Source organism: Pseudophryne corroboree, chromosome 11 (genome assembly GCF_028390025.1).
Source record: "Pseudophryne corroboree isolate aPseCor3 chromosome 11, aPseCor3.hap2, whole genome shotgun sequence".
Taxonomy (NCBI): Eukaryota; Metazoa; Chordata; class Amphibia; order Anura; family Myobatrachidae; genus Pseudophryne; species Pseudophryne corroboree.
The window spans coordinates 105,520,107-105,664,285 of record NC_086454.1 but is presented as its reverse complement, the minus strand read 5'-3'; the positions used below and the strand labels follow the sequence as shown (position 1 = coordinate 105,664,285).

The 144,179-nt window shown below is 46.1% G+C and overlaps 2 protein-coding genes across 7 annotated transcripts; one reads left to right on the top strand and one right to left on the bottom strand.

Annotated features, from left to right (window-relative positions):
- Nucleotides 1-52,993: 52,993 nt before the first annotated feature.
- LOC134969018 (uncharacterized) lies at nt 52,994-98,209 on the top strand. 6 transcript variants are annotated; one of them, XM_063944719.1, is made up of 4 exons: nt 52,994-53,157; nt 91,380-92,079; nt 94,931-95,308; nt 97,358-98,209. In XM_063944719.1, exons 2-4 carry the CDS (start codon nt 91,697-91,699, stop codon nt 98,121-98,123), a joined length of 1,527 nt encoding a protein of 508 aa, XP_063800789.1. In that variant the 5' UTR covers nt 52,994-53,157; nt 91,380-91,696; the 3' UTR covers nt 98,124-98,209. The 6 variants fall into 6 exon arrangements, 5 of the variants coding, with proteins under 5 accessions (XP_063800789.1, XP_063800790.1, XP_063800787.1 ...); XM_063944720.1 differs by lacking the exon at nt 52,994-53,157 and adding an exon at nt 58,802-58,886; XR_010189375.1 differs by lacking the exon at nt 52,994-53,157 and adding an exon at nt 79,406-79,533 and having other exon boundaries at nt 94,931-95,470.
- Nucleotides 98,210-106,136: 7,927 nt separating this feature from the next.
- LOC134969988 (uncharacterized) lies at nt 106,137-139,916 on the bottom strand. The gene is made up of 10 exons (XM_063946115.1): nt 139,612-139,916; nt 139,311-139,520; nt 135,493-135,655; nt 135,100-135,395; nt 134,027-134,128; nt 131,904-132,208; nt 123,400-123,581; nt 123,060-123,232; nt 107,889-108,103; nt 106,137-107,775 (listed from the first exon to the last, which is right to left on the bottom strand). The coding sequence occupies exons 1-10, from the start codon at nt 139,899-139,901 to the stop codon at nt 107,537-107,539; spliced, it is 2,175 nt and encodes a 724-aa protein (XP_063802185.1). The 5' UTR covers nt 139,902-139,916; the 3' UTR covers nt 106,137-107,536.
- Between the last annotated feature and the right edge of the window lie 4,263 nt (nt 139,917-144,179).

The window sequence follows — 144,179 nt, the reverse complement described above, 5'->3', positions numbered from 1 at the left end:
TGGAGGGAGGGCAACTTAGGTAGAATAAAGCCAGTTTGTGCAAGGGCCTCCAAATTGCCTCTTTTTCCTGCCAGTATACGTACGGACTGTCTGACGTGCCTACTTGGATGCGGTCACTCATATAATCCTCCACCATTCTTTCAATGGTGAGAGAATCATATGAAGTGACAGTAGACGACATGTCAGTAATCGTTGGCAGGTCCTTCAGTCCGGACCAGATGTCAGCACTCGCTCCAGACTGCCCTGCATCACCGCCAGCGGGTGGGCTCGGAATTCTTAGCCTTTTCCTCGCACCCCCAGTTGCGGGAGAATGTGAAGGAGGAGATGTTGACGGGTCACGTTCCGCTTGACTTGACAATTTTCTCACCAGCAGGTCTTTGAACCTCTGCAGACTTGTGTCTGCTGGAAAGAGAGATACAACGTAGGTTTTAAATCTAGGATCGAGCACGGTGGCCAAAATGTAATGCTCTGATTTCAACAGATTGACCACCCGTGAATCCTGGTTAAGCAAATTAAGGGCTCCATCCACAAGTCCCACATGCCTAGCGGAATCGCTCTGTTTTAGCTCCTCCTTCAATGTCTCCAGCTTCTTCTGCAAAAGCCTGATGAGGGGAATGACCTGACTCAGGCTGGCAGTGTCTGAACTGACTTCACGTGTGGCAAGTTCAAAGGGTTGCAGAACCTTGCACAACGTTGAAATCATTCTCCACTGCGCTTGAGTCAGGTGCATTCCCCCTCCTTTGCCTATATCGTGGCCAGATGTATAGGCTTGAATGGCCTTTTGCTGCTCCTCCATCCTCTGAAGCATATAGAGGGTTGAATTCCACCTCGTTACCACCTCTTGCTTCAGATGATGGCAGGGCAGGTTCAGGATTGTTTGGTGGTGCTCCAGTCTTCTGTACGCGGTGGCTGAATGCCGAAAGTGGCCCGCAATTCTTCGGGCCACCGACAGCATCTCTTGCACGCCCCTGTCGTTTTTTAAATAATTCTGCACCACCAAATTCAATGTATGTGCAAAACATGGGACGTGCTGGAATTTGCCCAGATGTCATGCACGCACAATATTGCTGGCGTTGTCCGATGTCACAAATCCCCAGGAGAGTCCAATTGGGGTAAGCCATTCTGCGATGATCTTCCTCAGTTTCCGTAAGAGGTTGTCAGCTGTGTGCCTCTTCTGGAAAGCGGTGATCAAAGCGTAGCCTGCCTAGGAACGAGTTGGCGTTTGCGAGATGCTGCTACTGGTGCCGCCGCTGCTGTTCTTGCTGCGGGAGGCAATACATCTACCCAGTGGGCTGTCACAGTCATATAGTCCTGAGTCTGCCCTGCTCCACTTGTCCACATGTCCGTGTTTAAGTGGACATTGGGTACAACTGCATTTTTTAGGACACTGGTGAGTCTTTTTCTGAGGTCTGTGTACATTTTCGGTATCGCCTGCCTAGAGAAATGGAACCTAGATGGTATTTGGTACCGGGGACACAGTACCTCAATCAAGTCTCTAGTTGCCTCTGAATTAACGGTGGATACCGGAACCACGTTTCTCACCGCCCAGGCTGCCAAGGCCTGAGTTATCTGCTTTGCAGCAGGATGACTGCTGTGATATTTCATCTTCCTCGCAAAGGACTGTTGGACAGTCAATTGCTTACTGGAAGTAGTACAAGTGGTCTTCCGACTTCCCCACTGGGATGACGATCGACTCCCAGCAGCTACAACAGCAGCGCCAGCAGCAGTAGGCGTTACACTCAAGGATGCATTGGAGGAATCCCAGGCAGGAGAGGACTCGTCAGACTTGCCAGTGACATGGCCTGCAGGACTATTGGCTTTCCTGGGTAAGGAGGAAATTGACACTGAGGGAGTTGGTGGTGTGGTTCGCAGGAGCTTGGTTACAAGAGGAAGGGATTTACTGGTCAGTGGACTGCTTCCGCTGTCACCCAAAGTTTTTGAACTTGTCACTGACTTATGATGAATGCGCTGCAGGTGACGTATAAGGGAGGATGTTCCGAGGTGGTTAACGTCCTTACCCCTACTTATTACAGCTTGACAAAGGTAACACACGGCTTGACACCTGTTGTCCGCATTTGTGTTGAAATAATTCCACACCGAAGAGCTGATTTTTTTTGTATTTTGACCAGGCATGTCAATGGCCATATTCGTCCCACGGACAACAGGTGTCTCCCCGGGTGCCTGACTTAAACAAACCACCTCACCATCAGAATCCTCCTTGTCAATTTCCTCCCCAGCGCCAGCAACACCCATATCCTCATCCTGGTGTACTTCAACAGTGACATCTTCAATTTGACTATCAGGAACTGGACTGCGGGTGCTCCTTCCAGCACTTGCAGGGGGCGTGCAAATGGTGGAAGGCGCAAGCTCTTCCCGTCCAGTGTTGGGAAGGTCAGGCATCGCAACCGACACAATTGGACTCTCCTTGGGTATTTGTGATTTAGAAGAACGCACAGTTCTTTGCTGTGCTTTTGCCAGCTAAAGTCTTTTAATTTTTCTAGCGAGAGGATGAGTGCTTCCATCCTCATGTGAAGCTGAACCACTAGCCATGAACATAGGCCAGGGCCTCAGCCGTTCCTTGCCACTCCGTGTCATAAATGGCATATTGGCAAGTTTACGCTTCTCCTCAGACGCTTTTAATTTTGATTTTTGGGTCATTTTACTGAACTTTTGATTTTTGGATTTTACATGCTCTCTACTATAACATTGGGCATCGGCCTTGGCAGACGACGTTGATGGCATTTCATCGTCTCGGCCATGACTAGTGGCAGCAGCTTCAGCACGAGGTGGAAGTGGATCTTGATCTTTCCCTATTTTAACCTCCACATTTTTGTTCTCCATTTTTTAATGTGTGGAATTATATGCCAGTAACTATCAATAGCAATGGCCTACTACTATATATACTGCGCACAACTGAAATGCACCACAGGTATGGATGGATAGTGTACTTGACGACACAGAGGTAGGTAGAGCAGTGGCCTTCCGTACCGTACTGCTATATATACTGGTGGTCACTGTCAGCAATCTGCAAAACTAAAATGCACCACAGGTATAGAATGTAGATGGATAGTATACTTAGTGACGACACAGAGGTAGGTACAGCAGTGGCCTTCCGTACCGTACTGCTATATATAGTATACTGATGGTCACTGTGTCAGCAAACTGCAAAACTAAAATGCACCACAGGTATAGAATGTAGATGGATAGTATACTTAATGACGACACAGAGGTAGGTACAGCAGTAGCCTTCAGTACCGTAATGCTATATATTGTATACTGGTGGTCACTGTGTCAGCAAACTGCAAAACTAAAATGCACCACAGGTATAGAATGTAGATGGATAGTATACTTAATGACGACACAGAGGTAGGTACAGCAGTGGCCTTCCGTACCGTACTGCTATATATAGTATACTGGTGGTCACTGTGTCAGCAAACTGCAAAACTAAAATGCACCACAGGTATAGAATGTAGATGGATAGTATACTTAATGATGACACAGAGGTAGGTACAGCAGTGGCCTTCTGTACTGCTATATATAGTATACTGGTGGTCACTGTGTCAGCAAACTACAAAACTAAAATGCACCACAGGTATAGAATGTAGATGGATAGTATACTTAATGACGACACAGAGGTAGGTACAGCAGTGGCCTTCCGTACCGTACTGCTATATATAGTATACTGGTGGTCACTGTGTCAGCAAACTGCAAAACTAAAATGCACCACAGGTATAGAATGTAGATGGATAGTATACTTAATGACGACACAGAGGTAGGTACAGCAGTGGCCTTCCGTACCCTACTGCTATATATACTGGTGGTCACTGTGTCAGCAAACTGCACAACTGAAATGCACCACAGGTATAGAATCTAGATGGATAGTATACTTAATGACGACACAGAGGTAGGTACAGCAGTGGCCTACTGTACCGTAATGCTATATATTATATACTGGTGGTCACTGGTCAGCAAAACTCTGCACTGTACTCCTCCTATATAATATTATACTGGTGGTCCCCAGTCCCCACAATAAAGCAGCACACTGAGCACAGATATGGAGTGTTTTTCAGGCAGACAACGTATACTGGTGGTCACTGTCAGCAAAACTCTGCACTGTACTCCTGCTATACAATACAGCTGCTCCCCAGTCCCCACAATTAAGCAGTGTGAGCACAGATATATGCAGCACACTGAGCACAGATATGGAGCATTTTTTTTCAGGCAGAGAACGGATAACTGGTGGTCACTGATCAGCAAAACTCTGCACTGTACTCCTCCTATATTATACAGCTGCTCCCCAGCCCTCCCCACAATTAAGCAATAGTGCACAATCAAGTTCAACAATAACGGAGAGGACGCCAGCCTCTCCCTAACATTTCCAATGCACGAGTGAAAATGGCGGCGACGCGCGGCTGCTTATATAGAATCCGAATCTCGCGAGAATCCGACAGCGGGATGATGACGTTCGGACGCGCTCGGGTTACCCGAGCCATATGGGAGAATCCGAGTATGCCTCGGACCCGTGTAAAATGGGTGAAGTTCGGGGGGGTTCGGTTTCCGAGGAACCGAACCCGCTCATCACTATTACAAAATACGAAAAAAATCAATATCCAAAAAACTCCTGGTCCCAAGTATTTTGGATATGGGATACTCAACCTGTATGTATATGTATATATATATATATATATATATATATATCTTGCTCTGGGGCTGGCACTCGCTAATCCCAACAACCACAGCCGGTGCCCTCACTGTATAACGTGATACCTTCCTCCTTGGTGCGGCACTCCAGGCTTGACAAAACACGCGACTCAGCAGTGGGTTCAATAACTTTTCAGTATTTAAACTGTCTTCCGATTAACACAGGAAAAACAGTACATACCTTTTATAAAACCCCTCCATGTGTGAACGGCTTGCCAGAGCGGGACCGCCCGCCCGTCCGGGGCGCCTTAAACTAACGTCATTCCGTAGTCGTAGCTCCGGAGCGTCACTGTGCCATCACCATAGTGACAATAAACACCCATCACCACTAATACATGAAATGTGAGATCAGTAAATAGTACAAACATTAAAAGCACTCATATGAAAACATACATGACCTATCCTTTAAAACGGCATATATGAACAATAATCTATCACTCGGTTCTTACCGAGCTAGTGCTACAAAAGTACATTATATGAATTGCAACAAGCATTTCACCATGGACCTAAGTGTTAATCCATGTTATTTATGTATATAATTTCTAACATACTGTATGTCCACCTTATAGTCTTATAGGGAGCTACCAAAATTTATGTTTTTGTTAAGTGCCTTAGGGTATACTACACCTAATCTGACAATCCAATGAGTTTCACATTGGATTAGTGTCAGAGACCTATTACCTCCTCTAAGAGAGGATAGGATGTGGTCAATCATCCTATATTTTAATGAGGAAAGAGGATGTTTCAGGGTCAAAAAAAAGTCTGGCGACTGGTTTATCGCTAAAACCACTAGCCAGATCGTTACGAATTGAAGAACGGTGGGCTGCCATTCTTTCTTTAAATTTTCGCTCCGTCTTTCCGATGTAGGGAAGCCCGCATGGGCATATAATTTGATATACCACATAGGTCGTATTGCAATCAAGAAGATACTTAATTTGAACCATTTTCCCTGTCTGGGGATGCAGGAATGTATCTCCCGGAATCAAGAATTGGCAGGTGACACATGAGCACCGTATACACCTTACCCTTCTACTTTGGGAAAATAATGTACCCTGCGTGTTTTGTTTTTTGGAAATGTCAGTTCCTACTAAAAAATCACGTAGGTTGCGATTCCGCGAGTAGCAAGACATTAGTCTCCTTTCTGATAGACCTAATTTGTTGTCTGTTTTAACCAAGGCCAATGTTTTTTGATTATGGTATTGACAGTCGGTGATAGCGTGTTCTATTTGGTAACCCAGGGCATTCTTTTGTCCGAATCGCCTGATTTGGATTTCTTGCTCAAAAGAGATTCTCTATCCATCATCAACACTTTACATTTGGATTCTGATAGAGATTTTAGTGTATAACCTCGGTCTCTCAGTTTCTCTATTAACAAATCTATCTGTTGTTCAGCAATTACAGTGTTGCTATTAATCCTCCATATTCTGAGCATTTGTGAAAAAGGGAGGCTTCTGATCATAGATTTGGGATGACAGCTGTTTTCCTGCAAAAGATTATTCTTGTCAGTTGGTTTTGAATAAACAGTACTACTTATTTGATTGTTATGTATGCGAATCTTAACATCTAAGTAATTAATTTCCTCAGAATCAATGGAATATATAAATTTAATGGGACCCTCTCGCTGATTGTATTCATTAATGGTGTCACTCAATAGGGCTTCTTTTCCCTTCCAGATTACAAATAGATCATCAATGAAACGTGTAAATAAAACAATATTACTACTCACTTCTTCCCTAGAAAAAAAAATTCTTGTTCAATTGCAAACATAACAATATTTGCATATGAGGGGGCATCACTGCTGCCCATGGCACACACCCTCATCTGCAAATAGAACCGGCCATCATACAGAAAGAAATTTAGTACCAGTGTAAGCTCTAAAAGAGAAACAATTACTTTGACAACTGGTAATGGAAACGCATCCCTATGCAGTACATTTTTTTTTTACTATCGTAAGCCTAATTCATGCGGGATTGATGTGTATAGGCTAACAACATTGATACTTGCTAGGCAACAACCAGGAGGCAACTCCCCCACTGAACGCAATTTCATAAGAAATGATGTTGTATCTAGTAAAAAACTCGACTCTTTCTGGATCAATGGTTGAAATAGAGAGTCCAAGAATACAGCCGTCGGTTGTAGAAGAGATCCACGAGCCGAAATTATCGGACGACAAAGAAGGATGTTTCTTCAACCTGTGTCCCTCCAGCTGCTGTGGAACTATACATCCAAGCATGGCCTTCCTCAGTGATAGCATGCCTTAATACCCAAACTGTGGCAGGTAATGCTGGAATGTGGTTTTACACAGCAGCTACAGGGACACAGGTTGAAGACACATGTTTTATAAAATGTAACAAAACTTATCAAATAATTAAAAAAAGGAAAATTACAAATATGCTTACTCTCTGCCAACGCTGGCCACTCATCCTCCTCTACATCTGGGGCCACAGCTGCCCACTCAGCCTCCTCATCAGAAGAGGGGGTGCGAGGTTGGATGGGGGAAGGGGCTTGAAAAAGGGTGGGAGGTTGGATGGGGGAAGGAGGATCAGATTGAGTGGGGGATGGAGCATGAGGGGTAAAGGGAGGTTCAGAGGGGGTGGATGCTTGAGGGGGGAAGGAGGTTCACAGGGGGAGGAAGCTTGAGGGGTGGACGGAGGTTCAGATGGGGAGAAAGCTTTAGGAGGGTAAGGAAGTTCAGAAGGGAAGAAGCTTGAGGGGAGGAAGGATGCTCAGAGGGGGTAGAAGCTTGAGGGGGGAAGGAGGTTCAGAGGTGGAGGAAGCATGAGGGGGAAGGAGGTTCAGAGGGGGGAAGATTGAGGGGGAAAAGGAGGTTCAGAGGAGGAGGAAGATTGAGGGGGGAAGGAGGTTCAGATGGGGTGTAAGATTGAGTGGGGGAGGCAGTTTGATGGGGGGATGGTTTTTGAGGGGGTGTGGGGCTTTGCTGAGGGGAGTGTCTTCTTTGCTGCTGCCTCCTTCACGATTTGCCTAAGGAGAGAGGAACACAGTTTTAATTATTTTGTTACCTTAAATTTTGAAACAAAAAAAATTTAACTACTCAATAATGTTGATAATGCACAATTCAAAATGTGATTTAGTAGGTATTTGTCCATTGAGAAATAAATATTAAGAACGGTAATTGTAAAGTCCACATTTACAAAAAAAACTTCTTTAAATGTGTTGTCACAATATAAGAGGACCATATGTCATATCCACTGTTCAGTATGTGTATGGGTTGTATGTGTTCTCATTTTAAATCAGTGGATATGGCATTCGAACACACAACCCACACACATACTGTATACCTGCATACAAACATCTATGCCTACATAAATTCATTATCACTATCTACAAACAAAACAACATACACACATTTAAGGTTGCAAATATTACTATGCAATTAATTTTAAACAAACACACTCATGCAAACACAAATGATACTGTATGCATTACTTACTGTCTCTTATCTGCTGGCGCAGCTGTGCCAGCAAACATGGCTGACGGCAGCAGAGGTTGGACTAGCACCGCTCCAGTTGGACAATGGTTTGCCTGGTGCAGACCCTCGTCTGCAGTTTGCTGCGGACCTCCGCGTAAGCCGCATGCTTCTGGGCATTAGAGACATACGGGCCCGTGCAGCCTATGCGCGGTCCATAATTGCAGTGAGGAGCCGCAGCTCCAACACAGTGAAGGTGGCAGCTCGCATGGTGCCAATGGCATATTCATTATACATGCTAATATTTATACTGTGTGCCTACTGTTGATTGTTCATTAGCTGTGATGCTCAGAGATACCAATAAACTTTATTGCTATTAATGCACATTGACAGTCTGGTCCGTGTTCTCAGTTGCAAACGCAATTGTGAGTGTATGCTACTGTAAGTGGAGAATTCGCAAAAAACTTACCAAACATTTCTGCTCCTCACTTAACTAAACATTGCAGGATTGTTGTGTTTGTTTATTTATTTTGTTTATGAAAAAATTAGTAAACATCCCTTAAGACACATAAATGCATGTTATACAAACAACACATATGCAGCAATAATTTTTTAAACATAAATAAATTGTAATGTGTCAAGAAACACATAACATCATTGTTTTTAAAAACCATATATACGTTGCCAACACAACACTACTGGTGTTCATTAACACCATGCTTATATACGTGACATGCTTATTTTGAAATTTTACATTACAATATGTTTTATGTACAGTCAATAACATTGCTGTAAATAGGAATATTCTACACACAAATGCAGTACTATTGTTTAAAAAAAAAAAAACTTAAAAAACTTGCATCAAATTTAAGGTGTTTTTTGGGGGGAGAGTAGCAAAATATCTAAAACAAAAAAAAAACCACTTGTCAGACATGCTAATAACTCAAACATACCTGAAATATTAAGCCACTATTCTTTCCCGAAGGGCATGGCTGTGTCTGTTTTCAGACCCCCGCCTCCATGTACAGCCAACCCCTGGCTCCTCATCCTCTGGGAACAAAATTTGGTTTTGGGTAAGCTCCACACGCCTCCTTACAGTAATATTATGCAGTATTGCACATAGGACTACTTTCTTACTAACCATTTCTGGAGAATACATGAGGTTGCCACCAGTGCGATGAAGCACCCGAAAACGTCCTTTTAGGAGCCCAATCATGTGCTCCACCACCTGTCTGGTGGCTGTAAGCTCGGAATTAAATGTTGATTGTGGTCCTGGTGTTGGTGTGCTGTAAGGAGTCATGAGCCAGAGGGTGTAAGGATATCCACGATCTCCTGCAAAAACACATAATAAAAAAACACATAAATATGTATAACAGTCATACAACACAACTGAAACTTTACTACATGATGTGCCTCAAACTCACCCAAGATCCACGCGTCTTGGCCTGCCAACATGCTTAATTTTTGCCATATCCCTGATTGCTGAATCACGTGAGAATCATGGGCACTTCCTGGGTACCGGGCATTCAGGGAAAGGATCTGGAGGGATGGCCCACAAACAACCATCACATTCAAAGAATGGAACATTTTTCTATTCCTAAAGATTATTTCATTATGTGTTGGTGCCAAAAGTGGAACGTATGTACCATCCACTACCCCAATAATGTTTGAGAAGTGACTCCCCTCTTCACGGAATTGCCGCTTCAACACAGCTAGGGACTGCACTTCCAAGGGCATTGATATGAACTGATTACTTCTCTTGAGGATTGCAGCAATTATGCACCTCAGGATCCTTGAGAATGCAGCCTGGGAGACACCTACCAGGCAGTGATGTGCGGTGGGGTGAGGCAGGGCCTTTCCTGTCATACTAACGTTTGTGCCAGAGTTTTGGCTGTATAAAGTATATGAAAAATACAAAGAATATGTTAAAAATATCTTCTTTAAATTGTTTTAATCATTTTTATAGTCAAATCTTTGCAGCGAAAAGTCTATGGCAGGTGAGGCAGTGCCTCACCTGATTATCTTTTCCACCCATCTCTGATCAAAAGTAAAACCCACTAAATTTCCATGAGTATGTATTGCTGTACCTGTGTATAATGCCCACATGCACCATTTGGCTCATATATTGTGTGTAAATCTGGCTCTGGTACTAAGCAGTGCCACCTGAGAAATTTACCTCACCGCATGTCCCTGCTACCATGACTCCAACTATATACTGGTAGGACCCTGAGGCGCAAAAATGTAAGACAGCAATAAATTGTGTCAGTGGTGGAATTGCTGTAGGATGCCGAATTGTACTCTCTAGATCACTCTCTATTATTGAGAGAATTTCTAGGATGACATGAGGGGGCAGCCTATAGCGCTGACCTACCTCATCATCTGTTATTCCAAAAAGTGTGACACAGGTTCGAAAGATACTAGGCCTTGCAAGACTCCTTTGCCTTCAAGGATGAGGGGCAGGTTGTGGTTGGCCGTATAACACATACAGGTATGCTGCTGTCACCAACTGAAAGTGTTAAATCATAATCCAATGATTGATCCCAAACATTTTTGTCAAACAATTCTAATCTCTTAAATCCACTTACAGATGTAGTGTAATCCATCTCTAAATTGTGCACAACAGGAGGAACATTGTATACATTTTTTTTTAAATACAAGTAAAACTACAATAAAACACACACACACACACACACACACACACACACACCGCCAACACAATGAGCATGCATATACTGTACTTACCAGACAAAAAACCCACTAATAAACAACAGCAAAATGCAGAAAAAAATAAAATGAAGGATACTTTGGTCAAAAAAAGGACAACAAAAAAGCTGCCTTGAGAAGAAAAGAGAAACAAACACTTAATAAGCATACTAAGATAAACCAACACCCACACCACACAACACACACCTATGAACCTGCAGATACTTACCCGAAGATCAATATCACAAACAAAATGGCAAAAGGCCCCAAAAAATAAACAAAATCAGCTACTTTGCCTCAAAATACAAAATAAGATGCTGCTTCCTTCAGAAAAAAAGAGAAATAACCATAATAAATACACACATAGAAAAAAAAACCCCACCACACAACACACCTATGAACATGCAGATACTTGCCTGCAGATGAATATCACAAACAAAATGGCAAAAGGCCCCCAAAAATAAATAAGATCAGCTACTTTGCCTTAAAATGCAAAATAAGATGCTGCTTCCTACATAAAAAAGAGAAATATCCATAATAAACACACACATAGAAAAAACACCCCACCACACAACACACCTATGAACATGCAAATACTTACCTGCAGATATATATACTGTTGTTCCCTTGAAAATAAATTACAAAAGAAAAGAAAAAAACAGGTCATCCACACTACAAACATCCTTCAATCCAAACATTAAAAAAAACCATCACCAAAAACAACCCACGCATTGTTTATCCTACACGCTGTGCCACTGCAAAATACCGCAGCACAATACACTACACAGGGACGTGTTGCAAACACGCTGTGTGCTGTGCTAACTCACACAAACATCACCATACAACATACTTACCACAAAAGCTACGAATTTGACCAAAAAAGCAAAGACTCTGCATAGCACATTACATTGACATTACTCAAAGGAAATATGATTAAAAGCACTACATATTTAAAAAGACAACATAAAAAAAACTCACCTCCACAAACTACTCTCCACCTCTCACTCCACAACTTCTAAAACCACAATTCCTTCTCCTCCATACACCCACAAGCCACGGATGGCTAAAACATGCTTAAATAGTATAAGCAATCAAAGCAAATTTACCAATTGTGTATGCATCATCTGTGCTAATTTATGCAAAGCATGCATACGCAGGTATAAAATGACACCCCCTGAACCATACGCACATGCTACCAGCATCATGGATCCTGATCAATTTTCAGAAGAGATCCGCCAACTCAATGCCCAAGTGTCTGGAATCCTACAAAGCAACAAACACCTGGCTGTGCAGAGGAGGGAGGAGCAGGACTCAGTAGTGAGGTACCCACATCTACCGAGCAAACTGAACATGAAGCTGGTCTCAGTACCCTGGCTGAGGAAGATGTGGGGCAAATTAAGGATGATTCTGGGCCCAGTACCCAAACGCAACAATCAGGCCCACAAACTGAAGGGGAAAATGGGACAAGTTCACAGGGTACTGCATCACAGCCAAGGAAGGAAAAGAGAAGAGGGCAACCCCCATTTACCAGGAGGGAGTTGGCCATTCTTGTCCCACAAGCCATTGAGAAAATAAGATTTTGGAATTAAGAACATGGGCACTGGGAAAACGAGTTTTATGGTAAGAGCTTAACTTTGTTAAAACTCTTTCTGCGAGGTACACTGGGCTCCACAAGTCTGGACAATGGGGTGTAGAGTAGGATCTTGATCCGAGGCACCAACAGACTCAAAGCTTTGACTGTTCCCAGAATGCACAGCGCCGCCTCCTATATCACCCCGCCTCCCAGTACAGGAGCTCAGTTTTAGTTAACCAGCCCAATGCAGTAGCAGGAAAAGAGACGACAACGGTTAGTAGCCACATATACCACACTCTCATGACAAGAGAAGTGTCAGCGGCTAATGCCATATCAACCCAAAGAAGCTAAGTGCGTCAGGGTGGGCGCCTTGTGGAGCCCAGTGTAACTCACAGAAAGAGTTTTAACAAAGGTAAGCTCTTACCATAAAACTCGTTTTCTGCTGCGGGGTACACTGGGCTCCACAAGTCTGGACAATGGGGATGTCCTAAAGCAGTTCCTTATGGGAAAGGACGTACTGTAGCGGGCACAAGAACCCGGCGTCCAAAGGAAGCATCCTGGGAAGCGGCAGTATCAAAGGCATAGAACCTTATGAACGTGTTCCCGAAGGACCACGTAGCCGCCTTGCACAATTGATCAAGGGTCGCACCACGGTGGGCAGCCCAAGAAGGTCCAACAGACCGAGTAGAATGGGCCGTAATGTGAGCAGGAGCTGACAGACCAGCCTTCACATAAGCATGTGCAATCACCATTCTAATCCATCTGGCCAGGGTCTGCTTGTGAGCAGGCCAGCCACGTTTGTGAAATCCAAACAAAACAAAGAGAGAATCAGATTTTTGAATAGAAGCAGTTCTCTTCACATAGATACGGAGAGCCCGTACCACATCCAAAGACAGCTCTTTGGGAGACAAATCAGGAGAGACAAAGGCTGGAACCACAATCTCCTGATTAAGGTGGAACGAAGAAACCACCTTAGGTAAATATCCGGGACGAGTCCTAAGAACCGCCCGGTCACGGTGAAAAATCAGATATGGGAAACTACAAGACAAGGCACCCAGATCCGACACTCTTCTAGCAGAGGCAATAGCCAGCAAGAACACCACCTTAAGGGAAAGCCACTTAAGGTCAGCTGAACCAAAAGGTTCAAATGGAGGCTCCTGCAACGCCTCCAAAACCACCGACAAGTCCCAAGAAGCCACAGGCGGGACATATGGAGGTTGGAATACGCAACACACCCTGAGTGAAAGTATGAACATCAGGTAAAGTCGCAATTTTTCTCTGAAACCACACCGACAAGGCAGAAATATGAACCTTGAGGGAGGCCAGATGCAGGCCTAAATCTAGGCCCTGCTGCAGAAAAGCCAAAAGTTTGGCTGTACTAAACTTGGAAGCGTCATAATTGTTAACAAAGTATGAATGCCAGACCCTATGGTAAATCCGAGCAGAAGCCAGTTTCCGGGCCCGCAACATAGTTTTAATGACCTCCACGCCGTCAAAGATAGCCGGGCTAGGTCCTGGTAGACACAAGGGCCCTGAACGAGGAGGTCTGGGCGTTGAGGAAGTAGAAGTGGACGCTCTGACGATAGGCCTTGCAGATCTGAGAACCAGTGCCGTCTGGGCCACGCCGGAGCTATGAGAAGCAGATTTCCTTTTTCTTGCTTGAACTTCCGAATTACCCTGGGCAGGAGTGACACCGGAGGGAACATGTACGGCAGCCGAAACCTCCACGGCACCGCCAGCGCATCCACGAATGCTGCTTGAGGATCCCTTGTCCTTGCTCCGAAGACCGGAACCTTGTGATTGTGTCGAGACGCCATCAGATCCACATCTGGAAGACCCCACCTTTCTACGAGGAGTTGAAACACTTCTGGATGGAGGCCCCACTCGCCGGCAGTGACGACTGAGAAAGTCCACTTCCCAATTCAGGACTCCCGGAATGAATATTGCCGATATTGCCGGTAGATGGCGTTCTGCCCACTGTAGGCTTCGAGTGCCGCCTTGATGATTTATGTAAGCCACTGTGGTGGCGTTGTCCGACTGTACTTGAACAGGACGGTTCTGAATTAAATGCTGGGCCAGGTTCAACGCATTGAAGACCGCCCGCAACTCCAGAATGTTGATCGGGAGGAGAGATTCCTCCTTGGTCCACCGACCCTGTAAGGAGTGCTGCTCCAGCACCGCGCCCCAACCTCTTAGACTGGCATCTGTTGTCAACAGGACCCAGTTGGATATCCAGAAGGGACGGCCCCTGCACAATTGTTGGTCCTGCAGCCACCAGAGCAGCGACAGACAGACCTCCGGAGTCAATGAGATCATGTGAGACCTGATCCGGTGAGGCAGGCCGTCCCACTTGGCTAGAATCAGCTTCTGGAGGGGGCAAGAATGGAATTGAGCATACTCCACCATGTCGAATGTGACACCATGAGGCCCAGCACCTGCATAGCCGAATGTAGCGACACTTGCGGACGAGAAAGGAAGCAACGAATCCTGTCCTGAAGCTTCAGGACTTTCTCCTGAGACTAGAACAACCTCTGGTTGTGAGTGTCTAACAGCGCTCCCAGGTGCACCATGCTCTGAGCAGGGACCAGGGAGGATTTCTTCCAGTTGATGAGCCACCCGTGGGCTTTTAGAAACTGGACCGTCATATCCAGATGACACTGGAGAAAATCTGGGGAATTTGCCAGGATTAACAAGTCTTCCAGATACGGCAGTATCCTGACCCCTTGACGGCGGAGTACCACCGTCATCACCGCCATAACTTTGGTGAAGACTCGCGGAGCCGTTGTTAAACCAAAAAGGTAACGACCGAAACTGGTAATGGATGTTGTCAATAGCAAACCTCAGGTATTGTTGATGTGACACTGCTATAGGAATATGCAGGTAAGCATCCTGTATGTCCAAGGAGACCATGTAGTCCCCAGGTTCCAGGGCCAGAACTATAGAGCGAAGGGTTTCCAAACGGAACTTGGAAATCTTCACAAACCTGTTCAATGCCTTGAGGTTGAGAATGGGCCGGGAGGACCCATTCGGTTTCGGGACTAGAAACAGCGGAGAATAGTACCCCCGGCCCCTCTGAGCAAGAGGCACCTGTACTATGACTCATGTATCCAGGAGGGTCTGTACCACCGAGTGTAGAGTTTTTGCCTTTGTCCGGTCCAAAGGGACGTCTGTCTGGCAAAATCGATGAGGGGGTCGGTTATTGAAGGCAATGGTGCAACCTCGAGTGACGACTTCCCATACCCAGGCATCTGAAGTGGTCTTCAACCATTCCTGGGTATACCCTAGAAGCCGGCCTCCCACCCTGGGATCCCCCAGGGGGAGGCCCGCACCATCATGCGGCAGGCTTATCGTCTTGGCAGCTGGCTGACGGGCAGCCCAGGCTCTTTTGGGCTTCGGCTTACCAGGTTTGGAAGTGCGGGCCTGCTTATGGTACGCCTGACCTTTTGCTTTACCTGAAGGACGAAAGGGTCGAAAGGACGTACCTTTAGCCTTCGACACAGAAGGAGCGGTATTAGGTAGACAGGCAGTTTTGGCAGTAGCCAAGTCAGCCACTATCTTATTTAAGTCCTCCCCAAACAGAATATCTCCCTTGAAAGGGAGTATCTCCAGGGTTTTTCTAGAGTCCAGATCCACAGACCAGGATCTCAGCCACAATATCCGGCGAGCCAGGACTGACGTTGTAGAGGCCTTGGCTGCCAGGATACCGGCATCAGAAGCCGCCTCTTTAATATATCGAGAAGCTGTGACAATATATGACAAGCATTGTCTAGCATGGTCAGAGGAGATTTCAGCTTCTAACTCCAAGGCTCATGCTTCAATAGCCTCAGCAGCCAATGAAGCTGCAATAGTAGGCCTTTGTGCAGCACCCGTGAGGGTGTAAATCGCTTTTAGACAACCCTCCACACGTTTATCTGTAGGCTCTTTCAGAGACGTGACGGTAGTGACAGGTAGAGCTGAGGAAACCACCATCCTAGCCACATGTGAGTCCACTGGAGGAGGTGTTTTCCAATTCTTAGACAGCCCTGGCGCGAGGGGATAGCGAGCCAGCATCCTCTTTTGAGGCACAAACTTCGTACCCGGGTTTTCCCAGGGTTCCTGATGTATATCCACTAGGTGATCAGAGTGAGGTAAAACCTGTTTAACCACCTTCTGACGCTTGAACCTATCTGGTTTCTTAGGAAGCACGGAGGGCTCGGGATCATCCGTAATCTGCAGAATTAACTTAATAGCCTCCAAAAGGTCAGGAACATTCACATGTAAACTACCCTCCCCATCAGCCGTATCTGAGTTAGAACCTGTGGGTTCAGTGTAAGTGCCGTCCTCATCAGACGAGGTGTCAGTGACAGAAGTGGATTGTGAGGAGACGAGCGCTCGCTTAGAGGACCTCTTGGACTTAGGCGAGCGTTGGACTTTTTAGTAGTCAAGAACAGGTTCAACTTCTTTAATTGAGCAGATAAATCGTCCGCCCACGGCGGGTTAGCTGCAGGGCCCACATACGGTTGTACCGGCATTGGGGGTCCCATAGGGGGTGTTAGTTTATGAACTAGCGTATGCAGAAGCGTGGAAAAAGTGGCCCACGGTGGGTCAGTATTTGCCTCCGTTGCCACAGTCCCACTGGGGGGCAAGGAGCCCCCAGAACCAGAGCCCACAGCTGCTATATTCTCCTCATATGTGCCTGTGGCTTCAGCAACACCAGCAGTGTGTTCCGCCCCAGAACCGTTACCCTCAGAAGCAGACATGATATAACTTGCAGTATGAGGTAACACAGTACAATTATCAGCAGCACAATATCCCAAACCCAAACCCCTGCGCAGTGTAGTCAGCACTAGCAGAGATAAAGGAGAGATATGGTGACCAAATCACAGAGAAAAATACGTAATACAGTATATCTTTGTGAAAATCCTATATTAGATAACACCTGACGCACCAAGCCCCCTCATGTTATAGAATATAGGGATAGCAAGTTGAGTGAAAGACACGAGATGGACAACACTCAACTATCAAATGCACACACAGAAGGTCACAGTTTGTACAATGCAGAGGTTATTACAAACAATAATACTGCACTGGACTAGCTTACACAGCTATATAACAGTAGATATAACAGTACACAGTAAGAACTGGATGTATATCACAGGGTAATTGTACTATAAAACCCTGACTAAATGCACTCTTTCTTAACTATCACTGACTAAAAAGGCAGGTAGAATACTTAAGTGTCATGTAAAGTCACAGCGCTGACAACCAGGCGGCTCTACATAGGAGGATTTGCCCAAGCAGTCCCAGGAACAGTGAGCTGAGGGATAATGGCGCCGCAGACACTAACTGGGAGTGAGGAAAAGACAGATATGCAGCTCTAGGGCGGGAACATTTGCGGGAAATGGCGCCCTGGGGCTGGGGGAGGGGCTTCAGGTCTAAGCCTTATCCCCCTTGCTGGCAAAACCACCGGGTACTGTGGGCGATATAAGAAGTGGTTTAGAGAGAAAACACGACCTGCACCCATGCCCTGGTGATCTAGTGGGATCGCCTGTACTGCCACAGTGTCCTGGATCGCGATAAAGACCGGGTCCCGCGAGCGGGACCCACTTACCACCTCCCGAAGCGCGGCCACGCGATCCTGGAGAGCCCCAGCCGTGTGTGTATAACATGAAGAAAACCGGAGCCTCCGCTGTAGGTACCCGGTAACCAGGGCTCGGGAGTGTACAGCGCCCCTGGGGAGAGCTGGAGCTGCAGCAGTGAATGTCACAAAACATTTACCACCGCTGCTGCTGCACTTCAAGTCTTCACTTTTTACCTCATAAAAAGCTTTTCTCAGGGCTGCTTGGAGCAGCCCCTCTGTTAAGTGCCTACTTACTGCAGCACCAACTGACAAACTGAGCTCCTGTACTGGGAGGCGGGTGATATAGGAGGCGGCACTCTGCATTCTGGGAACAGTCAAAGCTTTGAGTCTGTTGGTGCCTCGGATCAAGATCCTACTCTACACCCCATTGTCCAGACTTGTGGAGCCCAGTGTACCCTGCAGCAGAAAAAGGACCGTATGCTGTGAATTCGGTGGGACAAATTGTCTGCACACCCCAAGAAGTGAGGAGTCGGTAAGTACATACTGAAACACACTCTAAAACACTATTGTCTGCATTTACTAAGATGGTAGCTCGGTTTTAGATGTAATGTTGCCTATAGCAAGCAAGACTATTACATATGTTACCCTCTAGAAGGTGCAAGATAAATGAGCAGCTTAATGTTTGATTGGTATGTTTCAAAATCTTTATTGAAGTACAAATTACATATTACAATATTTACTGCTATGTATGTGTACAAGTAGAAGTAGAGATGAGCGGGTTCGGTTTCTCTGAATCCGAACCCGCCCGAACTTCATGTTTTTTTTCACGGGTCCGAGCGACTCGGATCTTCCCGCCTTGCTCGGTTAACCCGAGCGCGCCCGAACGTCATCATGACGCTGTCGGATTCTCGCGAGGCTCGGATTCTATCGCGAGACTCGGATTCTATATAAGGAGCCGCGCGTCGCCGCCATTTTCACACGTGCATTGAGATTGATAGGGAGAGGACGTGGCTGGCGTCCTCTCCGTTTAGAATAGATTAGAGAGACACTTGATTTACTAATTTTGGGGAGCATTAGGAGTACTCAGTACAGTGCAGAGTTTTGCTGATAGTGACCAGTGACCACCAGTTTTATTTATAATCCGTTCTCTGCCTGAAAAAAGCGATACACAGCACACAGTGACTCAGTCACATACCATATCTGTGTGCACTGCTCAGGCTCAGGCCAGTGTGCTGCATCATCTATTATCTATATATAATATTATATATATCTGTCTGACTGCTCAGCTCACACAGCTTATAATTGTGGGGGAGACTGGGGAGCACTACTGCAGTGCCAGTTATAGGTTATAGCAGGAGCCAGGAGTACATAATATATTATATAGTGAGTGACCACCAGACACACAGTGCAGTTTATTTAATATATCCGTTCTCTGCCTGAAAAAAGCGATACACACAGTGACTCAGTCAGTCACATACCATATCTGTGTGCACTGCTCAGGCTCAGGCCAGTGTGCTGCATCATCTATATATATTATATATCTGTCTGACTGCTCAGCTCACACAGCTTATAATTGTGGGGGAGACTGGGGAGCACTACTGCAGTGCCAGTTATAGGTTATAGCAGGAGCCAGGAGTACATAATATTATATTAAAATTAAACAGTGCACACTTTTGCTGCAGGAGTGCCACTGCCAGTGTGACTAGTGACCAGTGACCTGACCACCAGTATATATAATATTAGTAGTATACTATCTCTTTATCAACCAGTCTATATATTAGCAGCAGACACAGTACAGTGCGGTAGTTCACGGCTGTGGCTACCTCTGTGTCGGCACTCGGCAGCCCGTCCATAATTGTATATACCACCTAACCGTGGTTTTTTTTTCTTTCTTTATACATACATACTAGTTACGAGTATACTATCTCTTTATCAACCAGTCTATATTAGCAGCAGACACAGTACAGTGCGGTAGTTCACGGCTGTGGCTACCTCTGTGTCGGCACTCGGCAGCCCGTCCATAATTGTATATACCACCTAACCGTGGTTTTTTTTTCTTTCTTTATACATACATACTAGTTACGAGTATACTATCTCTTTATCAACCAGTCTATATATTAGCAGCAGACACAGTACAGTGCGGTAGTTCACGGCTGTGGCTACCTCTGTGTCGGCACTCGGCAGCCCGTCCATAATTGTATATACCACCTAACCGTGGTTTTTTTTTCTTTCTTTATACATACATACTAGTTACGAGTATACTATCTCTTTATCAACCAGTCTATATTAGCAGCAGACACAGTACAGTGCGGTAGTTCACGGCTGTGGCTACCTCTGTGTCGGCACTCGGCAGCCCGTCCATAATTGTATATACCACCTAACCGTGGTTTTTTTTTTCTTTCTTTATACATACATACTAGTTACGAGTATACTATCTCTTTATCAACCAGTCTATATTAGCAGCAGACACAGTACAGTGCGGTAGTTCACGGCTGTGGCTACCTCTGTGTCGGCACTCGGCAGCCCGTCCATAATTGTATATACCACCTAACCGTGGTTTTTTTTTCTTTCTTTATACATACATACTAGTTACGAGTATACTATCTCTTTATCAACCAGTCTATATATTAGCAGCAGACACAGTACAGTGCGGTAGTTCACGGCTGTGGCTACCTCTGTGTCGGCACTCGGCAGCCCGTCCATAATTGTATACTAGTATCCAATCCATCCATCTCCATTGTTTACCTGAGGTGCCTTTTAGTTGTGCCTATTAAAATATGGAGAACAAAAATGTTGAGGTTCCAAAATTAGGGAAAGATCAAGATCCACTTCCACCTCGTGCTGAAGCTGCTGCCACTAGTCATGGCCGAGACGATGAAATGCCAGCAACGTCGTCTGCCAAGGCCGATGCCCAATGTCATAGTACAGAGCATGTCAAATCCAAAACACCAAATATCAGTAAAAAAAGGACTCCAAAACCTAAAATAAAATTGTCGGAGGAGAAGCGTAAACTTGCCAATATGCCATTTACCACACGGAGTGGCAAGGAACGGCTGAGGCCCTGGCCTATGTTCATGGCTAGTGGTTCAGCTTCACATGAGGATGGAAGCACTCAGCCTCTCGCTAGAAAAATGAAAAGACTCAAGCTGGCAAAAGCAGCACAGCAAAGAACTGTGCATTCTTCGAAATCCCAAATCCACAAGGAGAGTCCAATTGTGTCGGTTGCGATGCCTGACCTTCCCAACACTGGACGTGAAGAGCATGCGCCTTCCACCATTTGCACGCCCCCTGCAAGTGCTGGAAGGAGCACCCGCAGTCCAGTTCCTGATAGTCAGATTGAAGATGTCAGTGTTGAAGTACACCAGGATGAGGAGGATATGGGTGTTGCTGGCGCTGGGGAGGAAATTGACCAGGAGGATTCTGATGGTGAGGTGGTTTGTTTAAGTCAGGCACCCGGGGAGACACCTGTTGTCCGTGGGAGGAATATGGCCGTTGACATGCCAGGTGAAAATACCAAAAAAATCAGCTCCTCGGTGTGGAGGTATTTCACCAGAAATGCGGACAACAGGTGTCAAGCCGTGTGTTCCCTTTGTCAAGCTGTAATAAGTAGGGGTAAGGACGTTAACCACCTCGGAACATCCTCCCTTATACGTCACCTGCAGCGCATTCATAATAAGTCAGTGACAAGTTCAAAAACTTTGGGTGACAGCGGAAGCAGTCCACTGACCAGTAAATCCCTTCCTCTTGTAACCAAGCTCACGCAAACCACCCCACCAACTCCCTCAGTGTCAATTTCCTCCTTCCCCAGGAATGCCAATAGTCCTGCAGGCCATGTCACTGGCAATTCTGACGAGTCCTCTCCTGCCTGGGATTCCTCCGATGCATCCTTGCGTGTAACGCCTACTGCTGCTGGCGCTGCTGTTGTTGCCGCTGGGAGTCGATGGTCATCCCAGAGGGGAAGTCGTAAGCCCACTTGTACTACTTCCAGTAAGCAATTGACTGTTCAACAGTCCTTTGCGAGGAAGATGAAATATCACAGCAGTCATCCTACTGCAAAGCGGATAACTGAGTCCTTGACAACTATGTTGGTGTTAGACGTGCGTCCGGTATCCGCCGTTAGTTCACAGGGAACTAGACAATTTATTGAGGCAGTGTGCCCCCGTTACCAAATACCATCTAGGTTCCACTTCTCTAGGCAGGCGATACCGAGAATGTACACGGACGTCAGAAAAAGACTCACCAGTGTCCTAAAAAATGCAGTTGTACCCAATGTCCACTTAACCACGGACATGTGGACAAGTGGAGCAGGGCAGGGTCAGGACTATATGACTGTGACAGCCCACTGGGTAGATGTATGGACTCCCGCCGCAAGAACAGCAGCGGCGGCACCAGTAGCAGCATCTCGCAAACGCCAACTCTTTCCTAGGCAGGCTACGCTTTGTATCACCGCTTTCCAGAATACGCACACAGCTGAAAACCTCTTACGGCAACAGAGGAAGATCATCGCGGAATGGCTTACCCCAATTGGACTCTCCTGTGGATTTGTGGCATCGGACAACGCCAGCAATATTGTGTGTGCATTAAATATGGGCAAATTCCAGCACGTCCCATGTTTTGCACATACCTTGAATTTGGTGGTGCAGAATTTTTTAAAAAACGACAGGGGCGTGCAAGAGATGCTGTCGGTGGCCAGAAAAATTGCGGGACACTTTCGGCGTACAGGCACCACGTACAGAAGACTGGAGCACCACCAAAAACTACTGAACCTGCCCTGCCATCATCTGAAGCAAGAAGTGGTAACGAGGTGGAATTCAACCCTCTATATGCTTCAGAGGTTGGAGGAGCAGCAAAAGGCCATTCAAGCCTATACAATTGAGCACGATATAGTAGGTGGAATGCACCTGTCTCAAGTGCAGTGGAGAATGATTTCAACGTTGTGCAAGGTTCTGATGCCCTTTGAACTTGCCACACGTGAAGTCAGTTCAGACACTGCCAGCCTGAGTCAGGTCATTCCCCTCATCAGGCTTTTGCAGAAGAAGCTGGAGGCATTGAAGAAGGAGCTAAAAGGGAGCGATTCCGCTAGGCATGTGGGACTTGTGGATGCAGCCCTTAATTCGCTTAACAAGGATTCACGGGTGGTCAATCTGTTGAAATCAGAGCACTACATTTTGGCCACCGTGCTCGATCCTAGATTTAAAGCCTACCTTGGATCTCTCTTTCCGGCAGACACAGGTCTGCTGGGGTTGAAAGACCTGCTGGTGACAAAATTGTCAAGTCAAGCGGAACGCGACCTGTCAACATCTCCTCCTTCACATTCTCCCGCAACTGGGGGTGCGAGGAAAAGGCTCAGAATTCCGAGCCCACCCGCTGGCGGTGATGCAGGGCAGTCTGGAGCGACTGCTGATGCTGACATCTGGTCCGGACTGAAGGACCTGACAACGATTACGGACATGTCGTCTACTGTCACTGCATATGATTCTCTCAACATTGATAGAATGGTGGAGGATTATATGAGTGACCGCATCCAAGTAGGCACGTCACACAGTCCGTACTTATACTGGCAGGAAAAAGAGGCAATTTGGAGGCCCTTGCACAAACTGGCTTTATTCTACCTAAGTTGCCCTCCCACAAGTGTGTACTCCGAAAGAGTGTTTAGTGCCGCCGCTCACCTTGTCAGCAATCGGCGTACGAGGTTACATCCAGAAAATGTGGAGAAGATGATGTTCATTAAAATGAATTATAATCAATTCCTCCGCGGAGACATTGACCAGCAGCAATTGCCTCCACAAAGTACACAGGGAGCTGAGATGGTGGATTCCAGTGGGGACGAATTGATAATCTGTGAGGAGGGGGATGTACACGGTGATATATCGGAGGGTGAAGATGAGGTGGACATCTTGCTCTGTAGAGCCAGTTTGTGCAAGGAGAGATTAATTGCTTCTTTTTTGGGGGGGGTCCAAACCAACCCGTCATATCAGTCACAGTCGTGTGGCAGACCCTGTCACTGAAATGATGGGTTGGTTAAAGTGTGCATGTCCTGTTTTGTTTATACAACATAAGGGTGGGTGGGAGGGCCCAAGGACAATTCCATCTTGCACCTCTTTTTTCTTTTCTTTTTCTTTGCATCATGTGCTGATTGGGGAGGGTTTTTTGGAAGGGACATCCTGCGTGACACTGCAGTGCCACTCCTAGATGGGCCCGGTGTTTGTGTCGGCCACTAGGGTCGCTAATCTTACTCACACAGTCAGCTACCTCATTGCGCCTCTTTTTTTCTTTGCGTCATGTGCTGTTTGGGGAGGGTTTTTTGGAAGGGACATCCTGCGTGACACTGCAGTGCCACTCCTAGATGGGCCCGGTGTTTGTGTCGGCCACTAGGGTCGCTAATCTTACTCACACAGCTACCTCATTGCGCCTCTTTTTTTCTTTGCGTCATGTGCTGTTTGGGGAGGGTTTTTTGGAAGGGACATCCTGCGTGACACTGCAGTGCCACTCCTAGATGGGCCCGGTGTTTGTGTCGGCCACTAGGGTCGCTTATCTTACTCACACAGCGACCTCGGTGCAAATTTTAGGACTAAAAATAATATTGTGAGGTGTGAGGTATTCAGAATAGACTGAAAATGAGTGTAAATTATGGTTTTTGAGGTTAATAATACTTTGGGATCAAAATGACCCCCAAATTCTATGATTTAAGCTGTTTTTTAGTGTTTTTTGAAAAAAACACCCGAATCCAAAACACACCCGAATCCGACAAAAAAAATTCGGTGAGGTTTTGCCAAAACGCGTTCGAACCCAAAACACGGCCGCGGAACCGAACACAAAACCAAAACACAAAACCCGAAAAATTTCAGGCGCTCATCTCTACAGTTGACCAAAGTAATCTAGGGTATGATATTTGTTATTGTTTTATAATAATAATAATAATACTTTATTATCATCAATAGTTCACAAGACATGAACAATCAACGAAATTAAAAAGCAAGCAAGTATAGAAACCATGAGGACAAGGAAGAACATGTATACAATTGCACCAATACCTCCAAAAAAAATAATAATTAATGAATGGTTAAAATGTAAAGTTTGAAAAATAATCAATTAATCAATGTAATTTTTTTTTTTACACAACCCTAAAAACATCTGTAGTTGGGCTGACTTCAAGTCCCAGCTGAAGATCAAGAAGTCTGCGCAGTGGAGAGCTTCGAGGGAGACAGGGGGATGGACACTTCCTGAGAGTGTTAAATTTACGGATTTGGAGGAGCAAGCCTTGGTCTGTGTGGCGTATGGGGAGGTGGCAGGTGTGTCCGAAATGGACACCAACACGCCTGCCCTTGAATGTCCACATGCCTTGGCAGGTAAATTGTGTATTTTTTAGAGATGAGCGGTTTCGGTTCTCCGAGATCTGAACCCCCCCGAACTTCACATTTTTGTGAGCAGTATATATAGTAGTACAGTGCAGCATTTTGATGACCAACAGTATATAGTTGTACAGTACAGTAGGCCATTGCTGTATCTTGCAGCTCTGTGTCAAGTATACTATCCATATCTGTGCTGCATTGTTGTTGTGAGCAGTATATAGTAGGACAGTGCAGCATTTTGGTGATCAACAGTATATTGTTGTACAGTACAGTAGTCCATTGCTGTATCTTGCAGCTTTGTGTCAAGTATACTATCCATATCTGTGCTGCATTGTTGTTGTGAGCAGTATATAGTAAGACAGTGCAGCATTGTGGTGACCACCAGTATACATATACAGTAGTACAGTACAGTAGGCCATTGCTGTATCTTGCAGCTCCGTAATACTTCAAGTATCCATATCTGTTCTGCATTGTTGTGAGCAGTATATAGTAGGACAGTGCAGCATTTTGGTGACCAGCAGTAGTAGTACAGACAGTGCAGTAGGCCATTGCTATTGATATACTTACTGGCATATAATTCCACACATTAAAAAATGGAGAACAAAAATGTGGAGGGTAAAATAGGGAAAGATCAAGATCCACTTCCACCTCGTGCTGAAGCTGCTGCCACTAGTCATGGCCGAGACGATGAAATGCCATCAACATCGTCTGCCAAGGCCGATGCCCAATGTCATAGTAGAGAGCATGTAAAATCTAAAAAACTAAAGTTCAGTAAAATGACCCAAAAATCAAAATTAAAAGCGTCTGAGGAGAAGCGTAAACTTGCCAATATTCCATTTACGACACGGAGTGGCAAGGAATGGCTGAGGCCCTGGCCTATGTTCATGGCTAGTGGTTCAGCTTCACATGAGGATGGAAGCACTCATCGTCCCACTAGAAAAATGAAAAGACTTAAGCTGGCAAAAGCACAGCAAAGAACTGTGCATTCTTCTAAATCACAAATCCCCAAGGAGAGTCCAATTGTGTCGGTTGCGATGCCTGACCTTCTTAACACTGAACGGGAAGAGGTGGCACCTTCCACCATTTGCACGCCCCCTGCAAGTGCTGGAAGGAGCACCCACAGTCCAGTTCCTGATAGTCAAATTGAAGATGTCACTGTTGAAGTACACCAGGATGAGGATATGGCTGTTGCTGGCGCTGAGGAGGAAATTGACAAGGAGGATTCTGATGGTGAGGTGGCTTCTTTAAGTCAGGCACCCGGGGAGACACCTGTTGTCCGTGGGATGAATATGGCCATTGACATGCCTGGTCAAATTACAAAAAAAAAATCACCTCTTCGGTGTGGAATTATTTCAACAGAAATGCGGACAACATGTGTCAAGCCGTGTGTTGCCTTTGTCAAGCTGTAATAAGTAGGGGTAAGGACGTTAACTACCTCGGAACATCCTCCCTTATACGTCACCTGGAGCACATTCATCAGAAGTCATTGACAAGTTCAAAAACTTTGGGTGACAGCGGAAGCAGTCCACTGACAACTAAATCCCTTCCTCTTGTACCCAAGCTCCTGCAAACCACACCACCAACTCCCTCAGTGTCAATTTCCTTGTTAGACAGGAATGCCAATAGTCCTGCAGGCCATGTCACTGGCAAGTCTGACGAGTCCTCTCCTAACTGGGATTCCTCTGATAGATTCTTGAGTGTAACGCCTACTGCTGCTGGCGCTGCTGTTGTTGCTGCTGGGAGTCGATCGTCATCCCAGAGGGGAAGTCGGAAGACCACTTGTACTACTTCCAGTAAGCAATTGACTGTCCAATAGTCCTTTGCGAGGAAGATGAAATATCACAGCAGTCATCCTGCTGCAAAGCGGATAACTCAGGCCTTGGCAGCTGTGTTGGTGTTAAACGTGTGTCTGGTATCCACCGTTAATTCACAGGGAATTAGAGAATTTCTTGAGGTAGTGTGTCCCTGGTACCAAATACCATCTAGGTTCCACTTCTCTAGGCAGGTGATACCGAGAATGTACACAGACGTCAGAAAAAGAGTCACCAGTATCCTAAAAAATGCAGTTGTACCAAATGTCCACTTAACCACGGACATGTAGAAAAGTGGAGCAGGGCAGACTCAGGACTATATGACTGTGACAGCCCACTGGGTAGATGTATTGCCTCCCGCAGCAAGAACAGCAGCGGCGGAACCAGTAGCAGTATCTCGCAAACGCCAACTCGTTCCTAGGCAGGCTATGCTTTGTATCACCGCTTTCAATAAGAGGCACACAGCTGACAACCTCTTACGGAAACTGAGGAACATCATCGCAGAATGGCTTACCCCAATTGGACTCTCCTGGGGATTTGTGACATCAGACAACGCCACCAATATTGTGTGTGCGTTACATGTGGGCAAATTCCAGCACGTCCCATGTTTTGCACATACATTGAATTTGGTGGTACAGAATTTAAAAAAAATGACAGGGGCGTGCAAGAGATGCTGTCGGTGGCCCGAAGAAATGCGGGCCACTTTCGGCATTCAGCCACCGCGTGCCAAAGACTGGAGCACCAGCAAACACTCCTGAACCTGCCCCTCCATCAGCTGAAGCAAGAGGTGGTAACGAGGTGGAATTCAACCCTCTATATGCTTCAGAGGATGGAGGAGCAGCAAAAGGCCATTCAAGCCTATACATCTACCTACGATATAGGCGAAGGAGGGGGAATGCACCTGACTCAAGCGCAGTGGAGAATGATTTCAACGTTGTGCAAGGTTCTGCAACCCTTTGAACTTGCCACACGTGAAGTCAGTTCAGACACTGCCAGCCTGAGTCAGGACATTCCCCTCATCAGGCTTTTGCAGAAGCATCTGGAGAGATTGAAGGAGGAGCTAAAATGGAGCGATTCCGCTAGGCATGTGGGACTTGTGGATGGAGCCCTTAATTCGCTTAACCAGGATTCACGGGTGGTCAATCTGTTGAAATCAGAGCACTACATTTTGGCCACCGTGCTCGATCCTAGATTTAAAGCCAACGTTGTATCTCTCTTTCCGGCAGACACAAGTCTGCAGAGGTTCAAAGACCTGCTGGTGAGACACTTGTCAACTCAAGCAGAACGTGACCCGTCAACAGCTCCTCCTTCACATACTCCCGCAACTGGGGCTGCGAGGAAAAGGCTAAGAATTCCGAGTCCACCCGCTGGCAGTGATGCAGGGCAGTCAGGAGCGAATGCTGACATCTGGTCCGGCCTTCCAGTGTGTACTCCGAAAGAGTGTTTAGTGCAGCCGCTCACCTTGTCAGCGATCGGCGTACGAGGTTACTTCCACAGAATGTGGAGAAGATGATGTTCATCAAAATAATTATAATCAATTTCTCCGTGGAGACATTCACCAGCAATTGCCTACAGAAAGTACAGTGGGGACGAATTAATACTCTGTGAGGAGGGGGATGTACACAGTGAAAGGGGTGAGGAATCGGAGGATGATGATGAGGTCGACATCTTGCTTCTGTAGAGCCAGTTTGAGCAAGGAGAGATTGATTGCTTCTTTTTTTGGTGGGGGCCCAAACCAACCAGTCATTTCAGCCACAGTCGTGTGGCAGACCCTGTCGCTGAAATGATGGGTTTGTTAAAGTGTGCATGTCCTGTTTATACAACATAAGGGTGGGTGGGAGGGCCAAAGGACAATTCCATCTTGCACCTTTTTTTTTTATCTTTGCATCATGTGATATTTGGGGCCAATTTTTTTAAGTGTCATCCTGTGTGACACTGCAGTGCCACTCCTAGATGGGCCAGGTGTTTGTGTCGGCCACTTGCGTCGCTTAGCTTAGTCATCCAGCGACCTTGGTGCAAATTTTAGGACTAAAAATAATATTGTGAGGTGCTCAGAATAGACTGGAAATGAGTGTAAATTATGGTTATTGAGGTTAATAATACTATAGGATCAAAATGACCCCCAAATTCTATGATTTAAGCTGTTTTGAGGGGGTTTTGAAAAAAAACACCCGAATCCAAACACACCCGAATCCGACAAAAAAATTTCAGGGAGGTTTTGCCAAAACGCGTCCGAATCCAAAACACGGACGCGGAACCGAATCCAAAACCAAAACACAAAACCCGAAAAATGTCCGGTGCACATCTCTAGTATTTTTAATGTTTTGTTTTGGGGTTTTTTTAAATGTGGGTTACTAATGTTTTTATTTTTCCTTTTGCCTCCTTTTACAATCACAGCACAAGAGGTGCAGCTCACTGAGGCTGAGGAGGGTGCAAGCAATGACAGCTCCAGTGTGGGGCCGGAAAGCCCTTCATCCCAGCAACACATTGAGGCACTCCCCCAACCCAGTCTCTAGGAGCTTCAGGGCGAAATTGTGAGGCAAGGGAGAAACACCACCGACTTCTGTGACAAGATGCTCCTGGAGGTCCGTGAGCTGACCTCCCCGGTCCGTGAGCTGTCCCCCACTAGATTTTGCCAAAGCATTCGACACTGTACCACACATGAGACTTATCTACAAGCTACAAGAATCAGGGCTAGGCAGCACAATATGCACTTGGGTCAAAAACTGGTTAGATAATAGGGAGCAGCGCGTTGTGGTTAATGGATCTTTTTCAACTTGGACTGAAGTACTAAGTGGTGTGCCGCAAGGCTCAGTATTAGGACCGCTATTGTTCAATATTTTCATTAACGACCTAACAGAAGGTCTAGAGAGCATGGTGTCAATTTTTGCAGATGATACAAATTGTGTAAAGTTCTAAATGCGGAGGGGGATGCTGAGTCCCTTTAGAACGACTTAGTTAAATCAGAAGCTTGGGCAGCGAAATGGAGACTGTGCTTCAATACAGACAAGTCTAAGGTAATGCACTGTGGTAACAAGAACAAAAATAACACCTACCTACTAAATGGAGTAAAATTAGGGGATTCTGTATTGGAAAAGGACTTAGGTGTCCTCATAGATAGCAAACTAAGCAGTAGTACCCAAAGTAGGACTGCAGCAAAGAAGGCTAATAAGATATTAGCATGCATAAAACGGGGAATTGATGCTAGGGACGAGAGTATTATACTCCCGTTATATAAATCACTTGTGAGGCCACACCTTGAATACTGTGTACAATTCTGGGCACCTTACTACAAAAAGGATATCCTGGAGCTAGAAAAGGTTCAAAGGCGGGCGACCAAACTAATTAAGGGTATGGAGACGCTGGAATATGAGGAAAGGCTTGCAAGACTAGGCATGTTTACACTGGAAAAGAGATTAAGAGGGGACATGATCAACATTTACAAATATATAAGGGGACAATATACAGATCTTGCGCAGGACCTGTTTTTGGTTAGATCAACACAGAGAACTCGTGGACACTCGCTCAGGTTAGAGGAGAGGAGATTCCGCACAATACGGCGTAAAGGCTTTTTTACGGTAAGGACGATACGAGTTTGGAATTCCCTGCCTGAGGGAGTTGTAATGGACGACTCAGTCAACACCTTTAAGAATGGGTTAGATAAATTCCTAATGGATAAGGATATCCAGGGTTACGGGGTATAGTCATGCACTATGGTTATTTTAAAAAAGAGGGGTAAAACGTAACGGCAGTCATCAACTTCAGTCAAAATTTGATACAAAATAATCGTGCATAGGAGACCACAAATAGGTTGAACTCGATAGACAATTGTCTTTTTTCAACCTTAGATACTATGTTACTATGCAACAAGGCATGTGTGACATCTCCTCTGTTGCGGAAGCCATGCATGACATATCTGCCACTATTGGGCAAGGCATGCAGACCATCACAGCCCTCCTTGGCCAGACTCTCACGGAGGCTACAACACCTGTCCCATCCCCTAGCCCTGCCCAGGAACAAGATTGCACTGGGCAGGCCCCTCGCAGATCTACGCGCAGACCCAACACAGAAGAACAACCCCTTCAGCTGGGCAAAAAAAGGAGAAAACTGTGATTTCTCTCCAGATGCGGTCCTTGTTTCCAGCACCCATGTTCTGTTTCCAAAAATGTTTTTTGTCAATGGCTTGTGGGACAAGAATGACCAACTCCCTCCTGCCAAATGGGGGTTGGCGTCTTCTCTTTTCTTTCCCTGGCTGTTATGCATTAGCCTGTGAAGTTGTCCCACCTTCCTCTTCAGTTTGTGGGGCTGATTGTTGCGTTTGGGTATTGGTCCCAGAATCTATCATTTTGCCCCACATCTTCCTTAGCCAGGGTACTGAGACCAGCCTCTTGTTGTGTTTGTTGCAGAGATCGGGGTAACTGACCACTGGGTACTGTAATCCTCTTTTCTGCACAGCCAGGTGCTTGTTGCTGTGTCATTTGGTGTAGTCTTTATTTTATTTTTCTTTGTCTTTGTGTTATGAATATATTTATTTGGATTTATGAGTAAAATTATTTAAACACCTTACACTTTGTTCTAAAATTGTGTTTTTATTATTGTGATTCATGGTAATTTTTTGTATTCTATAAAAAAACATAATTCTATTAGTATTTTTTGTGTTAAAACAAAAAAGCATACTAGGGGGTAAATTTACTAAGATGGGAGTTCTATTTAAGGGATGGCGGTCAGTAGGTTGATATGAGTTAGGTCGACATACATTGGATAGACCATGTATGGTCAACATGCATTAGGTCAACATGATCACTAGGTCGACATGGTCATTAGGTCGCCATGTACTAGGTTGACATGGAAAAAGGTCGACATGAGTTTTTCACCATTTTTTAAACTTTTTGACCTTTTTCATACTTAACGATCCATGTGGACTACAATTGGGAACGGTAACCTGTGACGAGCGCAGCGGTAGCAGAGCGAGGCACCTTGCCCGAAGCATGGCGAGTGAAGTGAGCTATGCGAGGGGACACGCTGCACTAATTGGGGTTCCCCACCACTTTTTAAAGAAAACGACACCAAAAAAGTAAAAAAATTCATGTCGACCTTTTTCCATGTCGACCTAATGACCATGTCAACCTAGTGATCATGTCGAACTAATGCACGTCGACCAAACGTGGTCGACCCAATGTATGCCGACTTAACTCATGTCGACCTAATGAACCACACCCCTATTTAAGATGGGATGTTGCCCATAACAACCAAACAGATTCCAGGTATTATCTTCTAGAAGGTGGTAGATAAATAAGAAGTAGAATCTGATTGGTTGCTATGGGCAACATTCCATCTTGAATAGAACTCCCATCTTAGTAAATTTACCCTTATGAATGTAGTACCTGAAGTATTATAACTGAATATTATAGGTAAGCTTGCATTATGGTGGGAATGTTGTAATATGAAACACACAACAAATGTATTCCTCAAGAAAACATGGCATGTATGTGGGATATATGAATACAGTATGAGTATTTTGAAAGCACAATGCAGCTTAATAGACAACTCAAAGCAATGTGTCAGCTCAAAGCAACGTGAACACAGAAAATGGGCCTTTAAAATAAATTAATCAGTTGTGTGAAATGTGTACAATTGCTTGACAAACAAGACATGTAAAAAAAATTGTAGACATTTTTTATTTTACTTGAAGCCCGAGGTGCATGGCTTCATCACCCAGTGGTCTGTGCAAAAACCGTGCTGGGGACATAGGACTTGGACCCTCTCCAAAAGGAAAAGGGCCCAGTTACTCCCCAAACCCTCAGAGCCAGAAGGCCTACTGGGGGAAAAAGGGTCTTCAGGTTCCCCCTTGCCGAAGGGCAGGGGGACCTCTTGAGTCCCCAACCCTCGGTGCCTAAAAAAGGCCCCTTAGGGGGCAAGGGTCTTCAGACTTCCCTCCGCCTCAAGGCTCAGGGTCGTCTCTTTTCCCCCAGGGTTGGCCGAAGCTTCCCCCCGGGGAACGAAAAACCTTCAGCCCTCCCCAAAAGGAGAGGGCCTCAGCTACATGGGGAAAAGATGGCCCTTAAGGGTCTCGCATAAACCGCACCAAAACGTGAACACACACACAAAAAATATAAAAAGGTGCGAAGTGCAAAAAAAGTGCAAACACACGTGAAAAATAAATAAATAAGCCCCAGCCAAAAGGCCAGGGTATATAAAAAATTATCCCTGCCCTAGGCAAAAGGCCAGGGCAAAGGAAAAAGTGCAGCAGACAGAAGTAGTGAACTGAAAGTGCATGGTGCCATACTAGTGCAAAGGTGACCAACTCACCAGTGTATGTTCAGGCACCCCTGGCATCCTGGAACCAGGGGCACATAGCACCTCGGGCTTCATGCTGCTCCTGACCTCCTGGCCAGACCAAGCTTCATACCTACTCCGCATGGTGGGTCTTGATTCCACACCAGGGGTCTCTCACACCCCCAGTGTAAGAACAGACACAACACCATGAGGACCAGCGAGCAGGTACAACACATGTTGTATATGTGCAGTACACATGTAATAGTTGTAAACAAACATGTGTAGATTGTGTTGCACATATCCAGGGAGTGAGAGACTACATACCATTTCAGAGAGAGCTAGAGATGCAATGAGCTGTTGATGCATTTGAATTGCAAACAGGTGTGTCTGATTTGCAATTTATTTTCTGGGAGAACCCTGACAGGACACCTGTGCTGAGCGTTCGCATGCTGCGCGCAGCTCTAAACTTACTCGGCAGCTGCGAACGCCATGTGTGCACTGACAGCGATTTGCTTTGCAGCAGTGCTAAAACCACGCCTGCAGCCTTAGAACACTCCCCCACAAGACACCCACCTTCACGCCCCTTTTTGCTAGCCTGTGAAGCCATGCCCCTGTGCCGCCTTCACCACACCTCTTTGTTGTTGCCTGTCAGCGATCATAAATTTCATGTGTATCCCTGCACATTTAGGCCGGCACATGCACAATCGTGACTTTGTGTGTGTGCATTCAGCTAAACCCTGCCACTTGCAATGTGATTTGTAGCAGCAATCAGGTCTGAATTAGGCCCAAAGTACCAGTTAATCAGCTCATAACTGCCATTTCACAGGCTGGGTTTGAAAAATAAGTTAGGAGCTGGTTGGCTGGTACTTTATCTCCATCCAATTTATCTCCATCCAAGGCTTAGTAAATAGACCCCTTAGTTCTTCAGGACACAGCCCTATCTTGGTTCTTACCCAACTTATCAAATTGCTCTTTTAGTGTTTGTTTCTCCAAATCTACCTTCTCTTTGCTACTTCTATCATATGGAGTATCATATGGCTCAGTGTGAGGTCCTTTGCTTTTTCTCAACCTATACCACATCTCTTAGCAAACTTTCAGTATCATCTAAATGCGGATGATACTCAAATCTACCTATCCTTCCCAGATTTGTCACCATATGTGACACTCTGAACTGGACCCCCTTCATTTGTACAAAGGGTAGGCATTGCAGGCAACTGTCGGATTGGATAAGACATGAGTAAAGTCCCCTAATTTTCACCTTGCCGAGCTTCGATTACTACTCATCCTGTTAATGCTTAAGGGGTTAACACTCCCTTCTGCTGTTGCCTGGGAGATGCCAGCAGGACCAGTGAGCAGATAGACACTTGGACCCTTGGACTTACTTATAATGGAGGAGGGAGTGAGAAGGCTGATGGAGTTTTGATTGGCTGTGGCAGAGTGGGAAAAAGAGGAGGCGGGGTTCACACCAGTGTGAGAGGAGACACGCTGTGGAGAGTGGAGCTGCTGCTGAGGAGATCCTGTGAGGAGACATGCTGTGGAGAGCGGAGCTGCTGCTGAGGAGACCACTGTGAGAAGACACACTGTGGAGAGCGGAGCCGCTGCTGAGAAGACCGTTGTGAGGAGACATGCCGTGGAGAGCAGAACTGCCGCTGAGGAGACTGCTGTGAGAGCCACCAGGTGCTGCAGTGACACCAGCCTGCCCAGTACTGAGAGAAGCTGCCGGGAAAGGTCTCAGGTAATAGAGGGGAGTGGGTGAGGCCGCTGTTAGCATGTACCTACCTCTGACGCACAGACACTCCAGATAATGCCCTCAGTTAGTAACCCAGAGACACCCAGCTCCACATACACAGCTAAATAGGGGTCAGATGAGAGAGAGAGAGAGAGACGCTCTTCCTTTTACTTGGTAGACATAACTATTAAGAGTTCTGGACAGTATTAAATATTGTACCTTTCAACAGTGGAGTCCATTTAATGACCAGCATGACCCTTTTTGGATATAATTTACCTCAGGAAAGGCAGGCGCTAGGTAGCAAAAGAAACTCTAAACTGCCTGATACCCCTTTTCCACCTCTGTAGCACGGGTCGCAGCCGGGAGCCTGACACGGCTGCGACCCATGCTACAGCCCCCTTTCACACAGCGCTCACAACCCGGCATATTGCCAGGTTGGTGACGCTGCTGCTAATGCGGCAGGGGCGGCGCTGGGAGATCACATGTTCTCCCAGTGCCGCCTTTCCATTCACTGTGAACTGGAGCTGCGTCGCCTCGACACGGCTCCCGTTCACACTACACATCTATCCGGGTTGTACACGTGTTAAACCCGGCAAGCTACCCGGGTAGGATTCTCGGATCACTTGATCCGGGAATTTGCAGGGGGACCCTTTTCCACTAGGAAAAAACACGGGTAAATGCGCGCCCCCGTGCATTTACCCATGTTTTAAAAGCTGGTGGAAAAGGGGTATGAGTGAACAGGGTGACAGGAAAGAGCGGATCCCTTGTGTATTTTAGACGCTCCATAGCTTGTATCAGCCAGCTTTATTATTCCTTGCCTGCAATCTATCTGCACCTTTCATGTGACGCTGAACTGTATTGGGAACACACTCTAGCTATTCAGAGACTCAGCTACTAATATAGCCTGCAACTGCCAGCTGTGCTTATAACCTTACTGCTTTCACTGGAAACTGCTTTAAATTCATTTGTACCCTGCTGAATCTCTTATTAAATCTGCCAATTTATGCAAGCCCCTTTATTCTCTGAATGTTGTGAGGAATTAGTACGCTATATTTAACCCTTCACTGAACTGCTTACTTGGTACTGGATACCTACTGTCTGCTAACCTGCAATATGGAACTGTGCTTAATTCTGCTATTGACTTTCAATCATCAGCATTACCTGCTACTATTAAGACAGTAGATTATAAAGGGTACAGAATCTTAGCGTGTAAATTGACTCTTTTGCTGTAGTTCCAGTACTAGGTATACAACTCAGTCACCAGCAGCTTGTGATGACAACAAAGGTTACCGCCCCAAGCGGGCATAGTAGAATATTACTAATTCTCAGTATGTAAATGCATATGCAAAAGGATTACTGATTTGATTATTAGTATACTGTGTTATTGCTGTACCGTTTGCATCCTTTTCCTATATCCTCATGTGCACCTTTTGTCTTATTTGTGGAAGTGTATTTGCCTTTTAATCAATTATTCTCACAGAGGTGACCAGTTTGATCCTGATTAATAAATCTTTATGTCACTGTCCTAATGTGTGGTGACTTATATGTTGGGTCCTCTAGAATTGAGGTTCCTCGTCCCTCTGCCTAGGGTTCTAGAAGTGAGACCCAGTCCAAGAAGTGATTCCGAGCGAAGAATCCAGGTACGTCCACCGACACCTGCACTCACAACAACACTCCACAATACCTACCTGTTACACTTGTGTATTGGTTTGTGTTCCTGAATGTCTTTTTGACATTTCATCTTGGACGTCATCTCACCACCTCAAGCTTAATCTTTACAAAACAGAATTAATATTTCCACTAGCCAATAATCATTACCAACCTAATATCTCTATTACTCTTGATAACTTGACAACTTTGATGCCTAGGTCTCATCCTTGAACGGTCCTTTGTTCTACACATTCAATCTGTTTCTAAATCATGTTACATACAGTATTGTGCAAATGTTGTAGGCAGATCTTCTGTGATATAGGCTTGCTCAAATCCTTCTTTTTCTTAATGTAATCCCAGACAGACTCGATGTTGAGATCAGGGCTGATGATGATGATGATGATGTGCAGGCCCGGTGCAACCCGCTCAGCAAAGGGATGCAAAGTAGGGAGGCGCCAATTTAGGAGCGGTGCTCTCCCTGCTCTCCATCCCTGAGCTGATGTGCCTGCTGCTGCCACTGCACCTGTCACACTGTTTGACAGGCAGCAGCGGCTGCCAGGAGTGCCTGTAGAGCTGCTCATCTTGCCTCTCTGTGACCGCCTGCTGTGCCTGCGGGCTGCTGCTCCCATCCTGCCTCCAACACTCCCGACATTCCCAATATAGGTGCAGCCTCCTATCTTCCCTTCTGCGGGCGGTTGTCTGGCTTCTGGTGCGGAGGATCATTGCTGCCCCTGCTGGGTCTGGGCGGCAGGCCCCCCTCCACTGCCTGTCCCCTGCTCCTGCAGATTTAGCTGTCTACCTGTCAGTACTTGGTCGGTGGTTCTCGGTAGAGCGGCAGCTGCTGCTCTCCTGCTCACCACCAGGCTGCCCTGACACTTCTGCAGCAGGTCTTCCATCTGCAGTGACCTCGCCCTTCAGCTCTGCTACTGTTCCTGCTATATATGGGTGAGTCACTGCTTTATCTTCTTCCTCCTGTGCCTGCTTGTGGTTTGAATGTTATTATATTAAAAAGGGGCCCCTGATTTTGATACCTCTCTAAAAAGTACTGCCTGCTCATTCCTGGAGTATTTACTGTTTGGGACATTGCTGATTGCTACGTATCCATTTTCCTGGCCCTGAGCAGGTCCCCCTCACCAGATCCTCTCAGCACAGTGACCCCATTGCATCCAAATAATTGTTTCTAGTCTCAGTGACAGGCAGCGGTGCCAGCAGCATGAAGCGCGGCTCTTCAATCTCCAGTCCACCCAAAAATCTCTAGTCCTGTGTCAGGTAATGGGTCCCTCTCTCCCTTCCCGCTGCACCTGTGTAACAGACAGGCAGCAGCTGCAGGCACGTCAGTCTTCAGAAATACACCCTAACATGTATAAGGAGCACTACTGTGTGACGTAACATGTATAAGGGGCACTACTGTGTGACGTAACATGTATAAGGGGCACTACTGTGTGGTGTAACATGTATAAGAGGCACTACTGTGTCACGTAACATGTATAAGGGACACTACTGTGTAACAAAACATCTATAAGGGGCACTACTGTGTGACGAAAAGTGTATAAGGGACACTACTGTGTGATGTAACATAAATAACTACTATATGGTGTAATATGAATCACGGGCACTACATGCACTGTATTGTGAATACAAAAGAAAAAATTGCAAATGGAAGAGGCACAATAACACTTGATAATGTACATTTAATATAGTAAAATACACATACAATAAGTGCACAAATACAGTACCTTTAATATTTAAAAATGAGCCGTTGTGAAAACTGACATATATTTTAAAATATTCTGTTTGATGTCCAGTTCAAGCCTCTAATGTATCCCCAGGTAACAGAGAAAATAAATTAATGTTTCAAAGCAAATGAATCCTTGCAACAATTGTAACTCTTAACTTAACAATTAACTCTTATTTCATTTGAATTTAAAGGGGTAGGCAGGGCCGATGCTAGGGTGTTCGGCGCCCACCTGCAAACTAGAAATTTGCACCCTCCCATATTCCACAAAGGGTCAGCGTGCGCCTTTTGCTCACGCCGGGAAAAGGGGTGTGATCTCACAAGGAAGGGGCATGGCTACACAATAGTACCCCCATTTAAAATTATGCCACACTGTAGCACAATCTTATTCATTTTTAAAAAAAAAAAATTTGTATATCTTTATTTGAATTTTATATAATAAAGAAAACAAAGATAAAATAGATACAGGCATAATACAGAAATATGTAACTGTGTGAGGGTGTAGACACATCATGGGAGGAAGACATTTTAGAGAAAACAAATTGACATCTGTTTAAACCTAGTAGAAAATGTCAGACTCGGCTTCCAAAGGTATAAGGACCAAGTTAACATTAACAAAATACAAGTTCACACAATCTGGCCTATACCCAGAAAAGATTAAATATACCTGCATAAAAATTGTGCAAGAAGAGAACGCTAGAACATAAAAACCAAACAAAAAAGAGAGAGAAAGAAGAAGAGAAAGAAAGAGGGGGAGCTAAACTAAGAAGGGGGAAAAAGGGGTAGGAATGGGAGGGACATAGGGAGCGAAGCCAGTGTTGATGTTACACATAAGAATATAATCTCCGTAGTATCATGAAATAGAATCAGAAATAATTACATTTCATTTAAATATACTAAGGTTCGTTAGCAATACGGCGTAACAAAAACCATTTGGTTGAATCAAACAAAGACAATATATGTTGTTGGTGAGAAGGGTCTTGAGGTTCTATATAAGGGTCCCATTTTTTATAAAAGCATAGAACATTGCATTCCACATTAGGCATAGTGGATTGGCGCTCCAAGTATAGAGTGCGAGTAAGGCGTGTACGCAATGTGTCAAGTCTAGGAGGGACTTTGATAATCCAGTTAGTAAGAATTAGCTTTTTCCCCAGTGTTAGAATCACATACAACAGCGGAATAAGATGTTTTCTATGTACTGGGATGCAGAGCCGTAACTAAGGGGGGGCTAGGAGGGCATGTGACCTGGGTGCCGGATTGGAGGGGGCGCCGCAATGCTTACACCCCCTCCTAGTCCCGATGCGCACAGGTCCCTTCGTCGGAGCAGCACAAGGCTGCCGTGTGATGAAACTGAAAATAAACTACAGCTCCCAGAAGCCCTTGCTGCGGGAGCTGTAGTTTACTTTCAGTTTCTTCTATGTGGACAGTGGTGTGCTACCTGTTGTGCCCTAAGAGGGGGTACAGGGAACAAGTTACCCCAGCCCCCCCTGCTGCCTCTGATCACCGCAGCAGTGCACTATTGCACTGCTGAGCTGGAAAAATGAATGACTGCAGCCGGAGGTCCGAAAAAGGGGCGGAGCTATACGGCACTGCACTCACAGTGACAGGCCAGCCAGTACCATCGAAGAGAGGAGGGGAGAAGAGCAGCAGCACAGCACAGCCTAAATAGTGAGTGTGACACAGTGAAGGGGCACTGTATGTGTGTGCAACTACTATATGTGTGTGTATGAATGTGATGTGCATGTGTGTGACTGTATGTGAATAGGTGTGTCACTACATATCTGTATGCGTGCTTGTGTGTCACTGTATGTATGTATGTATGTATGTATGTGTGACTATGTATGTATACAGGTGTGTGACTATGGGGGTAATTCCAAGTTGATCGCAGCAGGAATTTTTTTAGCAGTTGGCCAAAACTATGGCCCTCATTCCGAGTTGATCGGTCGCAAGGCGAATTTAGCAGAGTTACACACGCTAAGCCTACGCCTACTGGGAGTGTATCTTAGCTTCTTAAAATTGCGACCGATGTAATCGCAATATTGCGATTACAAACTACTTTGCAGTTTCTGAGTAACTTCAACCTTACTCTGCCTGTGCGATCAGTTCAGTGCTTGTCGTTCCTGGTTTGACGTCACAAACACACCCAGCGTTCGCTCAGACACTCCCCCGTTTCTCCAGCCACTCCTGCGTTTTTTCCGGAAACGGTAGCGTTTTCAACCACACGCCCATAAAACTCCGTGTTTCCGCCCAGTAACACCCATTTCCTGTCAATCACATTACGATCGCCGGAGCGATGAAAAAGCCGTGAGTAAAAATACTATCTTCATTGTTAAATTACTTGGCGCAGTCGCAGTGCGAATATTGCGCATGCGTACTAAGCGGATTTTCATTGCGATGCGATGAAAAATACCGAGCGAACGACTCGGAATGAGGGCCTATGTGCACTGCAGGGGAGGCAGATTTAACATGTGCTGAGAGAGTTAGATTTGGGTGGGGTGTGTTCAATCTGCAATCTAAATTGCAGTGTAAAAATAAAGCAGCCAGTATTTACCCTGCACAGAAACAAAATAACCCACCCAAATCTAACTCTCTCTGCACATGTTATATCTGCCCCCCCTGCAGTGCACATGGTTTTGCCCAATTGCTAAAAAATGTCCTGCTGCGATCAACTTGGAATTACCCCCTATGTATGTGAATGTATGTGTGCGTGTATGTGTTTAGATGTGTGACAGTATGTATGTGTGTGATTTTACATATGTATCAATGTATGGGGTATTATTTCCTTTTTAACTTCATCTGTAGCCCAAATGTCATTCCGAGTTGATCGCACGTAGCAATTTTTTGCTGCTCATGTGATCAACTAGACGCCGCCTATGGGGGAGTGTATTTTAGCATAGCAAAGCTGCGATCGCTTGTGCAGCCCTGCTATGCTAAAAAAGTTTTGTGTAAAACAGTACTAGCCCTGCAGTTACTTATATGAGGGGCCGTTCAAGTCAAAATTACAGCTTTCTGGATATAACGTATAGCTAATTTTTGCTTTATGGATATGATGTATGACGAGATGGATATGCCGTATGCTGAGATGGATATGATGTATGCTGAGATGGATATGACATATGCCTAGATGGATATGATGTGTGTTGAGATGGATATGATGTATGCTGAGATGGATATGACGTGTACTGAGATGGATATGACATATGCCTAGATGGATATGATGTGTGCTGAGATGGATATGACGTATGCCGAGATGGATATGACATATGCCAAGATGGATATGACATATGCTGAGATGGATATGACATATGCCGAGATGGATATGACATGTGCTGAAATGGATATGATGTATGCTGAGATGGATATGACGTATGCCAAGATGGATATGACGTATGCCAAGATGGATATGACGTATGCTGAGATGGATATGACATATGCTGAGATGGATATGACATATGGTGAGATGGATATGACATATGGTGAGATGGATATGACATATGGTGAGATGGATATGACATATGGTGAGATGGATATGCTGTATGGTGAGATGGATATGACCTGTGCTGAAATGGCTATGGATTATGCTGAAATGGATATGACATATGGTGAGATGGATATGACATATGCTGAGATGGATATGACATATGGTGAGATGGATATGCTGTATGGTGAGATGGATATGACATATGCTGAGATGGATATGACATATGGTGAGATGGATATGACATATGGTGAGATGGATATGACATATGGTGAGATGGATATGACATATGCTGAGATGGCTATGGATTATGCTGAGATGGATATAACATATGGTGAGATGGATATGACATATGGTGAGATGGATATGACATATGGTGAGATGGATATGACATATGCTGAGATGGATATGACATATGGTGAGATGGATATGACATATGGTGAGATGGATATGACATATGGTGAGATGGCTATGGATTATGCTGAGATGGATATGACATATGGTGAGATGGGGATATGACATATGGTGAGATGGATATGACATATGGTGAGATGGATATGACATATGGTGAGATGGATATGACATATGGTGAGATGGCTATGGATTATGCTGAGATGGATATGACATATGGTGAGATGGCTATGGATTATGCTGAGATGGATATGACATATGCTGAGATGGATATGACATATGGTGAGATGGCTATGGATTATGCTGAGATGGATATAACATATGGTGAGATGGATATAACATATGGTGAGATGGATATGACATATGGTGAGATGGCTATGGATTATGCTGAGATGGATATGGATTATGCTGAGATGGATATGACATATGGTGAGATGGGGATATGACATACACTGAGATGGCTATGGACTATGGTGAGATGTGGGGATATGACATACACTGAGAAAAGCACATGATGCAGCCAGCCAATCACAGCTCTCCTATATAAGCAGTGGTGCTGGCTGGGAGGAGGATCAGTATAATGTGGAAGAGCTGAGAAGTGGAGCTCTCCCCAGGTGCCATTGTCAGCAGCAGAGCAGTGATACTGAGGCACATTGCAGAGCAGCTCATCTCCTGCCTCAGGCTGCCTGTCCCCTTTCTAGGTACTGTACTACTGGGATGGGTGCAGGAGGGAATATCTGGTCACAAACACTGCCTGGGGGGAGAAGGTTGTGAGTCAGTGCTCAGCTCACACAGGCAGGGAGTGTGTTACTTTCACTTTCTGTGACAGTAAAAAGATGAAGATTCAGACCCCATTGAGCTACAAGACCCTGACCCAGTGCAGCAGCCTCACAGGATAAAGCAAGGTTAGATAGGGGAAGGTGGCTAATGACACTGCTATAGGGGGAGACCTATGGAAAGTGGGGGCACGGGGATATGACACTGTTATTGGGCTGTGGGAGCTGATTACACTGCTATTATGGGGGAGGGCAGAGACACATGGAAAGTGATATTGGGAAAGGGGGAGATACATGGGGAGTGGGGGCCCTGGGGGGCTAATAGCACTGGTATGGGGAGGAGGGGGCATACACATGTGCACGGGGGGTGCCTTGTGCGCACAGGCACATCCTAATGTCAGGCACCCCCCTCATGCCTGGTCAGATACTGCGCAGAAAGTTGAATATGAGGGGCCGTTCAAGTCAAAATTACAGCTTTCTGGATATAACGTATAGCTAATTTTTGCTTTATGGATATGATGTATGACGAGATAGATATGATGTATGCTGAGATGGATATGACGTGTACTGAGATGGATATGACATATGCCTAGATGGATATGATGTGCGTTGAGATGGATATGATGTATGCTGAGATGGATATGACGTGTACTGAGATGGATATGACATATGCCGAGATGGATATGACATGTGCTGAAATGGATATGATGTATGCTGAGATGGATATGACATATGCCGAGATGGATATGACGTATGCCAAGATGGATATGACGTATGCTGAGATGGATATGACGTATGCTGAGATGGATATGGGATATGACATATGCTGAGATGGGTATGACATATGACAAGATGGATATGGACTATGCTGAGATGGATATGACATATGCCGAGATGGATATGACGTTAGCCGAGATGGATATGACGTTAGCCGAGATGGATATGACATATGCTGAGACGGATATGGACTATGCTGAGATGTATATGGACTATGCTGAAATGGTTATGAATTATGGTGAGATGGATATGGACTATGCTGAGATGGCTATGAATTATAGTGAGATGGATATGGACTATGCTGAGATGGATATGACGTATGCCGAGATGGATATGACATATGGTGAGATGAATATGACATATAGTGAGATGGATATGACATATGCTGAGATGGATATGACATATGGTGAGATGGATATGACATATGGTGAGATGGATATGACATATGTTGAGATGGATATGACATATGGTGAGATGGATATGACATATGATGAGATGGATATAACATATGGTGAGATGGATATGACATATGGTGAGATGGATATGACATATGATGAGATGGATATAACATATGGTGAGATGGATATGATGTATGGTGAGATGGATATGACATATGCTGAGATGGATATGACATATGGTGAGATGGATATGACATATGGTGAGATGGATATGACATATGGTGAGATGGCTATGGATTATGCTGAGATGGATATGACATATGCTGAGATGGATATGACATATGCTGAGATGAATATGACATATAGTGAGATGGATATGACATATGCTGAGATGGATATGACATATGGTGAGATGGATATGACATATGGTGAGATGGATATGACATATGGTGAGATGGATATAACATATGGTGAGATGGATATGACATATGGTGAGATGGATATGACATATGGTGAGATGGATATGACATATGGTGAGATGGCTATGGATTATGGTGAGATGGATATGACATATGGTGAGATGGATATGACATATGGTGAGATGGATATGACATATGCTGAGATGGATATGACATATGGTGAGATGGATATGACATATGGTGAGATGGCTATGGATTATGCTGAAATGGATATGACATATGGTGAGATGGCTATGGATTATGCTGAGATGGATATGACATATGGTGAGATGGATATGATGTATGGTGAGATGGATATGACATATGGTGAGATGGATATGACATATGGTGAGACGGCTATGGATTATGGTGAGATGGATATGACATATGGTGAGATGGATATGACATATGGTGAGATGGCTGAAATGGATATGACATATGGTGAGATGGCTATGGATTATGCTGAGATGGATATAACATATGGTGAGATGGATATGACATATGGTGAGATGGATATGACATATGCTGAGATGGATATGACATATGGTGAGATGGATATGACATATGGTGAGATGGATATGACATATGCTGAGATGGATATGACATATGCTGAGATGGATATGACATATGGTGAGATGGATATGACATATGGTGAGATGGATATGACATATGCTGAGATGGCTATGGATTATGCTGAGATGGATATAACATATGGTGAGATGGATATGACATATGGTGAGATGGATATGACATATGCTGAGATGGATATGACATATGGTGAGATGGATATGACATATGGTGAGATGGATATGACATATGGTGAGATGGATATGACATATAGTGAGATGGATATGACATATGCTGAGATGGATATGACATATGGTGAGATGGATATGACATATGGTGAGATGGATATGACATATGCTGAGATGGATATGACATATGGTGAGATGGATATGACATATGGTGAGATGGATATGACATATGCTGAGATGGATATGACATATGCTGAGATGGATATGACATATGGTGAGATGGATATGACATATGGTGAGATGGATATGACATATGCTGAGATGGCTATGGATTATGCTGAGATGGATATAACATATGGTGAGATGGATATGACATATGGTGAGATGGATATGACATATGCTGAGATGGATATGACATATGCTGAGATGGCTATGGATTATGCTGAGATGGATATAACATATGGTGAGATGGATATGACATATGGTGAGATGGATATGACATATGGTGAGATGGCTATGGATTGTGCTGAGATGGATATGACATATGGTGAGATGGGGATATGACATACACTGAGATGGCTATGGACTATGGTGAGATGTGGGGATATGACATACACTGAGAAAAGCACATGATGCAGCCAGCCAATCACAGCTCTCCTATATAAGCAGTGGTGCTGGCTGGGAGGAGGATCAGTATAATGTGGAAGAGCTGAGAAGTGGAGCTCTCCCCAGGTGCCATTGTCAGCAGCAGAGCAGTGATACTGAGGCACATTGCAGAGCAGCTCATCTCCTGCCTCAGGCTGCCTGTCCCCTTTCTAGGTACTGTACTACTGGGATGGGTGCAGGAGGGAATATCTGGTCACAAACACTGCCTGGGGGGAGAAGGTTGTGAGTCAGTGCTCAGCTCACACAGGCAGGGAGTGTGTTACTTTCACTTTCTGTGACAGTAAAAAGATGAAGATTCAGACCCCATTGAGCTACAAGACCCTGACCCAGTGCAGCAGCCTCACAGGATAAAGCAAGGTTAGATAGGGGAAGGTGGCTAATGACACTGCTATAGGGGGAGACCTATGGAAAGTGGGGGCACGGGGATATGACACTGTTATTGGGCTGTGGGAGCTGATTACACTGCTATTATGGGGGAGGGCAGAGACACATGGAAAGTGATATTGGGAAAGGGGGAGATACATGGGGAGTGGGGGCCCTGGGGGGCTAATAGCACTGGTATGGGGAGGAGGGGGCATACACATGTGCACGGGGGGTGCCTTGTGCGCACAGGCACATCCTAATGTCAGGCACCCCCCTCATGCCTGGTCAGATACTGCGCAGAAAGTTGAATATGAGGGGCCGTTCAAGTCAAAATTACAGCTTTCTGGATATAACGTATAGCTAATTTTTGCTTTATGGATATGATGTATGACGAGATAGATATGATGTATGCTGAGATGGATATGACGTGTACTGAGATGGATATGACATATGCCTAGATGGATATGATGTGCGTTGAGATGGATATGATGTATGCTGAGATGGATATGACGTGTACTGAGATGGATATGACATATGCCGAGATGGATATGACATGTGCTGAAATGGATATGATGTATGCTGAGATGGATATGACATATGCCGAGATGGATATGACGTATGCCAAGATGGATATGACGTATGCTGAGATGGATATGACGTATGCTGAGATGGATATGGGATATGACATATGCTGAGATGGGTATGACATATGACAAGATGGATATGGACTATGCTGAGATGGATATGACATATGCCGAGATGGATATGACGTTAGCCGAGATGGATATGACGTTAGCCGAGATGGATATGACATATGCTGAGACGGATATGGACTATGCTGAGATGTATATGGACTATGCTGAAATGGTTATGAATTATGGTGAGATGGATATGGACTATGCTGAGATGGCTATGAATTATAGTGAGATGGATATGGACTATGCTGAGATGGATATGACGTATGCCGAGATGGATATGACATATGGTGAGATGAATATGACATATAGTGAGATGGATATGACATATGCTGAGATGGATATGACATATGGTGAGATGGATATGACATATGGTGAGATGGATATGACATATGTTGAGATGGATATGACATATGGTGAGATGGATATGACATATGATGAGATGGATATAACATATGGTGAGATGGATATGACATATGGTGAGATGGATATGACATATGATGAGATGGATATAACATATGGTGAGATGGATATGATGTATGGTGAGATGGATATGACATATGCTGAGATGGATATGACATATGGTGAGATGGATATGACATATGGTGAGATGGATATGACATATGGTGAGATGGCTATGGATTATGCTGAGATGGATATGACATATGCTGAGATGGATATGACATATGCTGAGATGAATATGACATATAGTGAGATGGATATGACATATGCTGAGATGGATATGACATATGGTGAGATGGATATGACATATGGTGAGATGGATATGACATATGGTGAGATGGATATAACATATGGTGAGATGGATATGACATATGGTGAGATGGATATGACATATGGTGAGATGGATATGACATATGGTGAGATGGCTATGGATTATGGTGAGATGGATATGACATATGGTGAGATGGATATGACATATGGTGAGATGGATATGACATATGCTGAGATGGATATGACATATGGTGAGATGGATATGACATATGGTGAGATGGCTATGGATTATGCTGAAATGGATATGACATATGGTGAGATGGCTATGGATTATGCTGAGATGGATATGACATATGGTGAGATGGATATGATGTATGGTGAGATGGATATGACATATGGTGAGATGGATATGACATATGGTGAGACGGCTATGGATTATGGTGAGATGGATATGACATATGGTGAGATGGATATGACATATGGTGAGATGGCTGAAATGGATATGACATATGGTGAGATGGCTATGGATTATGCTGAGATGGATATAACATATGGTGAGATGGATATGACATATGGTGAGATGGATATGACATATGCTGAGATGGATATGACATATGGTGAGATGGATATGACATATGGTGAGATGGATATGACATATGCTGAGATGGATATGACATATGCTGAGATGGATATGACATATGGTGAGATGGATATGACATATGGTGAGATGGATATGACATATGCTGAGATGGCTATGGATTATGCTGAGATGGATATAACATATGGTGAGATGGATATGACATATGGTGAGATGGATATGACATATGCTGAGATGGATATGACATATGGTGAGATGGATATGACATATGGTGAGATGGATATGACATATGGTGAGATGGATATGACATATAGTGAGATGGATATGACATATGCTGAGATGGATATGACATATGGTGAGATGGATATGACATATGGTGAGATGGATATGACATATGCTGAGATGGATATGACATATGGTGAGATGGATATGACATATGGTGAGATGGATATGACATATGCTGAGATGGATATGACATATGCTGAGATGGATATGACATATGGTGAGATGGATATGACATATGGTGAGATGGATATGACATATGCTGAGATGGCTATGGATTATGCTGAGATGGATATAACATATGGTGAGATGGATATGACATATGGTGAGATGGATATGACATATGCTGAGATGGATATGACATATGCTGAGATGGCTATGGATTATGCTGAGATGGATATAACATATGGTGAGATGGATATGACATATGGTGAGATGGATATGACATATGGTGAGATGGCTATGGATTGTGCTGAGATGGATATGACATATGGTGAGATGGGGATATGACATACACTGAGATGGCTATGGACTATGGTGAGATGTGGGGATATGACATACACTGAGAAAAGCACATGATGCAGCCAGCCAATCACAGCTCTCCTATATAAGCAGTGGTGCTGGCTGGGAGGAGGATCAGTATAATGTGGAAGAGCTGAGAAGTGGAGCTCTCCCCAGGTGCCATTGTCAGCAGCAGAGCAGTGATACTGAGGCACATTGCAGAGCAGCTCATCTCCTGCCTCAGGCTGCCTGTCCCCTTTCTAGGTACTGTACTACTGGGATGGGTGCAGGAGGGAATATCTGGTCACAAACACTGCCTGGGGGGAGAAGGTTGTGAGTCAGTGCTCAGCTCACACAGGCAGGGAGTGTGTTACTTTCACTTTCTGTGACAGTAAAAAGATGAAGATTCAGACCCCATTGAGCTACAAGACCCTGACCCAGTGCAGCAGCCTCACAGGATAAAGCAAGGTTAGATAGGGGAAGGTGGCTAATGACACTGCTATAGGGGGAGACCTATGGAAAGTGGGGGCACGGGGATATGACACTGTTATTGGGCTGTGGGAGCTGATTACACTGCTATTATGGGGGAGGGCAGAGACACATGGAAAGTGATATTGGGAAAGGGGGAGATACATGGGGAGTGGGGGCCCTGGGGGGCTAATAGCACTGGTATGGGGAGGAGGGGGCATACACATGTGCACGGGGGGTGCCTTGTGCGCACAGGCACATCCTAATGTCAGGCACCCCCCTCATGCCTGGTCAGATACTGCGCAGAAAGTTGAATATGAGGGGCCGTTCAAGTCAAAATTACAGCTTTCTGGATATAACGTATAGCTAATTTTTGCTTTATGGATATGATGTATGACGAGATAGATATGATGTATGCTGAGATGGATATGACGTGTACTGAGATGGATATGACATATGCCTAGATGGATATGATGTGCGTTGAGATGGATATGATGTATGCTGAGATGGATATGACGTGTACTGAGATGGATATGACATATGCCGAGATGGATATGACATGTGCTGAAATGGATATGATGTATGCTGAGATGGATATGACATATGCCGAGATGGATATGACGTATGCCAAGATGGATATGACGTATGCTGAGATGGATATGACGTATGCTGAGATGGATATGGGATATGACATATGCTGAGATGGGTATGACATATGACAAGATGGATATGGACTATGCTGAGATGGATATGACATATGCCGAGATGGATATGACGTTAGCCGAGATGGATATGACGTTAGCCGAGATGGATATGACATATGCTGAGACGGATATGGACTATGCTGAGATGTATATGGACTATGCTGAAATGGTTATGAATTATGGTGAGATGGATATGGACTATGCTGAGATGGCTATGAATTATAGTGAGATGGATATGGACTATGCTGAGATGGATATGACGTATGCCGAGATGGATATGACATATGGTGAGATGAATATGACATATAGTGAGATGGATATGACATATGCTGAGATGGATATGACATATGGTGAGATGGATATGACATATGGTGAGATGGATATGACATATGTTGAGATGGATATGACATATGGTGAGATGGATATGACATATGATGAGATGGATATAACATATGGTGAGATGGATATGACATATGGTGAGATGGATATGACATATGATGAGATGGATATAACATATGGTGAGATGGATATGATGTATGGTGAGATGGATATGACATATGCTGAGATGGATATGACATATGGTGAGATGGATATGACATATGGTGAGATGGATATGACATATGGTGAGATGGCTATGGATTATGCTGAGATGGATATGACATATGCTGAGATGGATATGACATATGCTGAGATGAATATGACATATAGTGAGATGGATATGACATATGCTGAGATGGATATGACATATGGTGAGATGGATATGACATATGGTGAGATGGATATGACATATGGTGAGATGGATATAACATATGGTGAGATGGATATGACATATGGTGAGATGGATATGACATATGGTGAGATGGATATGACATATGGTGAGATGGCTATGGATTATGGTGAGATGGATATGACATATGGTGAGATGGATATGACATATGGTGAGATGGATATGACATATGCTGAGATGGATATGACATATGGTGAGATGGATATGACATATGGTGAGATGGCTATGGATTATGCTGAAATGGATATGACATATGGTGAGATGGCTATGGATTATGCTGAGATGGATATGACATATGGTGAGATGGATATGATGTATGGTGAGATGGATATGACATATGGTGAGATGGATATGACATATGGTGAGACGGCTATGGATTATGGTGAGATGGATATGACATATGGTGAGATGGATATGACATATGGTGAGATGGCTGAAATGGATATGACATATGGTGAGATGGCTATGGATTATGCTGAGATGGATATAACATATGGTGAGATAGATATGACATATGGTGAGATGGATATGACATATGCTGAGATGGATATGACATATGGTGAGATGGATATGACATATGGTGAGATGGATATGACATATGCTGAGATGGATATGACATATGCTGAGATGGATATGACATATGGTGAGATGGATATGACATATGGTGAGATGGATATGACATATGCTGAGATGGCTATGGATTATGCTGAGATGGATATAACATATGGTGAGATGGATATGACATATGGTGAGATGGATATGACATATGCTGAGATGGATATGACATATGGTGAGATGGATATGACATATGGTGAGATGGATATGACATATGGTGAGATGGATATGACATATAGTGAGATGGATATGACATATGCTGAGATGGATATGACATATGGTGAGATGGATATGACATATGGTGAGATGGATATGACATATGCTGAGATGGATATGACATATGGTGAGATGGATATGACATATGGTGAGATGGATATGACATATGCTGAGATGGATATGACATATGCTGAGATGGATATGACATATGGTGAGATGGATATGACATATGGTGAGATGGATATGACATATGCTGAGATGGCTATGGATTATGCTGAGATGGATATAACATATGGTGAGATGGATATGACATATGGTGAGATGGATATGACATATGCTGAGATGGATATGACATATGCTGAGATGGCTATGGATTATGCTGAGATGGATATAACATATGGTGAGATGGATATGACATATGGTGAGATGGATATGACATATGGTGAGATGGCTATGGATTGTGCTGAGATGGATATGACATATGGTGAGATGGGGATATGACATACACTGAGATGGCTATGGACTATGGTGAGATGTGGGGATATGACATACACTGAGAAAAGCACATGATGCAGCCAGCCAATCACAGCTCTCCTATATAAGCAGTGGTGCTGGCTGGGAGGAGGATCAGTATAATGTGGAAGAGCTGAGAAGTGGAGCTCTCCCCAGGTGCCATTGTCAGCAGCAGAGCAGTGATACTGAGGCACATTGCAGAGCAGCTCATCTCCTGCCTCAGGCTGCCTGTCCCCTTTCTAGGTGCTGTACTACTGGGATGGGTGCAGGAGGGAATATCTGGTCACAAACACTGCCTGGGGGGAGAAGGTTGTGAGTCAGTGCTCAGCTCACACAGGCAGGGAGTGTGTTACTTTCACTTTCTGTGACAGTAAAAAGATGAAGATTCAGACCCCATTGAGCTACAAGACCCTGACCCAGTGCAGCAGCCTCACAGGATAAAGCAAGGTTAGATAGGGGAAGGTGGCTAATGACACTGCTATAGGGGGAGACCTATGGAAAGTGGGGGCACGGGGATATGACACTGTTATTGGGCTGTGGGAGCTGATTACACTGCTATTATGGGGGAGGGCAGAGACACATGGAAAGTGATATTGGGAAAGGGGGAGATACATGGGGAGTGGGGGCCCTGGGGGCTAATAGCACTGGTATGGGGAGGAGGGGGCATACACATGTGCACGGGGGGTGCCTTGTGCGCACAGGCACATCCTAATGTCAGGCACCCCCCTCATGCCTGGTCAGATACTGCGCAGAAAGTTGAACCACCCCGCGCCAGCACTATCTGACAAATTCCGCATAATACACAGTCAGACTGGGGGTCATTCCGAGTTGATCGCAGCCAGCAACTTTTAGTCCACGCCTATGGGGGAGTGTATTTTAGCTTAGCAGGAATGCGATCACTTTTGTAGCCCTGCTAAGCTAACATTTTATAAAGCAGAACATGACTAGCCCTGGACATACTTACCCTGTGCGACGATATCAGCGATGCTGGAGCCGGCTATGACGTCAGACATCCGCTCTCCGTTCTCCTGGACATGCCTGCGTTTTCTTCTCCACTCCCCGAAAACGGCAGGCAACGGTCTGGTGATGCCCAGGAACGCCTTCTCTCTGTCAATCTTCTTGCGGTCGTCTCTGCGACCGCTTTCTTCGTACTCCGCTACGTAACTCGGCGACCCCTGTCACCAGCAACGCTGCGCGTGCGCAGTGCGGCTGCCGCACATGCACATCCTGGACCCGTTCGCACCGCAGCAACAAACCGCTGCGTGCGAACGAGTCGGAATGACCCTCATTGTGCAGGTGCCGTCTCAGCCCGGCTCCCATTCTGACACCCACACTGTGAGTGATTCCTAACCTACCACCAGAGGTGGATATAGACCTCATGGGGCCCTAAGCAGGATACCAATTTGGGCCCCCCTCCCTCAAATAATCCATAGCATATTTTCGTTCCTGATACAGTATATGACTCTTAAAATATTTGTTGTTTTTCCTCCTTGTATTCTATGGGTGGTATTCATGTGACCGGCGATCAGGAGACCGATGGTTACATGACCACCCCTCACTATTCCGATGGTCGGCATGCCGACCAACAGGGACTATTTCCACTTGTGGGTGTCCACGACACCCATAGAGTGGGAATAAGACTCATGGCGACCGCAGATCACCACTGAGCCTGCAGCGTGGCGAGCACAGCGCGTGGCGAGCCCACAAGGGGCTTGCTGTACTCACCCCCCCCCCCCGCCGGGATCCCTGCGTCGGTATGATGACCGCCGGTCAGCCATACCACACCTGTATTCTATGACAGTATATTACTTTCCCCCTTCACTGATTGCACCACATCCACTTACTGACTGCATTTCATAATAGCCATTATTACCCTCTTCAGTCAGTGTGACTGTATTGATTATATATCAGTGACCCCACTGATTGTAGCAGGCAGGTCCCAATCACCTATACACATAGGGGGTTATTCAGGTTGGATTGCAGAATCTGCTAAAATGCAGAATCTGCAATCCTTTCTATCACATGCTGGGGGCCGACCAGCGCAGGGCAAGACCTCCCAGCATGCTAGCTGGCAGACAGCGATCGCAAAGGCTGTGCATCATCAGATCGACAATGTCCAGGTCGACAATGTTTAGGTCGACCACTATAGGTCGACAGTCACTAGGTCGACAGGGTTTGAAGGTTGACAGGGTTTCTAGGTCGAAATGTACTAGGTCAACAGGTCAAAAGGTCGACATGAGTTTTTCATGTTTTTTTGGTGTCGTTTTCTCAGTACAGTGACTGGGAACCCCAATTAGTGTACTGTGTCCCCTCGCATCTTCGGGCAAGGTGCCTCGCTCTGCTACCGCTGCGCTCATCACAGGTTACTATTCCCAATCATAGTCCACGTGGATTCTTAAGTTTGAAAAAGTAAAAAAAAAAATATTTGAAAAACCCAAGTCGACCTTTTGACCTGTCGACCTATAGTGGTTGACCTAAACATTGTCGACCTTCAGACCAGATCCCATTGCAAAATAATTGTGATCACATCGCTGAAGCAATAATGAATGAGGACACCTGGCATCCGCAGGTAGGCTGCGTATGCAGGAGGTCAGCCGCCATTTTCTTAATCAGACTGGCTGCATGTGACATCACGCAGCTCCCCCGAAAAGGGTCCAGCCACATCTGCGTTGGACAGACCGCTCTCCCACAACAGCGAAACGCCAGCCCCTTCCCACCCACCGCTATCACTCAAACTGTGATCGCACTGTGACTGCTTGCGATTTTCTCCAAACTACGATCCTACCTGAATATCCACCATAGTACTTATAATAGAGTATAATAGCATATTGATATATAATCAGACAGTGTACCCCCCCCCTTCCCCACCCTGACTGTAGCAGGCGGATGTTATACACTGTACAGCCTAACCCCCTCCCCCACCCCATCCCGCCTGGTTGGAATTTGAAGTAGGCAGATGTTATACACTGGAAGAGCTCATGTTTTTCTCTGCGCCTCCTCTCTCCTCGTCTGACGTCATAAACACGTGTGTTGTGATGGGTCACACGCACAATACTGCAGTACTGGAGACACAGGCATGCATTGGATCTGGCACCCATCACTGGCAGCCTGGAGTATTCAGCCAGCCCAATGCTCTGACAATTTCTGCAGTGGTTGCAGTCCACCAGAAATGCCTTCCATACAGCCTTATCAGCATGCCCCCCTGGGAACCACAGGGCCCTAAGCAGCTGCCTTGGTTGCCTTGTGTAAAATCCTTCTCTGCCTGCCGCTGCCCACCAGAACCAATGGAGCTTACCCCCATATACCAGGAAAGGAGGTATTCATGTGACCGGCGGTCACATAACCTCCCCCCTACATCCTGTCCCCTCACAATCCCGACAGTCGGCATGCCTACCAACAGGGACTTATCCCACTCGTGGGTGTCCACGACACCCATAGAGTGGGAATAAAACCCTTAGCAACCGCAGTGAGCACACAAGGGGCTTGCTGCACTCACCCCACTCTGTCAGGATTCTGCTGCCGGTATCCCGGCGTCGGTATGCTGACCGCCGGTCAAGCATACTACACCCACCAGGAGAAGGTTCTGTGTGTGTGCGCTGCACTGGCTGATAGGGGGAGATCTGTCTGAGGGGAATGGAGAATTTTCTGTATCAGGTGGGAGAGATGATGATCTGTCTGTGGGGAGGGGGCTCTTTTATGGTAAGGGGAGATAATGATGTGTCTGAGGGGAAGGGGGGGACCCACTGTACTAGGGGGAAGTGATCTGTCTGAGGGAGCGAGGTACAGGTGTGAGAGATGGAAAGTGGGAGCAAGGTGCATGAGAGATGGAAGGTGGGAGTGAGGTGCAGGTGTGAGAGATGGAAGGTGGGAGTGAGGTGCAGGTGTGAGAGATGGAAGGTGGGAGTGAGGTGCAGGTGTGAGAGATGGAAGGTGGGAGTGAGGTGCAGGTGTGAGAGATGGAAGGTGGGAGTGAGGTGCAGGTGTGAGAGATGGAAGGTGGGAGTGAGGTGCAGGTGCGAGAGATGGAAGGTGGGAGTGAGGTGCAGGTGCGAGAGATGGGAGGTGGGAGTGAGGTGCAGGTGCGAGAGATGGAAGGTGGGAGTGAGGTGCAGGTGTGAGAGATGGAAGGTGGGAGTGAGGTGCAGGTGCGGGAGATGGAAGGTGGGAGTGAGGTGCAGGTGCGGGAGATGGAAGGTGGGAGTGAGGTGCAGGTGTGAGAGATGGAAGGTGGGAGCGAGGTGCAGGTGGGAGAGATGGAAGGTGGGAGCGAGGTGCAGGTGGGAGAGATGGAAGGTGGGAGCGAGGTGCAGGTGGGAGAGATGGAAGGTGGGAGTGAGGTGCAGGTGTGAGAGATGGAAGGTGGGAGTGAGGTGCAGGTGTGAGAGATGGAAGGTGGGAGTGAGGTGCAGGTGTGAGAGATGGAAGGTGGGAGTGAGGTGCAGGTGTGAGAGATGGAAGGTGGGAGTGAGGTGCAGGTGTGAGAGATGGAAGGTGGGAGTGAGGTGCAGGTGTGAGAGATGGAAAGTGGGAGTGAGGTGCAAGTGCGGGAGATGGAAGGTGGGAGTGAGGTGCAGGTGCGGGAGATGGAAGGTGGGAGTGAGGTGCAGGTGCGAGAGATGGAAGGTGGGAGTGAGGTGCAGGTGTGAGAGATGGAAGGTGGGAGTGAGGTGCAGGTGTGAGAGATGGAAGGTGGGAGTGAGGTGCAGGTGTGAGAGATGGAAGGTGGGAGTGAGGTGCAGGTGTGAGAGATGGAAGGTGGGAGGGAAGGTGTTTGTGTTGACATACAATGCCAGGTGGGAGGGTAAGTGTAAGGTGACATACACTGACCATGGGGAAGGGGTGTATGCTGAAATATAATTCCAGAGGCGGGGGGTTGCGCAGGTACATACACTGATTGCAGGAAGGAGGGATGTGTTTGTGATGACCTACATGGTTCTTATCTGCCATCAAATTATATGTTTCTTCAGAAACGTGAAGACAGATTTACGCACAAGGGGGGTCATTCCGAGTTGTTAGCTCGTTATTTTTTTCCGCAACGGAGCGATTAGTCGCTAATGCGCATGCGCAATGTCCGCAGTGCGACTGCGCCAAGTAAATTTGCTATGCAGTTAGGAATTTTACTCACGGCATTACGAGGATTTTTCTTCGTTCCGGTGATCGTAATGTGATTGACAGGAAGTGGGTGTTTCTGGGCGGAAACTGGCCATTTTATGGGTGTGTGTAAAAACGCTACCGTTTCTGGGAAAAATGCGGGAGTGGCTGGAGAAACGGGGGAGTGTCTTGGTGAACGCTGGGTGTGTTTGTGACGTCAAACCAGGAACGAAACTGACTGAACTGATCGCAGTGACAGAGTAAATCTCGAGCTACTCAGAAACTGCTAAGAAATTTCTACTCGCAATTTTGCGAATCTTTCGTTCGCAATTTTGCTATGCTAAGATACACTCCCAGAAGGCGGCGGCTTAGCGTGTGCAATGCTGCTAAAAGCAGCTTGCGTGCGAACAACTCGGAAGGAGGGCCAATGTGTGAGCCAAAGCGTTCGTGCGTGCATTATACACAGGTGCAGCATACTGGAATTTTGCTGAGTTTTGATCAGAGATGTGTGGAAAAGGTAGGCTTTGCCATTAGGCTTACCACCTCATCCCTTTAATTCTGGACACATATTAATTACACAGGTTCTGTGGCTGATTAAAACCAGGTGAAATAGTCTTGAAGTCAGCCAGCTACAGAACCTGTGTAATTAATACAGTATGATCCAGAATTAAAGGGATGAGGTGGTAACCCTATCTGCCATAGACTTTTTACTCCAGAGTTGTGACTATCAAAATGATTAAAATAATACAAAGAAGATATCTCCTATATATTTGCCTTAGTCTGTGACTCTGTGCCCGTAACGCTGGGCGGAGTCACAGAGCTGGGCGGAGTCAACTGCATCTGCTGCAGGGAGCTACCCCATACCCAGTGCCAGCAGCAGTCAGGTGCAAGACCCTACCTTACAGTATAGGAGGTGAGGCTGCCGGCTGCTGTTCCTGTCCCCCCCCCCCCCCAATCACCTGTGACAGCGGAGCTACGGTGCCACGAGGGGGAGGAGCTACACGGAATAGAGGGGCGGAGCTACACGGGACCAGACAGCTGAACAGTGGTGGAATCAGCATTGCAGTGACGGCCAGCCAGACTTGGTAAGTGGAGGGTGAGAGAGAAATGTGTGTGTGTGTGTGTGTGTGTGTGTGTGTGTATATAGTGGGGGTGGGGGTGTATGTGTATATATAGTGGGGTGTGTGTGTGTGTGTGTGTGTGTGTATATATAGTGTGTGTGTGTATATAGTGGGGGTGTGTGTGTGTGTGTGTGTGTGTGTGTGTGTGTGTGTGTGTGTATATATATGGTGGTGTGTGTGTGTTTGTATATATGTGTGAATTGTGTGTGTGTGAGATATGTCTGTATGTGCGCACTTTATTGGACGCCACTGCTGGGGGGGCCATTACATGCAAGGACGCTACTAATATAGGGGGGGCATTACGTATAAGGACGCTACTACTATAGGGGTGGCATTAGGTATAAGGACGCTACTAATATAGGGGGGGCATTACGTATAAGGACGCTACTACTATAGGGGGGCATTACGTATAAAGACGCTACTACTATAGGGGGGCATTACGTATAAGGATGCTACTACTATAGGGGGGGCATTACGTATAAGGAAGCTACTACTATAGGGGGGGCATTACGTATAAGGACGCTACTACTATATGGGGGGGCATTACGTATAAGGACGCTACTACTATAGGGGGGGGCATTACGTATAAGGACGCTACTACTATAGGGGGGCATTACGTATAAAGACGCTACTACTATAGGGGGGCATTACGTATAAGGATGCTACTACTATAGGGGGGGCATTACGTATAAGGAAGCTACTACTATAGGGGGAGCATTACGTATAAGGACGCTACTACTATAGGGGGGGCATTACGTATAAGGACGCTACTACTATAGGGGGGGGCATTACGTATAAGGACGCTACTAATATAGGGGGGGCATTACGTATAAGGACGCTACTACTATAGGGGGGGCATTACGTATAAGGACGCTACTACTATAGGGGGCGCATTACGTATAAGGACGCTACTACTATAGGGGGGGCATTACGTCTAAGGACGCTACTACTATAGGGGGGGCATTACGTCTAAGGACGCTACTACTATAGGGGGGGCATTACGTCTAAGGACGCTACTACTATAGGGGGACATTACGTATAAGGACGCTACTACTATGGGGGGGCATTACGTATAAGGACGCTACTACTATAGGGGGCATTACGTATAAGCAGGCTACTAATACTGGGGGGCATTACATATAAGGACGCTACTACTGGGGGGGGCATTATGTATAAGGACTCTATTACATCTGGGGGGCATTATGTATAAGGACTCTATTACTTCTGGGGGGCATTATGTATAAGGACGGTGCTACTACTACTGGGAGGGCATTACATGTAAGGATGCTACTACTACTGGGGGGGGCATTATGTATAAGGACGGTACTACTACTGGGGGCACATCTATATATTTGCCTTAGTCTGTGACTCTGTGCCTGTAACGCTGGGCGGAGTCACAGTGGCTGCATGCAGTGCAGGAACAGTCCCCTCCCTCGGTCCGCCCATCTCCGCCCAGTGCCCTGTCTCTCTCCTCCCCGTACACTCCCTGTACGTACCCTGGTGATCCTGCAGCCGGGGAGCGGGGACTGTAAGCCGGACTCGCCGTCACTGCACAGTCCGGAGGCCCCCCCTCCCACAGCATTCACCCCACCCGCGGCGCACGGCTCTCCTTTCACCCGCGGCACACACCGCATCCCACCCGCGCCGCACGGACCTCCTTCCACCCGCGGCACACACCCCTCACCCAACCACTGCACTCCCGTCCCCTCCCCCACCTGCTGCACCCCCCACTCCTCCCCCACCCGCGGCACCACCCCAATACCACTTCTCCCCCCGCACCCTCCACCCCACACTCCCCTCCAACACCCGCAGCACTCCCGTTCCCTCCTGTAGCACTCCCCCGCCCCTCCCCCACCCGCAGAACCCCCCCTCCCCCACCTGTGGCACCCATAGCATCCACCACACCCGCGACGCACGCCCCTCCTTCCACCCACAGCATCCAACACATCAGCCCCCCACCCGCGAAACACGGCTCACGCCCCCCTCCCACCTGCACCACATGGCCCGCGGCACCCCGCACCCTCCCACCCGCGGCACCCCGCACCCTCCCACCCGCGGTAACCACAGCATCCACCCCACCCGCGGCACACACCCCTCACCCAACCACTGCACTCCCGTCCCCACCCCCACCTGATGCACCCCCCACCCCTCCCCCACCCGCGGCACCCACAGCATCCACCACATCCGCGGCACACGCCCCTCCACCACCCGCAGCACTCCCGCCCCCTCCTGTAGCACCCCCCCTCATCCGCAGAACTCCCCCTACCCCTCCCCCACCCGTGGCACCCACCACATCCATCCCCCTCCCGTAGCACCCACAACCCAAAAAACCCACCCTCTCTCCCCCACCCGCGGCACCCCCCCCCTACACCCATCTCCCCCCCCTACACCCACGCACCCTCCACCCCACCCGCCAAACCCACACCATCCACATCCGCCCCCCACCCGCGGTACTCCCCCCTCCTTCCCACTGCACTCCCTCCCCCAACCGTAGCACCCCCCCCTCCCCCACCCACAGCACCTCCCCCCATACCCACCTCTCCTCCTCGCTACACCCACACCCCACCAGCCCCTCCCCCACCCGCAGCATCCACGACATCCGTCCCCCACCCGCGGCACACACCCCTCCCCCACCCGTAGCACCCACACCCCTCCCCCACCTGCAGCGCCCCTGCACCTCCCCCCACCATACCCACCTCCCCCCCCCATGCTCCACCCCACCCGGCCGGCTCCCACCCGTGACACCCACAGCATCCACCACATACGCCCCCCCTCCCACCCACAGCATCCACCACATCCACCCCCCACACACGTCCCTCCAACACCCACAGCATTCCCACCCCCTCCCCCATCCGTATCACCCACATCCGCATCACACCCCTCCCCTGCCGCAGCGCATCCGGACCCCCGCAGCCGCCACTCCTCCAACCACAGCACCTCCGGCCCCCACCCACACCTTCCCTAGAGCCTGATTAAGGGGGGGGTCCAAAAGGGCCCCCTGCCACACCACAGATCGGATCTCTCTTCCGATCCGATCTGTAGTGCTGTAGAGATGTGACCTGTGTTCCAGGGCACATCAGAGCTCCGGTGCAGGGACCAGGTGTTTCCTTGCACGAGACTGGAAGTGGCGACGAGCAGCGGCGCTTCAAACTTGGCGCCGTTTTGCCAGCCAATCTGAAGCGCTGGCGGCGGGAGTTCTTTTCCGGCGCCATCCGCCAGTAAATCATGGCTCGCGGGGCGCCGGCCAATCAGATTGTCTCGCCGGGTCATTGGCCCCGCCCACGCCATCTGACTTCAGATGTAAATCATGGCTCGCGGGGCGCCGGCCAATCAGATTGTCTCGCCGGGTCATTGGCCCCGCCCACGCCATCTGACTTCAGATGCCGGACGGGAGCCGAAGAAGACGACCGCGCGGAAGAGTGCAGAAGACACCGAGCGAGAGCCGAAGAGGGAGGCCGCGCTGAAGAGCGGTGAACAGCCGGACGGAGGGAGAAGAGCTCTGGTGCCCGCTGAAAAGGCCGGAAGACGCCGTACTCCTGATGGAAGATGACCCGGACCAGGTGAGGCCTCAGTGAGCTGGTTTCTCACTCACCCCCCCCTTTCCTCCCTAGACCGTCAGGGATCGGGCACTAGGCCCGTAGGTACAGTCAGCCCCTCCTGGCCTGTGGGTATGTAGTCGGGCCCTCTCGCCCCGTGGACATTTATAGTCGGGCCCTCCCGGCCCGAGGGCGCATGGTGGGCATTAGGCCCCGTTAATAGGTGCACCCCCCACCCCTCTCTTCAATAGGAACCCCACTGTCTAAAGCACCCCGGGCCCCCCATGGTCTTAATCCGGCTCTGCCTTCCCCCATTCGCGGACCTACCACACCCTTCCCTTCCCCACCCGCAGCACCTCTTGACCACCTATCTACTGGCTTGTGTATGTTCAAAGGCGTGCAGGGGTTAACGGGGCGTAGCCCCAACCGACGGTGTGAAGATCGCCCGTAGGGCGCGATGAATCACCTAGTTTATAATATATTCTTTGTATTTTTTATATACTTTATACAGTCAAAACTCTGGCATATACGTTAGTATGACAGGAAAGGCTCTTTACCCGACTGCATGTCCATAGTTTCTTTGTAATACCTACGGGGGTTAAATGATAACTTTTATCAAATAAAATTTCCAGCGTGTAGATGGTAAATTAGACACTTTGTGCGCTATTCAATTATTATTCTCTCTTTCCCTGATAATGAGCCCCATTTATCAAGGGTCACATATTCAATGTTATCTGGGCGCATTATAAGTGGTGAGGATCACATTGCAATATATGATCCTATCAGGTGAATGTATCACCCGGCACCCACAGGAACAGGGGCTCAGAAAGGAGCCCATCCCTGCAAAGTGCTGAAAGCGGAGTCCGGGCCTCTGCGCATGTGTGGTCACTGTGATCGCCATGCACCGGGTCCATTTCCAGCGGAGGGTTTCCAGGGAACCCTGTTAGAACTACATGCCCCAAAGTGTAGTCCAGCCAGGCCCAATGTCAATACATAGTGCATCAGGCCCAATATTGATTTATAAGGCAGCATCGCATCCCCTATAGGTTTCTATAGAAACCTAAGGGAGATGTGGCTGCCAGCGGTAATGTAGGGATCACAGCTGGTATTGGAGATATGTACTATGATCCCTCCTTCTCACATTCAGTGGATACTATTGTGTGCTAGCCAAAGAAAATGGGTGTTTTCGGGTACATAGCCGTAAATATTGACTGATAAAGGGGCCTCAATGTCTCTCTGTCCATGACACTCTCGCCCAATCTCTCTCTTTCCCTTACACTGTTTCCCTTTCCTTGATACTCTGGTGGTCATTCCGAGTTGTTCGCTCGCTAGCTGCTTTTAGCAGCTGTGCACACGCTAGGCCGCCGCCCTCTGGGAGTGTATCTTATCTTAGCAGAAGTGCGACCGAAAGGTTCGCAAAACTGCTCCAAAATCTTTTCAAGCAGTTTCTGAGTAGCTGCAGACCTACTCCTACCTTGCGATCACTTCAGACTATTTAGTTCCTGTTTTGACGTCACAAACACGCCCTGCGTTCGGCCAGCCACTCCCCCATTTCCCCAAGCACGCCTGTGTTTGTATCTCACACGCCTGCGTTTTGTAGCACACTCCCTGAAAACGGTCAGTTACCTCCCAGAAACGCCCCATTCCTGTCAATCACTCAGTGGTCAACAGAGCGACTGAAAAGCATCGCTAGACCTTGTGTGAAACTGCATCGGCTTTTGTGAATGTACGTTGCACGTGCGCAGTGCGCACCATACGCAGAAGTGCCGCTTTTTTGCCTGATCACTGCGCTGCGAGCGGCAGCTAGCGATCAACTCGGAATGACCACCTCTGTCTCTACCTCTCTTTCCTTGACCCCAACTTTTTCTCGATCCCCTCTATCTCTCTTAACCTAACACTTATACCCCTTTTCCACTAGCTGTTTTTACCCGTGTTTTTGCACGGGGGCGCTCATCGACACGGGTTTTTAGTAGGTGGAAACGGGTCAACACGGGTTGAGTGACCCGGGAATCCTACCCGGCTATTTACCTGGGTAGAACACGGTAATGACACGGATAACGGTGCAGTGTAAACGGTCATTACACGTGTTTTCAGACCCGAGTAACGCTCTGAGACGCTGACTGGTGCTTCTGGGGCACTGGAAGATGATGTCATCCCTGGGAGACACGCTGGGCACATGCAGGCACCGCAGCAGCAAACAAACCCGGATGCACATCTATTGCAGCAGCTACAACACTACGCTGGGCACATGCAGGCATTGAGGCAGCTTGCAAACAAAACACCCCACCCCTCCCTTTTGGTCCTTTTGATGACATCCTCTTGATGAGACAGTAAAAAGTCCATTTGTAATGACAGCAATAGGCTTTTACAGAGCTTACCCGGGTTAGGTGGAAACAGATCAGACACGGGAGTAACCCGTGTCGAAGTGTAGTGGAAACGGGGTGGCCGACACGGGTTGTAGCCGTGTTAAACATCCCGGATCGGACACGGTACTTAGGTGGAAAAGGGGTATTAGCCTTCCCCTAGTGTCAAAACCTAACCCCCCTTCCCCCTCCCCCTCGGCTTAACCATTGACCACCCTGGCATACTTACAATAGAGATGATGTAATTTGGGACTCCTGCATTGGCATTGAAAGCAATATTGTAATTCCTATGCCAGTCTTCTGAGCAGCGTTGGGATTCTGGCGCTGAAATCCAGGATGCTGGCACTGACCGCATTCCTATATATTTTATATTTATTTGTCTTTAAATTTCTTTTTCAGTATAAAGATAGATTATATATACAGAAATGACATCATTAAAAATCTAATTGACAGTACTTTTTAATGTTTTAATGTTTGGTTTATCAGTTTCAGAAAAAGAATGCAGCACCCAACACCAAGATATTCTGTAATTTGTAGCAGGTGCAAATCAGATTCCTCCAATTGGGTTTGACCCACAGCCATCCATTGAATGTCTTGCTGAACTATAAAAATATCCAGAGGCTAACACTAATTCTAGACATGCCACTCATAACTGACATCTGGGTAGAAGTATGAAGCAGGGAAAAGAGTGGAGAAGTGAGCCAGTGGAGAAGGTGCCCAAATGATAAATGTTACGTCAGTGCTGATTGGTTGCCATGGTCAACTTCTCCACTGGCTCACTTCTCCCTTCTTTTCACTGCATCATACCTCTACCCCATTGTTTAGAAACAGCCTGTTATATGACAGATGCAAGTGGATTTGCCAGTACTAGATATCACTCTCAACTTTACCACTTATCAGCAAGCAAGACTGCTAATTATTTGAGCCTCGGACCGCACTATACAGAACACCCTTTAAACTGCAGTTTTCTTTCCGCACTTTTCCACAACAGCTGCCCATCACTTTCATAAGTATCAGTGCAGCTATTTGTCATGGTCTGGCACATTTTCCTAACCAACAGAGTCAAGACTTGGCTGTTCATGTATGATTAGTCTGGGGAAATTGTGTGCCAATCCTGTTGTGAGTAACTTCCCAGCATTGATGATCCTCTCACAGATCATTGGCTGCAGCAGCTCATCGGCGAAACCAACAATTTCAATTTTGAGTGCATAGCAGAGCTGATAATAATACCAAGTGCTAGATTTATCAAGCCTTGGAGATTGATAAATTGCACAGTGATAAAGTACCAACCACCTCCTAACTGGTGGTGTTACAGGCTGTGTTTGAAAAATGACAGAAGCTGATTGGTTGGTTCTTATTTCACTGCAATTTAGCACTCTCCAAGGCTTGATAAATTTTGGCCTGTATATGATCTCATGTTTTTTAGTATGTTGTAATCCAAAACAATTTCTTGGAGAAAATAAGACAAACCACTGGAATGTCAGTGTTTTAATAACGTGTTTCGCACTCTTGTTGTGATTTGGAATTAAAAAGTGTAAAAATTGTATTTGTGGCCGTAAAGCATTGTTTGAAACATTATCAATGTATATTACACAAAGAATCTATGTGGATTTTCAACTTGCATCCTTTAAAATGACTCTTCTCTTTACATGGGCCCTCATTCCGAGTTGTTCGCTCACTAGCTGCTTTTAGCAGCATTGCACACGCTAGGCCACCGCCCCCTGGGAGTGAATCTTAGCTTAGCAGAATTGCGAACGAAAGATTTGCAAAATTGCGAGTAGAAATTTCTTAGCAGTTTCTGAGTAGCTCAGACTTACTCCTACACTGCGATCAGTTCAGTCAGTTTCATTCCTGGTTTGACGTCTCAAACACACCCAGCGTTCGCACAGACACCCTCCCGTTTCTCCAGCCACTCCCGCGTTTTTCCCAGAAACTGCAGCGTTTTTTCACACACACACCCATAAAACGTCCAGTTTCCGCCCAGAAACACCCACTTCCTGTCAGTCACATTACGATCACCAGAACAATGAAAAATCCTAGTAATGCCGTGAGTAAAATACCTAACTTATTAGAACATTTACTTGGTGCAGACGCACTGCGGACATTGCGCATGCGCATTAGCAACTAATCGCTCTGTTGCGTAAAAAAAATAACGAGCGATCAACTCGGAAAGACCCCCATTATTCATATACAATTTTAATATAGTATTTTGATCATTACAATTTCTCTCACAGCATGTCATACATCTCAATTCTGCTGTTTATGATGTTAATGATTGTGTTGCAATAAAAAAAAAAAAATGAGTATACATATTTTTTAAAAGCAGTAATGCATGTGTACAGGGTGCTTCAATTTGTTTATAACAAGATAATATATAACCATGTGAGAAATTAATTTCCATAATGCTATAACTAAAGCATGTCTTGGCATCCCTTAGCACATGAAGATGTCTCAGTGGCACCCTTGACCATTATCAGGGAATAGATCGCAGGTTCTTTGACTTGGAGCTCTCACAGTTATAGTTGTTCAAATCACCTATGGATTTTAAAATTGTGACAGTTGTGAATACACAGTGCACCTGAGTGTGAGAATGTCTGGAATAGATGTACTGTAATATGCCCTGGGTGGGTTCCATGCACACATTGAGATCATATTTAGTTAATAATAAACAAATACATGGTGGCTAAGGGTATATTTACTAAAGTATGAGTTTTTTAGAAGTGCAGATGTTGCCCATATCAACCAATCAGATTCTACTTAACATTTATCTAGCTGCTTCTAGAAGATAAAAACTGGAATATGAGTGGTTGCTATGGGCAACATCTCAATTTCTAAAATACACACTTTAGTAAATATACCCATATCTTGAAGTAAACAGTCCAGCATTGGTTGCTGAGAACCAGGGAGCTAATTCAGACCTTATTGTAGCCATGCAAAATTTTGCACGGCTACGATCAGCCACCCTGACATGCGGGGGGACTCCTAGCACAGGGCTAGTCCACCCCGCATGTCTAGCCCTACCCCCACCACATTGCTGCGCTGGTAGGTGAATTTTCACCATGTCCCAGGTCACAGCGGCTGCATGTGACGTCACGCAGCCGCCACGGCCCGCCTCCCACATGTTCTGGGCATGCATGCGTTGCCTGGACTGCGCCCCCAAAACGGCAGGCTAACGCCGCCGCCCAGCGAACGCCGCTGCCTGTCAATCAGGCAGAGGTGATCGCTGGGCTGAGATGCCGATTGCATCTCTGGCATGCACACTGAGGCACATGCGCAGTTCAGTCCTGATCGCCTGCTGTGCAAAAATGCACAGCAGCGATCAGGTCTACATTAGCCCTAAGGTGCGTCATGAAAAACTGAATCAAAATATTTTATAACTAAGGAGTGCTGATTCTGTTGTTGTCCAGATAAGGAAATATGCTCACCCCCTAGAGGCTGGAGATGTGTCATATTCACAGTCATTACCATGTTAAGGGTACGGTCATTAGGTCAACACCACTGAGGTCGACCACTATTGGTCAACATGCATTAGGTCGACAGGGTCACTAGATTGACATGGTCATTAGGTTGTCATGTACTAGGTCGACAGGTCAAAAGGTCGACATAAGTTTTTAACTTTTTTAAAATTTCTGGACTTTTTCATACCTTACGATCCACGTGGACTACGAATGGGAATAGTAACCTGCGCCGAGCACAGCAGTAGCGGAGCGAGGAACCTTGCCCGAAGCTTGCTCGCCATGCGAGGGGACACGGTGCACTAATTGGGGTTCCCCATCACTTTACAAAGAAAATGACACCAAAAAAAGAAAAAAAAAACTGATGTCTACCTAATGACTGTCGACCTAAGTTGTGTTGACCCAATGACCCATACTGGTTGTGCTGAAAACAGGCTGCAGGACAAAACCCGAATCTGCTATTGATAATTCACCTCTAAAAATGTCCATATGTCTCTCACATTCCAAATAACTGGGCTCCCCACCAAGCACGCACACCTAAATTATTATAGTTAAACAATCTCTGGTTTAATACATACATTTTAATAAAAATATAAAGTTCAATGAATAAAAAAGAATGCAGTTTAATTATCTGTTTATTTAATTCTTAAGTTTATTATATAACAGTAAAATACGATGCCCTTTACAAATGGAAACAGAATTGAAACAAAATGGCTAAGGGTGGGGCCACACATAGCAGCCAATGGGAACCTGCTTGGCCGCAAGGAGACTGCACATGGGCGCCTACATGTGCGGCAGTCCTGCCGCCACCGGATCTGACTGCAGCATGCTGCGGTCGGGTCAGATGACAGGGCAGCAGGATTTCAATGTGAACACAAATTTCAGCCGCACTGTGTCTCCATTAAAATCCTGTGTGTGTCACTGGCTGGATCATGTTCTGCGGAATCCCGCAGAACAGGATCCGTGTGAACACAGAGCCACACTCCCGGCTAAGCGGGTCATGTTCAGCGGGACCCGCTTGGCTGCTATGTGTGGTCCAAACCTAAGAACATGCAGTCAGAGATAGGATGGCCCTGCTTGCAAACTTAATGTGCATACACACGGTGCGATGTAACCTTACGATTTGGATTATATAGTCAAAATTGTAAGGAAAGTTAGCGCAAATCACACCGTGTGCACACAGCTTGCAATACCGATGCGCGGCCCCATGGGTTCGGTATTGCAAGAAATGAAAGACTATTTTTAAGATTGACTAGCCTGCACATTGTGTACAATCTAGTACATAGTATAGTCAAAAATAAGATTTTACTTACCGGTAAATCTATTTCTCGTAGTCCGTAGTGGATGCTGGGGACTCCGTAAGGACCATGGGGAATAGACAGGCTCCACAGGAGACAGGGCACTCTAAGAAAGAATTTAGGTACTGGTGTGCACTGGCTCCTCCCTCTATGTCCCTCCTCCAGACCTCAGTTAAGGAAACTGCCCGGAAGAGCTGACAGTACAAGGAAAGGATTTTGGAATCCAGGGTAAGACTCATACCAGTCACACCAATCACACCGTATAACGTGATAAACTTACCCAGTTAACAGTATGAACAACAATAGAGCATCAGCTCAACCCTGATGCAACTATAACATAACCCTTATGTAAGGTTATGTTATATAACATAACCCTTATGAGCCATGACCTGCACCTTGATTATCTTTTTCTCTGGCAAGAGAACTCTCTGTAGGTCTGAATCCAATATGGCTCCCAAATGAACCACCCGCTGTGACGGATTCAGGGACAACTTCTCCCAATTTATGAGCCACCCGTGTCTCTGTAAACAAACTATCGTCTGTTGGAGATGGCTCAACAGTAAATCTTGCGGCTGTGCTAAGATTAACAGGTCGTCCAGGTATGGGAATATTCTTATCCCTTGTTTGCGCAGACAAGCTGCCATAACCACCATGATCTTGGTAAACACCCTGGGTGCTGTAGCTAGCCCGAAGGGCAGAGCTTGGAACTGAAAATGTTCCTTGAGGATGGCAAACCTGAGGTAACACTGATGTGATAGTGCTATAGGTACATGTAGGTAAGCATCCTGTACATCCAGAGATACCATGTAATCTCCCGGTTCCATAGCCAACATTATGGAGCGTAACGTCTCCATGTGGAACTTCGGGATCCATATGTAGTTGTTCAACATTTTTAGATTTAGAATTGGTCGATGTGACCCATTTGGTTTCTGGATTAGAAATAGATTGGAGTAATACCCCTGTCCCTTTTGTGATGGAGGTAGTGGGACAATCACACCTGACTGCAGTAATTTTTGGACTGCTTCTTGCAGGGCATTGGCCTTCGACTCTATACGAGACGGGCTGGTGCAAAAAAATCTTTCAGGAGGCTGCCTCCTGAATGGGAACCCATACCCCTGAGATACTACCTTCTGCACCCAGGCATCTGTTGTTGATGTGCAAATTGCAGGAGTCGGCCCCCAACCCTGGAATCCTCCAGGCGGAGGCCCGTCTCTTCGGGCTGAGGGTTTCTGTTCAGGTTTGGAAGCTGGCTTCTTGCTAGCCCACTGCTTCCTACCCCTAGATTTAAACTGGGGTTGCTTAGGCTCCTCTCTAGCTTTCGCTTTACTTTGCCAACGAAAAGAGCGAAATTTTAAACCCTTGGACTTAGGGTTATAAGCAGCCGGAAATCTGACCTTTTTTGATTCAGCCTCTGATTCTAGGATATCCGATAAAGGTTTTCCACATAATATATTACCCTCAAAAGGCAATGCTTCCAATTCCTTCTTGGATTCCGCATCTGCCTTCCAGGTCCGTAGCCAGACTGCTCTGCGAGCGACTACTGCCAGGGCTGAAGCTTTAGAAGCAACAGTGCCTACATCGATTGCTGCTTCTTCGAAATACTGGGCAGATTGTCTTAAATGGCAAAAACGATCCTCTTGCTCCCTAGTAGGAGAGGGTATGTCGTTCTTTAGTTCCTCTATCCATTCGCCCATTGCCTTTGCTACCCAGGCCGAAGCCATAGCAGGTCTTACCACTGCTCCTACAAGAGAAAAAATATTTTTCAATAGGCTCTCTACCCTTCTGTCTGTGACATCATTCAAAGAGGTAGATGACAGTGGTAAAGCAGATTTATGCACGAGTCGCAGAACATGCGCATCTACTTTCGGAGGAACTTCTCTCTTCGAACAATCCCCAGCAGGAAATGGATAATAAGAATCCCATCTCTTAGGAATCTTATACTTTTTACTGGGCGCTACCCAAGACTCATCCATCTTTTCTGTCAACTCATCTGATGCTGGAAATTCAGCTTTCACTGATTTTGTTCGTTTGAATACAGGTGCTTTTGCTTTTAACGCGGTTTTGGCTGGTTCTTCCAGAGAAAGCACAGCCTTCACTGCATTAATAAGTTCAGCTACATCATCTGAACTAAAGCTCTGCGACTGATCATCATACGGAGTTGAATCTATTGTATCCGCATCATCATCCGATGTATCATCTTGTGTAGTATGCCATACAGACGTATCTGTCTTAGTCTTACCTACACCTTGGTTGCTTGTAGAGGCTACAGGAACCAAACCATAGGAAGAGAGCTGCATGTATGGGTTCATAGTGTAACCTAACCCTTGAGGGGGTGCTACTGTATTTAACTTGTCCGCTATTGAAGACAGAGTCTTTGCGAACATATTCCATGGTGGCTCCACTGGAGGCTGAACTAACACCTGTTTTTTACTTCGCTGAAAAGCGAAACAGTTTGCACACAAACCCTCATAAGTGACCAATTGATTCATATCAATTACCCCTGACTTAGAAGATAAGCATGATAGGAGTACTAGGTAAATTCTCTTCATCACTTTTGCCGCTCATAGACATGGTATTAACCTGTTATCGACTACACACTTTGTGACTGAAAAAACACCCTATATGTCAATATATAGAGGTGAGATCAATCTGACCACAGTGCACCTGATTTGAGGGTCAGTACAGGACTGACATTACACAGAAAAGTCAGCACACATACTAGCAGTCAGTCACATGTTAAAGCATTAGACATTGTCATATGAGAATACAATCTCCATAATAACTTATACATAAGTAGGAACATTGTACTTCTGTTTAAACTGGTTCTTTTTTCAACATAATATGCAGAAAACACAGTAATATACAGGTCTCATATGCAATAGGTACTAAAAATTAACAATGCAAACTTTAAGAAGTAGAAGGAATTTTTAGTACTGTATACCATGCCTTCAGAGAGCGGGATACAGGGAGACTCACCACACTTCCATATTCAAGCATAGACGCTCGTAAGACGCTGAGTGGATTCAGACGCTAGTGGTGTACACTGCCGCTCTTGGTAACTGATAACGGACACGGACGCTCACCAACGGACACGGACGCTGAGTGACTCCACGTGCATGCAGATGCTAAAGGCCTGCGACTCTGTCTGGGCGGGTTTATATCCAGTGTACACAACCACAGCGTCTAAGCTGCTACAGAGTACCCTCGTGGTAGCGTCTGAGCCAGAAGTGAGGTCATTTAGTTCATGAAACGAGAGACCCGCGGGAACTGGCCATGAACTGGGAGGAGGGATGGCCAGGAGAGCGTCTGAATCCCCCTGTTGACTTAAACTCCCAGGATCGCGGCCTCTACCTAGTCCTGGCACCTATGATCCCCCGGACCGTAGCGCTGTCACACTCGAGATGTTCGGCGCATCAACACGCTGTTTGTAGTCTCCACCAAATCAGCGTAGCTGTGTCCTGACCCCTCTAATAAGAGGAAGTCCATATACTCACTGTCTCCCCATGCTCCGGCCACAGCCTGGTTACGTCTGCTGGACCTGCTAGAACATCCGACACAAACGCCCGTCGAGACAGCACTGTACCGCGAAGGTAAGCGCTGTTGCGACCCGGTGGGGAGTTCTTGGATCGACTCTTTCTAATATGCGTTTAAGACGCTGTTAAGATAAGTCGCTCTAAAAATATAGTGAGTCTAAAAATAAAATAATAAAAGCTTTAGACTGCTTTCACAGCAGCCCTGCGACCATGCGGCTTCCTGCCGCACCAAGCAAAAAACTGATCTGACTCAGTCAGTGGCGGGACTATAGAGTGGAGGCCCCAATGCATCCTGGGAGGCTGGAAAGCTCATGACCGTGTTGGTGCCATTTTCGCTGTCGCTCGACAATATCCCAATGTTATCCTGTGGACCTAGCCAGAGAAAGCATCCTTTATGTCGACTGACGCCATAAAATCCCCCCCCCCCCCTTCGAGGCTGAAGATCACCACTCGAAGCGACTCCATCTTGAACTTGAAAGTTTTCAAGTATGGATTGAGGGATTTTAGGTTCAGAATCGGTCTGACCGATCCATCTGGCTTCGGCACTACAAAGTGGCTTGAATAGAACCCTTTCCCCCGTTCTGACGGGGAAACCGGCACCACGACCCTATGTTGACACAACTTTTGTATCGCCACCCTTACCCCCTCTCTTTCGGGAAGAGAAGCTGGCAAGGCCGACACGAAAAACCAGTTGGGGGGTATCTCCTGAAACTCCAGTCTGAACCCTTGGGACACTATGCTTAAGACCCAAGGATCCAGAGCGGAACGAACCCAGACCTGACTGAAGAATCGGAGACGGCCCCCCCCACCGGTAGGAACTCCCCTAGGGGCGCCCCAGCGTCATACGGTGGACTTGGTAGAGGCGGGGGAGGACTTTTGGTCCTGGGTGCCTGACACTGCAGGCGACTTCCTTCCCCTACCTCTACGCTTTGAAGCGAGGAAGGAGGAGCCCTTTCCTCTTTTGTATTTATTAGGCTGCTGATGGGGTGCCTTTTTCTGTTGTGTGGGAACATAGGGAAGAAAAGATGACTTACCCGCAGTAGCGGTCGACACCAGGTCAGCCAGGCCGTCTCCGAACAAGACACTACCTTTAAAAGGGAGAGCTTCCATATTCTTCTTGGAGTCTGCATCAGCATTCCATTGATGAACCCACAGCGCCCTCCTGGCTGAAATCGCCATGGCATTGGCATCATTTAGGTAATCTGCAGCGTCCTTGATATAACCAAGAGTCAAAAGAATATTATCTTTATCAAGAGCATCCACATCAGAAGCCAAATTTTCAGCCCACTTAGCAATAGCACTACTCACCCATACCGACGCCACAGCAGGTCTGAGCAATGCACCAGTATTGACAAAAATGGATTTCAATGTCGTCTCCAGCTTGCGATCCGCCAGATCCTTGAGAGCAGCCGTGTCAGGAGACAGCAGCGCCACCTTCTTGGACAATCGCGAGAGAGCCTTGTCCACATAGAAACAGAATTTGACGGCAGATAAGAACCACTTGGCCCATCTAGTCTGCCCAATTTTTTTATCCTTTAGGTAATTGCAACCCTCTTTGATGACTCCCAATTTTCCCTATCGTCAGAGGGGAAAGGATATGCCATCAAAATTCTCTTAGGAATCTGCCACCATTTTTCAGGGGTCTCCCAAGCCTTTTCACAAAGCGCCTTCATTTCATGAGAGGGGGGGGATTTTCCCTCAGGTCTTTTCCCCTCAAATAAACCAACTCTTGTGTCAGGAACGGCAGGTTCCTCAGAAATATGTAAAACATCTTTAATGGCTATAATCATGTACTGAATACTCTTGACCACCCTTGGATGCAAAGAAGCCTCAGTAATATCGACATCGGAGTCAGAGTCCGTGTCGGTACCTGTATCTGCCATCTGGGTAAAAGCAAGCTTTTGAGACCCTGAGACTCTCTGTACCTGAGACAAAGCGTCCTTCACGGACTGTCTCCATGTTTGTGTCTGAGAATCAGATTTATACAGTCTCTTAGATAGTAGGCTGTGCCGACAGAGACATACCTAAATCCTTTTCTGCACCCCCCATAACACCCAGGCTCAGACATGTCGACACCGAGTGCCGACACACTTACACAGGCCACAAGCATGGGGACAGACCCACAGAGAAGCCCTTAGGGAGAAACACGAAACACAGAGGGAATATGCCAGCTCACATCCCAGCGCCCATACACTAAAGTAATTGTATATTTGATCAGCGCTGATTAAACATAGATGAAAGCACCAAATTTCATGTGCCTCCCCCCCCCCCCTCCCCCTGGTTTTCCTCCCTTTTACTTGCGGGAGCTTGGAGGTCAGGGCCGGCGTCTCTGCAGCACTGTAGATATAGGAGAAAATGGCGCTGGTGAGCAATGTGCGGCCAAGCCCAGCCCCTTCCCGGCACGCTGTAGCCCGCTAAAATTCTAATTTATGTACACTGGCGGGGGTAGGGGTACTCTATACTGTGCCCGGGCACCGTATATCACGTTTTTTGCCAACCACCAACCCCAGTAACTGCTGCCCAGGGCACTCCCCCCTAGCGCCCTGAACCCTGCAAGTGCCGTTGGTGACATGTGTGGGAGCATGGAGCGCAGTGCTACCGCTGCGCTGTACCTCGTTACTGAAGTTTTCTGCCGTCACTGAAGTCTTCTGTTCTTCTAATACTCACCCGGCTTCTGTCTTCTGGCTTCTGTGAGGGGGGTGACGGCGCGGCTCTGGGAACAAGCAGCTAGGCGCACCAAGTGATCGAACCCTCTGGAGCTAATGGTGTCCAGTATCCAAAGAAGCAGAGCCCTTAACTAAGAAGAAGTGGGTCTGACTTCTCTCCCCTCAGTCCCACGATGCAGGGAGCCTGTAGCCAGCAGGTCTCCCTGAAAATAACAAACCTAACATAAAGTCTTTTCCAGAGAAACTCAGGAGAGCTCCCCTGTGAGTGTCCAGTCAGTCCTGGGCACAAAGTCTAACTGAGGTCTGGAGGAGGGGCATTGAGGGAGGAGCCAGTTCACACTCAGTCTTAAGTTTTTTCAGTGTCCCCAAGCTCCTGCGGATCCCGTCTATACCCCATGGTCCTTTTGGAGTCCCCAGCATCGTCTAGGACGTAAGAGAAAACAAGAAAAAACTCATGTCAACCTTTTGACCTGTCGACCTAGTACATGTTGACCTAGAAACCCTGTCAACCTTCAAACCCTGTCGACCTAGTGACTGTCGACCTATAGTGGTCGACCTAAACATTGTCGACCTAGACACTGTCGATCTGATGATGCACAACCTTTGCGATCGCTGTCTGCCAGCTAGCATGCTGGGAGGTCTTGCCCTGCGCTGGTCGGCCCCCAGCATGTGATAGAAAGGATTGCAGATTCTGCTTTTTAGCAGAATCTGCAATCCAACCTGAATAACCCCCTATGTGTATAGGTGATTGGGACCTGCCTGCTACAATCAGTGGGGTCACTGATATATAATCAATACAGTTACACTGACTGAAGAGGGTAATAATGGCTATTATGAAATGCAGTCAGTAAGTGGATGTGGTGCAATCAGTGAAGGGGGAAAGTAATATACTGTCATAGAATACAGGTGTGGTATGGCTGACCGGCGGTCATCATACCGACGCAGGGATCCCGGCGGGGGGTGAGTACACCCACAAGTGGAAATAGTCCCTGTTGGTCGGCATGCCGACCATCGGAATAGTGAGGGGTGGTCATGTAACCATCGGTCTCCTGATCGCCGGTCACATGAATACCACCCATAGAATACAAGGAGGAAAAACAACAAATATTTTAAGAGGCATATACTGTATCAGGAACGAAAATATGCTATGGATTGTTTGAGGGAGGGGGGCCCAAATTGGTATCCTGCTTAGGGCCCCATGAGGTCTATATCCACCTCTGGTGGTAGGTTAGGAATCACTCACAGTGTGGGTGTCAGAATGGGAGCCGGGCTGAGACGGCACCTGCACAATGAGGGTCATTCCGACTCGTTCGCACGCAGCGGTTTGTTGCTGCGGTGCGAACGGGTCCAGGATGTGCATGTGCGGCGGCCGCACTGCGCACGCGCAGCGTTGACGGTGACAGGGGTCGCCGGGTTACGTAGCGGAGTACAAAGAAAGCGGTCGCAGAGACGACCGCAAGAAGATTGACAGAGAGAAGGCGTTCCTGGGCATCACCAGACCGTTGCCTGCCGTTTTCGGGGAGTGGAGAAGAAAACGCAGGCATGTCCAGGAGAACGGAGAGCGGATGTCTGACGTCATAGCCGGCTCCAGCATCGCTGATATCGTCGCACAGGGTAAGTATGTCCAGGGCTAGTCATGTTCTGCTTTATAAAATGTTAGCTTAGCAGGGCTACAAAAGTGATCGCATTCCTGCTAAGCTAAAATACACTCCCCCATAGGCGTGGACTAAAAGTTGCTGGCTGCGATCAACTCGGAATGACCCCCAGTCTGACTGTGTATTATGCGGAATTGGTCAGATAGTGCTGGCGCGGGGTGGTTCAACTATGAGGGGCCGTTCAAGTCAAAATTACAGCTTTCTAGATATAACATATAGCTAATTTTTGCTTTATGGATATGATGTATGCTGAGATGGATATGCCGTATGCTGAGATGGATATGCCGTATGCTGAGATGGATATGATGTATGCTGAGATGGATATGACGTGTACTGAGATGGATATGACATATGCCGAGATGGATATGATGTGTGCTGAGATGGATATGACGTATTCTGAGATGGATATGACATATGCCGAGATGGATATGACATATGCCAAGATGGATATGACATATGCCGAGATGGATATGATATGTGCTGAGATGGATATGACATATGCCGAGATGGATATGACGTATGCCAAGATGGATATGACGTATGCTGAGATGGATATGACGTATGCTGAGATAGATATGGGATATGACATATGCTGAGATGGATATGACATATGACAAGATGGATATGGACTATGCTGAGATGGATATGACATATGGTGAGATGGATATGACATATGCCGAGATGGATATGACGTATGCCGAGATGGATATGACATATGGTGAGATGGATATGACATATGCTGAGATGGATATGACATATGCTGAGATGGATATGACATATGCTGAGATGGATATGACATCTGTTGAGATGAATATGATGTATGGTGAGATGGATATGACATATGCTGAGATGGATATGGATTATGCTGAAATGGATATGACATATGGTGAGATGGATATGACATATGGTGAGATGGATATGATGTATGGTGAGATGGATATGACATATGGTGAGATGGATATGACATATGGTGAGATGGATATGACATATGGTGAGATGGCTATGGATTATGCTGAAATGGATATGACATATGGTGAGATGGCTATGGATTATGCTGAAATGGATATGACATATGGTGAGATGGATATGACATATGGTGAGATGGCTATGGATTATGCTGAGATGGATATGACATATGCTGAGATGGATATGGATTATGCTGAAATGGATATAACATATGGTGAGATGGATATGACATATGGTGAGATGGATATGACATATGGTGAGATGGATATGACATATGGTGAGATGGATATAACATATGGTGAGATGGATATGACATATGGTGAGATGGATATAACATATGGTGAGATGGCTATGACATATGCTGAGATGGATATGACATATGGTGAGATGGCTATGGATTATGCTGAGATGGATATAACATATGGTGAGATGGATATGACATATGGTGAGATGGATATGACATATGGTGAGATGGATATGACATATGGTGAGATGGATATAACATATGGTGAGATGGATATGACATATGGTGAGATGGATATGACATATAGTGAGATGGATATGACATATGGTGAGATGGGGATATAACATATGGTGAGATGGCTATGGATTGTGCTGAGATGGATATAACATATGGTGAGATGGATATGACATATGGTGAGATGGATATGACATATGGTGAGATGGATATAACATATGGTGAGATGGATATGACATATGGTGAGATGGATATGACATATGGTGAGATGGATATAACATATGGTGAGATGGATATGACATATGGTGAGATGGATATGACATATGGTGAGATGGATATGACATATGGTGAGATGGATATAACATATGGTGAGATGGATATGACATATGGTGAGATGGGGATATGACATACACTGAGATGGCTATGGACTATGGTGAGATGTGGGGATATGACATACACTGAGAAAAGCACATGATGCAGCCAGCCAATCACAGCTCTCCTATATAAGCAGTGGTGCTGGCTGGGAGGAGGATCAGTATAGTGTGGAAGAGCTGTGAAGTGGATCTCTCTCTAGGTGGCATTGTCAGCAGCAGAGAAGTGTTACTGAGGCACATTGCAGAGCAGCTCATCTCCTGCCTCAGGCTGCCTGACCCCTTTCTAGGTACTGTACCATTGGGGTGTGTGCAGGGGGGAATGTCTGGTGACAAACACTACCCGAAGAGGGGCTGAGGGGGAGACCAGGGGTGCAGACACATGACACACAATGAGCAGCTAAGCATTTGCAGATCAGCTCAGCTAATAGTTGTGGTTTGCAGGGCAGAGTGTGGGAAAATGTAATGTGCAGCACTCACAGGAGGACAGACACTGAGTATAGGGGAGGGGGAAGCTGTATGCATGAGTGACAAGCTTCCAGTGCCAGCACTCATGGGTTGGGGAGACATCCGCAGGGCAGACTGGCCATCAGCCGAGGTACAGAAGCTGCCTTAGTTTCAGCAGTGGGATAGCATAGCGGTCTGCAGTAATAGCGGCCGTTGGAAGCTCCGCCCCTTGCCACGCCCCCTCATTGTAGATCAGGCTATGGTCTGGTAGAGGAAGTGGTTAACCTGCCCCAGTGTCTTGGCGCGATAACGATTTCTGCGCGCCATGTGATGTTGCAACAGCATACACAAAGCGCAGCAGCTGCAAGTGAGGTGAGTGGTGACTAGTGATCCTCCTGAGAGTGTCTGGCAGCGTTTAGACCTTGCTCATGTGGAAGGCAGGATAAGTTGTGGTGCAGCTGTCTGTGTCCCGCCCCTGAACTAAGGCAGAACACTCGTGCTGGCTCTGCTTAACATTCAGTGTCTGGCCCCAGACTGAGCCAGCCGATCATAGAGTGAGCTGCTGTGAGGTAAAAGCCCTGTCCTCCTCTGCCTGCTCAAGTGCCCATCGCCTGAGTCACTGGCTGGCTCCACGTGGTGTGTGCTGGCTCCCTCTGTAAGAAACAAACAGGAAAGCCAGGTACAATAGGGAGGAAGTGTACTGAGGATTGGAATAACGAGGGAGGGAGGGGGGGCTGTGTGTGTACAGAGGAATAGGGGGGGGGGGGCTGTGTGTGTACAGAGGAATAGGGGGGGGGGGGGCTGTGTGTGTACAGAGGAATAGGGGGGGGGGGGGGGCTGTGTGTGTACAGAGGAATGGGGGGGGCTGTGTGTACAGAGGAATGGGGGGGGGCTGTGTGTGTACAGAGGAATAGGGGGGGGGGGCTGTGTGTGTACAGAGGAATAGGGGGGGGGGCTGTGTGTGTACAGAGGAATAGGGGGGGGGCTGTGTGTGTACAGAGGAATAGGGGGGGGGGGCTGTGTGTGTACAGAGGAATGGGGGGGGGCTGTGTGTGTACAGAGGATTAGGTATGGTGGGCTGTGTGTGTGTATAGAGGAATAGGGAGGGGTGCTGTGTGTGTGTACAGAGAAATGGGGGGGGGGGGGGGCTGTGTGTGTATAGAGGAATAGGGAGGGGTGCTGTGTGTGTGTACAGAGAAATGGGGGGGGGGCTGTATGTGTATAGAGGAATAGGGAGGGGGGCTGTGTGTGTACAGAGGAATGGGAGGGGGGCTGTGTGTGTACAGAGGAATAGGGAGGGGTGGCTGTGTGTGTACAGAGGAATAGGGAGGGAGGGCTGTGTGTGTGTGTACAGAGGAATAGGGAGGGAGGGCTGTGTGTGTGTGTGCAGAGGAATAGGGAGGGAGGGCTGTGTGTGTGTGTGCAGAGGAATAGGGAGGGGGGCTGTGTGTGTGTACAGAGAAATGGGGGGGGGGGTGGGCTGTGTGTGTATAGAGGAATAGGGAGGGGTGCTGTGTGTGTGTACAGAGAAATGGGGGGGGGGGGGCTGTATGTGTATAGAGGAATAGGGAGGGGGGCTGTGTGTGTACAGAGGAATGGGAGGGGGGCTGTGTGTGTACAGAGGAATAGGGAGGGGTGGCTGTGTGTGTACAGAGGAATAGGGAGGGAGGGCTGTGTGTGTGTGTACAGAGGAATAGGGAGGGAGGGCTGTGTGTGTGTGTGCAGAGGAATAGGGAGGGAGGGCTGTGTGTGTGTGTGCAGAGGAATAGGGAGGGGGGCTGTGTGTGTGTGTGCAGAGTAATAGGGAGGGGGGCTGTGTGTGCAGAGGAATAGTGGGGGTGCTGTGTGTGTGTGTGCAGAGGAATAGTGGGGGGGCTGTGTGTGTGCAGAGGAATAGGGAGGGGGGCTGTGTGTGTGTGTACAGAGGAATAGGGAGGGGGGCTGTGTGTGTGTGTACAGAGGAATAGGGAGGGAGGGCTGTGTGTGTGTACAGAGGAATAGGGAGGGGGGCTGTGTGTGTGTGTACAGAGGAATAGGGAGGGAGGGCTGTGTGTGTGTGTACAGAGGAATAGGGAGGGAGGGCTGTGTGTGTGTGTACAGAGGAATAGGGAGGGAGGGCTGTGTGTGTGTGTACAGAGGAATAGGGAGGGAGGGCTGTGTGTGTGTGTACAGAGGAATAGGGAGGGAGGGCTGTGTGTGTGTGTACAGAGGAATAGGGAGGGAGGGCTGTGTGTGTGTGTACAGAGGAATAGGGAGGGAGGGCTGTGTGTGTGTGTACAGAGGAATAGGGAGGGAGGGAGGGCTGTGTGTGTGTGTACAGAGGAATAGGGAGGGAGGGCTGTGTGTGTGTGTGTGTGTACAGAGGAATAGGGAGGGAGGGAGGGCTGTGTGTGTGTGTACAGAGGAATAGGGAGGGAGGGCTGTGTGTGTGTGTGTGTGTGTGTGTGTGTGTGTGTGTGTGTGTGTGTACAGAGGAATAGGGAGGGAGGGCTGTGTGTGTGTGTGTACAGAGGAATAGGGAGGGAGGGCTGTGTGTGTGTGTGTACAGAGGAATAGGGAGGGAGGGCTGTGTGTGTGTGTGTGTGTACAGAGGAATAGGGAGGGAGGGCTGTGTGTGTACAGAGGAATAGGGAGGGAGGGCTGTGTGTGTATAGAGGAATAGGGAGGGAGGGCTGTGTGTGTACAGAGGAATAGGGAGGGAGGGCTGTGTGTGTACAGAGGGATAGGGAGGGAGGGCTGTGTGTGTACAGAGGGATAGGGAGGGAGGGCTGTGTGTGTACAGAGGGATAGGGAGGGAGGGCTGTGTGTGTACAGAGGGATAGGGAGGGAGGGCTGTGTGTGTACAGAGGGATAGGGAGGGAGGGCTGTGTGTGTACAGAGGGATAGGGAGGGAGGGCTGTGTGTGTACAGAGGGATAGGGAGGGAGGGCTGTGTGTGTACAGAGGAATAGGGAGGGGGGCTGTGTGTGTACAGAGGAATAGGGAGGCGGGCTGTGTGTGTGTACAGAGGAATGGGGGGGGCTGTGTGTGTACAGAGGAATGGGGGGGGGCTGTGTGTGTACAGAGGAATAGGGAGGGGGGGCTGTGTGTGTACAGAGGAATAGGGAGGGGCGAGGCTGTGTGTGTGCAGAGGAGACGTGGGGCTTTGTGTGTGCAGAGGAATAGGGAGGGGGTGGGCTGTGTGTGTATACTGAGGAATGATGTGGGAGAGGGGGGATGTGTGTACTGAGGAGTAGTGTGGTAGAGGGGAGGCTGTGTGTACCATACTGTAACTTAATATGGGGATCTGCATATACTGAGGGATAGTATGGGAGAGGAGGATATTTGATTTGGAATGTAACATGCAGTGGTGCACGCAGGGGGGTTATCGGAGTACCTACCTGTGTGAGGAGAGGAAACTGATACCGGAAGCCAGGAGGGAGGGAGGGCGGGTGCTCAAACGCGTCTACTGCAGCGGTTGAGGGCAGGCCCCTAGAAACGTCCCTGGTGCCACCAGACGCTATGCAGTGCCACTGACTGTATGTATGCTGTTGCTGCTTGAAATGCTGTCAATGTCAACAGCACAGGAGCGGGGATGGGTGGGGGGGGGGGGGGGGGTGTGACAAATTAGCAGATTCAGTCTCATACCCAGCAGAGATTAGTGTGTGCCCATGTCATGCACAGGAGTGCATGTACTCTGTCCCTGCCTGTCGGAAGATGGCACTGCACATTGAAAGCGCACATGCCCAATCTTCCTAAATATCACTGGAAAGAGGATTGCCGGCCAAAGAGGAACCCACTTCCCGACGCAAAAAGGTGGGAATCAGTTGCCCCCCCCCATGCCCCCCTGGATTTGATAGGCACCCCCCTGTGTAGGTCTTAACTGTTTCACAGCGCTGCAGTTTTTTTTTTTTTTTTTTAAAGCAAATGTGGATCCATGCACTTATTCCATTACCGCTGCCTGGTGTGGCTCTCTACAGCCCTTATTGCGGTTCACAGCAAGAGCCCTAACCTTGGGATTATCTAGGACAGCTGGAGCTGTGGAAACATTAGGGAGACACCAGTGGTTGGTGTATTCTGTTTAAAGGGAATCTTGCAGCTGGAGCCACCATCACCGATCATGTTCACTGTGAGCCATGGGCTAGTGAGAGCTCAGGCATTTGCAAGACTAAACTGGCAGCAACTGACATGGGCAGTGGGAGAGGGTGATCCAGCCAGCGCAGTCCTGGACAGTACAAGCTATAAAGTGTCCAGTCCTGGACAGTACAAGCTATAAAGTGTCCGTCAAATGTTTGTCCCAACATTTGGTTCCCAGGCCAGCAGGATTTGTGTTCTGCATGTGTCATGAGACTAAAGGGAGACCTGACTTGAGAAATCCACCAGTTGGAGCCTAGGCCTGATGTATGAAATGTTTTTATATTTTCTCTTACGTCCTACAGGATGCTTGGGTCCATATTAGTACCATGGGGTATAAACTGGTCCACCAGGAGCCATTGGCACTTTAAGAGTTTAATAGTGTGTGCTGGCTCCTCCCTCTATGCCCCTCCTACCAGACTCAGTTTTGAAAATGTGCCCGGAGGAGCCGGTCACAGCTAGGGAAGCTATACAGAGCTTTTCTAGTAAAGTGATTTTATAGAGGTTTTTTTTTTTCTACAGAAGGCTGTTGGCAACAGCCTGCCTGCAGGAGGGGACTAAGGGGGGGAGCAGTGTCTGCCCTGCGGGGTCTGAGCCACTGTCTCCGCTGACTGGACATTGAGCTCCAGAGGGGATAGATTGCTCCCCGTCGCAGGGGAACGCTCACCCCAGCAGCAGGCCGCCACCCCCTTGCAGAGCTGAAGTGTGACGAGTGAGTCACCGTCCCCCCTAAATAGCAGGGAGTCGGTGTGAAGATGGCGGCTTCAGGGTAGGAGCGCAGTATTAACTGCGCTCCCGGACGGCTCAGCAGTACTTCAGTGCGGCGCTGTGAGGGGCGCCCTGAGCCAGCGCCTGACACTACACTGACCAATTCTGCCTGTCGGGGTCTGCGGATTTCAGCCAGCACCTAAAATCCTCAGGCCAGTATAATCTTGAAGAGCGGGAAGATGGCGCCATCCTCAGAGCGGACCCAGCAGCGTTTCAGCGCCATTTTCCTGCCTGCAATTGGATGCAAGTGGAAGATCATTCCCTCAAGTGCAACTCCAGCTATCTGTACGGTACCAGGGTATTGTAGAAGGGAGGGGAGGCTGTGAAAGACTGTGTTGCCTATTAAGGGACAGTCAGCTCAGGTTTAGGGTCTCCTTATACCTGTAATAGCGCTGTGTATGGGTTGTCTCCAATCTCTGTGTCTCTCTGCCATTCTTGTGGGGAAACTCTGTCTGCCCAGTACTCTGTGTGTATGTGGTGTGATTGGTGTGTATTAGCAAACATGTCTAGAGACTCTGTTTCATTTGCTGCAGAGGATTTATCTTCTCAGGAAGATCCCATCCCATGTAACCAGGATTGCACTGTTGTAGCGCAGATCCCAGCTAGAGAACCAGAGTGGTTAGCCTCTCTTAGGGGGACTATATCTCAGATTTCTGAAAGGGTTGCTAGATCTGAGCAGGCCACTCGGGTACAGCAATACTCTATGGTTGTATGGTCAGATACTGCTTCCTCAGGGTCCCTGCAAGTACATTCTCACAAACGTGCACTTGCCAAGATTATGTAGGATGACACGGACACCGATTCTGACACTGCGGACGGTGACGGGGATGTTTTTCGAGGGGGGCGGCATCACTTGCAAAGGGGGTGCAGTTGATGATTGAAGCCGTACAGGATGTGTTGCACATTTCTGACACAAATCCTGAGCACGTTGAGGAGCCCTTTTTCCCGGACAGTAAAAAGGCCCCTCTCCCCTTCCCAGCATCTAAGAAATGAAATGCTATCTTTGAAAAAGCCTTGGAAAATCCTGAAAAAAAATTCCATATCCCTAAGAGGGTCTTGGTTGCTTTTCCCTTCCCAGAGGAAGATAGAAAGAAATGTGAGTCTTCGCCGATAGCTGACGCCTAGGGAAGCCAATCCCGGGCCATTTTTTCAATCCCGGGTATCTGTGCTGAGTGACGCGGTAGCGGAGCGAAGGTACCATGCCCGAAGCATGGCGAGTGAAGTGATCCATGCGAGGAGACGCGGTACACTAATTGGTGTTCCCGGTCATTCTACGAAGAAGACGACACCAAAAAAACATAAAATACTCATGTAGACCCTTTGTCCATGTCGACCTTTTGTCCATGTCGACCTAAGGTGTGTCGACTAATTGGTGCCGACCTAAGGTATGTCGACCTTTTTGCTGTCGAACCTGAGTCCCTGACCCCAATTATCCCGTACTTGGACGATCTCCTCATAAAAGCGAGATCAAGAGAGCAGTTACTGAACAGCGTATCACTTTCACTGAAGGTGCTGAATCAACACTGCTGGATTCTCAATATCCCGAAGTCGCAGTTGGTTCCTACGACTCATCTGACTTTCTTGGGCATGATTCTGTATACAGACCAGAAAAAGGTTTATCTTCCAATAGAAAAGGCCCAGGAACTCATGACTCTGGTCAAGAACCTATTGAAACCAAAACAGGTATCAGTGCATCAATGCACTCGAGTCCTGGGAAAGATGGTGGCATCATACGAGGCCATCCCCTTTGGCAGGTTCCATGCGAGGACCTTCCAATGGGACCTACTGGACAAATGGTCCTGGTCACATCTACAAATTCATCAGTTGATCACCCTGTCCCCCAGAGCCAAAGTATCTCTTATGTGGTGGCTGCAGAGTGTTCACCTTCTAGAGGGCCGCAGATTCGGCATTCAGGACTGGATCCTGGTGACCACGGATGCGAGCCTCCGAGGTTGGGGAGCAGTCGCACAGGGAAGAAATTTCCAAGGTCTTTGGTCAAGTCAAGAGACTTGTCTTCACATCAACATTCTGGAACTAAGGGCCATATACAACGCCCTACGTCAAGCGGAGACCTTACTTTGCGACAAGCCAGTTCTGATCCAGTCAGACAACGTGACCGCAGTAGCTCATGTAAACCGCCAAGGCAGGCGGCACAAGGAGCAGAGTGGCAATGGCGGAAGCCACCAGAATTCTTCGCTGGGTGGAGAATCATGTAAGCGTACTTTCAGCAGTGTTTATTCCGGGAGTGGACAACTTGGAAGCAGACTTCCTCAGCAGACACGACCTACATCCAGGAGAGTGGGGACTTCATCGGGAAGTTTTCGCACAGATTGCGAGTCGGTGGGTACTACCCCAGATAGACATGATGGCGTCTCGCCTCAACAAAAAGCTACAGAGGTATTGCGCCAGGTCAAGAGACCATCAGGCAGTAGTTTTTCCAGTCGGACTATGTATTTCCTCCTCTTCCCCCTCATACCCAAGGTGTTGAGAATGGTAAGAAAGAGGAGTGAGAACAATCTTCATTGGCCACGAAGGACCTGGTATCCGGATCTGCAGGAAATGCTCACAGAAGATCCGTGGCCGCTTCCTCTAAGACAAGACCTGTTGCAACAGGGACCCTGTCTGTTCCAAGACTTACCGTGGCTGCGTTTGACGGCATGGCGGTTGAACGCCGGATCCTAGCGGAAAAGGGTAGTCCGTATGAGGATGCAATGTAGTCAATATGCCGGCTGTTGGGATCCTGGCGGTCAGTATGCCGATGTTGGAATACTGTCAAGCAAGGACTATTCCCTCTCCTGGGGGTCACGAACCCCATAGTGGCTGAATATAACCTTGTGCCGGGATCCTGACAGCCGGTATCCCGGCCACCAGCAACTCAACCCACTAAAATGGGTGCTGTGCATGTATGATCAATTGTGAATGTGTGTTCAGCAAGACCACACATGCGTACAATACCCAGCAGCTCTCAAAGCACATACAGGCTTCTTTCTGTGTCCCTGACCCTGCATGTAATCCTTAATACGGGATGTAGTTGGCTTCCTGGCTTTTGGGATGCCGGCGCCTGGAATCGCGTGTCAGTCGGAAAAATATCATGCTACACGTTGCCATATATTCACCCCATGCGCTTGCCCGCTGCACATGCACATTCTCTCCCGTGCGTGCGCATATTCGCAGTTGCGTGATGGCACCTCCACGGCCATGCACTCGAGCGTGTGGTATGTGCATTTACGGTAGAGTTTGTGCGTCTAGCGGGCGACTCAATCGTTACATAATAAATCTAAATAGTATGTTTTATAGGTAATGTTCCCCTTAATAATAACTGTAAGTTTGTTTAATATGACTGGTTCATGGACTTGGGAATCCTTCTTTTCATGATACAAAGGTTGAACAGTGGTGTCTGGTACCTAACCGAAGAGTATTTTATTAGTAACAATCCGGTGTTGGTTAGGTAAAGATTAATCGCTCCTGCGTATAGTTATGTCTATTAGTAGTTTCTGGACATTTACTATATTTGCGGTTCATGCATGCGGCGGGAATCCTGAGATTCCCTCCCACCTGAGCTGTTTGTAATAGTCACAGCCCACCTGTTCAAATCCACCTATGACCTTTTGTTACAGTGCAGAGAGACATTCTTGTGTCCAATGAACAATGCGATTGTAGGGCCCTTTGTAGTGTACTGTATGTTGTGTATATAAAGGCCACTGTCCCCAGACCGGCCAGTACTCTCTCTCATCAACATTTATCTCTGATAATTGGAGGACTGGATCCGGTTGCGCTGGCGAGTGTTCCCCGTATGGTATGTTTCTCTGTGGCCACTTTGTTACCCATGTAATGTTAGCCATTCATTCTTATAGGCCCTACACACTGGCCGATATAATGAAAGATATGAACGATCTCGTTCATAAATGAACGAGAACTCGTTCATATCTTTCAGTGTGGAGACTACAGCGATGAACGATGCGCGTCCCCGCGCTCGTTCATCGCTGATCTCCCGTCGGCTGTGCATGCAGGCCAATATGGACGATCTCGTCCATATTAGCCTGCACTTCAATGCAGCCGGGTGACGGGGGGAGTGAAGAAACTTCACTCCCCCCGTCACTGCCCCCCCGCCGCCGGGTTGCTCGTCGGCCGTATCGGCCGTCGGGCACCTCGGCGGCGAATCGCCAAATGAGTAGGGCCCTTTAGTCTATGTATTTGTGTTTGCGATTGTGCCGCTATTGTATATTCATGTGTAGTTATTCTGTTAGATATTAATGTTAGCCTGTAGTGTATGAAATGTTAACTGTGTTTCCCCTTTTGATATAACTAAATCTCGTTAGTAAAGGTTTAGGAGCCTTAGCAAGGAATTGTGTGTTTATTACATTGCTGAGGGTATTCGGAGCGTCTCAATCGCTCAAGCAGCTTTTATATTAACAAGGTTAAGCAGCATTATATCGCTACAGTATTTCAGTAGTAAGGTTTACAGTATAAACTCAATCTTTCAGTGTGTTGCATACAAGGTTTACTGAGTGTCATCCCGTGAGCGTCTGCGCCGCTCGTGTTCCCCTCGCGGTCACAGCGTCCGCTACGCTAGTAGCATAGCATTACGGTAGTCGGCCGCCTATAGCGTGTTCGATACCAAGCGTAAAGCTGTGAGTGAGCGTGCCGCTCGTGCGTCTCGACCACGGCTAAGCGTCTGCTACGCTAAGTGCGTACCCTTACGGTACCCCATACGCCAATTGCGTACTGAGTCTCTTACCCACATATAGTGAATGTTATAAGGTAAATAATCAGCTTTATCACCCGATACTGGTGAGAAGACCCATGCCGGAATCCTGACTCCTCTCACAATGCCTGAAACCTGTCTGTTGGCATACCAAACGTAATTATGCTGGGGAGGCTTGGGAATAGGCTATCGGAGGGGAAGGAGGGGTAAAGTTTAGTCAGTAGGGGATGTCTTAGGGTTAGGTTGTGGGGGAAAGGCTTATGTTTAGGTAAGTAGTGGGAGAGGGTTAGTAGATTTTTCTGCATAAAATTATGCTTTGGTGTAGAGTTCTCCCAATTCCAGGATTAGTCTTTACCATCCGAGACAGTTGGCATAAGTTGTAGTTTATCAAGGGGCGTCTGTTTCATTCAAAAATTTGTAATGACTCCCCTCCTGGGAGCAACAATATAGCAATATTGGTCTTCCCACAATACATGAATGGTGAGCAGTGGAAATGTGTTCTGTGGAGTGATGGTGAATCACGCTTCTCTGTTTGGCAGTCAGGAGTGCGAGTCTGGGTTTGGCAGATGCCGGGAGAATGGTACCTGCCTGACTACGTTGTGTAAACTGTGAAGGTGGAGGAGGGATAATGCTATGGGGCTGTTTTTCAGGGTTTGGACTAGGCTCCTTTTCTCCAGTGAAGGTCAATCTTAATGCTTTAGCATACCAAGACAGTTTGGACAGGGCTATGCTTCCAACTTAGTGGCAACAGTTTGGGGAAGGCCCTTTACTATTCCAAGATGACTATAGTCCTTGCGTTATGCACTGGGGTACAAAGACACGGTTTGATGAGTTCTGTGTGGAAGAACATGACTGGCCGCACAGAGCCCTGACCGCAACCCCATCGAGCACCTTTGGGATGAACTGGACCGGAGCTTGTGAGCCAGGCCTTCTCGTCCAACATCAGTGCCTGACCTCATAAATGCTCTACAGAATGAATAGGCCCAAATTCCCATCGAAACGCTCCAAAATCTTGTGGAAAGCCTTCCAAGAAGAGTGGGAGCTGTTCTATTTGGAAATTAAGTACCTGCTCCATATGTATTGGGATACAGTGTCCATATAGTGTATATGCAGAGGTGCCCAGCTTCATATTTGACGCAATGTGTGCTCATGCATCTGTATGTGCATGTGTGTGGATATTATTTGACATCAATTAAATCAAAATCTGTGTGTGAGTGCTTGGATTGGTAATCATGAATGCTAAATATATAAATATTTGTGGAAAGTTGGTGGTGGTAAATGGCGCTAGACCCTTCTTAGGATGACTAATCCTTTTGTCTATGGTCAATTTCTTATGTCTAAAAATACACTCCCCCACTATTATATTTCGTGGGGTGGCAGCCCTTTTCTCCAGTGGTTAGCTGTTCAAGCCCACCAGTGGTAGATCTGGAAAACAAAAGGTGAGAATAGGCGCCTCCTAGTGTAATATTATATATATAGTGTGACCATCACCCTTGATATCACCCTGTAGAGTGGAACTGTACCGTGTGTGGTGGAATTCCAACCACCTTCAGAATAGCATGAAGTCACAATTTGAACGGCGTCATCAGTGATCTCAATGATCTCCTGTTAATCTTCCTTTATCTTGTTACTCATTTGGTCAGAAAAAAGAGTGTTCAACTCGTATGGACGACTTAAAGTACAGATAAGCTGTTTTTAATTTATTATATGGTACGGGCAATGTTTTTACTGTCGGACTAGTTCCAAATAAATGTGTATTGTTTGTGTAAAAGGTATTACACTATTGGTCCTTTTTTTACTCTTTTTTCTGACCAAATGAGTAACAAGATAAAGGAAGATTAACAGGAGATCATTGAGATCACTGATGACGCCGTTCAAATTGTGACTTCATGCTATTCTGAAGGTGGTTGGAATTCCACCACACACGGTACAGTTCCACTCTACAGGGTGATATCAAGGGTGATGGTCACACTATATATATAATATTACACTAGGAGGCGCCTATTCTCACCTTTTGTTTTCCATATAAATATTTGTACTTGCCCTTATTTTTAAAAGTTATTTGAAACTAAATTTTGATTTATTTTTGTTTTTGACTTTAAAGGGTGTTCTGTGAAATCTGGCAGTACAGATTTATACTGAAAGCAGTTCTAAGTTAAACACGGACTAGTCTGTGAAGGAGCGTGTCGTGGATTACGGCTGAAAACAATCTCGTTTCTGTCCTCTTGACTGACTTGACTGATTCCTTTGGGAATGCAGAAGGAGCTGTAGATTATGGTGGCCCAGCGAGGGAATTTGAGAGACTTCTGATACAGTTTTGCAAATCTCCAAATAATTTGAAGGACAAGATAATTCCAATATTATTATTTTTTTTTTTAACTATATATCAACTAAATATATATTCAATTGCAACCATTAACCATGAGTTACTCTTTTTGTATTTTCCTCTGTTTATGTGTTAATTTCATATTAATCGAGGCAGTGGAAGATATTCAAGAATATTTTCTTTCACTAAAGTCAAGCTGTACTATTGCAGAAAGGGCTATTTTTTCAGTGGATATAAATTTTTTGGAACATCTACATAGAAAACTTGAAAGCCATTTAGAAGTTTTAATTGCAATGCTCATTGCATGTCACCATTTTATTAGCGGAAACAGTACTTTACTTCCAATGCTAGAAGACATATCTCAGCATACAGTTTTGTTAATTGAGGATATCCAAACCAGGATCAATCATTTATTTGACTGTAATCAAACACCTGGATATTCTGCTCCCCTTCTAAGTGTCGGTGTAGGTAGGCCAAGGTAAGTTTCATTTTCATCAACGTATTCTTCTTGATTGTAAAAATGCTCTATAATAAGAAATATCAAGCTGAAAATATCACTTTAAGTTTGTGCTACCAGCCCACTGCCAGTGTGTACCCAGCATTAGGCTGCAGAAGGGGATGGTTATAGTTAGGTAGCTGAAATGGACAGTTAGGGTTAGGCTGTGGGAGCGGTGAGATAGTGCTAGGGTAATAATAGTGACCGTGATCCATTGGAATTTTTACTGTCAGGATTATACTGAACAGGTGCCAATGGGTGGGACCCTTCCATACTCTGTGTTCCTGGCGAGTTATTTTACTGTATTTTATGAAGTTCTGTCAGTATGTTTTCACATTCTGCTCCAGGTCATAAATTTGCCAAATATCAACTTTTAGCTTTGTTTTAACAGAATAATATGATTAATTATTATCTATTTTGTGATGACACCTCGACTATTTTCTATTCATAAGTGATTGGCAATGCAACCATGGATTGTATGCTTTTCAGGCAAGGTCTATTGTTATTTGAATAAGTGTTAAGTTTAGTCCATTTTTCTGTTTTTTCTGTGTCATTTTCACAATAACACAATTACATTTGCAGTAGTCTCTTGCACCTGCATAAAAGTGTGTGATTGTAGCTACATATATTGTAAACATTCCCATATGTTATGATGTGTTACAAGTTATGGTTATTTTTCTAAAAAGTTAGGTTTTTGGCATTTAGAATCTTGTATTACAGGTTGAGTCTCCCTTATCCAAAATGCTTGGGACCAGAGGTATTTTGGATATCGGATTTTTCCGTATTTTGTAATAATTACATACCACAATGAGAGATCATGGTGGTGGGACCCAAGTCTAAGTACAGAATGCATTTATGTTACATATACACCTTATACACACAGCCTGAAGGTAATTTTAGCCAATATTTTTTATAGCTTTGTGCATTAAACAAAGTGTGTGTACATTCACACAATTAATTTAGGTTTCATATACACCTTATACACACAGCCTGAAGGTCATTTAATACAATATTTTTAATGACTGTGTATTAAACAAAGTTTGTGCACATTGAGCCATCATAAAACAAAGGTTTCACTATCTTACTCTCACTCAAAAAAGTCCGTATTTCGGAATATTCCGTATTTCGGAATATTTGGATATGGGATACTCAACCTGTATAAAAATGCACATTTGTTGACCGTTAATTTCAGGACTAAAATGAAAACAAAGATGTACTGATTAAATCTTGACTAAAACGAAACAAAAACCAATACTAAAATGTGATTTTACTTTAAATTTATTCATTTTTTAAGTAAATGACTAAGACAAAAACTAAATTGAAAATACTTGTCAAAATTAACTATGATGTAAAGGATGTGACATCTCTGGCACTAGCTAGTGCGCCCACTGTGTAAGGGCCACTACTCTGGCATAATGTGTGTAAGGGGAACTATTGTGAAGCATAATGTTAATAAGGGTCTCTAGTGTGTGGTGTATTGTGACTAAAGGACACAACTATGTATTGTAATGTGAGTAAAGGGCGCTACAGACTGGTCGACCCGCCGCCAATACGGCAGACGGGCGACCTGGAGGTGGGTGGGGGAGAGGTGACGGGTGGAGTGAATTTTCTTCACTCCCCCCGTCACCCGGCTCTATAGCAGTGCATGCAAATATAGACGAGCGTCCATATTGGCCTGCATGCACAAGCGACAGAGCACTAACGATGAACGAGCGCGGGGCCGCACATCGTTCATTGTTGGTGCCTCCACACTGAAAAATATGAGTGGTATTTCGTTAATTAATGAACTAGATCGTTCATATCTTTCACTGGTATCGACCAGTGTGTAGGGCCCTTAAGGGGCAATTCTACTGTCTGGCATAATTTGAATTGGTTGTGCTCTTGTGGGGCCATGCCCTTTTCACACAAGACCACACCCCATTTTTAACACGTGCCTTTCCTTTTTCAAATATGACAGGGGGGCAGTCATCTACTGTGCCAGGTGCACTCCAACCTTTACATAATTTTATTTTGTTTCTGAAGATAAAAAGCTTTTTAAAGTGTTAACAGAAGCGGTCTTAAGATGGGAGGCATTTGATATAAATAGCACGGCGAGCGCAGTGAGCCTGCAAGGGACTCTTTTGTGCTCACCCTGTTGCCAGGATCCTGGCGCCGGTATCCAGAGTGTTCGCTTACCGTAGTAGACCCTTTAAGATATTTATCTAGTCTTTAAAAAGGCATAGGTAAATGAATGCATATTTCGATACATATACTAAAGATAGGTTATGTGCACATCTCTTGTGCAATTATAACAAAATTGTGTCTATTACAAAACTTTTTTTTGGAATATGTGACAAAGGAAATAACTGCTGGTTAATGTGGGCATTCACCGGTACAAGTGATCATTATCTGAAACTTGAACCTGACACATACCATCTGTAAATTATGCCGATTTTTGGCCATATATGCCTTATATTCAAGATTCGGAAACACTAGTACAAGAATAAGCCCTTACTGCTCGTGTCCAAGTACCCTTTTTAACACCGTAATTGCCTCTCCAGATGTAAATGTCAAAATGTTACAAATGTGAATATTGTTTTATGAGCAAGTTCTGTGCAAAATCGCACAAGAGATGTTTATGCAAATGTACAGAGTCTGAGTCATTCACTCAAGGGTGTTATGAAACAGACAAGTGTTTATTAAAGCTGATAGGTAGATAATGATATGATACATTTTCAAAAAGTGAATGACTACTTTAAAAAAAAAAAAGGGAGGGTTTCGGCCTGTGAAACACATTCACAAATTCTTCAAGATCTCACAACAGTATTTATTAATGTTTTTTTTTTTTTTTAAGGTTCATTGTTTCTAGAGAACAGATACAATATTTGTGGGAACTAGGCTTTTCGTGGATTCGAATAGCAACTTGCTTAAACATCAGTGTTTCAACTTTGTACAGAAGACGACAAGAACTAAACTTGCCTACATCTTCTGACAACAGATTCAGTGATATATGTGATGATGAACTTGATCAGCATATCTTGAGTTTTCTAAATTCCACACCAAATGCTGGAGAAAGTTATATTCAAGGTAGTCTCAGAAGCCGAGCACTGAGAGTACAGAGGTGGAAAATTAGAAGGAGGCTGCAACTTCTGGATCCTGTTGGCCGAGCTGTTCGTAAAAGACGGGCTATTCAGCGTAGAGTTTATAGTGTACCAGGTCCAAATCATTTGTGGTAAGAACATGTTGTTGCAATCGCGCTCCCAGGGCTCGATCCTTCCCGTCAGGATCACAGAATATTATACCCGCTAGGGACACCAACACCTAAATCCTGAACAGGATCAGGACACCAGCGCCGGAATCCCGTCAGGATCCAAATCTCTGGATGCCAGAGGAGGTGAGTATGTAGCCGAGGGTAAGGGGGAGTGTTTAGGCACTTACTGGGGGAGGTTAGTGTTAGGTTGCGGGTTGAGGTGGTAAGGGTTAGGCACTAAGGGGTAGGGTTAGGTTTAGGCTGTGTGGAGGTAAGGTTAGGAACTAGGGGGTGAGGTTAGGGTTAGTCTGTGGGAGAGGAGTGTTAGGCTGCGGAAGGTGGGAGGTTAGGGTTAGGAATTAAGGGAGGAGGGTTAGGTTTAAGCTGCTGGGGTTTAGGGTAAGGCACTATGGGGGAGGATAGTGTTAGGCTGCAGGAGGTATAGGGGGGTAGCATACTTGCTGAGCCCGTCGGGATGCCAGTGTCAGGATATTTACTGCCGGCATCCTGATGGCCAGGATATTGTATATAATCCATTGTAATCAGCTGTGTGCACTTTCATTTAGGCTTAATAATCCAATAAACCAGAACCTATTTTTTTTTTTATCATTTTATTTTTTTGGTCTACTGTACACAATGTAATGGTGTGAATAGTAATTCTACTACTAGTATTATTTTATTGATATAAAAAGGGATTACTAAACTAAAAATATATTATATATCCCACCCATGTAATGTAAACTTTTCTTTTGTACTCGACAAATAAAGCATTAGTTGGTTTGTATATTAACTGTAGTCTGTCAGGGTTTGCTATTGATAATAACTTCAGATGGTAGAAAAAAAAACCTCTCCAAATCTGGTATAGTTGACACATTGTACCTCATTCAGATGTGATTGCTGTTTCTATCCTTTAGCTTTTTCCAATATATGCATATACAGGTTGAGTATCCCTTATCCAAAATGCTTGGGACCAGAGGTATTTTGGATATTGGATTTTTCCGTATGTTGGAATAATTGCATACCATAATGAGATATCATGGTGATGGGACCTAAATCTAAGCACAGAATGCATTTATGTTACATATACACCTTATACACACAGCCTGAAGGTCATTTTTGCCAATATTTTTTATAACTTTGTGCATTAAACAAAGTGTGTCTACATACACACAATTCACATATGTTTCATATACACCTTGTATACACAGCCTGAAGGTCATTTAATACAATATTATTAATAACTTTGTGTATTAAAGTTTGTGTACATTGAGTCATCAAAAAACAAAGATTTCACTATCTCACTCTCACTCAAAAAAAGTCCGTATTTCGGAATATTCCGTATTTCGGAATATATGGATATGGGATACTCAACCTGTACTTGCAAATGTGAACAGCAATCTGAGCATAGATCTGCCCACTGCTGCCTCCTAGCTGGCATACAAATACTGATAAATCAGTACCATAGTTTCATATGGGTGCGTCACAAAGATATAGTGCCTCTGTAGACATGCAGGCTATGCTTCTCTCCCCGAATGCAGCGATCTCTCCAGTAGCAAGGTAATTAATAGCTGATCATTTATGCATGACCAGAAAATGCATTCTGAACATCCATGACTCATGTGTTCACCCAATCACTCCAATTTACCACCACGAACACTGTCTAAATGGTGTTTGCGACTGTTATCATAATTCATGCACTGTGCATGCGCATTGCAGCTCTGAGGTATGCACATTTTGAAAAAAGAGACTGATGTGCCTGCTGCAGCTGTTTTGCAACTAGATAAGAATGAGAGCATTGTTCTTAACGGTATATACTTAAGGATGTATCCTTTGGTTAATTGTTCCACAATATTTAACCTAGTTACAGTATCACCTTTGTGTTAGTAGGTGCTCACAATTATTAAAAGCCCCTCATTTCTTAAGAAACGCATAAACTTAAATTAGACAGTTGTATAATTTTGAGTAGCAATATGTGATTTTGTTGAAAACAAGGTCATCATAATAACCATTATTTTTTTTCCTTTCTTTCAGGCATATTGACAGTAACCACAAGCTAATCTCTTGGAGATTTGTGTTCCATGGTTGCATAGATGGGTTCAGCAGAAATATAATTTATCTTAAAACTGCTACAAACAATAATGCATCAACAACACTGCAATTATTTCAAAAAGGTGTATCAAGGTTTGGATTACCATTACGAGTAAGAGGAGACATGGGTGTTGAAAATATTAACATAGCACGTTACATGATTAACTCAAGAGGACCTAATAGGGGTAGCTTCATAACTGGCCAGAGTGTTCACAATCAACGGATAGAACGCTTATGGGCAGAATTAAACAGAGTTGTCATCTACTACTTTAAAGATTTATTTTTATGGATGGAGCATAGAGGAATACTAAATACTAACAATGAGTGCCATCTCTTTGCTTTGCATTATGTATATCTGAGAAGAATTAATCATGCAGTAACAGAATTTGTTGCACAATGGAATAATCACCTTATGAGCACTGAAAGATACCATTCCCCAATGCAGTTATGGACAGCTGGAATGCTTCATAATCCAATGTTTGACACAGAAGTAAACATCGATGAGTATGGCATAGATAACTATGGCTCTACAGCCACAATAGAAACAAATAATAATGTTGTTGTACCAGACAATACCATTATATTGGATGTAGATGAGATGACAAACCTTTGTCTACAATTTGATCCCACAACAAATGATTTTAACCACGGAGTTGAACATTTTAAGAACACCTGTGATTTTCTTGAACGTCTAAATATAATTGTATAAAGATAATGATTTTTAAAAAAAAATTAAGAACTTTATTTGTTAAACATGATACTGTTACAACATTAAAATAAATTCAATCTCTGGAAGCACTTTATTTGCACTTTTATTCATTTACTAAAAACCTGCTTTATCAAAGGCACGCAATATTTTTTCACCTTGATCCTCTAGAGGACACTGGAGTACATACAGTACACTGGGGTATAGACAGGTGGATAAATATATCCTGACACTTAAAATTTCTTTAAATAAGTTTAGCTCGCTCCTCTCCCTCTATACTCCTCCAAGACCATTTTAGATTAGTGGTTTGAGTGAGCTGGATGTTTCCTGTGCTCCAGCCCCTTTTTATACTTTAATTTTTAATTGCTTCTATCAAGGCTGCAACAGGCAGATTGCAAGCTGCTGCTGTCTGTCTGCACAGTAGGAGCTACAGGCAGGCCCCGCCATGGCTTCCTGAGGACAGCATCCAGGGCCCTGACCACAGGATCACCGGACCCTGGTGACCCACCACAGCTTACAAACCCCTTGGGGGGCACAGACGCGTTCATTTGCCCAGTTAGTAGACACAGATACCGAGTTAGACACAGATACCGACACGGATACTGATTCCTGTGTCGACTATAATGATGCCAGATTGAATCCTAAACTGGCTAAGAATATTCAGTACATGATTGTGGCAATAAAGGAGGACCCTGAAGTTCCTGATACGAGGGTCTGCATGTATAAGTGTAGGAAACCTGAGGTAACGTTCCCTCCCTCTAATGAACTGAATACTCTTTTTTTAAAAGGCTTAGGAAAATCCTGACAGTTTTTGCTTTACAAGAGAATTCTGCTGACTTATCTATTTCCCTCAGGGGACAGGAAAATGTGGGAGTCAACCCCCCTCTGTGGACAAGTCTTTATCCCGTCTGTCCAAAAAGGTAGCTCTTCCGAGTCCGGACACGACAGCCCTGAAGGATCCTGCGGATCGTCGACAGGAAAGCACATTGAAATCGATATGTCTATACGGGGACGCTGCTCAGACCTACCGTGGCGTCGGCATTGGTGAGTAGCGCTATTGAAAAGTGGGCGGATAATTTATCCACTGAAATTGATACCCTGGACAGGGATAGCATTCTCGTAACTTTAAGTTACATAAGGGACGCTGCAGCATATCTGAAAGACGCTGCAAGGGATATTGGCATTTTGGTATCACAGGCCAATGCCATGGCAGTCTCGGCTAGGAGGGCATTGTGGATTCATCAATGTAATGTTGATGCGGACTCAAAGAAAGCTATGGAGACTCTGCCGTATAAAGGTGGTGTCTTGTTTGGTGACGGCCTTGCATACCTGGTATCTACGGCTACTGCGGGTAAATCATCATTTCTACCTTATGTCCCTTCACAGCAGAAGAAAACGCCTCACTATCAGATGCAGACCTTTAGGACCAATAAGTACAAAAGAGGTCGAGGGGGCTCCTTTCTTGCTACTAGAGGTAGGGGAAGGGGTAAAAGATCACTTGCGGTGTCAGGTTCCCAGGAGCAAAAGCCCTCCGCGGCTGCTGCAAAATCCTCCACATGACGCTGGGGCTCCTCTGCATGAGTCCACTCAAGTGGGGGCACGTCTTAGGCTTTTCAGTCAGGTCTGGATTCGATCGGGCCTGGATCCTTGGGTATTAGACATGATAACCCAATGTTACAAACTGGAGTTTCAAAACGTGCCCCCTCAACATTTTTTAAAATCAACCTTGCCAGCGTCTCTCCCGGAAAGGGAGGTAGTATGCGCAGCCATACAAAAGCTGTGTCAACATCAGGTCATTGTCACAGTACCACCGTCACAACAAGGAAAAGGTTTTTTTTCGAGCCTGTTCATGGTATCGAAGCCGGATGGCTCAGTCAGACCGATTCTGAACTTAAGGTCTCTCAATTTCTATCTGAAGAGATTCAAATTCAATGGAATCTTTTTGGGCAGTAATCCCCAGTCTGGAGGGTGGAGATTTTATAGTGTCAGTAGACATAAAGGACGCGTACTTACACGTCCCCATTTGCCCTCCGCATCATGCGTACCTGAGGATTGCGGTTCAGGATTGTCATTACCAATTTCAGATGTTGCCGTTTGAGCTTTCCACGGCTCCAAGGATCTTCACAAAGGTGATGGCGGAAATTATGGTCCTCTTGCGCAAGCAAGGAGTCACAATTATCCCGTACTTGGACGAACTGCTGATAAAGGCAAGATCAAGGTAGAAATTACTAGAACACGTCACACTCTCCCTGAAGATTCGACAGCAACATGGTTGGCTCCTGAATTTGTCAAAATCACAGTTGGTTCCGACAAAGCGGCTGTCGTTCCTGGGCATGATTCTGGACACAGAGTTACAGAGAGTTTTTCTCCCGGTGGAGAAAACTCTGGAAATCCAGAACATGGTAAAAGGGATTCTGAAACCGGCAAGGGTGTCGATTCATCAGTGCACTCAATTGCTAGGAAAGATGGTGTCGGCCTACGAAGCCATTTCCTTTGGCAGGTTTCATGCCGGGGTTTTTCAGTGGGACCTGCTGGACAAGTGGTCTGGGTCTCACCTGCACATGCACCGAAAAATAGGTCTGTCTTCCAGGACCAGAATCTCTCTCCTGTGGTGGCTGCACAGTCCTCATCTTCTAGAGGGATGTAGGTTCGGGATCCAGGATTGGATCCTGGTGACCACGGATGCAAGTCTCCGAGGATGGGGAGCAGTCACACAAGGGGAAAATTTCAAGCGAAAATGGTCAAGTCACGAGGCTTGTCTGCACATTAACATTCTGGAATTGAGGGCCATTTACAACGGTCTTCGGCAAGCGGAGAATCTTCTTCAAGATCTGCACATCTTGATTCAGTCGGACAACAGCAGAGGTGTACATAAACCGCAAAGGCGGAACAAAAAGCAGAGAGACAATGGCAGAGGCCACAAAAGTTCGCAGCTGTGCGGAAAGGCATGTAAGCGCTCTGTCGGCGTTCCTCATTCCAGGAGTGGACAACTGGGAAGCAGAACTTCCTCAGCAGACACGATCTCCATCCAGGGGAGTGGGGTCTTCATCAAGAGGTCTTTGCAGACGTGACATGTCATTGGGGAATTCCTCATGTAGACATGATGGCGTCTCGCCTCAACAAGAAACTTCGGATGTATTGTTCCAGGTCGTGGGACCCTCAAGCAATAGTGTTGGACGCCCTGGTGACTCCGTGGGTGTTTCCGTCGGTCTACGTGTTCCCTCTGCTTCCACTCATCCCGAAGGTGATAAGGATCGTAAGAAGAACAAGAGTTCCGGCGAAACTAATTGTCCCAGACTGGCCAAAGAGGGCCTGGTATCCGGATCTTCACGAGTTGCTCATAGGAGATCCGTAACCTCTTCCTCTACGAGAGGACCTGTTGCAGCAAGGTCTCTGTGCATGTTCCAGGACTTACCGTGGCTGCGTTTGACGGCATGGCGGTTGAACGCCATATTCTAGCCCGGAAGGGGATTCCCAGTGAAGTTATCCCCACTGTACTACAGGCTAGAAAAGAAGTAACAGCGAAGCATTACCACCGTATTTGGTGAAAATATGTGTCTTGGTGTGAATCCAAAAAGGCCCCTACGGAGGAATTGCAACTTGGGCGTTTTCTCCATTTTCTACAAGCTTGTGTGGATGCGGGCCTTAAACTAGGCTCCATTAAGGTACAAATTTCGGCCTTATCAATATTCTTTCAGAAGGAATTGGCCTCCCTCCCTGAGGTTCAGACTTTCATGAATGGGGTGCTGCATATCTAGCCTCCTTTTGTGCCTCCGGTGGCACTGTGGGATCTCAACGTGGTGTTACAGTTCCTGCAATCTCCTTGGTTTGAACCTTTACGGAAGGTTCAGTTAAAATTCCTTACTTGGAAAGTGGTCATGTTATTGGCCTTGGCATCCGCAAGGCGGGTGTCTGAGTTAGTGGCCTTGTCTCACAAGAGCCCCTATTTGATCTTCCATGAAGACAGAGCGGAGTTGAGAACTCGGCAGCAGTTTCTGCCAAAGGTGGTTTCAGCTTTTCACATGACCCAACCTATTGTGGTGCTAGTGGCAACTGGCGCCCTCGTGGACTCAAAGTCTCGGGATGTGGTCAGGGCTTTTAGAATCTATGTAGCCAGAACAGCTCAGATTTGGAAAACAGAGGCTCCGGTTGTCTTATATGCTCCCAACAAGATTGGGACGTCTGCTTCCAAGCAGACTATTGCGCATTGGATCTGTAATATGATTTAACAGGCTCATACTACGGCTGGATTGCCGTTACCGAAATTGGTTAAGGCCCATTCTACCAGGAAAGTGGGCTCATCTTGGGCGGCTGCCCGTGGGGTCTCGGCGTTACAGCTTTGCCGAGCGGCTACTTGGTCGGGTTCAAACACTTTTGCAAAGTTCTACAAGTTTGATACCCTGGCTGATGAGGAACTGTTGTTTGGTCAATCGGTGCTGCAGAGTCATCCGCACTCTCCCGCCCGATCTGAAGCTTTGGTATAAACCCCATGGTCTGTGAAGTGTCCCCAGCATCCTCTAGGACGTAGAAGAAAATAGGATTTTAATACCTACCGGTAAATCCTTTTCTCTTAGTCCGTAGAGGATGCTGGGCACCCGTCCCAGTGCGGACTCTATCTGCAGTAAGTGGTTGTAGTTTTTGCTTGTGTTACACATTGGTTGTGTTTGGTCATAATCAGCCTGTTGCTGGGTTTTTGTTCATGCTGTTGACTGGGTTTGGTTACAAATGCCATGTTGTACGGCGTGTTAGTGGTGTGAGCTGGTATATATCTATGGCGTTAAGTGCACATCTAAGCATGAAATTAGACTTCCTAAACTTAAACGTTTCGGTGGAACCCCTGTAGCTAGGTTTCCTGAAACTGATGTCGAATGTGATCATATAGTGATCACTGTTACCCAAAGTCTCCCCAACTTTAGTATTTGATATAATGTCCACATTATTAGTAATTACTAGATCCAGGGTAGTTTTACCCCTAGCTGGGTCCTGGACTAATTGAGACAAGTAGTGATGCCTAAACGTATTTAAAAACCTGCTGCCCCTCGCTTTAGCACATGAATCGTTACTCTAGTTTATATCCAGGTATTTAAAATCCTCAATCACAAGGATGTCCCCCAATCCCGCAGCCGTTTTGATTTGCTGCAATAGTTGTTCTTCCTCATGTATGCTAATATCCGGCTGGTTGTAGCACGTGCCTATGACTAGTTTTGCATAAATTCCCCCACTTGAGATTTCTTCCCATAGTGACTCTACATTATCGCCAGTTTCCTCATAGATAACCTCCTTTAGGTATGGTTTAACATAAAGACATACACCACCTCCTCTTTTGTTAGCCCTGTCCCTCCTAAAAAGAGAATACCCCTCTAAGTTAGCAACCCAGTCGTGGAGTCGTCCCACCATGTTTCCGTAATACCTGTCATACTCAGCCTTTGATGCTAACAATTCCAATTCCCCCATTTTACCTGCTAGACCAGGCATTTCCAACCACGGTCCTCAAGGCACACCAACCGTGCAGGTTTTAGTGATTTCCAGGCTTCAGCACAGGTGACTTTATTAGTAGCTCAGTTATTTTGATTTAACCATCTGTGCTGCAGCCTGGATATCACTAAAACCTGCACTGTTGGTGTGCCTTGAGGACCGTGGTTGGGAATGCCTGTGCTAGACTATTAGCATCTGCATACAGGTTGCTGAGTATACCACTGCATTGCTGTGCATTACTCTGCTGCATTGTCCCTCTCTAATGTACTGAGGATTTAAAGTTCATAGAAAATTCATCTGTATTACACTAGCATAGAAATGTTGCTGCTTAATATTAGCAAGTTACCGGTGTATCTGCTATATTCTACCCACAATGCACTCCTCTCCAGGTTAGCACAACTTGAAAAAAATTAATCGTTTATTTGTGTTATAACAGTGGGATCCATTCTGATGGTAATCTGGTTCCAAAGCGCAAGGTCACACAGTGTGTGAAACAGGACTTCTGCACTTTGGACACATTCTGTAGCTCCACATTTACTTCTTATACGATGTATTAGAGTTATGACCTGCACCCAGGACCTGACAATTGTATTTCTTGAAAATTTGCTGTACTTACGATGAAACTCCACATTCAGTAAATTACATGCACTGCACAGCTTCCACGGCGACCTTACAATGTATGTTCAGTAATATGTTTACTAGATTATAACACCACGGATAAGTATTTTGGTGAAACCATGGCTACCTTCTGTGGGGTAAATTGACTAAGATGGGGTTTGTTTTTTAGAAACATTGATGTTGCCCATACCAAACAGATTGTAGCTATTATCTTCATGTTACGTAGAATCTGGTTGCTATGGGCAACATCACCAGTTATATAAAATAAATATTAAAAAATCTCCCATCTTCATAAATTTAGTCCTTTGCACCTAAATAGTGTAAGGGTTATCATTTAATGCCTCTTGACTCTGAAGTGATAGGGCCATGTGAGAGTAACCTCAACACCTGGGTGTATCAGCATTATTATTAGAATTGTTCTGTATTCCCTATGGAGTAATAAGCTGAGCTCTATCTGTTATAGGACTAAATTACCTTATATTGCGTTTGTGCCTTGACCTGTGGATACAACGTGCACATTCTTCTGTTACAGCGGTGGGTATACCCACCCCCTTGACTAGAAATGGAGGGGTGTTTCTTGCTAAACTTGCGAGTCCTCCATCCCAGTGCAATACTGTTAGGCAGAGGTATCCCACAGACAGCACTGTTATCCAGGTTTTGGATGTTATACTAGTGCAGCGCTGGATTCCCTATGTTGGCTGTAAAATTTCTAGAAAGTCAAATTTAAACTTGGTCCAGGGATAGAGGGTCAAGCTAAGACAGGGCGCAGCCAATCCATCCTGCACCACTGCTCGGATGGCTGTCCTGGGAGGGTTCCTTTGTATATCTGACCTCCCCATTGATACTGCCACCTTCGCTTTTGAAGGACAGCCCTTCACCTCGGGTGTAGTATGGTATGCCGACGATTGGACTCCCGGCGACCAGCATACCGGCGCCAGGAGCCCGACACCGTGCCGAGCGCAAAGGAGCCCCTTGTGGGCTCGCCGTGGGGACGGTGACACGCTATGCGCACAACGCTATTTTATTCTCCCTCCATGGTGGTCGTGGACCCCCACGAGGGAGAATATGTGCCGGTATGTCGGGATTCCATCGCCGGTATACTGTGCGCCGGGATCCCGACATTCGGCAAACTGAAGATCACCCCTTCACCTTATACACTAAGTCACTCCCACATGTGGGTAGCCTCATTTTATACTAGTTCCAGCAGTAGTGCACTGCTCAGCAATAAACTTCAATCTGCTTACCACTGCAGTTCTCAGATACTGTGAGGCAGCAACATATCAACAGTGAGACCTTCCTTGAAGCTCCATATGAAGGGGTCATGAGATGCACTGTGGAGGTCTGGTGGCTGAAGGAGTGTGGGGTATAGCTACTGCATGCGTAGGGCTGGATACACACTGAAAGATCATCTGCAGATGATTTGGCCATACACACTGCCCAACCTTTAATGACTGACTTCACAACTGGGTGTGCATTTACATGCAACCACCCAGTTGCATTGTCAAGCCCTGCCGGACCATATATATATATATATATATATATATATATATATACATATACATATACATATATATACATATATATACATATATACACACACACACACACGGATATAGCTGCAGATATGAGGCATCTGATGTGCTGCCTGGCTATTGCGATATGTACACCATCATTCTGACATATCAGGGGTACACCAAGTCCGTTGAACCAGCAATATTAATTCAATTGACTGTCCAATAGATTGGCCACTGTGTACCCACCTTGGGACTTACACTGTGTATAAACACTCCCTCTCCCCTCCCCTCCCCCCGTAGCTACTGTATTCTGCCTCCTGTGTGAAATTTTTTTACTATATCGTGTGCCAAAAGCATTTCCATGACACACTAGCTATTTGTTGCTGCAAGCATTCTGCAGTCAGTCCCATTTTGACTTTAAATGTAAATACTTTATTTTTTTTATTTTTTAAGGAAGCACAAACATTACAATATAACAGCAGATGCAATTTGTAGGATGTGATAGAAAGGACACTGAAAAAAAAGCTACATTACAGACCGTACAAGAACTAAAGGAGATAAATGAGAAACATTGTAATGGACACAAATAGAACACCCACAGGAATAAATGTGTGATATACTGTGACAATTTAAATATCAGGCTTGGGTCACAATTTCTAAATTTTTATTACAAAAATATAGGCAAGACCAGCTGCAGTATTGCAGTCAACTCCCTCCGTAAATTTTACTCTGCTCTAAATAGTATAAAAACAGAACAAACATTTAACTAAATATGTTGAAAAAACAGCAAGTTTTTAAAGCATCCCCATAATAAAAAAGGGTGGGTTGAAAAGGCTGCACATAGACTCTATGAATCAAATGTTTAAACATAATGAAAACTCCTAGTCACCTCCTCTAAAATGGACACCTGCACACTGAGATATTTTAACTATGAGGAATGGTGGGCTGCACTACTTATACTGTAGGTGAGGCCACCTTTGATATATATAATGCTGGGTACACATTAGTACAGGCATGTCCAAACTGCGGCCCTCCAGCTGTTGTGAAACTACATATCCCAGCATGCCCTGACACAGTTTTGCTGTCAGAGAATGCTAAAGCTGTGTCAGGGCGTGCTGAGATGTGTAGTTTCTCAATAGCTGAAGTGCCGCACTAGTAGATATATCTGCATATATATGTATGGACGGCCGGGCATTGTGTTGAGCAAACACACTGCCTGATCCATCGGGACTGACATCATCAACTGTTTGGGTGTTAACATGTGCCTGCCCATTCATTGACCGCCCATAGACACAGCGATGCACCAATAAAATCGACAGATATATTGGTAGTCGGCTGTACTGCAGGGCCAACGGACAGCATTCACAGATATATCGTTCGTACACACTGGCTGACTGACCCACAATATATGGGCCATTCAACAGAACGGCTGATATATCAGCCAGTGTGTACCCAGCATAAGTAGACATAAGTTAACTGAGCTCAAACCACTGGAGTTTGTGTTTTAGTGTATGTATATTTGGATACAAATACTATACATAGGTTGTGTGTCTCAATGTTAGTGTCAGTAGTAGCATAGTGTTATGCGGTGTGTTAGATGATTTGGGCAGAGAGATGTGACACTGAACATATATATATATATATATATATACTTTTTTCCATCAGCATCTAGCCCAGTTTTGGACAATACAAAACTATCCAGAAACTACATTATACAGAGGGATGGTCCTTTAAGTGTCATAGTCAACATCTATGTTCCAACTTCAAGAAACGTTACAAACGGTAAAGATGTAAAAAAAAAAAAACATACTATGGTCGGCCAAAACCAGGTGAATTCAGAATACCAAATTCTAAGTTTTCTTTGAATTCTTTGTAACCTTTGGAAAATGGAAGTCTAAGCACATTGCCACAAGTGTTAGCCTCTGGATAGTTTGACGATCCATCAATAAATTCAATGGATGGCTGTGGGTCAAGTCCTATTGGTGGAATATGGTTTACGCCAGTCACAAACAACAGTATATCTTGTAGCTTGGTTCTGCATTCTCTCTCTGAAATAGTGAAACCAAATAAAAGCAAATGTTATCATCAACTTAAAAATCATTAGTACCGGCATTTGCACTTTTGCATATATGTAAGCATGTGAAAATAAAAGTATACTAACCTTCACAATCCAGAATAAAGTCTCGCCAGTAGCAAATAATTCTCTCTTCACGAATCCTTGCATTACTACCCACTGGACTATAGGATATTTTGAAGAGATGAGACACGACATCGGATGTCATAACATCCTTTTTCCATATAAATGCTTTTTTAAATAAATCCGGATGCGCATTCATTGCGTCAAGCACACCCAATGTCTTCAGTCCCTCTTTAAATCTAAAATTAAAACATTTAAATCAATAGAATATTGGGACATTAACAAATCGCTACAGATAAACTATAGGTAGTCCTTCTGGACTCCGGAAGGATGAAATGAAAGATCTAGGGGCAGTTGTGGAGGCTGCTGCAGGTGCCAAAATGCTGCTGAGCCCGCTCTAATGTAGCTCCGACCCCCACCATGGCAACGGAGCTACTGCTGTATGTTTATACTGGCCATGTTTCCCTGCATCTAAAAACCTCACATAAATGCTTGGTTTACCTTTTATTTAGCCAGTCTCACGCGGGGGCCATAGCGGGACCCCACAGGAGGGTTCTGCCCTCCACACTATGCTGTCAGCTGCACAGTAAACCAGGGGGTCACTCCTAGCTGGGCCCCCGGTTGGTACTCACCACTGACGATCACCCTCTGATGCTAAACTAACGCTGCCTGTTTACTTAGGTAAAATCTACACAAAATTGTGTGTGAAGTCTAAAACAAATCGCTGGACAAGCAGTGTGTTTTATGGTATCTTCAGTTTCTGGTGTCCAGTTTTAGTCAATTACATTGAGATTCCCTTATTTATGGGAGACATCAGTCAAATAGAGACAGATTATAAGGACGGCATAGCTCAATATCTGTGCATGCTTTGGTATATTATAGAATAAAGAGTTAAATTTAAACAAAATAAAAAATTGCGTGATTAACCCATCCTACAAAGTTTCTGAGCCCATTCTGGTTAATCAAAATTAGGAGAAAAATGGTGTGGGTACCAGTCTTATTTCTTTACAGTGATACTAGAGATTACAGCAATCCTACACCAGCAGCTTTGAACTTTTAGAACCACAAGGGCCAGCATGTAATGGGCCTATGGTACCTGTACCCAGACTCTAAAGTACTAGTCTAAAATTAAAATAAAAAAAAGATTTGAAATTGATTGAGGATTTAGTAAATATGTGATTTGTAAAATAACACTCAAATTTTTGAAACACTCCAAAAACAAATTGATATTTAGTAAATTTCTCTTACATCCTAGAGGATGCTGGGGTCCATATTAGTACCTTTAAGACTTTAATAGTGTGGGCTGGCTCCTCCCTCTATGTCCCTCCTACCAGACTCCGTTTAGAAAATTTGCCCGGAGGAGCCGTTCACACCTAGGGGAGCTCTATAGAGTTTTTCTAGTAAAGTTACTTTTTAGAGTTTGTTTTTGTACAGGAGGCTGTTGGCAACAGCCTGCCAGCAGGGGGGGAATAACGGGGGAGGAGTGTCCGCCCTGCGGGGTCTGAGCCACTGTCTCCACTGACTGGACATTGAGCTCCAGAGGGTATAGATCGCTCCCCGCCGCAGGGGAATGCTCACCCCAGCAGCAGGCCACCACCCCCTTGCAGAGCTGAAGTGTGGCGAGGGAGTCACCGCCACCACCTAACAAGCAGGGGGACGGTGTGAAGATGGCGGCTTCAGGGTAGGAGCGCAGTATTAAGTGCGCTCCCGGACGGCTCAGCGGTACTTTACTGCAGCGCTGTGAGGAGCATCCTGAACGCTCTTACTCTTCGGGAGGACCTTCTGGAACAGGGTCCATTCACTTATCAAGACTTACCACGACTACGTTTAACGACATGGAGGTTGAACACCAGATATGAGCTCGTAAAAGGCATTCCGAACAAGTTTATTCCTACCCTGATACAGGCTAGGAAAGGAGAAACGTCTAAACATTACCATTGCATTTGGAAAAAGTATGTATCTTGGTGTGAATGCAAGAAGTTTCCTACAGTGGAATTTCAACTGGAACGGTTTCTCCTCTTCCTGCAAGCAGGTGTGGATATGGTCCTGAGTTTGGGATCCATAAAGGTCCAGATTTTGGCCTTATCCATTTTCTTCCAGAAACTGGCTTCCCTCCCTGAGGAACAGACTTTCTTGAAAGGAGTTCTGCACATCCAGACTCCCTTTGTGCCACCTATGTCACCATGGGATCTTAATGTGGTGTTACAGTTCCTCCAATCGGATTGGTTCGAGCCTCTACAGGAGTTTGAAGTCAAGTTTCTCACGTGGAAGGCTGTCACTTTGTTGGCCTTAGCTTTTGCTAGACGTGTGTCGGAGTTGGGGGCTTTGTCTTGTTAAAGCCCCTTACTTAATCTTCCGTGAAGATAGAGCTGAGCTCCGGACACATCAGCAGTTCCTTCTAAAGGTTGTGTAGGCTTTTTGTATCAACCAACCTATTGTGGTACCAGTCGCTACTACTGACTCCTCTATTTCGTCATAGTCCTTAGATGTTTCAAGGTCTCTGAAAATCTATGTGAAGAGGACTGCTCGTCACAGAAAATCGGACTCTGTTCTGTATGATCCCAAGAAAATTGGGTGTACTGCTTCTAAGCAGACGATCTCTCACTGGATCAGAGTCACTATCCAGCATGCATATTCTACTGCAGGATTGCAGTGTCCCAAATCTGTTAAAGCCCACTCTACTCTAAGGTGGGTTCTTTCTGGGTGGCTGCTCGGGGTGTCTAGGCTTTACAACTTTGCCAAGCAGCTACTTAGTCTGGGTCTAACATGTTTGCTACGTTTACAAGTTCGATACTTTGGACAGTGAGGGCCTAAAGTTTGGTCAATCAGTTCTGCAGGTCCTCCGCGCTCTCCCTCCCGTTCGGTGAGCTTTGGTACATCACCATGGTACAAATATGGACCCCAGCATCCTGTAGGACGTAAGAGAAAAAATAAGAATTTACTTACCGATAATTCTATTTCTCGGAGTCCGTAGTGGATGCTGGGGTTCCTGAAAGGACCATGGGGAATAGCGGCTCCGCAGGAGACAGGGCACAAAAAGTAAAGCTTTCCGATCAGGTGGTGTGCACTGGCTCCTCCCCCTATGACCCTCCTCCAGACTCCAGTTAGGTACTGTGCCCGGACGAGCGTACACAATAAGGGAGGAATTTTGAATCCCGGGTAAGACTCATACCAGCCACACCAATCACACTGTACAACCTGTGATCTGAACCCAGTTAACAGTATGATAACAGCGGAGCCTCTGAAAAGATGGCTCACAACAACAATAACCCGATTTAGTTAGCAATAACTATGTACAAGTATTGCAGATAATCCGCACTTGGGATGGGCGCCCAGCATCCACTACGGACTCCGAGAAATAGAATTATCGGTAAGTAAATTCTTATTTTCTCTATCGTCCTTGTGGATGCTGGGGTTCCTGAAAGGACCATGGGGATTATACCAAAGCTCCCAAACGGGCGGGAGAGTGCGGATGACTCTGCAGCACCGAATGAGAGAACTCCAGGTCCTCTTTTGCCAGGGTATCAAATTTGTAGAATTTTACAAACGTGTTCTCCCCCGACCACGTAGCTGCTCGGCAAAGTTGTAATGCCGAGACCCCTCGGGCAGCCGCCCAAGATGAGCCCACCTTCCTTGTGGAATGGGCCTTAACAGATTTAGACTGTGGCAGGCCTGCCACAGAATGTGCAAGTTGAATTGTGCTACCAATCCCACGAGCAATCGACTGCTTAGAAGCAGAAGCACCCAGCATTGTTGGGTGCATACAGGATAAACAGCAAGTCAGATTTCCTGACTCCAGCCAACCTGGAAACTATATTTTCAGGGCCCTGATAACATCCAGCAACTTGGAGTCCTCCAAGTCCCTAGTAGCCGCAGGTACCACAATAAGCTGGTTCAGGTGAAACGCTGACACCACCTTAAGGAGAAACTGGGGACGAGTCCGCAGCTTTGCTCTGTCCGAATGGACAATCAGATATGGCTTTGTGAGATAAAGCCGCCAATTCTGACACTCGCCTGGCCGAGGCCAGGACCAACAGCATGGTCATTTTCCATGTGAGATATATCAAATCCACAGATTTGAGTTGTTTAAACCAATGTGATTTTTTAGGAATCCCAAAACTACGTTGAGATCGCCCAGTGCCACTGGAGACATCAAAGGGGCTGTATATGCAGTACTCCCTTAACAACTTCTGGACTTCAGGAACTGAAGCCAATTTCTTTCTGGAAGAAAATCAACAGGCCGAAATTTGAACCTTAATGGACCCAATTTGAGACCCATAGACACTCCTGTTTGCAGGAAATGTAGAAATTAACCTAGTTGAAATTCTTCCGTGGAGCCTTCCTGGACTCACACCCTGGCACATATTTTCACCTAAGTGGCGATAATGTTGTGCGGTCACCTCCTTCCTGGCTCTGACCAGGATAGGGATGACCTCTTCCGGAATGCCTCTTTCCCTTAGGATCCGGCGTTCACCCGCCTTGGCGTCAACGCAGCTGCGGTAAGTCCCGGAACAGACACGGTTCTTGCCGAATCAAGACCCTTCTTAGTATCTCTTGAAGTTCCGGGAACCAAGTCCTTCTTGGCCAAACCGGAGCCACGAGTATAGTTCTTACTCCTCTCCTTCCTATCATTTTCAATACATTGGGTATGAAAAGCAGAGGATGGAACACATACACCGACTGGTACACCGACGGTGTTACCAGAGCGTCCCAGCTATTGCCTGAGTGTCTCTTGACCTGGCGCTTCAGGTGGGACGCCATCATAACCACCTTTGGTCTTTCCCAACGGTTTACAATCATGTGGAAACTTCCAGATTAAGTTTCCACTTTTCCGGGTGGAATTCATTTATGCTGAGGAAATCTTCCCAGTTGCCCACTCCCGGAATGAACACTGCTGACAGTGTTATCACATGATTTTCCGCCCAGCGAAGAATCCTTGCTGTCATTGCCCTCCTGCTTCTTGTGTCGCCCCGTCTGATAACGTGGGCGACCGCCCTGATGATGTCCTACTGGATCAGCACCGGTTGACTTTGAAGCAGGAGTCTTCCTAGGCTCAGAGCATTGTAAATTTCCCTTAGCTCCAGTATATTCATGTGGAGAGAAGTCTCCAGACTTGACCACACTTCCTTGGAAATTTTTTCCCTGTGTGACTACTCCCCAGCCTCTCAGGCTGGTATCCGTGGTCCCCAGAACACAGTCCTGAATGCTGAGTGTGCTGCCCTCTAAAAGATGAGCACTCTGCAGCCCCCACAGAAGAGACACCCTTGTCCTTGGAGACAGGATTATCCGCTGATGCATCTGAAAATGCGATCCGGACCATTCGTCCAGCAAATCCCCTGAGATCTGCCGAATGGAATCGCTTCGTAAGAAGCCACCATTTTTCCCAGGACTCCTGTGCATTGATGCACTGATACTTGGCCTGGTTTTAGGAGGTTTCTGACTAGGTCGAATAACTCCTTGGCTTTTTCCTCCCGGAGGAACACCTTTTTCTGGACTATGCCCAGAATCATTCCTAGGAACAGCAGACGTATCGTCGGAAAACAGCTGCGATTCTTGGAATATTTAGAATCCAGTCGTGCTGTCGTAGAACTACTTTAGATAGTGCTCTTCCGACCTCCAACTGTTCTCTGGAACTTGCCCTTTTCAGGATATCGTCCAAGTAAGGGATAATTTAGATGCCTTTTTTCTTTGAATAAACATCTTTTCGGCCATTACCTTGGTAAAAGGCCCGGGGTGCCGTGGATAATTCAAACGGCATCGTCTGAAACTGATATTGACAGTTCTGTACCACGAACCAGAGGTACCCTTGTTGAGAAGGGCAAATTTGGACATGGAGGTAATCCTTGATGTCCAGGGACACCATATAGTCCCCTTTTTTCCGGTTCGCTATCACTGCTCTGAGTGACTCCATCTCGATTTGAACCTTTTATGTAAGTGTTCAAAGATTTCAGTTTAGACTATGTCTCACCAAGCCGTCTGGCTTCAGTACCACAATATAGTGTGGAAAAATAATACCCTTTTCCTTGTTGTAGGAGGGGTACTTTGATTATCACCTGCTGGATATACAGCTTGTGAATTGTTTCCAATGCTGCCTCCCTGTCGGAGGGAGCCGTTGGTAAAGCAGACTTCAGAAACCTGCGAGGAGAAGATGTCTCGACTCTCCAATCTGTACCCCTGGGATAATACTTGTACTATCTAGGGGTCAACCTGCGAGTGATCCCACTGCGCGCTGAGACTCTTGAGACTACCCCCCCACCTTGAGTCCGCTTGCATGGCCCCAGTGTCATGCTGAGGACTTGGCAGACGCGGTGGAGGGCTTCTTTTCCTGGGAAGGGGCTGCCTGCTGCAGTCTACTTCCCTTACCTCTATGTCTGGGCAGATATGACTGGCCTTTTGCCTGCATGCCCTCATGGGAAAGGAAGGATTGAGGCTGAAAAGACGGTGTCTTTTTCAGCTGAGATGTAACTTGGGGTAAAAAGGTTGGATTTCCCAGCTGTTGCCGTGGTCCCCAGGTCCGATGGACCGACCCCAACTAACTCCTTCCCTTTATACGGCAATACTTCCATGTGCCGTATGGGATCTGTATCACCTGACCACTGTCGTGTCCATGACATCTTCTGGGTGATATGGACAACGTACTTATCTTGATGCCAGAGAGCAAATATCCCTCTGTGCATCTCACGTACATATATATAGAATGCATCCTATTAAATGCTCTATATGAATAAAATATTTTCAGTCAGGGAATCCGACCAAGCCAACCCAGCACTGCATCTCCAGGCTGATGGCGATCGCTGGTCGCAGTATAACCACCGTATGTGTGTATATACTTTTTAGGATATCTTTCCAGCTTCCTATCAGCTGGCTCCTTGAGGGCGGCCGTATCTGGAGACGGTAACGCCACTTGATAAGCGTGTGAGCGCCTTATCACCCTAAGGGGTGTTTCCCAACGCGCCCTAATTTCTGGCGGGAAAGGGTATAACGCCAATATTTGCTATCGGGGTAACCCCACGCATCATCACACACTTCATTTTATTTTATCTGATTCAGGAAAAACTACAGGTAGTTTTTTCACTCCCACATAATACCCTTTTTTGTGGTACTTGTAGTATCAGAAATATGCAACACCTCCTTCATTGCCCTTAACGTGTGGCCCTAATGAGAAATACGTTTGTTTATTCACCGTCGACACTGGATTCAGTGTCCGTGTCTGTGTCTGTGTCGACCGACTGAGGTAAATGGGCGTTTTTAACGCCCCTGACGGTGTTTCTGAGACGCCTGGACCGGTACTAATAGTTTGTCGGCCGTCTCACGTCGTCAACCGACCTTGCAGCGTGTTGACATTCTCACGTAATTCCCTAAATAAGCCATCCATTCCGGTGTCGACTCCCTAGAGAGTGACATCACCATTACAGGCAATTTCTCCGCCTCCTCACCAACATCGTCCTCATACATGTCGACACACACGTACCGACACACAGCACACACACCGGGAATGCTCTGACAGAGGACAGGACCCACACTAGCCCTTTGGGGAGACAGAGGGAGAGTTTGCCAGCACACACCAAAACGCTATAATTATATAGGGACAACCTTATATAAGTGTTTTCCCTTATAGCATCTTTATATATATCTCAATATCGCCAAAATCAGTGCCCCCCCTCTCTGTTTTAACCCTGTTTCTGTAGTGCAGTGCAGGGGAGAGCCTGGGAGCCTTCTCTCCAGGCTTTCTGTGAGAGAAAATGGCGCTGTGTGCTGAGGAGATAGGCCCCGCCCCTTGTTCGGCGGGCTCGTCTCCCGCTATTTAGTGAATCTTGGCAGGGGTTAAATATCTCCATATAGCCTCTGGGGGCTATATGTGAGGTATTTATCGCCAAAAAAGGTTTTCATTTGCCTCCCAGGGCGCCCCCCTCCCAGCGCCCTGCACCCTCAGTGACTGCCGTGTGAAGTGTGCTGAGAGGAAAATGGCGCACAGCTGCAGTGCTGTGCGCTACCTTTAGAAGACTGCAGGAGTCATCAGCCGCCGATTCTGGACCTCTTCTTACTTCAGCATCTGCAAGGGGGCCGGCGGCGCGGCTCCGGTGACCATCCAGGCTGTACCTGTGATCGTCCCTCTGGAGCTGATGTCCAGTAGCCAAGAAGCCAATCCATCCTGCACGCAGGTGAGTTCACTCCTTCTCCCCTAAGTCCCTCGTTGCAGTGATCCTGTTGCCAGCAGGACTCACTGTAAAATAAAAAACCTAAGCTAAACTTTCTCTAAGCAGCTCTTTAGGAGAGCCACCTAGATTGCACCCTTCTCGGCCGGGCACAAAAATCTAACTGGAGTCTGGAGGAGGGTCATAGGGGGAGGAGCCAGTGCACACCACCTGATCGGAAAGCTTTACTTTTTGTGCCCTGTCTCCTGCGGAGCCGCTATTCCCCATGGTCCTTTCAGGAACCCCAGCATCCACAAGGACGATAGAGAAATAGGATTTTAATACCTACCGGTAAATCATTTTCTATTAGTCCGTAGAGGATGCTGGGGACTCCAAAAATAAGAATTTACTTACCGATAATTCTATTTCTCGGAGTCCGTAGTGGATGCTGGGGTTCCTGAAAGGACCATGGGGAATAGCGGCTCCGCAGGAGACAGGGCACAAAAAAGTAAAGCTTTACTAGGTCAGGTGGTGTGCACTGGCTCCTCCCCCTATGACCCTCCTCCAGACTCCAGTTAGGTACTGTGCCCGGACGAGCATACACAATAAGGGAGGCATTTTGAATCCCGGGTAAGACTCATACCAGCCACACCAATCACACCGTACAACTTGTGATCTAAACCCAGTTAACAGTATGACAACAGAAAGGGCCTCTTAAAGATGGCTCCTTAACAATAACCCGAATTAGTTAACAATAACTATGTACAAGTATTGCAGATAATCCGCACTTGGGATGGGCGCCCAGCATCCACTACGGACTCCGAGAAATAGAATTATCGGTAAGTAAATTCTTATTTTCTCTATCGTCCTAAGTGGATGCTGGGGTTCCTGAAAGGACCATGGGGATTATACCAAAGCTCCCAAACGGGCGGGAGAGTGCGGATGACTCTGCAGCACCGAATGAGAGAACTCCAGGTCCTCCTTTGCCAGGGTATCAAATTTGTAAAATTTTACAAACGTGTTCTCCCCCGACCACGTAGCTGCTCGGCAGAGTTGTAATGCCGAGACCCCTCGGGCAGCCGCCCAAGATGAGCCCACCTTCCTTGTGGAGTGGGCTTTTACAGTTTTAGGCTGTGGCAGGCCTGCCACAGAATGTGCAAGTTGAATTGTGTTACAAATCCAACGAGCAATCGACTGCTTAGAAGCAGGTGCGCCCAACTTGTTGGGTGCATACAATATAAACAGCGAGTCAGATTTTCTGACTCCAGCCGTCCTTGCAATGTATATTTTTAAGGCTCTGACAACGTCCAACAACTTGGAGTCCTCCAAGTCGCTAGTGGCCGCAGGCACCACAATAGGTTGGTTCAGATGAAATGCTGATACCACTTTAGGGAGAAAATGCGGACGAGTCCGCAGTTCTGCCCTATCCGAATGGAAGATTAGATAAGGACTTTTATAAGATAAAGCCGCCAATTCAGATACTCTCCTGGCAGAGGCCAGGGCTAGTAACATAGTCACTTTCAATGTGAGATATTTCAAATCCACCTTTTTCAATGGTTCAAACCAATGGGATTTGAGGAAATCTAAAACTACATTTAGATCCCACGGTGCCACCGGAGGCACCACAGGAGGCTGTATATGCAGTACTCCCTTGACAAAAGTCTGGACCTCAGGGACAGAGGCCAATTCTTTTTGGAAGAATATTGACAGGGCCGAAATTTGAACCTTAATGGATCCCAATTTGAGACCCATAGATAATCCTGATTGCAGGAAATGTAGGAAACGACCCAGTTGGAATTCCTCCGTCGGAACCCTCCGATCCTCGCACCACGCTACATATTTTCGCCAAATGCGGTGATAATGTTTCACGGTGACTTCCTTCCGTGCCTTAATCAAGGTAGGAATGACTTCTTCTGGAATGCCTTTCCCTTTTAGGATCTGGCGTTCAACCGCCATGCCGTCAAACGCAGCCGCGGTAAGTCTTGAAAAAGACAGGGACCCTGCTGTAGCAGGTCCCTTCTCAGAGGTAGAGGCCACGGTTCGTCCGTGAGCATCTCTTGAAGTTCCGGATACCAAGTCCTTCTCGGCCAATCCGGAACCACTAGTATTGTTCTTACTCTTCTTTGCCGTATGATCTTCAATACCTTTGGTATGAGCGGCAGAGGAGGAAACACATACACTGACTGGTACACCCAAGGAGTTACCAGTGCGTCCACAGCTATTGCCTGTGGATCTCTTGACCTGGCGCAATATTTGTCCAGTTTCTTGTTGAGGCGAGACGCCATCATGTCTACAATTGGTCTTTCCCAACGGTCTATTAACATGTTGAAGACTTCTGGATGTAGACCCCACTCTCCCGGATGAAGATCGTGTCTGCTGAGGAAGTCTGCTTCCCAGTTGTCCACGCCCGGGATGAACACTGCTGACAGTGCTATCACGTGATTCTCCGCCCAGCGAAGAATCTTGGCAGCTTCTGCCATTGCACTCCTGCTTCTTGTGCCGCCCTGCCTGTTTACATGGGCGACCGCCGTGATGTTGTCCGACTGAATCAACACCGGCTTTCCTTGCAGGAGAAGTTCCGCCTGGCTTAGAGCATTGTAGATTGCTCTTAGTTCCAGAATGTTTATGTGAAGAGACTTTTCCAGACTCGTCCATACTCCCTGGAAGTTTCTTCCTTGTGTGACTGCTCCCCAGCCTCTCAGGCTGGCGTCCGTGGTCACCAGGATCCAATCCTGAATGCCGAATCTGCGGCCTTCTAATAGGTGAGCCTTCTGCAACCACCACAGAAAGTGACACCCTTGTCTTTGGTGACAGGGTTATTCGCAGGTGCATCTGCAGATGCGACCCTGACCATTTGTCCAACAGATCCCTTTGGAATATTCTTGCATGGAATCTGCCGAATGGAATTGCTTCGTAAGAAGCCACCATTTTTCCCAGGACTCTTGTGCATTGATGTACTGACACTTTTCCTGGTTTTAGGAGGTTCCTGACCAGATCGGATAACTCCTTGGCTTTTTCCTCTGGAAGGAAAACCTTTTTCTGAACCGTGTCCAGAATCATTCCTAGGAACAGCAGACGAGTTGTCGGGATTAAATGGGATTTTGGAATATTCAGAATCCACCCGTGTTGTCTTAGCACCTCTTGAGATAGTGCTAAAGCTGTCTCCAGCTGTTCTCTGGACCTTGCCCTTATTAGGAGATCGTCCAAGTATGGGATAACTAATACGCCTTTTCTTCGAAGAAGAATCATCATCTCGGCCATTACCTTGGTAAAGACCCGAAGCGCCGTGGACAATCCGAACGGCAGCGTCTGAAACTGATAGTGACAGTTTTGAACAATGAACCTGAGGTACCCCTGGTGTGCGGGGTAAATCGGAACGTGTAGATACGCATCCTTGATGTCCAAGGATACCATAAAGTCCCCTTCTTCCAGGTTCGCTATCACTGCTCTGAGTGACTCCATCTTGAACTTGAACTTTTTTATGTAGAGGTTCAAGGACTTCAGATTTAGAATAGGCCTTACCGAGCCATCCGGCTTCGGTACCACAAATAGAGTGGAATAATACCCCTTTCCTTGTTGTAATAGGGGTACTTTGACTATCACCTGCTGAGCGTACAGCTTGTGAATGGCTTCCAACACCCTCTCCCTTTCGGAAGAGACGGTTGGTAAGGCAGACTTCAGGAAACGATGAGGAGGATCCGTCTCTAATTCCAACCTGTACCCCTGAGATATTATCTGCAGGATCCAGGGGTCTACCTGCGAGTGAGCCCACTGCGCGCTGTAATTTTTGAGACGGCCCCCCACTGTCCCCGAGTCCGCTTGAGAGGCCCCAGCGTCATGCTGAGGTTTTTGCAGGAGCCGGGGAGGGCTTCTGTTCCTGGGAAGGAGCTGCCTGTTGGTGTCTCTTCCCTCTTCCTCTGCCTCGTGGCAGGTACGACAAGCCCTTTGCTCTCTTATTTTTGTAGGAGCGAAAAGGCTGCGGTTGAAAGGTCGGTGCCTTTCTCTGTTGGGGAGTGACTTGAGGTAAAAAAGTGGATTTCCCGGCAGTAGCCGTGGCCACCAAGTCTGATAGACCAACTCCAAATAACTCCTCCCCTTTATACGGCAAAACCTCCATGTGACGTTTTGAATCCGCATCGCCTGTCCACTGTCGTGTCCATAAGGCTCTTCTGGCTGAAATGGACATAGCACTCACCCGAGATGCCAGTGTGCAAATATCCCTCTGTGCATCACGCATATAGATAAATGCATCCTTTATTTGTTCTAACGACAGTAAAACATTGTCCCTATCTAGGGTATCAATATTTTCAATCAGGGATTCTGACCAAACTACTCCAGCACTGCACATCCAGGCAGTTGCTATAGCTGGTCGTAGTATAACACCTGCATGTGTGTATATATTCTTTTGAATAACTTCCATCTTTCTATCTGATGGATCCTTAAGTGCGGCCGTCTCAGGAGAGGGTAACGCCACTTGTTTGGATAAGCGTGTGAGCGCCTTGTCCACCTTAGGGGGTGTTTCCCAGCGCGCCCTAACCTCTGGCGGGAAAGGGTATAATGCCAATAACTTTTTTGAAATTATCAACTTTTTATCAGGAGCAACCCACGCTTCATCACACACATCATTTAATTCTTCTGATTCAGGAAAAACTGTTTGTAGTTTTTTCACACCATACATAATACCCTGTTTTACGGTATCTGTAGTATCAGCTAAATGTAACGTCTCCTTCATTGCCAAAATCATATAACGTGTGGCCCTACTGGAAAATACGTTTGAATTTCTACCGTCGTCACTGGAATCAGTGCCCGTGTCTGGGTCTGTGTCGACCGACTGAGGCAAAGGGCGTTTTACAGCCCCTGACGGTGTTTGAGGCGCCTGGACAGGCATTAATTGATTGTCCGGCCGCCTCATGTCCTCAACTGACTGTTTAAGGGAAGATAAACCATCACGTAATTCCACAAATAAAGGCATCCATTCTGGTGTCGACCCCCTGGGGGGTGACATCTGCATATTTGGCAATTGCTCCGCCTCCACACCAATATCGTCCTCATACATGTCGACACCACGTACCGACACACACCGCAAACTCACAGGGAATGCTCTAATGAAGACAGGACCCACTAGCCCTTTTGGGGAGACAGAGGGAGAGTCTGCCAGCACACACCACAAAGCGCTATATATACAAGGGATATCCTTATATTAAGTGCTCCCTTATAGCTGCTTTAATATATATATATATAGCCATTAATGTGCCCCCCCTCTCTGTTTTACCCTGTTTCTGTAGTGCAGTGCAGGGGAGAGACCTGGGAGCCGTTCTGACCAGCGGAGCTGTGACAGAAAATGGCGCCGTGTGCTGAGGAGATAGGCCCCGCCCCTTTTTCGGCGGGTTCTTCTCCCGCTATTTTTCCAGTCAGGCAGGGGTTAAATATCTCCATATAGCCCCTATGGGCTATATGTGAGGTATTTTTAGCCTTGTATAAGGTTTATATTTGCCTCTCAGAGCGCCCCCCCCCAGCGCTCTGCACCCTCAGTGACTGCCCAGTGAAGTGTGCTGAGAGGAAAATGGCGCACAGCTGCAGTGCTGTGCGCTACCTTATGAAGACTGAGGAGTCTTCAGCCGCCGGTTTCCGGACCTCTTCACGCTTCAGCATCTGCAAGGGGGTCGGCGGCGCGGCTCCGGGACCGGACTCCACGGCTGGGCCTGTGTTCGATCCCTCTGGAGCTAATGGTGTCCAGTAGCCAAGCAGCAAATCCACTCTGCATGCAGGTGAGTTTACTACTTTCCCCCTAAGTCCCACGTTGCAGTGATCCTGTTGCCAGCAGGACTCACTGTAAAGAAAAAAACCTAAACTAAACTTTCTCTAAGCAGCTCTTTAGGAGAGCCACCTAGATTGCACCCTTCTCGTTCGGGCACAAAATCTAACTGGAGTCTGGAGGAGGGTCATAGGGGGAGGAGCCAGTGCACACCACCTGACCTAGTAAAGCTTTACTTTTTTGTGCCCTGTCTCCTGCGGAGCCGCTATTCCCCATGGTCCTTTCAGGAACCCCAGCATCCACTTAGGACGATAGAGAAAGAACCATGGGGTAAAGACGGGATACGCAGGAGGCATGGGCACACTATAAGAGACTTTGAATGGGTGTGAACTGGCTCCTCCCTCTATGCCCCTCCTCCAGACTCCAGTTATAGAACTGTGCCCAGGGAGACGGACATTTTGAGGAAAGAATTTACTGTTTAAACACGGTGAGCGTCATACCAGCTCACACCTCAAACATGCCGCAGAACGTGGCATTCAATAGAACACCAGCTGACGGCATGAAAAATATACAGCAATATGCTGACCGAAAATGTAACAACCTGTGTAAACACAAACAAAAATAGCATACCGCATGCCATGGCATGAATAACATCAGCAACGGACTGACTGAAAAGAAAAACAACATGAGTGTAACCATAACCGATAACTGCAGATACAGTACGCACTGGGACGGGCGCCCAGCATCCTGTACGGACTAAGAGAAAAGGATTTACCGGTAGGTAATTAAAATCCTGTTTTACCCTCTAGAGCCGTGGTACCCAACCGCGGTCTCAAGTACCCCCAACAGTTAATATTTTCCAGGTCCCCTCACAGGATTGCAAGTGAAATAATTTGGTCCACCTGTGGGTCTTTTAAAATGTGTCAGTGAGTAATGAATACACCTGTTCAACTGCTTGGTGACCTGGAAAACACGAACTGTTGAGGTTACTTGGGGACAGAGCTTGGGAACCACTGCTCTAGAGGGACTTTTGTTCATTGCAATTTACCAACACTAAATTTTAATATACATTTTTTCTACATTTTGCACACATTTAAATAGTTACGCTGTTTATCTCCAAAAAAGAAAAAAGAAAAAAAAAAAAAAAAGGTATTTTCTTTTATGCAGCTAATCTTTATAGCATACAGAAGCAACTGGTTATGCATTCTACTCAACACTAAAGTATTCTATAAAGTCAGTATAATCCGACTGGAAAATCCAACAATTAAATAAACGTGGCATTATTTAAACTTTAAATGTAATAACCTCTCTTCAGAATGCATTGTTCTATCCCGTAGATACCAATGCAAGTAGTCTTGGACAATTTGGTGTTTGTCGTCAACTGTTTTAATTACACGGAGACAGCCAGCAAGATTAAGGAGCAGGTTATTTTCATACAACACGTCTTGAAGATTCTCAACTGAAGTAGCATTCATAATCTGAAATTTAAAAAAATATAAATGGGTAAATCTATAGGTCAACATGACATTACTAAATGTGAGATAATGAAATCACGACTCAAAATGAATATACAAAAAAAATAAATAAAATCATTGACACATAATTAAAAATAAATGCAGTAATTAAATTAACATTATGTATATACCTTCTGCATAATTTCTTTTGCTTCCACATCTAGAAGATCTTGTAATACAAGTGGAGTATTTTTCCAGCCATATGTTAGAGCATTGTATAAGACAGGAGAAAAAAAATTTGGAGCGGGTCCACCGTGCACCAGTGATAGTGAAATGGATAAACCAGCCAGATAATACTCATCATTCCGCAAAGCTGAAAAACATTAAAAAAGTGCATAAAAAAAAAATAAATAAAAAAAAAAAAAAACCACACATACACACCAAAAAAATACACGTGATTTTGGTACTTACCGGTAAATCCTTTTCTTGAAGTCCGTAGGGGATACTGGGATGGCGAATTACAGCGGGGTATAGATGGTTCTATTTGAGGTGGTGCACTTTAAATTTTTTCAACCTAGTGTGTGCTGGCTCCTCCCCTCTATGCCCCCTTTCATCAGACCAGTCTCCATAACTGTGCCCGAAGGAGACGGAACATGCCTCAAGGAGGAGGAAAAAACAGAATAGAAGAACAGGAGAAACTGAGCAACATAACTTAAAAAGTAAAACAAAAAAATAGCGAAAGCAACGCGCATACGCTGATGCACAACAACACAAACAATATGCAGAAAAGAAAGCACAGAGGTGGGCGGCCTGTATCCCCTATGGTCTTGGAGAAAAGCATTTACCAGTAAGTACCAAAATCCAGTTTTAACTAGCATCCATAGAGTATACTGGGATGGTGAATTACAGTGGGGACATGCCAGAGCTCTCATTACGGGTGGGTGTGTGCCGAGATCCATGCAAAACCAAACTGAGCGCCCGACGCCAAGGTATCAAAACAATAGAATTTAACAAAAGTGTGGGCACTGGACCAGGTAGCAGCCCTACGCAACTGCAAGGCAGAGACTCCACGAGCAGCCGCCCAGGAATATCTCACCGACCTAGTGGAATGGGCGGTGACAGACTGTGGCAAAGGTAAGGACACAAATGAATAAGCCTGTTGGATAGTGAGTTTTATCCAATGGTTTGCTTCGAAGCAGGACAACCAATCTTGGTGGCCTCATACAAAACAAAGGAGTATCTGACTTCCGGGTACGAGCCATTCCGTTGACATAAATGCACAACGCTTGCACCATATCCAAACTACGAGGCGTGGAGGAATCGGTTACTACCTGAACTACAATAGGTGGATTTATGTGAAATGCCGAGACAACCTACAAGTCCTGAGTTCTGCACGATCTTCGTGAAACCCAAGATTTTCAGGACAAGGCCCCCCAATTCAGAGAGTCGCCGCGCAGAAGCAAGAGCCAACAAGGTGAGAGTCTTCCAAGCAAATACTTGGACTCCGCCTGCTGCAATGGTTGTAGAAAATCCAACACCAACTGTGAGATCCCAAGGGGTCGTAGGATATACAAAAGGTGGTTGCAAGTGGAGCACACCCTTAAGAAAGGTCTGAACCTCCGAGATCTAGGCCAACCATTTTTGTTAAAAGACTGACAAGGCAAAACGACCCAATTTGAAAACCGCTGGCAGATAACGATGACTGACACCAGGAGACATACATCTTCCATAGCCGATGGTAGTGCCGTGATGTGACATCTTTCCTAGCATGGAGCAGTCGGGATAACGGCCTCTGGAATGCCCTTCCTGGCTAAAATCTCCCTCTCAACTTCCACCCCGTCAAACATAGCCGCTGTAAGTTTGGATAGACGAATGGGCCTTGCTGAAGATCTTATCTCAGCGTCAATGGCCAGGGGTTGGCTACCAACAGGGAGAAGAGATCTGCGTACCAGGCCCGCCAAGGAGATTAAAATTGCCTGAACCTTTTCCCTCTAAGATTCGTGGTACTAGAGTGAATGGAGGGAACAGATAGATCGTCTAAAAGGTCCAGGGCGTAAAAAATGCATCTACAGCTGTCGCCTGTGGGTCCCTTGTCCTTGAGCAGTAACACTGAAGATGCGTGTTGTGTCGGGATGCCATCAGATCTGAGGCCAACCCCATAGGGATACTATCTGACAGAAGAATTGAGGGTGGCGACCCCACTCTCTCCGGGTGGAGATCTTGCCGACTGAGGAAATCTGGCTCCCAGTTGTCCACTCCCAGAATGAATATGGCAGACAGTGCCGTGGCATGTCACTCTGCCCAAAGGAGGATATTGGTGACTTCTCATAGCCACCTTGCCTTTGGTTCCGCCTTGTCGATTGATGTAGCCCACCGTGGTGGCATTGTCTGCTTGTACTTGAGTGGCGTGATTTTGTAACAGGTGGAAGGCCTGAAAAAGGACATTGTTAATCGTCCTTAGTTCAAAGATGTTTATGGGGAGGATGGTTTCGTATGGTAACCACTTTCCCTGAAACTGAGCCACCTGAGTCACTGCTCAACAGCCCAGTCATGCAGCAGGCTTGGCCAATTTGGAAGCAGGCTGACGGGCAGCCCAAGAAAGTTTTGGTTTTGACTTTGAGGATTTGGAAGCGCGAGCTTGTCTCGGGTACGCCTGACCATTTTCTTTACCTGGAGGTCGAAAGGATCGCAAAGTTTTACTCTTAGCCTTCGGAGCCGAAGGATTAGTACTTTGGAGACTTGCAGTCTTGGCAGACACCAAGTCAGTCACAATCTTGTTCCAATCTTACACAAATATTATAACCTCCCTTAATAAGGGAGCACCTCAAAGGTCTTCTTAGAGTACAGGTGCACCCACAAGGACCGTAAACACCGAATCCGGTGAGCCAGTATGGACGTGGTAGACGCTTTGGCCGCCATAACACCTGCATCAGAGGCTGCCTCATGAATGTAATGGGAGGCTCTGATAATACATGATAGACATTGTCTGGCATTATCTGGAAAATTCTGAGGTAGCTCTGCCTCAACTGCTTGAACCCAGGCTTCAATACCTTTTGCAGCCCGAGAGGCTGACAAAGTGGGACTATGTACAGCACCAGCAAGAGAGTGTAAATAGACTTAAAGCAGCCCTCCACACACTTATCCGTCAGTTCCTTCAGAGAGGTGACAGTAGTGACAGGCAGAGTAGATGACACAAGACGGGCCACATGCGAGTCCACTGGTGGAGGTGTTTCCCACTTGGTACTTAACTCTGCGGAGATAGGATAATGAGCTAGCATCTTTTTAGACAGGGAAAATTTCTTTCCTGGAGACTCCCAGGATTCCTGACGTATGTCAATTAAATGGTCAGAATGTGGCAAGACTAATTTAGTAACCTTCCGACGTTTGAACTTATCAGGTTGCTTAGACGTATCTGGAGGGTCAGTCTCATCATCAATCTGAAGAATCAGTTTGAAAGCCTCCACTATATCAGGAACATCAACCTGCGTCACAGATTCCACATCAGAATCAGCTGTATTAGTGTCTAAGGGATCAGTATATTCCCCAACCCCATCGGATGAAGTATCCGAAACATGAGTAGATTGTGAGGAAGAAATGGCCCACTTAGATGACCCTTTGGTACCAGTAGGGCAAGGGTTAAGCTTTTAACAAAGGACTGATTTAATTGCTGTAAATGAGTAGACAGTATCTGCCCATGGCGAACTAACTACAGGGACAATATGTGGCTGTAATGGCACAGGAGGTCCCACAGGGGGTGTAAGTCGTGTTACAAGCGTAGTCAGCAAATTTGAAAAATCAGCCCAAGGTGATTCTTGGTGTGCCACCGGTGCTGCAGGCTGACTGGGGGATGCAGAACACCCAATACCTGAACCCTCAGCTGATATATTTTCCTCAGGTAAAACCATGGCGTCAGCACTGCCTGATGCATGAGCGTACGCGGAGTTCCCGCACTGTGCAGCAGACATTGAGAATGTAGCCATAGGGCGTGACAGAACAATATAGAAAGACAAGCACAATACCCGACAAAAACCACCTATGGTATGTGACTGCAAATGCTGAGCACAAACAGAGGATTTAAGAGGTATGAGGTGACTGAAATACACAGATAAAAATACAAAAAACAGTATATCCTGTGGAATACTATATGGTATACGAGACCCTGATGCACTTAGCCCCCCCAGGGTACAGAATATAGTGATAGCAATATGTGCGACATACACAGAATGGAAACCACACAGCAGCTATAGGCACACACAGTCACATGTACAATGTAGAAATTATTACATAACAATAAAACTGCACTGGATTAGTAATAGTACATATACATGTATGAATACAGATATAACAATGCACAGTAAACAATGGATGTATATCACAGGATACTTGTACTAAATATTCATACTAAACGACATGTAGAATACTTAAGTGTCCCGTAAATGCACAGCGCTCATGAGACAGGCGGCTTTACAGAGGAGACAGTGCCAAGCAGTCCCAGAATCAGCGCAGCTCTGTGAAATGGCGCCCAAACGCTGACAGGGAGTGAAGGAGAGATGCAGCTTCAGGGCGAGAACACCTGCTGTAGATGGCGCCTGGAGCTGGGGGATGGGCTACAGGTCAGTGCCTTATGCACTCTGCAGGACTTTACCACCGGGTACTATGGATCCTATAATAAACTGATTTTAGTAAATCCAACATGTGCTCCTTGCCCTGGTGGATATAGTGGGGTCCCTGCACGGCCAGAGTGACCACGCCGGAAGCATGGTCCATCTGCTGGGACCGCATCTGGATCACGATTTCAGTGGGTCCCACCTGGGGAACCCTCTTCCCTCCTTCATGAAGTGCGGCCACGTGATCCAAGAGAGCAGCAGCGGTGATGTGTACCTTATGGGAACCAGAGCGCTTCCGCTGCAAGTACCCGGCAACCAGGGCACAGGAGTATGCAGCGCCGCTGGGGGAGGTGATTGAGCCGTAGCTCGGAATGTCAGTGATATCCATGGCATCTAGTGCCTGTGCTGCGGCCCTTGAAGTCTTCTTTCTTCTTAGAAAAGCTCTTATTAGGGCTGCCTAATGCAGCCCATCCTGTTAGCAGCATGCACTGCAGGCACCAACTTACAAACTGAGCTCCAGTGCCTGGAAGCGGGGATATACAGGCGGCGGTGCAGTGCATCCTGGGAACAGTCAAAGCGGTGCCTCGTATCAAGATCCAACTCTACACCCCCTATGTTATTCCCTGTGGAATACCAGTGTACCCCCCTGCAGAAACAGTTTCTAGTGTTGCTTCAATCTTATGGTGTGAGGAGTCTTTTAAAGAAGTAGCCCCCGGGAGTGGAAGTGCAATCTTTAGAGAGACGAGAAACTGAAGAGTCAACCGTGGGTGGATTTTCCCAAAGCTTCCTGTCTTCAGGAGGAAAGAGAAAAGACAAAAACCTTTTAAGAATCTGGAATTTTTTTAACAGAATGCAATCAAGCTTCCTTAAATTAGGCATTTCGTTCAGAAGACAGAAGACGTTAACACTAGACTTTTGTGGTTTACTGAAATATACAGGTTCTACCAGAGTGTCTTTTTCACGTATTTCCATAACCTCAGTATTGCACAAATGAGTGACTCAACCCCTTGAGAAGGGTCCCCAATTTCCTCCTCCATTCTTAATCCATATCCTCTATATCTGGCATGTCTTCCCCCGTGTCATTCAACTGCAGGACCTGTGGGAACATGCATTTTTGGTGCATTTAGTCTGGGCGGATGAGTAGAGGATTTAATCCACCACTTTTTAGAGACCAATTCCTCCACAGACTGTCTAAGAGCTTGTCTGTTGTGGCCAGGAGCATCCAGTTCTGAGGAAATATCTGTCATGACACCTGTTAAAGTGTACAGCCACACTGGTGTAGACTCTTGTGACCTGCCGTCAGATTATTACCCAGACTCCGTACACTGGTCAAAAATATGTGATCCTTCAGATGTCTGTGTAAACTTATTAGAGCAGTCTTTACAGAATACTTTTCCCTGTCATTCTTACACAGTATAGATGACACACACACACACAGGAAAAAGTACAGTGTGTCACCCCTGCAAGCAGTAGTAAATAAAACAGCCAACAGGAGAAAGCACATAGTGGGAGAAACCAGCACACTATGAGCTGTGTATAATATAGCCAGGCAGTACTGATTCCGGAGTCACTTAATAGCAACCCCAAGTGTAACCTGCTCCTCCCAACAATTAGCCCCCACTGCATACCACAGTCCCGGGAGACTTGTGAGGTCCGCGCTGGCTCTGGCGTCGCTGTAGCTGAACTCTGTACACGCGGTATGTATAATGGCGCTTGCTGTCCTGCTCTGTAAGCTCTGCCCCTCTGCTATGGTGCGCCTACAGCGGAATCTACACACAGTCTAATAAGGCATAGTAGCTCTATTAGAGAAGTGTGCCTGATCAATGATTTGACGCCTTGTGAACCGGGTATCCCGCTATTCGTGAACCAGTGCATGCTCAACAGTCTTGCATAACTTCAGCTGTTCGGGGGTGTCGGCAGGTTCTGAGGATCCAGCACCAGCCCTCCATACGGCTGCGGTGAGAGATCACCCCATGGCCGATGTCATGGTTACTAGGTATCCGGGGCCATACCTCTCTATAAGGTCTGGACGGGTCCACCCCTCCCCCTAAGTCCCTCGATGCAGACAGGCGCTTGTCTGAAAAATTAGAGAAATATAAAATATTTAAAGGAAAAACAACCCAAAAAACAAACACTGGAGCCCTACAGCATGTCACAAGTTCTGAGGGCATAGTTTTCTAAACTGGTCTGATGGGAGGAGGCATAGAGGGGAGGAGCCAGCACACACTAGGTTGAAGAAATTTAAAGTGCACCTGCTCCAATGGACCCATCTATACCCCACTGTAATTTACCATCCCAGTATACCCTATAGAAATTATAATTAATATGAGTAAACCAATTTGAATTTAACGAAAACACCATGTAAAAGTCTAACAATAAAAACCAAAGTAAAGCAATTAGGAGCCTCAAGCAGATATAACAATATACCTGTACCATGAATAGCATATTGGCACATTGTGCTTGACCCAGCGGATGCACATGCCTAGCATTAAAATTGTGTACATACTATCTACAGTTCCTTGAGTAGTATCTTAGGATACGGTGATACCCCTTTTCCACTAGAAGTCTCGGGTCTGACCCCGGGATTTGGAACACGGTTCCAAGCCAGGTCAGACACGAGAAGGACCCCTTTTCCACTATGGGAGCGAACCCGGGAATATCCCGTGTAGGCGCCGTTTACACTGCACCCGGATACAGTTTCTTCTGCCTGGCGATTGGAGATGAAGTTATCTCCAAGCGCCGGGAAAACCGGTAGATCAGGACCCCCGGGACATGGCCTCGTACCCGTTAGGCCACACCACCAATTCCATGCTGCCCACTGTCTTGCTGGGGGCAAGCCCGGCACTCTGGAAGCTGCTGAGCTGCCCCCAGCCTCCGGCACACAATTTCTCTGCCAGCGCTGCTGTCTGCATAGCAGGAGAGACAGCATGCGCTGCCCCCCCCCCCAACCTCGAGACTGCCCGCGAAAACCTGCGGTCAGGGAGGTATGGGATCTTCACATGCTGTAAACGGGTCCCGTGTCGACTGACATGGGTAACTTGTTTACACTACACCTTACACGGGTCATTCCCGCGTCCTACCCTGGTAGGATTCCCAGATCACTTGACCCGGGTTTTTTCAGAGGGAGACGTTTCCACTAGCCAAAAAACACGTGTAAATGCACACACCCGTGCAAAAACCCATGTTTTTGGACGAGGTGGAAAAGGGGTATAAGTAGCACAGTACAGGGAACACGTACAGAATTTAAACACGTAAATGGATTAGTAGAGGCAAACTTTCTTGAAACCTATACATAGTTTTTCTTAAAATTTTGTATTCCTGTATATTAGGGAGAAACATAATTAAAAACATACACTATAGGACTGCACAGTATGTGATATGGATATATAACTAGTGATATTGTTTATTAGTCTTCTACATTACTCCTCAATCATACCTAGATGCATTTAAAGCCTGGAATATGGTTTTCAATTAGCATTCTTTATATATATTGTATATATGATACAACTGATTTTTTTCTTCTTCCAAACATAAAGCAAGGAAATAACTAACCAATTAAGTTTGACGATCTAAACCAGGGCTCGACAAATCCCAGGGGCCAGGTAGCCATGGCCCCTAGCTTTTGCTGCCTGGCTACCAAATTATGCAAGGAGGGAGAGAGCGAGCAGATTCGTGGGCATGGCTTTATTGCGGCTGCCATTTCATGCACAGGAGTGCATGTGCTGAGTGATCGTCCCAGCCTATGCTGTGTGCAGTTTTCAAACTCCAGCTGCATATAGCTATCCAATAGGGGGGTCTATGTGTGGCCAGGGATTGTGCTTCGAAGGGGGCAGTGATATGGCCAAAAAGCGGAGGATTGTTTACTCGGGGGATTGATTCAGAGGGCTGGTTTGCCTGGGGGGCCCCCTTAGTTGTGTGGGAGGGGAGGTGGTGGCAACAGTAGTGGTATGGCTCCTACACTTTCATCTTTGCTCCTAGTATCTAGAAAAAAAATTGTCAAGTCCAGATGTAAACTTACCAAAAAAAAAAGAACATAATGATAATAACAGAGAAAACAAATGGAGAAACCAAAACAAATATAAAAATACCTTGAGCATCACAAGACAATGTCTTTGAATTTTCTGGTCCTTCAAATAATTTGCTGATTTGCAAAAACTGTAGAAGAAGTCTAAAAAATTCCCTCGTTGGGCCACCAAAATCTACAGCTCCTTCTGTATTCCCAAAGGAATCAGTGAAAATTACAGAAAGGCGATTTTCAGGCCTAAATGTTTGCCGCTTTAGTCCACGACATGCTCCGTCCCAGACTTCTCTGCGGTTTATGTTAAACTTTGAAATGCTTTCAGTATCAATCTGTACTGCCAGATTTGACAGAATATCCTTTAGATTGATATCACTACAACACAAAATGTAGATTTAAAATAATTTAGAAGGTCAATTACTAATATCAATATATTTGGCATTCATGAATTACCTTGTACACATACATTAATGTAAAATTACTATCTATCCACACACATGCACGTGATCAGCTTCATTGTAGGCATTGCAGTAACGTGATTGCAAACAGTGTGACCTCATTTGGATGTGCTGGTGCTATCACACATAATTCATGGTGCCTATGAATCCATTACTTTGTGAGCACAGACAAAAATACAGTAGTCAGTCAAATGCCGTGATGCAGCAAAGAGGAGGCTGAGCACACTGGAAACGTGTACCCGATAGGATATTCTAATGCTGAAAGACTTGAGAAAGGTCAACTGAATGGCATCAATTTCTACTTTTAAAAAGGATATATTTGGGTAAGTCTGGTGTGTGTCATCTTCTTACTACTTTTCACATGGACATATATTAAAAATAAAATATAAAACTTACAAAAATATATAATATACATGATATAGCAAGCAGGTTTTAAATGTACAAGAATAAAAACATAAAAGCTTATCTGTCCATCAGAATAATATAATATAATATTATATATATATATATATATATATATATATATATATATATATATATATATATAAAATTGACCAGCACCTATTAGTCAACAGGTATTCAAAAATTCAAAGAAAAATAAATATTGGGTACACATCAAAGACTTAATAAGATCTTCGTGCATACGACCCGCAGTACTTCATGGTAACAAGAAATGGAAAATAAAAAAATGGTGAAAAAAAAGTGTGAATTCTTTTTTCAACACAAACCTATCAATACTGTGCTATTAGGAGTTTTTTTAGGTGCTGCAGTGAGTTCCAAATATAACACTCCTGAGTTTTATAAAAAAAAAATAAAAAAAAATAATACTACGAGCCCAGCAGGGTCCTAGTACATGGAAGCGTGTGGTGGCACTCTACATGACTGGATACAAAACAAAAAAAGGCCCGTTGTGATCAACATTTCAAAGCTGTATTTGTGCATTCTTTTGTCTTGTATCCAGTCGTCTAGAGTGTCGCTGCGAGATAGAGATAGAGATATAACTGCAGGGGGTACCTTCAATTATTGTCCATAAAGAAGGAAACCAGGCGGCACTCCAAGGATTTGTTGCAGGCAAAATACTTTATATTAAAGTGACAGTGCAAAATAAATTAGTACAGCATAGTGCAAGGTGGCCTGTGAGTGCAGTGTTCCAGTTTCCGCATGCAATTTTCTCTACACGGGCACCTGGGCCTTATTTCCATTGTGGATTCGTTTGGAGTGCCAGTTCTTCACTGCAATATACACACACACACACACATATATATTATATATATATATATATATATATATACACACATACACAATTTATTACCAGTTATTTATAAAGCGCACACATATTCCACAGCGCTTTACAGAGAATATTCACATCAGTCCCTGCCCCAGTGGAGCTTACAATCTTTATTCCCTACCACATGTACACGCACACACATTCATGCTAGGGTTACTTTTGTTGGAAGCCAATTAACCTACAGTAAATTTTTGGATTGTGTTAGGAAACCGGAGAAACAGAGGGAAACCCAAGCAAGCAAGGGGCGAATACACAAACTCCACACAGTTAGGGCCATGGTGGGAATATAAACCATGACCTCAGTGCTGTGGGAGGCAGTAATGCTAACCACTACACCATCCATGCTGATCTATATTATACATACACAACTGTACATACATATATAAAAAGACACATAATAAAAAACGTTTTGCTTGTTTCGGAAAGAACGCTAAAGAAAAATGTTACCTGTTCCACTCTGTATTTTGATTGTGATCTAGACTTTCTTCAGTGCATGCGATGTCTTCATCAGAATGCGGAAGGACATCGTTAAAAAGTTCTGTGTAATGTCTGCAAGAGGTAAATTTTATCACACTGCAAATGTAACAAATATAATAGAAAAATAAAACAAAATACAAAGCATGGTGAGCCTACAATAAGTACTCTATTTTATCAGCAAACATCAATAGTCTACATTGCCTCACAAAATAAAGGCATAACGCAGACTAAAAAACTACATGCAAAGATTTAAATACGATACAGATTGATTTAGATTTTTTTTTTTTTACATTTATTAGCTATTAGATAGCTGATTTTTGAATTGAGATTTGGGTTCAGACATCAAACAGTTCTGAATATGTGAATTGACTATAATACAGACTGTAACTAGCTGTTTTATGTAGGATTTCTCTGTAACCCCCACTGTCCCATGTGTCTCGCTAACCTTCCTCCATTTATCTTTTCCTGTGTCTTCCACTCCCTGTGGCTTCACAGTACCGGCCTAGCAGTAGGACGGTCTGTTTATCTGTCTTCTGCAGTCTTTAGATGTGCTCTGTCACCCCTGCAGTAAAGGCAACTGACAAGCCTCTGAGGTAAGGGCTCAACAAAGTATATGAATAGGTTTAAAAATAACAAAAAAAACTGCCAGCTTCACATACTATCATGTTGAACACTTACCTCTGAGGATTATCAGTTGATGTTACTGCAGGGAAGACTGAGTGCATTGGAAAATGGCAGGCAGTAGATGAACAGACTGTGCCAAGCCAGCACTGTGGTATCTTTAAAAGGAAAATTAAAGCACTTCACCTCACACCACCCCCATCCTTGCACCATGGGTTGGGGCCACCAGACACTGCCCTCCCTGGGAAGAATGACTAATTGTACATAAACAAGTGAAAAGGTTTAATTAAAAAAAATAATTATATATATATATATATATATATATATATATATATATATATATTTAATAATAATAGAGTTTGTCATGTTTTTAAAACAACATTGCCTTCAGTACTACTACTATCCAATAAATGGATGCTTACCTGTAATTCTCTTCAAATGTTGATGGCACTAAATGGCTGACTGTGTTTTCATTGTCTTGGTAAACAATATTTTGAGTACCCTGGGTGGTCACACTGTTTGCCAAATTAGATGGCTCATAAGGAGTGTTGTGGGAGAGGACACTCTTCTCCAATTCTTCCACGGAGGATAAAACTTGGTCCTCAGGGGAAACGGTTTGGTTAATAAATTGCAGTATGGAGTCTTCATTTACAAATGTTTCACAGTTCTTTGCAGTATCTTCAGGCAATTTTTCACTTTGCTCAATTGAGCTTCTATCCTAAAATATAATTAATAAAGTAATGCAACATATCACATATCCCACACTTAGACAATAGGCATGCTTTAAATAAAAACTTACAAGTCAAATAACTTACATTGTCTTGATCTGAATTTTCAGTGTATATAAGTTCTTTGGAAGGCTGGATATAAACAGATTTCTGCTTGAAAATTTTGGAAATCATTAGACCTGTCAAACGCTGATTTTCCATTAGTAGTGGCTTAACAAGTTTGTTGTGGCAAGGCATCAGCATGTGTATTCTAAAAGACAATATTTACAATTAAAGTAAAACTACACATACAGAATGTTAATATTTTTATAATCTTCTCAAATTTAAAAGGATTATAATTTTCAAGCTCAAAAGGGTAAATTAAATGCATAATCATAAATATAATTAAACTAAAATCAAATATAACAAAATAAAAAAAATATATAATATATATATATATATATATATATATATATATATATATATATATATATATATATAAATCTCATATATAGAGATCTGAATATCTCTTAAAGCCTGACGATAAGTTTGAAAAATATCAAAAATTATGTGTAATAAATGAAGTTTTTATATATTGAACTATCAGAAAGCAAAGGTGTTATTAGCTCAGTGTAGCTTAAAGAATTCTGTATTTCAGATTATTTGGAGTTATTTTTTTATATAAAAGACTCAACCTTTATTTGTATTTAATGCATGAGTTATTTGATTACCATTTAATATGGGATCAAAAAATATCTCCTATATAATAGCCCAGATCTGAGATCTTGTGATTCATTTGCTAACGCTTGGCGGAGTCACAACAGTGGGCGGAGTTAGTCAAATGAGTCACAGATCTGGCCAAATCTATAGGACACTAGGAGCAGCTGCAGAAGCAGATAGTATGGACATGGCACAGGCAGGGTGCATACCTCCCAGCTTTCACACACACACACAGCGAAAAGGGGGCGTGGCTTTGCGGGAGGGCCCCGTTTTCGTCAGTGAGGGGGCATGCCCAGCGCTCTGTGAGCTGCTGGCATGCCCCCAGGGGCTGATTATGAGTCCGGGGGGCACAGGGTACTTGAGACAGGGGAGCCCTATCTCATTGCTGTGCATGCTGTGGGTTGGGGCGTGGCCTAATCGTGGGACGCGAGGCCACGCCCCATTATGCAAATTCCGTTTTGTTTTTTAAATGGGATTTTGGCCCCTCAGCTAGGGGTAAATCCAGAGGAGGTGGTCGCTCCCCCTACACACCCGCACAGGCAGAAGAAAGCAGGGAGACTGCTGCCTCCCTGTAACACCACAGACCTGCCAATACGCAGCAGCGTGTGCTGACTGTAGCACAATGCTGCCGCTGTTGCTGGCAGGACGGGGGAGCTTCTGAGCTGGGACAGAGCTACTCGAGCCGGGGGGGGGCCCCTACAACTGTGGGGCCAACGGTACGTACCGCCTGCCCCCCCCCCCTTAATCCGGCTCTGCTGCTGGAACCCCCCCTTAATCCGTACCCCCTGATGCCCCCTCTCCCTCTGTTTCCACTATTCACCGCTGCTCTGCTAAGCAGAACAGCGAGTACAGGAGCTTTCCAACTGCCCCCCCCCCCCACCGCAGGACACTGCGACCCGCGGGTGGGACAGACCCCAAAAAATGGGACTGTCCCGCAAAAATTGGGACATTTGGGAGGTATGGGGGTATGCCATACTTGACCCCCACATCAGCATACTCAGCAGGGTCTCTCTGGCGGGGAGGAGCGTCACATTCTGGCACACTCCACGCTTCTTAGCTGTAGTTTTGTGGTTCACCAGCCGCTGTGCACTTTCCGTACTGCCTGTTATCTCCAGCCCCTGCGACCCCACCGCTAGCTGCAGCACTGCCACCCGCAGTGAGTTGCGCCCAGCTCCTTCACACACTTTAGCCGGCGGGTAGCGCTGCAGAAGTCCGCGCTGCTTGCAGGCTCTGACTCCCTCCTCCCTCCAGATCAGCGTCTCCTGGGAGCTAACCAGTCACTCCCAGTCTCCCCTTACCATAGTGCCCAGCAGCCGTGAGGTCCACGCCACGTGCATGCTATGACCCCCTCCTCCCTCCAGCCGCAGCATCTCCTGGGGGCTAAACAGTCACTCCCAGTCTCACCTTACCACAGTGCCCGGCAGCTGCGCGAGGTCTGCGGTGTGTGACTGAGGAGGGGGGGGGGGGGAAGTGATGCGGACGGGCAGCAGCAGTGACTCCGGTAAGACACATCTGTCTGTCACCACTGTTCTGTCCCTAATACCAATCGCTCCCGTGCCCTGTGTTCTGTCATGTCCCTGTCACCCCTGGCCTTGACCTGCCACCCTTATCCTGGCCCTTTCACCCTTATCCTGGCCCTTTCACCCTTATCCTGGCCCTGCTACCCCTATCCTGGCCCTGTCACCCCTGTGCTTGCCCTGTCAACCCTATACTGGCCCTGTCACCCCTGTCCTGGTCCTGCCGCCTCTACACTGACCCTGTCACCCCTATCCTGTCCCTGTCATTTCTGTCCTGGCCCCGTCACCCCTGTCCTGGCCCCGTCACCCCTGTCCTGGCCCTGTCACCCCTGTCCTGGCCCCGTCACCCCTGTCCTGACCCCGTCACCCCTGTCCTGACCCCGTCACCCCTGTCCTGGCCCTGTTACTGCATACCCTCCAACTACCTTTTTGGCAGGTACAGTACCCGCAGCACCTCCAGACTTCTCCCCAATGCACCACACCTCCGCACCTTCCCCTCCACCACATGCGGCACTCCACCCCTCCCCCACATGCTGTGCCTCCAGACACCCTACACCACCCGCGGCTCCCACTCCTCCGCCCCTTCACCACCCCCAGCAATCTCCAAGCCCCCTCCACCATTCACACCCCTTATATGTCTCCCCCACACCTGCCCTCCTCCACCCGCAGCATCTGCAGACACCCTCCTCCATCCGTGGTCCCCCCCTCACCCACCCCTCCCTCACCAATGGCACCCCCGCACCTGCCCCACCACCACCTGCAGCACTTCCGGACCTCCTTCCCCATCTGCCGCAACACCCGTACCTGCCCCTCCCCTACCCATGGCGCCTACGGACCCCTACCCCACCAGCAGCACTCCCGCCCCTTCCCATCCCACAGCACCTCCGGAACCCTTCACCCATCTGCAACATCCCCACACCTGCCCCTCCCCCACCCATGGCACCCCTGCCCCTCCCCCACCTGCAGTGCCTCCGGACCCCTCCCCCATCTGCATCCCCCACCCGCAGCACCTCCCAACCCTTCCCCATCCGGGCCCCACCCCCACTTCCGCCCCCCCTCCATCTGCAGCATCTACAGACACCATCCGCAGTACCCCCCGCACCCGCTACATTCTGTACATTGTGGCCTGCAGGTGCTGTTCACGCCATCGCAAGGGGCTGCGCCTCCTTCACCATCGCACACCCTTTCATTGTGCAATATTTAACCACTAACAAAGGAATGCAGGTAATAGTCCATATAACACAAATATTAAACCCCAGAAAGGCATGCAAGGGTTAAGGGGGCGTAGCCCCTTGCGACGGTGTGTGTGATGAAGCACCTAGTGTGTGTGTGTGTGTGTGTGTGTGTGTGTGTGTGTGTGTGTGTATATATATATATATATATATATATATATATATTTTAGTATGTACACAAACTTTAAATCATGCCCAAAATATTAAAAAAAAAACATGTTAAATTAACTTCTGGCTTGCATAACTATGTATAAGAAACACATGCATTATGTGTTTAGACTTGCGTCCCACCAACAGATCTATGGTCAAAAATTTGGAAAAAAATAAATGCTACATCCAAAATACTTCTGGTCTCAAACTTTTGGGATATGGGAGACTCAACCTGTAATGTACTGTCATATATAAATTAAAACTTTTTACCTGGGAAATTAAAAAAAAACAAAACAAAAACACATACTCTATGTCGTCTTCAAGTTTCATGGAGAACGCCTTCCTCACGTTCTCATATACTTCTTCTTCACTCCAATACTTGTTGAATTCAAAAGCGTTTACTATGTGCCCCACTTCATGCAGTTCTTGTTTTTTTCCTTGCTTTAAAACATTATCGATATTGGGTCCAGAAAGCAGAATAAGCTCTTTGATGAATGTTAGTGGACCCCTGACATTGCTATTAAAAAAAAAAACAAAAAAAAACACAAATGTTGATTTTCCAATTAACAATTTTTTAAACTTTAAAAACACAAACACTTAAAACTAACCTTTGCGTTGCTTTTGCAGGATAAGCATTTCTTTTCCTCACAGAACTTCTTGTATAATGAAATTGTGGACTTTTCCTTGAAAATAGACTTCTCACTTCATTTTCTACTCCATGTGACCTAGTTGAACTAGTGGGAAATAAATCTGCCCTAGGGACAGGCATTTCTGGTCTCTGGTTTCCTGTTTCAGACTGCCTTCCAGAATCCAGCATTTGCCCCAGCTCATTAACCTGATCAGGTTTTGACAGCAAAGCATGTATGATGTCACACACTGTCTTTGAATGATTATTCATTTTTGTACCTGTAAATATATGAAACATGCAGTAGTTGTCACAGAGTTGGCAACAGAGACCTTGGGGCACAGTACATGGCTATGTCTGGGCCCACCACACCTCAATCCATGCAGCCACAAATACCTCCCCTGGCAGTGAGAGAGAAATGGTATCTGGGTAAGAGAAAACGTGAGAAAGAGGGAAAGGAGTGGGTCAGGGAGAAATAGAGAGGGTGTCAGAGCAATAGGGAGAGGGGTTAATGGAAAAAGGAAGAGTGAGAGAGGGTGTCGGGGGGGGGGGGGGGGGGGGGGGGAGAGAGGGAAACAGTGTCAGGGAGAGAAATTCATTGAGGGAGAGAGAGGGAGATATTACCTAACTATTATAGCACACATCTCTCACAGGGATGTGCTTTTTGGCATGAAGCCCCTCTCAATAAACACATGCTCTGCCACAGTAATAAAACACCATGGTAATCAGTAAGGGTTGTGGGGGCATTGATAACTTTTTTTTTACCTCTGAACCTTTGAAACACACAGGTAATTGTGCCTGAGTTATCAGCTAATTCACAAGTTTTTCAACTATCAATAAAGTTGGAAGCACAATATACAATGATCAGCCTGGTATACTGTGCATGCACAGATGGGTGCTGATTATTGGTCACATGGTATAATCACGTTGGCTGTGCTTCATAAAGATATAATAATGTATTTGATCTAGTGTGTATGCTGTTTTGAACATGTGACCCAGGTTTTAGCCTGATATTTGCTTGCTATGTAGCAAAAGAAAGTCCACAGAACAAGTGGTGCAGGGTCTACACAATGTTCCCACTAACAGAAATATACGTTATGGTAAGAACTTACCGCTGATAACGGTATTTCTCCTAAATCCACAGGATAACATTGGATATGATGGAGTGACAGCGGATTGGCACCAAACGATCACTAGCTTTCAGGCCTGCCAGAATGCACCGGGCTCGTCCATATAATCCTGACCACCGACTCAGTCAAATCAGTTGTTTACAAAGCGTATACAGAAGCATTATGTAGAACCCTATTCAAGCAAAAAAAACCACATGCACACTCTTCCATGCAATAGGGAAGAGTTTAGTGAGTATACAGATTCTCAAATCAGGTGCGTCAGGGTGGGATCACTGTGGAAACCTGTGGACTTAGGAGAAATAACGTCATCAACGGTAAATTCTTACCAGAACGTACATTTCTCCGGCAGGGTTCACAGGTAATCCACAGGATAACATTGGGACTTACCAAAGTAATTTTTAGTGGTGGGGACACTCCAGGTTTAATAGGAGAACCATACGCCCGAATTGAGCATCATGAGAGGCAGAGATATCCCAGGCATAATGTCTGATTGATTGTGTTTATTGGAAGCCGTGTAGCTACCTTACATATCTGTTCTGCTCAAGCACAATATTGTGCTACCCATGAAAGACCTTCCTTACATGTAAAGTAAGCAGAGACATTAGCCGGGACAGGGAGATCAGCTTAAGAATATGCTTCTGAAATAGTCATTCGAAGCCATCTTGATAGCGTCTGTTTAGTAACAGGCCATCTCCTCTTGTGAAAACCGTAGAGGATGAAAAGAATTTGTCTTTCTAATGGCACTGGTACAATCCATGTAGGTACTTAATGTCCAGCGACTCATCTCCCGCAGAAAATCCAGATTCCTGAAAAACAGGGACCATATTATCTTTAAGGTGGAATATAGATCACTCCTTAGGAAGATACCCAGACCCAGTTCTGAGAACTACTTTATCTGGATATTATCAGAATAGATTAGCATGAAAAGTGCTCCTAAATCTGAATCTCTTCTAGCTGATGCCATAGTCACCTGAACGAGAACTTTAGCGGTCAACCATTTAAAATCAACTTCTCTTAGTGGTTTAAACAGAGCAACTTGACAGGCTTTTGAGGACTAGATTTAGATTCCCTGACCCTGTAGTAGGAAAAGGGGAAGGTTGAATGCGCAGCATTCCCTGGGAAAAAGTGCAAACATTCTGCAATTTTGAATTTTTCTTTTCGGAACCATAGAGTCAAATGCTGACACTTGTATTCCCAAGGAAGCCACCGCTAAACATTTATCTATTCCTGTTTGAAGGAATGGAAAAAACCCTTGAAAATCTGCAAGATTTCGGGTCCATACCTCTTATTGCACCAATGCATATAAGCTTGTCACATTTGGTGATAAATAAGAGTTAATTAAGTTTTTCCTTGCTCTGAGCATTTGTGAGAATCCTCTGGACCTCAGTATTTAGATTTCAAAAGCCACGCCATCAAAATGGTTGATCCAGATATTTGTGATAATCAAGGACCCTGTCTTAGTCTGGCCGTAGAAGAAACAGTAAAAGGTATTCAACATTTTCTGCGGATATGTGTACGAAGACCTTCTGGGCCAAGCCGGGGCTTATTAGGATCCCGGCATCTTTATTGCGTTTTCCTCACTATTCTGAGTAACAGGATGATTTGAGAAACACATAAGAGAAATAAATTTCCATTAAAAAAATATCCACAAAGATCACTGTTTTGTTACTGAAAAGATTATGGCTTTTGTTCAGATGGGACACCATGAGAATTATCTCTGGACAAGCCCATTTGTCTACCCCAGTCTAAAATGACTTTAGGGTGCAAAGCCCATTCATTTACCTGAATGGTGTGTTGACTGAGAAATCAGCTCTGTAGTTTAGGACTCTCTGAACAAACCCTGAGGACAAGGCTGGAAGATGGAGTTCTGCACATTATAGTATGTGATTTAACTCCTTCCTCGATATTTATCTCCGTGTTCCTGTCTAAAAGTTAAGGTACACTACTGCCATTTCCTAATACTTGCAGATCTGGACCAATCTTCCTTTAGGAATATCTCGTACCTAAGACAGGACACAGTATATGGCCTGAAGTGCTAATAAAATTATTAGCAGGCACCTTTTTTATGGTCCATAATCCAGAGAATCATAATTTTACAGAGAAATTACCTCCTTAGTCGAGAAGACTTGTATTTGTTGTCAGGATTTCTCCACCTGATACCAAAAAGAAAAAGGTATCCTCTCATCTAGATGGAATGTCTGTAGCCCCCAGGCTACTACTTACCTTTTTTTGCCAGTAACAGTACTTGTTTGTATACTGTCCATCTAGCCCGTCTACACCACCTGGTATTCAGACGGTCTTGCACACGGTGAATTTAACCAGGTACAACACTGCTTAATTTACAACACCATTGAGATTGGACATATTCAGTGTGATGCGGCCTTAGATGGAGGAGATACTGGAAAAGTCTTGAGTGGAATTATGACCACGGCCTCATGTGTATTGTTAACACCATCAAACCCATAATTCGCATTGCTGCGCAAATCAATATTGTTTGACATTGTAACCACTCTCCTAGTTTTTCCTTGGATATCTTGTTCCGAGGTAACTATTTTCTGCAAACTCAAATTCAGTATAGCCCCACCGTGAGTTATGTTATGGAACCAGAGATGATCCCAATTACAAATCACACATGTCTCAGCAGACAAGTTATTTGTATGTTGTAGATGACACAGAACCTTTCCTGTATTTGTGTCAGGATAGGAAGGTGGTCAAGGTATGGAAATTTTTCTTAACCTCTACTAACGGAGATAAATTGCCATAATCATTTTGGTACTCTTGGACTGTGGCTAACCCAAAAGGTTTTTGCTGAAGGATGGTAAACCTTGAGATAACACTAATGGACAGCGTTATAGGAGCCTGAAGGTAAAATTCATGACTTATCCAGGAATACCATGTATTATATTGGCTCCTCACCAAACTATGGAGTTGCCTCCACGTGAACCGTGTTACCCAAATTTCTCTGTTTTTGAAATTGATAATGGGGCGAGGGATTGTTTTGGACCCAGGTGGGAATAAACCCTCCATTGTGCATGGGTTACTGGAATGACAATTCCCGACAAAACGTTTTCTGAATTGCTTAATGCAAAACCCTCGCCTAAGCCTCTACCCGAGATGGGCTGAAACCGATTACCTTTTAGGAGAATGGTTCCAGAAGTGAAAATATAACCTTAGAGATACTGCTTCTTTTACCCAGGCATCTACTTGTAGACTGCTATCAATCTGTGCAAACGGAAGAAGTCGGCCCCTTATACTTCTGGAATCAGCCAGAAGGAGACCTGCGCCAACATACTGATGGCCTCTGGTTTGGAAACTGGCCTCTGGTTGCCTTTGCTTCTCTGCCTTACCAAACTTATAGTATTAAGGCTGTTACGTTCCTTTATTACAGACAAGGCCGGACCAGACCCGATTTTGGGGTTAT

Coding starts and splice junctions, on each gene's coding strand:
- LOC134969018 (XM_063944719.1), top strand. CDS start 91,697: ATGAGTTACTCTTTTTGTATTTTCCTCTGTTTATGTGTTAATTTCATA. Junction 92,080..94,930: donor GTCGGTGTAGGTAGGCCAAG/GTAAGTTTCATT, acceptor TTTTTTTTTAAG/GTTCATTGTTTCTAGAGAAC. Junction 95,309..97,357: donor CCAGGTCCAAATCATTTGTG/GTAAGAACATGT, acceptor CCTTTCTTTCAG/GCATATTGACAGTAACCACA.
- LOC134969988 (XM_063946115.1), bottom strand. CDS start 139,901: ATGAATAATCATTCAAAGACAGTGTGTGACATCATACATGCTTTGCTG. Junction 134,129..135,099: donor ACATTTGAAGAGAATTACAG/GTAAGCATCCAT, acceptor TACCTCTTGCAG/ACATTACACAGAACTTTTTA. Junction 107,776..107,888: donor CTTTATTCTGGATTGTGAAG/GTTAGTATACTT, acceptor TCACTATTTCAG/AGAGAGAATGCAGAACCAAG.